Below are 144179 nucleotides of genomic sequence, written 5' to 3' on the forward strand. Positions count from 1 at the left end.
GGAGTTGTATGTGGATCCTGGAGGGTCTGTCTGCTCATCATGGCTGGGTAAGCTGGTCAGGAGCAAAGACACTGGAGGGGAGCTTTTCAGGATCAGTGGAAGGAAAAAGGAGAGCATCTCACATGTGCTCCTTCTCTTTATATAGTGTCTGAATGGCTCCTGTGACTCATTCACCTTGTCATCAGGGAGCATGCCCAGACTTCCCTTTATCCAGCAGGGAGCATGCCCGTAATGTGATGACTCATTGCCATTGTTCCAAGCTTTCTTTGTTTCAAGCCTTCTTCAAACACACTCACACTCTCTCTTCATTCAGTCAGGGGAGAATGCAGCTTAGGGAAAGTTACAAGCAAGGTGGCTGCATGTTACAAAGATTACAAAGGTGCAGTTTACAGAAAGTTTGAGAGTTACACAGATTGTAAAGATTGACAACAATCATAATAAGTTGCAGTTTAAAACCTTAGACCTTACAGTTTGGTGTAGCTTTAGAAAATCCATATATATAAATTTAGTGAGCTCAGGCAAAGGCTTTTTTATGCAACAGATACAATCCAATGACTAGATTATACTTGCCCATATGTGTTTATATATCTGATTGGATTTAATGTGGATACATATTCACTGAGTTTTAATTCATTGATACCCTATAGTCAATCCAAAATTCTAAACTTTTAAAAATGAAGCTTTTTAAAGCATTGCAAATAGAAAATAAAAAGTAGGCTGTGTAGTACAGCAAAATCCTTAATATTTCAGTTAGAAAAAGTGGAGGGATAGAATGTTGTTCGCTTTCATTTTAAAGCAGTTAGCTATATAAGATGCCTGTCGATTGACAGAGATTAATTGAAGGTTACCAAGGGGCTTGCGCTTTCACTCTCTCTCATCTGTTTCAACTGGAGGTCTCTGTAGATATCTGTAAAGTATTAAACCCTGGCCCTTTTATAGTAACTAGTAGATTGAAGGGGGTGGGGAAATATTGAGACAGAATTACCCTTCCTGATGAGCAGAGCTATAATACTTCTGAATCTAATCAGTAGCGTTTTAGAATTGATTTTACTACCATGAAATGTTAAAATGTCAAAATAAAGCACTTCTATATTGGCAAGTAACTTGTCTTCCTGATTCTTAGGGATAAACTATTGGTCCATTCCTTAGGTGTAAAATAAACTTTTCTGTATATATACAACAAATCACATCCCTTTTTTACCTGAAAAGAAGTTTTTTTAAGTTATTTCCTTTTATATCAAATTAAAAATGTGGTGTGTTAGATCCTTGGTTGATTTAAAGCTGTGCAACTCCAGTGAAGTCCATACATGCGCACCAGTTTGTGATGGGGAATTTGTCCCACTACCACAGAAAACTAATCTTCAAAGATAGGCTTCCCGTTTATTCAAGAGTGCTTGATTTGTGCACATAATGCACTCTTGAATTAAATGAGAGGCCTACCTGCTAAATGAGGGGAAAGATGTGCATGCATTAAGGTATGGCCATAACATATGAATATAGTCAATTCATTTTTCCATCTCAGTCAAGCTAAATGGGTTCCCCTGAACCTTCTCTCCTAGTATAACTCCCATTAAGAGTAATGAAATGCATTCATATTCACTTAGGAGAAGATAAGCTCTGCAATATTAAGTGAGTCAAATGCTTTCCAGAGTTCCATGCAAAGGGAAGAAAAGGAGTAACATATATGTAAAGTCACAATATCCCAGAAATCTTATTTATGGATTTCTGACCAAATCCTGGCAAGCCAGGAGACCAATTAGTCATTTCTGCCTTTCTGAATGCAGTCAGATATGAAGGTTGCAAAGAGATCTAGCAATAGTAAAACTAGATGCGGTGCAGTATGTATCAGATTCCTGCTGTGGTGTTACTCCACACTAGCATACAATTTTCATGGACCACAATAATTGGCAGACATAATAACCGGGGATTAGCTTTTTTTCTAATGCACTTGCATTTTACCACTCACTTGGAGCATCCCAACAGTAACCAGTTCATGATACCAATATGACAATATCTAGGTTCTAGGACAATATATTTAAATTTCCTGCAAATAATTGTGCCTTGTTCCAGTATCTTGCAGAAGCGCATGTACTTTACGAGTGGAATAACTTCCACTGTTTGTGTGCAAGATTTTGACAGTATTTTAGTGATACGCTCTTCGGAAAAAATGCTCAAAGTACAATTAAATAGAGAAATCAACTTCTAGCCATTTTTAAAAAAATATGTAACGCACTGTTTTGCAGTGATGTATCATATTATGCATAATTTCAGATGAAATGCCAAATCATTATAAAGTCCCCATTTTGAATGTAGCCATTCAAACTGGTTCTTAAGCTTTCACTAAATACTAGTTAAATTCCATCATTCAAATATTTTTGTTATTGGAATGTCAACATTCCAGTATAGAGTGTATTACTACTTTTCCTGAAAAACAACAATGACTGTCACACCATGGTGGTTTAAAATGAATAATAGATATTGTTTATCTGAACTTCAAGAAACCCATATGGATAACCTGGAAAAAGCTGTATTACCCATAGGAATATATGGTCATAAGCCACAGCAGATAGAAGAGAAGAGTGTTATCAAGAAAGGCACAAATATAAAACAAGTATGGATGAACGTTTGTACAAAGCACCAAGCTTGTGTTTCGCTGCAGAGGTAAACTTCACAGAAACAGGAATGATAATGAGATGCCTGTTGAGCTATAGTATCCTATAAAAGCTGATTCAATGGGTCTGAGTCAGTCATTCTGTATTCATATTCAGACAAGCGAATGAAGCTCTAACATTAATTTGTGTGTCTGTGGTATTTTACCTATCTAATTACTCAGCTGTGCATAGTGAAGAGTTTACAGTTTTAGACTGTATCAGGCCCCTTTCAGAAAGCTCATATGCGTGTCTTACATCTATGCTTATGAAGGAAGAACTTGAATACATACTTCAAAGTGCCACTAGACTGAGGCTACATCTAGATTGTAGAGCTTTTCCGGGGTACAGGAGGTATCTCAGAAAAGCTCTGCTGTGTCCGAGGAAAGCATCTGCTTTTCCGGAAAAAAAGTCAGAAAAGCAGATGTGGTTTTTTCCGGTATCTCTGTAAACCTCATTTTATAAGGAATGTTCCAAAAGAGGGTTTTTTCCCCAAATTTGGTCCTGTGTAGATGGGCCAAATTTTAGAAAAGACTCTTGGAAAAAAGTGGAAAATGATACGTAAATTGCAGTTTTCAATTTGCGTATATTTTTTTACTTTTCTCTGTAGTGTAGAAACAGCCTGAGTGTTGTCTTTGACTTCTATACAGCACCCATAGCACAAAATAAGCTACACAATTTGTACAACTCAAGTTGCGTATCTTATTATGAGTGTGTTTCAAAAGAAGAACATAAGAATGGCCATACTGAGTCAGATCAAAAGTCCATCCAGCCCAGTAGCCTGTCTGCTGACAGTGGCCAATGCCAGGTGCCCCAGAGGGAGTGAGTCGAACAGGTACTGATCAAGCGATCTCTCTCCTGTTATCCATCTCCACCCTCTGACAAACAGAGGCTAGGGACACCATTCCTTACCCATATTGGCTAATAGGCCTGTGATGGGGCGAACAGGCCCCGCACTGCAGGGCTGGGAGTAGCCCAGGCCCAGCTGGCTGAGAGGGCCCCGCCCTCCTGGCCCTGCTGGGCATGCTCCCAGCAGAGGCCAGGTATAAAGGCAGAGAGAGTCCAGCAGGCAGGAGAACAGCTGGGGGAGGGAGGAGACCAAGCCAGGCCAGGCCAGGCTTGGCTTGGCTTCTTGCAGCTGCTGGGACCAGAGCCCCTACCAGTGCTGGACCCTGACACCAAGGGAAGCGGACCCCGACTCCAGGAGACCGGAACGTGCCCACAACCCCAGCAGGTACTGCCTCAGAGGACAAGGGGCCCCCGGGGAACCAGGGCGTGGTAGGAAGCAGCCCAGGGCAGGGGATACAAAGTTTGGCTCGGCCTGTATCGGCCGGATTCCCCGCCGAGCCGGCAGGAGCCACAGACCCTGCCTAAAAGGGCCCTGGGCTGGGACCCGGTGGAGAGGGAGGGCCCGGGTCCCCCTACCACGCAGCCCCCCCCCCCTTGGATAACCAGGCCTGGGGCCGGGAGAGGCTCCTCAGAGGGACTAGGTCTTGGATACTGTATATCCCCTGATAGAGGGGCCTGGACTTGGTGTTGGGACATTGATACCATATATCCCCTGATAGAGGGGCCTGGACTTTGTGTTGGGACATTGGATACTGTATATCCCCTGATAGAGGGGCCTGGACTTTGTGTTGGGACATTGGATACTGTATATCCCCGGATAGAGGGGCCTGAACTTTTGGGGACTTTGGGGTGCGGTATGGGCCCGGACTGAGACATGGGTCAGTATAAGGGGTTCAGCAGCCCCCGTCAGGGGCGTACCCCGTGACAAGGCCCATGACTTAACTTCCATGAATGTATCTAGTTCTCTTTTAAACCCTGTTATAGTCCTGGCCTTCACAACCTCCTCAGGCAAGGAGTTCCACAGATTGACTATGCACTATGTGAAGAAGAACTTCCTTTTATTTGTTTTAAACCTGCTGCCCATTTGGTTTCATTTGGTGTCCCCTAGTTCTTATATTATGGGAACAAGTAAATAACTTTTCCTTATTCACTTTCTCCATACCACTCATGATTTTATATACCTCTATAATATCCCCCTTAGTCTCCTCTTTTCAAAACTGAAAAGTCCTAGTCTCTTTAATCTCTCCTCATATGGGACCCGTTCCAAACCCCTAGCCATTTTAGTTGCCCTTCTCTGAACCTTTTCTAATGCCAGTATATCTTTTTTGAGATGAGGAGACCACATCTGTATGCAGTATTCAAGATGTGGGTGTACCATGGATTTATATAAAGGCAATAAGATATTCTCCATCTTATTTTTTATCCCTTTTTTAATGATTCCGAACATCCTGATTGCTTTTTTGACTGCTACTGCACACTGCGTAGACATCTTCAGAAAACTATCCATGATGACTCCAAGATCTCTTTCCTGATTAGTTGTAGCTAAATTAGCCCCCATCATATTATATGTATAGTTAGGGTTATTTTTCCCAATGTGCATTACTTTACATTTATCCACATTAAATTTCATTTGCCATTTTGTTGCCCAATCACTTAGTTTGGTGAAATCTTTTTTTGAAGTTCTTCAGTCTGCTTTGGTTTTAACTACCTTGAGCAGTTTAATATCATCTGCAAACTTTGCCACCTCACTGTTGACCCCTTTTCCAGATCATTTATGAATATATTGAATAGGATTGGTCCTAGGACTGACCCTTGGGGAACGCCACTAGTTACCCCTCTCCATTCTGAATCTTTACCATTTATTCCTACCCTTTGTTTCCTATCTTTTAACCAGTTCTCAGTCCATGAAAGGATCTTCCCTCTTCTCCTATGTCAACTTAAGGTATTTTACAGCAATTATTTCATAATTTGGCGCTATCTACATAACGCCAAATTTCGAAATGAACTGCTGTTCCGACATTTCCCTTACTTTTTGTGGAATGAGGGTTACTGGAATGTCAGAGTAAGTCGCCCATTATTTCAAAATCTATTTCAAAATAACTGGCCACTTCAATAGATGCGGAATAGCTATTTTGGGATATTTCTGGTATCCCAAAATGTCTCCACCGTGTAGACATAGCCTTAATTTCCAAACTAAAACTCCTTTGTTGCAATAATTCTATCATCAGAGGTTAAGGAAAATATTTTTCTCATTCTTCCTTGTAATGGCCTTTTAGGTACTTGACTGAAGGGGGAACATCATGACAGAGTTCTTCTCTTTTATAAACTAAACTAAACCAGTTCTTTCAGTCTTCTCTCATAGGTCAGGTTTTCTAGACCTTTAATAATTTTTGTTGCTTTTCTCTATACTTTTTTCCAATTTATCCACATCATGGATGTTTCAAATCAAGGGAAAAATATTAATAGCATGTAACTCCAAACCTTGACCCGTTGTTTAGGCACTTCTTTAACTTTCAAGAAAAGCTGATGTACATTCCGGCATATTTTATTTTTGAATTTCTGAGCCTATAAATAAGTTATTGGTTTGAAATACTCTGTTATGATGATGAGATTAAGAAATTTTGCTGGATGACGTCAGTTATCAACAGCAATTTTTGCATCATCTGCTGTTGATCAGAGACATTTGTCTTGTTAATTCCTACAACACTAACAGAGCTGTGTACTCCATGAACTAGCAGATTTCCCTCAAAATTTTCTATCTCATTAACATCCCTTATTAAATTCTTTGCTTTTTGAACAGTTCAGAAGTTTGTGCTAAAAGAAACTGAATTTTCTATTGCTTAATTTTAGTGTTTTGTTTCCTATAATAAAACCTCTTGGGCAGGGATTGTCTTTTTATCCTATGTTGCTATACCATCCAGTCCTCAGGCTTGTGGAGCCCCTGGATGCAACTGTAATAATAAGTATCTGTTTCTCCAAGAAAAGTGCACTTCCATTTTTCTAGCAGTGATGTAACTTGGGAGAAAGAGAAGGTCTTGTTTACTCCAATGCCTAGTCTGCAACAAGCTGGGATGAGTATTTAGCCTCACTGTCCTTGTGGACTAGATCAGAGTGTGACCAACAGTTAAGGCATTTCAGCAGGGTCCACGTGGTAGGCTACTGCAGGCTAGGTTCAAGCCTTAGCTTTCTATGAACTAAGCATTTGAGTAGACAAATCCTCAGTTGTTGGTGCAAATAAAAGCAATGGGAATAGCAAGAAGCAATTTTAAGCTCTATCACAGAGCCATATAGTGTGTTACGACAGGATAAAACCTGAGGAAAGGAGTAAGAGCCAACACAGTACAAATGCTCTCCAAATTACTACATTGCCCATTGTGACCACTGCTTAAAACACATTATCAGAAAACATCCAAGTCTGGTGAAGAGAACACTCTTTTCTGTTTGTAATGTTTCAACCGAAAGACCTCACCAAGTCTCGATGAACTCCTGTGAAGTAAGTATGATCCCCATTTTGCAGATGGAGGAACTGAGTGTCAGAGATAGTAAGGGACTTGCTCCATTGCATGGAAATTCTGTAACTGAGTCAGAAATAGGAAATCTAGCTTCTCTCTTCCAGTCCTATTATCTTAGGCCATGTGTACACTACAGATGAGATTGAAACAGCTGCAGTCGATCTTCCGGGGTTCGAATTTTAACTGAGAGGGCTCTCTGACGCCCTTCTATGAGGAGCAAGGAAAGTCAAAGGGGGAGTTTGCTTCCTTCAACTTACTGCAGTGTGGATGGTGGCAAAATTCAAGTTAAGATACTTAGATTTCAGCTATGCAATTAACAAAGCTGAAGTTGTGTGTCTTAATTCAAATTTATCTCTTAGGCTGTGTCCAGACTCAGGGGTTTTTCTGAAAAAAGTAGCCTTTTTTCGAAAAAACTTCACCCGCGTCTAGACTACTGCCGCGTTCTTTCGAAATTAAATCGAAAGAACGCAGCTTTTCTTTCGATAGCGGTAAACCTCATTGCACGAGGAAGAAAGCATTTTTCGACGGAGATCCGTCGAAAATAAGTGTGTGGATGCGGGGAGGCCATTTTTTCGAAAATAATGGCATCCAGGAAGAAGCCCTGGTGGACAATCTGGGGCATGCCTTGCATGTCTCTGGTTCCTGTCTGCAGCCATTTCTTAAAGGGACAGGCACCCTCACAGCCACTTGTGGCAGCAAAGCAGCCAGAGCACACGGCTATTTAAGTGCAGCAAGTCCCAGCCCCAAGACCCTCCTGGCCCTTCTAGTGAGCCTTCTGGGGACCCAACCAGGGGCTCCAAACGCCGGGCACAGTCATGGTCTGGGCCAGAGCTCAAGACCCTTCTCGAGCTCTGGGGAGAGGAGGAGGCCTTACAAGCCCTAAAAAGCCGGTGGCGAAATGCGAACATTTATGGCCACAGGGCAGAGGCCCTGGCCCAGAAAGGACACTATCCTCACACCCAGGACCAGGTGCGCTCCAAAGTTAAGGAGTTGCGCCAAGGATATGTGAAGGCCAGGGAGGATAGCTCCCATTCTGGGGCAGCCCCCCCACTCCTGCCCCTATTATACGGAGCTGGACCAGATCCTGGGTGGTGGTGAAGCACGCACACCACGGCGTCTCGTACAGTCAGGCTTGGCGGACCATGTGGTGGACGCGCCAGAGCAGGACCCAGAGCAGTCTGGAGACGGGGACATGGTGCCAGAGGAGGACAGTGAGGAGACGGCGACCCTCACCCTGGAGCGAGTCACACAGACCCCAGAGGCCTCCCAGGTGTTATCTGACACTGGAGATGAAGCAGCAGGTGAGTGCAGTGAGGTTGTGTAACACCCGGGGGCGGAGGGGAGGTAGGTGGGTGCACAGTGGGTGATGCACAAGGGAAACCTGTAATGCTCAGGCTGATGCCCAGGTCACACACGGTGTTACCTTCAGAATGTCTGATTCCCCTGTCTAAAGGAGACGGCATGCCCTTTTGGACAGCTGTTGCACACGACTGATTGTGATAGAAATGTAGCTGTGTTACTCTGATCTGAGGAAGTGGGTTTGGGCCACAAAAGCTCATCCCCTAATAAACCATCAGAGTGCTACAGAGTCCAGTTTTTTAGGACTGATTGTGTCTTCCTCTTTTCCTCCACAGCTGGACCAGCCGTGCAAGAGGGCCGCAGCACCCCAGCCCCACCTCCATCTCGGGGACATGGGAGCCGCAGACACAGGCGTGTGTATGCGGACATCCTGAGGCAGCATTTGGAGGCCGTGCAGGAGCTCAAAACAATCCTGTGAGAGGGCGGAGGCAGAGGATCGGTGGCATGACCAGCTGATGGAGGAGCTGGTCCAGCAGCGCACGTCCCTGTGCGCCACTCTCAGGGAGGTCTGCGGCTTGCCTGCTCCTGTGCCTGGTCCTGCTCCTCCAGCACCCCATGACCCCGCCCCACCAAACCCCCCTTCCACAGCAGCATCCCTTTCCCCCCTTGGACCTCCCTCTCCCCCAGCCCCCCCCAGTTCCCCAGCCCCCCCCAGTTCTCCAGCCCCTCTCTCCCTCTGGCCCTCCTCTCCCGCAGGCCTCCCAGTCCCAAAAGCACCTACCCGCTGTTATCCAGCCAACCGACAAGTGCACCACCCGATCCCATGGCCATGGTGGACCCCGAACACGAGGCCCAAGCAGGAGACTGAGATCAGGCAAGCACCGTGCAACCTGATCCCCTTCCCCCCTCCAGGTTTCAAGTCCCCTTCCCCCCTCCAGGTTTCAAGCACCCCATCACCCCAGTTAAATGACAAGGAATGTGTTAAACAAAATGTTTATTGTACATAGTTTGGCATGAAAGTATATTTTCTACATCAAAAATGAACAAAAGCTTTTTTATGTTTGCAACAGTTATACTATTTTCCAGTGAGTGATATTTTAAAAAATAAAACAGAACTTATTATTTTGAGACAAACTCTGGTTTTTGTTATTTCTCCAAACAGAGTCAGGAGATGGGTTGTGGAGGGAAGCTTCTATTGGGTCAGGGCCCAGTCCCCAGGCAGAAGCCCCTCAGTAGAGTCAGTGGCCTCCAGTTGAGAATTGCTCCCGTAGGGCCTCCCGTATGTAAACAGACCGGTGAGCCTGGCGGATTGCCCAGCCCCGGACAGCTGCTAAGTGCCTCTCCTGACCATCAGCACCTGTACCCCACCCTGGTAGGAAGGCCTCCCCTTTCCTCTCCACCAGGTTATGGAGAACGCAACACGTGGCCACCACCTCAGGGTTGTTGCTCTCCCCCATGTCTAGGCGTGTGAGCAAGCACCGGAATCTGCCTTTTAAATGTCCGAACGCACATTCCACCTGGTTGCGAGCCCGGTTAAGGTGAGCATTAAACTGCTCCTTGCTCGCATCCAGGTGGCCGGTGTAGGGCTTCATCAGCCACGGCATCAGAGGGTAGGCGGCATCAGCCACTATGCACACCAGCATGTGCACATCCCCAACCGCAAAGTCGTGATGCGGGAAAAATGTTCCTGCCTGAAGCCTCCGGTAGAGGTATGAGTTCCTGAAGATGCCGCATCATGTGCCCGCCCTGACCACCCAACACAAATGTCAGAAAATTGGCCACGATGGTCGACCAGGGCCTGGAGGACCATAGAAAAGTAGCCCTTTCTGTTAATGAATTGGGCTGCTCGATGGGGCGGTGCACGGATTGGAATGTGTGTCCCATCGAGCGCTCCTCCACAATTCGGAAAGCCAAGGACAGCAAAGCCAGCCATGACGCTGTCCAGATCTGGTAGACAGATGAGCCTGTTCAGCAGCTCCGAATTGATGGCCCTCACCACCTGCAGAAAGAGACAGACAACAAAATGTTAGAAGGGGTGCCTTATCTCTTAGGAGGAGAACCCACCACTCACCTTCCCTCTCAAACACCCCGGGAATCCCCTCCTCAGAACTTCCCCCCCCCAACAATTCAGGGTGAGTGGAGGAGCTCCCTCCCACTCCCACTCCACTTTGCCCTTCCTGACAGTGTCCCTTACCCCCACCCCAAACTGTGACTGTCCCCAGACAATGACTTACCTCCATCAGGATGTATCCAACAGTACACCTGCCGACTCCAAATTGGTGTCCCATGGAGCGGTAGCTGTCGGGGGTTGCCAGCTTCCAGAGGGCAATGGTGACCCTCTTTTCCACAGGGATAGCGGGCTGCAGGTGGGTGTCTTGCCATTGCAGAGCAGGGGCAAGCTAGGTACACAGCTCCTGGAAAGTGGTCTTTCGCATCCGGAAGTTGCATAGCCACTCTTGGTCATCCCAGAGCTCCATAACGAGCCGGTCCCACCAGTCAGAGCTGGTGTCAAGCCTCCAAACACGCCTGTCCACAAAGAAGTTTGGAGGCAAGGGCAGTGGGGCTGCATGATGGACGATCCCTTCGTACATCTGGTTTGGGTCCAGATGGGGAAGTAGCGTCATGACTGTGTCATGCAGATGCAGCAACACTTGCAGTATGATGGCATGGGGCCATCACCTGCCCAGGGGCAGCTCTGGCTCCATGCCAAAAAAAGGGTCTAAAACAAAAAAACCTCCAAACAAAAAACTTGCTGGGGTGTCCCAGGAAGTTGAGCACTCCAAACCAGCACTGCAATGCCTTGCTTACCTCCTAGAGGGACAGCAAAGGCAGCTGCAGGAGCAGAGCAACGGGTGTTCAGGGGCGTCCCTTTAACCACGCGTCTCTGCAAAGGGCAGGCAGCAGCACCCGGAAGGAAATGCTGCCCCCATGCCCTGGCAGAAGTGGGTCCGGGTGGCTTTTAATTTCGAAAGAGTGTCCAGCAGTCAGGATGCTCTTTTTCAAAAAAGCGGATCGATTTTCGGATCCGCGTATTGTAGTCTAGACGCTCTCTTTCGAAAGAGGCTTGCAGTCTAGACATAGCCTTAGGGCATATCTAGACTACATGGAACAGTAGAAAGAGGATATGCAAATTCCATGGGATCACACTTCTGATCACACTTTTGAAAGCGAATATTTCGAAAGAGAAAGTAAATAAAGTGCGGCTTTTTCTGCAAACCACCCCCTTCGTCGAAAAGCTGCTTTTCCTCAAAAAAGGTTTATGCGGTTTTTTTGACAAAGGGGGGGAGGGGGGGAGGTTCACCGACAAAGCCAGATCTTAATTACTTTCTCTTTCGAAAGCTCTGCAGAATTTGCATATCTTCTTTTGACCAGTCCCAGTAATCTAGATGAGCCCTATGTATAGACTAGAGGTTAGTCTTCCTCAGGTTTGCCAACAGTAGACTGAAAGGACACAACTAAGGAAGTGTAGACCAACCCAGCAGATAATTTAGGAAGAGTAAACACAGAAGACTGGTGATATTAACACAATTAATATGATTTTTTTAAAAAAAATAGTAAAAATCAGAACAGCTTCTGTACATGATAGTGGTTACATGTTTACCCATGCCTTTTGATGAATGTTTTTACTACTTTTCTCCTCTTCCATAAAACAGAAGTCCTCAGCCTTTCCCTGATAGCACCCATTCTTATCCCCATAATCTATTGCCTATGTTCCTACAGCACAATCAATTCTACAGCAGAACTTCATATTCTAAACATTTTGAATATCCTCTTATATTCTTTTTTTTCTTTTTCTCCCTCCTCTCTCTTGCAACCTTTTAACATTCTCTCTCAAGAAGCTCCTCTTTGGTGACTAAATCTCTGTTATGGCAATTTCTTCCAGGTTTTCTCAGTTTCAAACAGTTGGTTAGAGATGTTACTGCCACTGTGGAAATACAGTAAATGTTGCAAGATTGAAGACTCCCAGATTGCTGTAGCTGTTGTTGGCACAGGTACCAGCCACTGTTTAAAGCAAAGACAATGTACAACTCTGTGTCTTGTTGTTATAACTATTTATCTGTTTCCCATATGTCTTCTGGGTATGTCTGAATTTACTGACAAAATAAGAATTTGCTGCTATTATGGGTGCAATATAAAGACAGAAGAATGAGCTATATTTTCTTTCACATACTGTATCATCAGCACGATTACGCCTTAAACTCTGATTCCAGAATCTTTCCGATTTAGCGATAGTTGGTGGTATAACAAATAAAATATTATCTTGTTTTAAGCAAACCTGGAAATGTCTATCTACACTGAAAAGCTATTTCAAAATAAGCCATTCTGGAGTAGTTTTTTCGAAATACAGCCGTTACCCAACTTACGACCATCTGCACTTACAACCAACCTTGCGGCAGCACGTTGTGTTTGCATGTCTGCGGTCAGGCAGCGTGTTTACATTTCATTCCCTCACAGTGTTTTCAGTGTTGGCTTGTGGCCATCATGTCAAGTAAAAGAAAAAGGCTAGTGATAAGGGTGGTGAGAAAAGAAAGAAAAATTATTGATTTGGAACAGAAAATAGCAATAGTGAGGCAATATGAAGGGGGTCAAACAGTGTCTTTCATGTTGCGTAAGCTAGGGCTATCAAAATCCACTATCAGCACCATTATGAAGAACAGCGATCGCATTTGTGAAGCAGTGAAAGGGTCTGCTCCTATGAAATAAATTCTAACAAAGCAAAGAGCAGGTCCCATCCTGGAAATGGAAAAACTCTTAGGGTATGTCTACACTACCACCCTAGTTCGAACTAGGGTGGTTAATGTAGGCAACCGGAGTTGCAAATGAAGCCCGGGATTTGAATTTCCCGGGCTTCATTTGCATATTGCCGGGCGCCGCCATTTTTAAATGTCCGCTAGTTCGGACTCCGTGCCCGCGGCTACATGCGGCACGAACTAGGTAGTTCGGATTAGGCTTCCTATTCCGAACTACTGTTACTCCTTGTGGAACGAGGTGTACCGGTAGTTCGGAATAGCAAGCCTAATCCGAACTACCTAGTTCGTGCCGCATGTAGCCGCGGGCACGGAGTCCGAACTAGCGGACATTTAAAAATGGTGGCGCCCGGCAATATGCAAATGAAGCCCAGGAAATTCAAATCCCGGGCTTCATTTGCAACTCCGGTTGCCTACATTAACCACCCTAGTTCGAACTAGGGTGGTAGTGTAGACATACCCTTAGTGCTTTGGATGGAAGACCAAATTGAAAAACGCACGCCATTAAGTCTCATGACTATACAAGCTAAGGCTCGTAGTCTTTTTGAAGACTTAAAGAAAAAGGAGGAGTATGACTATGGCCAAACTTTCACTGCCAGTCACGGTTGGTTCAACCGTTCAAGATGCGTGCAAACCTTCATAATGTGAAATTAAGTGGGGATTCGAAAGCAGCAGAACCTTTCATAGAAGCATTGGATAAGCTGATAAAAGAAGGAAATTATTTTCCAGAACAGATCTTTAATGTTGATGAGACAGCTCTCTTTTGGAAGAAAATGCCCAAATGTACTTACATACATAAAGAAGCAAAAACTAGGCCTGGTTATAAGGCTTTCAAAGATCGTCTAACAGTTTCGTTAGGAGGCAATGTTTCTGGGTATAAATTGAAATCCCTCTTGATTTATCTCTCTGAAAATCCTAGAGCCTTCAAGAATATCAGCAAGGCTACTTTACCAGTTCATTATCGTGCTAATAAGAAAGCCTGGATGACGCTTGCATTTTTTGAAGATTGGTTCATGAACTGTTTCATCCCTGAAGTCAAGTCATATTTTCTGGAGAAAAGAATTCCTTTCCAAATTTTTTTTATATTATGTAACCCCTCTGCCAGGCTGAGTTAATAGCAGCAAGGGCTGGGTTCAGTATCTAGGGCTCTCCTCCCAACAAGGTAATACAACACCGGCTTGAGCCCCCACCCAGTGACCTGGGAAATCTTACATACACCTCTGGGTGCCTCAAAGAGGCAATTTTTCCCGTCGCAAGCACAGAACCTCAGTATAGCAGCAAACCTTTAATAACATGTGGTAACCGACATCAGCATTAACTTGGGAAAACACCACAACTCGGATTCATAGACCAAATATGAGCAAAGACCCACCCCTCAGCCACGAATCACCCAAAGTCCCAAAGTCCAATGCCCCAAAATTCTCTGCCCTGGGTCAGTGCCGCCCCAGGGTTCAAAAGTTCACCTGGCAGGGTTTTACCATCCCAACCTGGAGGGGCGGGGATTGATACACCTTACATGGTCCGCTGATGGTTCCGCCTCTCTATAGGGTTCTGCCACTGTCGGCAACGCTAGTCACTCTGCCACACTCCACCTGTCGCCTCAGCTGTCCCATGAATGGTCTGGCTCCACGCCCCTGGCCGCCAGCTGGTTGCTCCTGCAGCTGCTCCACTGGCTGTCTGCTGCCGCTCCTACTGGCCTCAGGTCACCCCCGTCAGCCGCTCTGCTGTCCGCCTGCACTTGCTGGTTGTCCCTGCAAGCTGCTCTGCTAATAGCTCAGCAGCATAGTGCCAGGCTCCCCACAGCAACAGTGATTTCAGCTCTTCCATAGTATAGCACCAGCCTCCCCACAGCACACAGTGATTTCAGCTCTTCAGCAAGTTCAGCTCATAATAGAGGAGCCTCAGTGCGAGTGAACCACTGGCCCACCGTGAAGTCAACTCTGCAGCTCACAACTAGACTCCTAATGGAATCCAAATTAGTTCTGATATTCCACAGTGGAGAGAGGAGGGGGTGCAATTGGTGGTGTTTAGGCCCTCAGACAAGGCCCCACCACCAGGTGCAAAGACCTGTCCCCAGTCTCTCTCAAAATGACTGGGTTTGGAACCCATGCCCCTTGTCTAGCGAGTACTACTTAGTTTATGGTGAATCCCTCTGTCATAAACAGTTCCACCATTCCATTGTCCTTGATTCACTTAACACTGGTCTACAATTTTTTAGAAGTCATCTGCTTCAGAGATAAAATGTGCTATTTATTATGTATTTTGTTGTGCTGAATTCAAATATGACAATTAACACAACTGATTGGCTACTGTTTCCAAGATATTTAAGTTTTTACATTTTACGTCTATGAATATTGTGTAGATAGTAGAGTTTTAATCATACATTGTAAACCTAGGTCTTTTCATGTGTTTATGGTTGCTTTAAATGATAATATTTCACTTGTCCTGTTTATATAACATTTTAAAAATCAGCAAAAGGGTTATATAAATAAAATATATTATGAAACAAAAGGCAAAAAACTATTATGTACATAGTTTAGTCCAATTCAGTGTCTACTCGGTGCTTCTTTGATTCTCTCTTGTATTCATTAAATGGAGCATCTCTTGTCACTGTCCAGCAATAGTCTGCAAGCATTGAATGGCTCCATTTGCCCTGATAGCATTTCTCCATTGTTGCAATGTCCTGGTGAAATCGCTCGCCGTGCTCGTCGCTCACTGCTCCGTAGTTTGGTGGAAAAAATCTAGATGAGAGTGCAAAAAATATATCTTTAGTGACATGTTGCAACCAAGGCTTTTGTATGCCTTGAGGAGGTTTTCCACCAACAACCTGTAGTTGTCTGCCTTGCTGTTTCCGAGAAAATTTATTGCCACTAACTGGAAGGCTTTCCGTGCCGTCTTTTCCTTGCCACACACTGCATGGTCAAATGCATCATCTCAAAGAAGTTCACAAATCTGAGGACCAACAAAGACATCTTCCTTTATCTTAGCTTCACTTAACGTTGGCAATTTTCCAATCAGGCACTTGAAAGCTGCTTGTGTTTTGTCCATGGCCTTGACAAAGTTCTTCATCAGACCCAGCTTGATATGTAAAGGTGGTAACAAAATCTTCCTTGATTCAACAAGTGGTGGATGCTGAACACTTTTCCTCCCAGGCTCCAATGACTGTCGGAGTGGCCAATCTATCCTGATGTAGTGGGAATCTCTTGCACAACTATCCCATTCGCAGAGAAAACAGCAGTACTTGGTGTATCCAGTCTGCAGACCAAGCAAGAGAGCAACAACCTTCAAATTGCCACAAAGCTGCCACTGATGTTGGTCATAGTTTATGCACCTCAAAAGTTGTTTCATGTTGTAGTAGGTTTCCTTCATATGGACTGCATGTCCAACTGGAATTGATTGCAAAACATTGCCATTATGCAGCAAAACAGCTTTAAGACTCATCTTCGATGAATCAATGAACAGCCTCCACTCATCTGGATCGTGAACGATGTTGAGGGCTGCCATCACACCATCGATGTTGTTGCAGGCTACAAGATCACCTTCCATGAAGAAGAATGGGACAAGATCCTTTTGACGGTCACGGAACATGGAAACCCTAACATCACCTTCCAGGAGATTCCACTGCTGTAGTCTGGAGCCCAACAGCTCTGCTTTACTCTTGGGTAGTTCCAAATCCCTGACAAGGTCATTCAGCTCACCTGGTGTTATGAGGTGTGGTTCAGAGGAGGAGGATGGGAGAAAATGTGGGTCCTGTGACATTGATGGTTCAGGATCAGAAGTTTCATCCTCTTCCTCTTCCTCGTCTGATTCAAGTGAGAATGATTCTGGTGCATCAGGAACCAGCAGTCCTTCTCCGTGGGGTCCTGGGCGTATAGCTGATGGAATGTTTGGATAATGCACAGTCCACTTTTTCTTCTTTGACACACCTTTCCCAACTGGAGGCACCAGGCAGAAGTAACAATTGCTGGTATGATCTGTTGGCTCTCTCCAAATCATTGGCACTGAAAAAGGCATAGATTTCCTTTTCCTGCTCAACTACTGGTGAAGATTTGTTGCACAAGTATTGCAGCATATATGTGGGGTCCACCTCTTGTCCTGATCTCCAATTTTGCAGCCAAAATAAAGGTGATAGGCTTTCTTAACCATAGTGGTTATACTGCGCTTTTGTGATGCAAAAGTCACTTCGCCACAAACATAGCAGAAGTTATCTGCACTGTTCACACTAGTACGAGGCATCTCTGCTCACTTTGGCTAAACAGAAATGTGTCCCTTTGCAAAAATCAAACATTGACAAATAAGAGAGCATGACACTGTATGATTTCTAGAGCTGATATAGGGCAATTTGTTCAGCAGAGTGATGTAAGCTTCTTTATGATTGCATCATCCATGACTTCTAAGAACAACATGATGCAAAACCAGCTTCAGATTGCATAATTCATTGTTTTGCCTAAAAAGCAAGTACTGTCCAAACCCAGTCATAGATTTATTGATCGATCCAGTCAAAGATGTATTTTAGTAATTTCTGGTTTAAATTGAGATCCCTTCCCTTTATAACTCACTTATTCTCCGCCATTCCCAAGTCAAGGGTCGTATATACTGACCCAATAGCATATCTTGAAAACTAGAGCCCAGCAACAATTTTAAGCATCATTTTCATTCTCAGTGACCCAGAATTAGTAAAGTTTGACTACATTTATTTCAGAAGCATTTTGGCTGTAAAGCAGTGTAATCAGGGTAATAACACGTTTATCCCCCCCTGCCTCAATAACAGAGAGACTGGGGATCCCACAGTGGTCAAAGTGACCATTTGGCCTGCTGTGAGCACATACTAGATGGGGTGGGTGTGTCTATGCAATTTGGGTGTATCTATGTAAATGAGATCAGCCCCTGAAGGCTCTTTGCACCACTTGCCACAGTTCACCACCAGATGTCAGGGTAGAGCTTACCTTGACCCCGCTTACATTAGATAATGCTCCAGGTCACCCTCAATACCTAAATTACTTACATTCCAACGTGAAAGTGGTGTTTCTGCCTCCCAACACCACTTCTATTCTCCAACCCATGGACCAGAGGGCCATAGCTGCTTTCAAAGCATATTATCTTTGCAACACATTTACAAAGGCAGTAGCTGCCACAGAATGCAAAAACGGCAAAACATTATGTGAATTTTGGAAGGACTACAACATTCTGCATTGCATAAGGAACATTGCTGCAGGGTGGGAAGAAGTCACTCCACAACGTATGAATGGCATATGGAAGAAAATCCTAAAAAGATTTGTGAACTGTTTCAAAGAGTTTGAAAAAGAAAAGCAACTGGAAGACATTTCTAATAACATTGTACAGCTGGCGAAAGAAGTGGATCTGGAAATGGATAATGAAGACATACACCAATTGGTTGAGGATGTTGGGGAGGAGCTGAGCAATGACGATTTAATGCAGCTTGAGGCGGAGAGGGTAGCAGAGGAAGAGAGACAAAAAGCCCAAGAAGAAGAAGCCCCCAAAAACTTTGTGATGAAAGAAATGGCTGCAGCTTTCAGCAAAATAAATGAAGGAATGCAAATGTTTGAAAAAATGGACCCTAATGTTGCGAGATTCTCAAAGGTGGATCGTTTAATTCAGGACGCCCTGGCTTGCTATAAGGAAATTTATAACGAGAAGAAAAAACAAATTGTCCAGTCCAAAATGGATATTTTTTTAAAGAAAGCCCCAGCAGTGCTGCCTCCCATAGTGAACCAATGCCTTCTACAAGCAAAGGAACTGCTGAAATAGAATCTGTTGATGATTTTCTTACTGTAGTTTTTTACTCCTCCGATTCCTCATCCAATTAATTCAATTGACATTACTGTATTTAAATTACTGCATTGTGTTTTGTATTTCTTGTTCATGTTCATTAAATAAAGTTTGCTGTTGCTGCAGTAGTGTTGATTGCTGTGTTTTTTGGTGCTTGGTTATGCTTTGAGTGCTTTGTATGGGGTATTTCTGACTTATGAACAAATTGAGTTACGACCAGCTATTCGGAACGTAACCTGTTCGTAAGTTGGGGAACACCTCTAGCACATCTATACTGCAGGGAAGCCTCAAAGTTAGTCGGAGGCAGGCTTCCCTATTTTCTCAATTTAGAGTCCCAGGAGGTACTGGGAAGGAATAACTTAGAATGGCCCTGGTGAGGGCCTATTTTGAAATAGCAGCAGCGGAGCATCTACACCTGCCATATTTCAAAATAGATATTTTGGAATAGGCATTATTCCTCATAGAATGAGTGTAGAGAATAATTCTGGATATACTCGGTAAAAACAAGCTGAGGATGTATTGAATACCAGCGCTGGTGGAGTACCAACCAGGGGTTAACCTGGAGAGCACTAACTTAACTAAAACATACATTAGGTTATATAGGCAGCAGATGGACTCAGGGGATGCTGAGACATCATTATCTCAGCAGGATACCATGGACTGCCTCAGTTTACCCCAACAATGAGTTTTACAGATTTTGGAATAAGTTGTCCATTATTTCAAAATAATTTCGAAATAATGGAATAACTGTGTAGACTCTCACATTGTTATTTTGTAATAATGCTAGTTATCTCAAAATAATGGTGCAGTGTAGATGTACCCTCTGTAAGGGTTAATTCCAGAAGAACTCTGTACGTGTGAAGTATAGAGGTGGTGAGTCCTGCATTCCCCCCCCCCCCCCCTTCCCTACTGTCAGCCGACGGTCAGGGCAGTGTGTGTGTGTGTGTTTCTGAGAAAAGGTTTAACGTCTGTGTCTTTACTGCTAGGACCGGGGTCCCGTCGCAGAGGGTGGCCAGCAGGCCAACAGACGCCTCGTTATATAGGAAGAGCTTATTACACCTTAGATTTTAGCTGCTAGAACACAGGGGTTCCTTCGCAGCGGGCAGCCTAGGAAAGGCTGAAAAGGTGCCCCAACGGATCTTGTCACCTGGGAGTGACACAGATCCAAACGCCCAAGCTCTCCCTATGTCTGTCCTTTTATGACCAGCTGAAGTTCTTTTAAATTGTGCTTGGTTCTGTTACAGCAGGCATGTCCAAAGTCCGGCCCGCGGGCCAATTGTGGCACGTGTTCCGATTTAATACGGCCCCCGCTTCCTCCCCCTCTTCTGGCTCCCCGGCGCTCTTTTGAACTGGCGCGCCCAGCGCGCCGCTTCCGGCTGCGCCGCCGCCGCCGCCGCCGCCCATGGCCTCCACGGTCCTAGAGCCTGCCCTGTAGGGCACGTCCGCAGCCCCGCTCCCCCGCTCGGCTGCGGGTTCACCCTGCCCCCGGGCCGCCATGAGGCCGGCGTGCCCTGCGCTCTCCGCCCGCCTCCGACCCTGCGGGCCCTCCGCCTTGGGGCTGAGAGTGTGGGGACAGCCCTCACGCATATTCACTTCTTCAAATCTGGCCCTCTTTGAAAAAAGTTTGGACACCGCTGTGTTACAGCAACTGGAGGAGTCAGGTTAAAGCTTAAACAGTTACAGGTTTATTAAGAGACTTATAAAAGCATATGGTTACAATGGCTATTGCTCTATTTCTTAAATGCTAGCGCATATATATATATATATATATATGTCTTAAAAATGATCACAGGAAAAAGGTAAAGATAGAAAATAGAAATAATGGTACTAAGTGACAGCTTAATCTTTAAAGAGCTCTAACAGTATGTATATATATACTTAAGCAAAGGACCACATCCAGGTACAATTTTAACCCTTTCTGTGCCTCTCGACTCCAGCATGTCAGGCCAGGGCCGGTCTCTCAATTCCTAGGAAAGACGAATATGAGGTGGGCGTCCTCTCTGGAACCTCGGGAGATCAAACACCTAACCCGACCAGCAGATAGATGGTAGATTGACACTCAGAGAAAATGCGCTGCTGGACCAATCTATATACTTCTGGGGGCCCGTATCTTCTTTCTTATCTAAGATGCTGAATTGTACTGGTCTGTTTTGTGGCGCCAGTTCTTACAAGCAAGTTTCAAGTTAACTTACACTTGCAAGAGAGAGAACTAAATTGTGAATAGTAGACATTTTTTTTACTGGGCGAGAGATTCCTCCCCCCGCGGATGGATGTGTGTTCGTATCAATATGGGTTTGAGTCAAGGGCACTCCTTGGCAGCCTCTTGGTCAGCAATTGGCGTATCTCTGTTTACAGCCATTCACGGTCACATAGCCTGGGCTTTGTGCTCTGTGTGGCCTGCATGCTCCAGGCAAGCAAAAATGGATGTTACAAGGGGGGATTCCTGTCTAGCTACACCTACTACTGATGAGCCAGAAGCAAGCCTCTAGAACATATGCCATTGTAGCAAGAATGAATTGTAGATAAAGGCGGGAACATAACCATCCTGTTTACCCAAATGTACTGATCATGTAAACAAAGTCAAAGGACAAGCAGTACAGCTGAGCCATACTGTAACAAGCAATGAGTAACCCCCTGGAAATATCCAAACTGCCAAATGAGGTAGAGACACTGTATTTAAAGCTGCACCAGAGCACAGTAATTTGAACCTCACCAGTGGGCTTTGGTACCGGCGCCTCAAAAGATAAGTCTCCCACTTTGTCCACAGCTGAAACGGGGTTCCCGACTTGCAGAAGGGATGTAAGAAAGCCACTTTTCTTATTATGTTTTTCTTTTAGTTACGGGGCACAGCTGATAGCTGTTAGAAAATAAACTGCTTTTGTTTGACAGATACCTGTGTAGCATGTCTTTGTACTTCGCAAATCCAGTGTCGGACCTGACACTTACTATTGCTGGCAACAACCTCTAATCATAGAATCATAGAATCATAGAATAATAGGACTGGAAGGGACCTCGAGAGGTCATCGAGTCCAGCCCCCCGCCCTCAAGGCAGGACCAAGCTCCGTCTACACCATCCCTGACAGATGTCTATCTAACCTGTTCTTAAATATCTCCAGAGAGGGAGATTCCACCACCTCCCTTGGCAATTTATTCCAATATTTGACCACCCTGACAGTTAGGAATTTTTTCCTAATGTCCAATCTAAACCTCCCCTGCTGCACTTTAAGCCCATTACTCCTTGTCCTGTCCTCAGAAACCAAGAGGAACAAATTTTCGCCTTCCTCCTTGTGACACCCTTTTAGATATTTGAAAACCGCTATCATGTCCCCCCTTAATCTTCTTTTTTCCAAACTAAACAAGCCCAGTTATTATTATTAATATAGTTATTTCTTGGAGAGTAGAATGCCAAGCTTATAATTTACTTTTACAAATAAAGTTAGTCACAAATTTACTTTTAAGGATGTAACCTAATTATCTCCTAAGAGAAGGCGTAAAAAGCATTGTGTAGGTTCTGTCTAAAAAATTAGCATGCAACAAATGCCTGAGGGGATTGCAGTCTAATGTTAAGACCCTATTACTATAACACACCCAGTAGGCTGACTGACTTGTTTCTCTTTTCAAAGTGTCTGATTTATTTAGATTCCAGGTTTAAAGCACAAAACATCTCACGTGTGCTGCTTGTGTATAAATCTTTAGTACACAAGCCAAGAGTAATATATTTTGTTGTACCTAGTGTTCTTTAGTCATATTATTCTTCAGAAACAAAGAGGCTATGTAAGATGACAAGTGTTAAGATAGCATAGAGGAGGGGATTAAGTGATTACCTGGCATTTGAAAATTGTACATATATGGTTTAAGGGCTCACTAACATTTGGAGAGATGTGTTTTGACTGCTTAATAATTTGTATTCTTTGTTTGTGTTCAGTTTCCCATTACATCCAAATACAGCAATAATAAAATATACCACATTAAAACAAATAAGTGCCTTACTCTAATACCATAAAATGGACATCAGCACTATTGTATGGTCAATTAGTTGGAAGGAATAAAAACTGATCTTCAGACTCCAAATGAATAGAACATATGAATAACTGTACTGAAATAATCTGATAAAGCTTGATTTTAACAAATTAACATTTGATTTTCTCTTTAGCACTCTTAGGGCATGTCTATGCTATGAGATAAGGTCAAATCTTATATGGTTGACTTCTTACCACCCGATTTTGTGAAGTTGAAGGTTGTTGTCTTCACTGCAGGGAAGAATTTAATGTATTCCGAAGTAGCGCACCCCCATGAGGGAGTCCACCAGAGAGCGATGCATCATGAGCAGCTTTTTATTCTGGGTTATGATCATGGTACCCATTGTGGGGCTTGTGTTGCCAGCAGGGCTTGTGTTGCCAGCATCCCATAATGCACTTGTCTAGTCCCTAAATGGGAGGTGATGTGCTTGCATCTTGCTTGTGCTCTGGTCACCCATGAAGACTCCAAAGCAACTTGAACATGACTTGCAGCAAACCATCGTGCTGGTGATGTGTTGCTGGTGCACCTAATGGCACAGTATTTGGAGAGTGTACACGTCACTGTTTCAGGATAAGGACAGAGCTTAGCGTGGCATGGAGGCACTGTTCATGCAAGCCCCGGTGTTGATGCTTGCGCAGCCACCAGTCAATCCTCTAGACACAGCGCAATGCAGTTTCGGACACCATGAGAAAAGTTCAGATTAGGAGGACCACATTGTGATGCAGAGATGGGACACTCAGCAATGGATGCAGACATTCCAATAGTACAAAGCCACATTCTTGGAAGTTTGCCAATAGCTTGCCCTTGATGTGAGATGCCAGAATACCCAAACGAGACATGCTCTGACCATGGAAAAGTGCATGGCAGTTACCCTATGGAAGCTTGCAACACCAGCTACAGTTTAGTGGAGAATTAGTTCAGCATGGGCAAATCGACTGTGGGGGTTGCTCTTATAAGAGCAGCCAAGGCGATCAACAGCATTCTGCTATGGAGGATTTTACTCTAGGAAACATGGACACCATAGTGGATCGCTTTGCCACGATGGGGTTCCCTAACTACTGTGGTGAAATACATGAAATGCACACCCCCATCTTGGCCCTGATCATCTTGCCTCAGAGTACATCAACCGCAAGGGATACTTCTGCATGCTGCTGCAGATGCTGGTGGATCACAAGGCCCATTTCACCGACATCAACCTGGGATGGTTGTGAAAGATGCATGATTCTCATATAACTCCTGCCTCTTCTGAAAGTGGCACTTTTTTCCCAGACAAGAAAATAAGAGTTGGAGAGGTGGAAAACTTGGCAACCCAGCCTACCCCTTGCTCCCATAGCTCATGAAGCCCTATATGGACAGTCTGCATCCTAGCAAGGAGGAGTTCAACAACAGGCTGAGCAAGTGCAGAGTGGTGGTGGAATGTACATTTGGATGATTAAAGGGTAATTTTAGGAATCTCATGACTAGGCTAGACCTCACTGAATGCACCATTCCTGTAGGCAGTGTGGTGTACACACCATAATCTCTGTGAGAGCAAGAGGAAAACTTGTCTGGCAGAGTGGGGGACTAAAGCAGAGCACCTAGTCAGAGAGTTTGAATAGTCTGACAGCAGCACAATAAGGAGAGCACAGTGCGAGGCAGCACAAATCAGAGAGGCCTTGATGGATAGCTTATTCTGCAATGCCAGTTTTTAGACTCTTCCACATGGCTCTCCATGGGATACCTCTGAATTCTCTGTGTTTATCTTTAATCCACCCCTGCAGTTCAAGCAATAACAAGATGTTTGTTCAAAGAACAGGAGATTTCTCTGGGGGAAAGCAGAAGTGAGAAACCAAAAGAGGGAGGGGAGCTCAGGGGCAGAAGTGGGATTGTCTCCTGAGGTCCTGGAGGGTGTGGTTGCTGTGAAGTCCCCCTATGTCCTGGGGACCCTGAAGGAAAAGCAAAGGAGCTGAAGGAGGAGGGACTGGGGTTGTCACTGGGGCATATGGGCTTCTAGGAATAGACCCTCTACAGGCATGAAGCCAGGCACTCCATAACAGTGACCATGGAGGCAAACATAGTCTCCTTCTGCCTTGCCTGCTGCTGTCTGGTGACTCTTCTCTCCTGGCATTCTGCAATGTGGTCCAGGTGCTCTGTCCGCATCTCCTCCACAAGGGAGTGTATGCAGTCCATCTGCTTCTGGAGCGTGTCCTACCTTGTCTACTTTCACCTGCAGATCTGAGCCAGGTGGGCAGATGCTGGAAGAGGGGGAGTATGCATCAAGCTGGCTGCAATCCCAGTGCAATCCCAGTGACAAGGGCAGACATTGTGGGACATACATTGTGTTAAGCCTCACCCTAATCTGTTAGCCTACACCAAAGGGCTCTGTAAAGACAATGGCAATGTGTTCCATGCAAGGCCAGCTGTGTGTTTTAAAGCAGGCGATTTTTACATCAGGTTCACGGAGTTCTAATGGAAGCACTGGGATGCAGTCTGCTCAGATGCAGGTAGAGGAAGGGGCCACATGGTGTTGCAGGAAGAGTCCTTCTTTCCCAGCCCTGTTGGGAAGGGAGAGGGAGAGACTGTGTCTGGCACACATGGCCTCCCAGGGAAAATGCTAATTTCCCTATCTCCTTCCTGCCAGGTTGCCATGAGAGATATCAGTCTTCTCTGAATGACCTGGAGTGTTTGGGAATGGATGCTGATTGTGGCCATAAACCTGGGCCTTATGCTTCAATGCTTTTGTGGTTAGTTATGGCAGACCACTTACTGTGTAGCTTGGCACGGTAAGGTGCCCTACCACAGAGGACGGAATAAGATTGGCCTCCCCCAAAATGTGAGAAGCATTAAAGAGTTCCTATCTGAGTGCTTCATGCAGCTGTGCAAACAAAATGTCCACTCCATCTGAAGACACGTGAACCCCACCTCACCCACTCGCATTGTGTAGGCAGAGATAATGCTGCAGCTCACCCCTTGTTGCCTGAACCCACTTGTAGTTAGACAAAGTTTGTGAACTACCCACAAGTGTCCTCCCCAGGCTCATCAATGGTCTGGAAGATGCCCCGGGCGGGGGGATGGCTAGAAGGTCATGACCAGCTTCTGGTTCTCTGGCATGGTTGGTTGGCTAGTTACCTCCTCCTTCTCATGCCCCTCTGCCACCCTGCTCTTCTGCAGATTGATGTCAGGTGTGTCTTGTTCTGACTCCACAACCACTCTGAGGGAGTTGATCAGATTCCTCTCCTCCAGAATGGCATGCAGCTGGTTATAGAAGCAGCAGGTATGAGGTGCTGCTTCAGACCATCCACTCTCCTCCTTGGCCTTGTGATAGGACTACCTGTGCTCCTTGATTTTCACCCTACTCTGCAGGGGATCCCTAGAATACCCTTTCTTAGTGAGGCAGGTAGTGATCCTGCCATAGATCTCCTCATTCTGCTTGCTGGTTTGGAGCTCATGTAGATGGCTTCATCTCCCCCAACCTGGAAGAGGTCTAGGAGCTCCTGGACCATCCAGGCTGGTGCTCTTCTGCACCCCTGGGAAACGGAGGCTGTGAGAGCAGAAGTATTCACTGTCCGACCAATTGCTGGAGGAACTCATGTCCAGTGGTGTGCTACTCTCTCACAATGAGCTCACAAGGCTGGCCACATGGCAGAGGCTGTTTTATGGTTCCTGGGGCTTTTTGTGCTCATTAGGAGAGCAGTAGAGCTGGAAGTGCTGGCCAGAGTGGTCACAGCAGACATCTGTAGGAGTACTCCTGGAGGCCAATAGTATCAAAATTCTGGCAGTGTTGCATCTACACAACTGTCACATCAGCTATGCAAGGTCAGAGACACACGTCCTGTTTTAATCCTGGAGAAGACAGCTGGGACTTGTAATAGCTCACAAAATGGAGCAACTCTTGTAAGTTCGCCCACAGAATTTGTATACACGGAAATCCAAGTTGCATGGATATCTAATGCCATTCAAAATTTCCTAGATATTTTATCTAAAGGTGGGATTTTTCAGAACTGTATTTCTATATCAGGAGGATACTTAAAAGCTTACCCCACAAAACTGTTTGAGTTGGCTCATCTAACTGCTCCAAATGACAGAGAGAGCACAGCATTTTGTTTTTCCGTGTTTCTCTCTCTTGTAGACAAATGAGATACAGTAGAATGTCACAGTTCTGAACACCAGAGTTATGAGCTCACTGATGAACCACACACCTCATTTGGAACTAGAAATGTCAGTCAGGCAGCAGCAGAGAATAAAACACCAAAGTGCAGTGCCATATTAAACAAAATTACTGGGGAAAAAAGGGATTTTTTAAAATTGACAAGGTAAACTTTTTCTGTGATTGTTTCATTTAAATTAAGATGCTTAAAATCTGTATTTTTCTTCCATATACAGGCAGTCCCCGACTTACGTGGATCCGACTTATGTCGGATCCCTAGATACGAACGGGGTGAGGCAACTCCCGCACATGCGCAGCAGCATTCCCGGGGCTCGCTCACCTGGGTCCTAGGATCCTCCTCCTCCTCGGGCCGGCTCCGACTGGGGTCCCGCAGAGCTGCCGGGCAGAGGAAAAGTGCCTCCCCACGCCCACTGCCTCCCCCACCCCCCTGCCAGCAACAGGCTGCCCCCTCCCCTGAGCAACAGGCTGCCGAACAGACAAAAGCAGCCTCTCTGCCCCTCCTCCCCTCTATACATGCCGGGCTCCCGGAGCGCAGCAGTGTCCCTGGGGCTCGCTCACCTGGGTCCTAGAATCCACCTCCTCCTCTTCGGCCGGCTCCAACTGGCCTCTGCCTGCAGCAGCTGGCCACAGGGACAGGGATCCCGCAGAGCTGCCGGGCAGAGGAAAAGTGCCCCCCCACGCCCGCTGCCCCCCCCCCGCGGCCTCGCAGCCTCTCCCCTCCCCCTCTGCCAGCAACAGGCTGCCCCCTCCCCTGAGCAACAGGCTGCTGAACAGCAGACAAAAGCAGCCTCTCCGCCCCTCCTCCCCCTATACATGCTGGGCTCCCTGGGCAAACAAAGACTCCACCAAAACAAACAAAGTGCTGGCCTCATTGTTTTAGCAAAAAAAGGACCCTCCTCCTAGAACCCTGGGTGGTATGTGGAAATAAAACTATTAGCTCAAAGCATGGTGCAAAGCTGTTTGGTATTTGATGAGTTACTCCTTTAGTCCTGAGTTTGTCACAGGGACAGAAATAGATGTGAAATCTTCTGAACAGGGGAACAGAAAGCAAAACAAACATTAGAGGGGAGTTAACCTTTCCCTATGCTATCCAAAACTAAAAAAAATGTTTGGCTAGAGTTTCCCCTACAATATGTACCAGTTCCGACTTACATACAAATTCAACTTAAGAACAAACCTACAGTCCCTATCTTGTACGTAACCCGGGGACTGCCTGTAGTAAAGTTTCAAAGCTGTATTAATCCAATATTTAGTTGTAAGCTTTTGGAAGAAACACAACGTTTTATGGAGAGCTATGATCATCTTCCATTCCCAAGGCCTTTTTAACTCTGAGGTTCTAATGTAGTATGGTATAATGTGTAGATCTCAAAAGAAGCTATAATTCTTATGATTACTTACTGTTGTGGTAGCAGCCACAATACGGTATATATTTGCAAAACAAGTAGAAGTCACAGTTCTTGCCCATCAAAGATTAAAAAGACAAAGACATATGACTGTTGAGGAAAAAGATCTTAAGATCGTAAGAATGGTCATACTGGGTCAGACTAAAGGTCCATCTATCTCTGTAACCTGTCTTCCAAAAGTGACCAATGCCAGATGTCCCAGAGGGAGTGAATAGAACAGATAATCCTCATGTGATCCCTCTTCTGTCATCCATTTCCAGCCTCTGACAGAGGATAGGGACACCATTCCTACCCATCCTGGTTAATAAGTATTGATGGACCTAATTTCCATGAATGTATCTAGTTCTTTTCTGAACCTTGTTAAAATCCTGGCCTTCACAACATCCTTTGGCAAGGAGTTTCACAGGTTGACAGTGTGCTGCATGAAGAAATACTTCCTTTTGTTTGTTTTAAACCTGCTATCTATTTCATTTGATGACCCCTAGTTCTTATGTTATGGGAACAAGTAAATAGCGTTTCATTATTCACTTTCTCTATACTTGTCATGATTTTATAGAATTCTATCACCTCTCCCTTGGTCTTCTCTTTTCTAAGGTTATAAGTCCCAGTCTTTTTAATCTGTTCATATGGCACCCATTCCAAACGCCTAATTATTTTTTTTGCCCTTTTCTGAACCTTTTCCAGTACTAAGATATCTTTTTTGAGATGATGTGACCACATCTGTATGTAGTATTCAAGATGTGGGCATACCATGGTTTTATATAGAGGCAATAAGATATTCTCTGTCTTATTCTCTATCCTTTGCTTAATGATTCCTAACATTCTATTTGCTTTTTTGACTGCCACTGCACATTGAGTGGATGTTTTCAGAGAACTATCCACAATGATTCCGAGATCTCTCTTGAGTGATTATAGCTAAATTAGTCCCCATCATATTGTATGTATAGTTGGGATTATTATCTTCAAAGCCAGGTGATCAGAATTATTGATTGTTACAGCTTCAACTTTCAAAGGAGCCTTTAGGACCCCATACCAATTCCTACAGAAATTCTAAGTTTATGGTAACTGCTGGATTTTTTTTAAATGTGTGGTTTGTTTATTTTTTGGCTGTTCCTGTTCTTTCTTAACTGCTATAAATTAAATACTTAAATACTTCATTTTCACTTGTTTGTCAGCATTTGAGTGCAATCCCACTTTATAGGAAGCCTCCAATCAAACCGTCTCTTTGCAGATGGGTTGGTCCTGCCTGTGCCTCTTGGTGTCTCAAGATATAAAGCTGAATCCCCAAAAGAGAAAGAGATGTAGACTTTTTAAAATAGATGATTTTATAACTATGCATAAGGGAAGATTTTTGACAGACTGTAACTGCTGGTGGGAACACACATGGCTATGAACTGAGTTTTAGCTTGTATCTGTTCACCTGTCCCAATGTTAAAATGTTACATTTCTTTATCTTTATGTTTTCTGGGCATTTTTCACATTCCTGCTCCTCAAAATACACCACTCTCAACAAACTGACATTGCACATTTTAAAATTATTTGAAGTCACCCAAAAGTTGCATATATTAAAAAAAAAGAGAGAAAATATGTGTTATCTGCAATGGAAAGTCTATAGAATTCAGAGGAATTGAAGATGTCCACCTGCCAAAGCTCACGTTGGACATTCTGACTCTCAGTGGCTCCCACTTATCAACACACATGGTCAAGTGTCTTTGACTAGAGACCTATGATCTGAGGTAATAATGAACAAGCTGTTTATGACTTGAAATCTTCTGGGAACTTGATTTCTTTGCAATCAGATATGGAACAAAGTAACTGCTGCATAATGACAGCACATCCTAAAATGTGATGCTTTAGACACTCAGGGTGATATTCATACCAACGGTGGCTGCTGAATTGGTGTCCTGCAGCAATGATGATCAGTACCTGAATTACACAGATTTAAAATCCCCAACAATATAGTCCATTGAAAATAATGCAAGTCTTGCCTGATTAATTAGAATGTTTGCCAGAGTGGTTTTCTTTCCACCCACCCCCCAAAAGTGTTGCCTCCAATACAAGCATTTTAGTGCCTGTGCATAGAGGAAGTGGGGTCATGGCTTTACCTAGCTAGAAATGGCCCTTCTGGAGTCAGGCAGTGCTTATTAGCCCACTTCCTGGGTTTTTCCTTGGGATAGGAGAAGGATTATGCTTGCAGTTCATGGAAGTTTTCACAGAGGTGGGGACAAAGTACTAGAAATGGCCTCTCCCCTTCTAGCAAGCACTCTGTTTGCACAACGAGTCAGAAAGGAAACAAAGGTTGCCATGGGAGCCTCTGCTTTGGGGTCTCATCCTGGAGGTACTGTCAGTTTGCACAAGTGTTGGGGGCAGAAAGCTAAAGGAGACTCCCTTTTTCACCACCCATATGCCCCACACAAGTGCTGGTACAATAATGATGCTTTCCCCTTCCCTCCTAACTAGTTGCACTTTCTCCTTCCCATCAGAGTAAGACTTATTGTACTGCTCTTGAGGAATAATTTTTCCAGATTTCTCCTGGAACTCCCACTGAAGCAATGCCCCATTCTCAGGAATGGGGCTACATACCATTAACACAAGCTATAGGGTTAAATCATGTAGCTTATATTCATTTTTACATCATAAAAATTATCATTGATTCAATTGGTAATTCATGGTGAACTTAATGCCATCTTTCATTGGAGGATCACGTAATGGCAAGGCATGGAACATCATTTGAGGGATAAACACTATACAGTAGTTCCTCATTTAACACTATCGATATGTTTCAGAAAACGATCGTATTAAGTGAAAACATGTTATGTGGGGTCAATTTTCCCATTGAAAATAATGGAAAAGGTGGGGGTTGCATTTCAAGCGGTGATGTCTGTTGGGACCGGGACACAAGGTTGGGGGAGACAGGGGACTGGGCTACAGCAGGGAAGGGAGGTGTTTGCCTCTGGGGAAGGGAAGGAGAGAATAAGGGAGGGGGATTGGGTTGGGAGTATGCCCCTGTGATGGGTCTGCCAGGACCCGCACTGCGTCTGGCGAGGGGGGGGTCGCCGGGGAATGGTGTGGCGAGCAGCGAACGCTCCACCGCTTTGCAGGGAGGCAGAGGAAGCCCCACACAGCTGCTGGCAATGGTCTGGCTGGGGAAACTCAGCCACCGGCCTGCAAGCAGGGGCGGAGGAGAGGGGGCAAGTCGTCCGGTGAGGGGGAGTCAGCGGGGAATGGCACGGTGAGAGGCAAACCCTCCGCCGCTTTGCAGGGAGGCTGGGGAAGCCCTGCACAGCGGCCAGCTGGGGAAATCGTGTTATTCCGGGGATGGTCGTGTACTTAAAAAAAATCATCCTATCGCAAAAACGTGTTAAGCGGGCACATGTTAAAAGAGGAATTACTGTACTGTAAAAACTATGTTTATACAAAATGTTGTTTTGCTAGTAAGTGTTCTGCATCTGATGTGATGAACTGGTGAAAGGTCATGTTTTACTTAATTATAAATTAAAATCAAATTTGAATGAGCATACCAAATTTCAGATCTGAGTAAACTTTATACCAATGTTAAAATCAATCAAAAGTAGAGACTTATGAGGAAAGGGCATTTTGACGTCAGCTACAGTGGAAATAGTGAACAACTATAATAAATTATATCTTTGAGAAGTATATGACTGGACAATTCAATTCACAAAGGCTTCATTTAGAAACTCCTTATTTAGGTAAAGTTTCAGTTACACTACAGTGGACCTTTTTGACTGAGCTTAGCATTGGGCCTGTACAGATTAAACTTGTCGTACACGTTCATACCCAGAGGCAATTTTCTTGCGTAGATACAGGAACCTCTATTAATATCTAAATGGAGACATATTAGGTAGGAAGCATGATAGAAGCGCAGCAGTGTGATTTGTTATAATGTCTACTTGAAAAGCATCAGTATTAAATAGGGAGAGGAATTATGGAAAGTGATTCAAAGAAGCATTAGTAGTAAAGGGATGAAGCTAAACAAAGTGTAATGGCTCCTTGTGGCAACTAGTCACATTAAGAAAGGAATGTGGCATTGGGACTTTCACCTATGTGTAAGTAGCACAAGTATTTTACAACAGAAAAGTCTGACTTCTTCTTTAAGCTGAATCCAAACCAGAAAAGAAAAAGACACATCATAAAGATGTCCATGTAGTCCAGATCAGAGCTCTCTGTACTGGCAAAAAAAAAAAAAAAGTTTGTTTTGGATTATATTTATACTGTCTCTTATGCTTTCAACCTGCATGTTCACTGCTGGTGTTTTCTGTCTCACTCACACACTCTGAAGTCAATTTGGCTAAGTAAGCCCATGTTCCTACTGCCAGTGAGATAGTTGCAACTATCTTGCCCATTACTGGTTCCTGGGAGCAGGTTTGAAACTTGGCTTAGTTGTGAGAAATTACACAAAGGTCCCTTCTCTTCTCTACATTGTCACACACACTACATTGTCACACACACAAAATTTAGAACTGGACATTGAGAGAGATTTTGAAGTAAAGTGTTCTGTCCCCTCTATTCCAAATTAAAAAAAAAATAGCCAGAACGTCAGCTGGTATAAAGTGACATATCTTCTCTGACTTCAGTAAAGCAATGCAGTGGTAAAATAAATGAGTTATTGGCTACTCATTCAATGTACAGCATTCCGTGTTTTTATTTGGTAATAGCACTTCACTAGTTAAAAGCTCCTTTTCCACTTCATTTGAGTGTAACTTTTCATTTATTTATGAATACTGTATAACTAGGTGACCATTTCTAATCACTTACATGTGTTACCTTTATAGAATGGTACAAGAAATGATCAATAAAATAAGTAGGCCATCATCCAAGTAATAAGTGGTCAGTATTGCTAATCACTAGAACTGACTTATATCATTTACTTGGTCTCCCTTACAGTTCAGAAATTCAAAGCTGAAATTAGTTGTGCAGACGCAAACAAAGTGGATAAGTACAGTGTTTAGACAGCATTACTGGCCTGTTGGCTTGGATAGTTACTCTGTTTCTAGTTGGTCCTCTGATACAATGACCAGAGCTTACTTGAGATAAAAAGTACCGGTTCCACTTCTGAACAAGATGTTTTCTGGTATAAAGAATGACAATTCAGTGGAGGCAGATAGGTCTTTTTACCCAGAGATGGAAGAGGGGAGGATATGTTACATTACTTGTATCTTCTCCCATAGAAGGTATTTATCAATAAACAGGGAAAACTCAGTGTGTTTATATTTCAAAAGTCCTTTAGAAAATCAAGATATCACCTTGTATGTTTTCTTAGAAATTGCCACCCTTTCAGGTTATCTGCATTTCACTGCAAGGCTATTTGGACTTCTAAGACTGAAAAGTGTATTCCATGACCATCTGGTGCTTACTCAGAATTTCTCTCTACATGACCTCTCTCTGGGTGTAAGTTGGATGTCAGCATGTGGGACCTTCACAGCTTTATTACTAAGAGCTTTTCTCCATTTGGATAAGATATATTGTGGTCAAGTTATGATCTTTTACTGTGTTTTCTGCTTTGGGAGAGGTAACCACCACCCAGTTTCTTGGTGTAACTCCACTAGGTGAAACCGAACCTGGGACCTCTGGAGCTTAGTACATGAACCTCTACCACTTGAGGTAAAAGTCATTCTTCCTCTCTGTAAGAGGTCTAAGTGCCACTAGGTGGGACAGTACAGCACACCCAGAAGATGTGTGGGTTATGTTGCTTTAGGATATTAGAAAGGTGGGGCACAACTTCCCAGCATCAGAAGATACATTTAAGATTTTGCAGTGGTGTGTGTCTTGGGATTGCTGTAAAGGGTTTTGTTAATCTATTGGGGCAAATCATTTCTGGATGGAATGAGTCCATTATGCTCTTAAAATCAGCAAATCTATGACAATTTGTACTGGCTGAGAATCAACCCATTGTCTACTAACTTAAATTATGAAACTAAAATAATATTCATATTAGACATTCAGTTTGTTGGCACAACTAACACATAGCTTAGTTTAACACAGTTTCAGTTACTTTCTTTGTCAGGGTTATTAATCTTGGAAATTAATAATTTATTATCAGTAAGGTAATTTGTGAATTCCATTTTGTGAATTCCATTTTGAAAAATACACATTTGACTCATATAGTTATGAAATTAAGACTTCCTTTATCTCAAGCATTATGTCCTTAAGCGATATAGTGTGTGAGTGCTGCTTGTTTTGAGTGATATTTTAATGTCTCATATGCCATTGTCTCACTGTGGCAGTGTAAACTGCCGTGCATTTTGTGAGACGGAGCATCTGTTTGCTATCATGTAGTAATAATAATAAGAAATTGTCACAATACTTAGTAATGATTTCTCCTTAAAAGCAATTCATTCTCTCTCTTAGTGGAGAAATCTTTTCATAGAAGTGAGGAGCCTTTGTTGTACAAAACTACTGAGAACATTGAGCTTGCAAATACAGAATCATTTAATAGTTTAAAAATGTAATGAATACATGATTGGGTGTTTATTTTTCATTTCAAGAAGTCACATATCATTGATTAGATATGACATGATGAAATGTGGGGTTTTTTTTCTATGCCTACTTCTTAATGCACTTAACCCCAAAATGTTTAATGTTTTGACTAGCTGGGGTAGGTTTCTAAAAGGACAAATAAAATTGCATTCAGCAGATTTGTAAATACTTTTGGAGTTCTCACCCAAGGAGGTTTAGTTACTTATACAAGTTTCATTGTTTCTAATCATTAATACTGATGGATCCTCTAAAACTCTTTAGATCACAATAATTCTGTAATACAAACAGTGAGAGTAAGAATCTGAAACTACAGTTAAGCTAATAAGTATTCCAGGTTGATTTCTTAATGGGTGTAAATGAAAGTACTTTGTTGTTGTCTTGTTTGAGCTGGATCTGATAGGCTCCTAAGTTCATGTGCAGAGGTAGACAGCTTAATGTATATGGAGACCATAGGGCTGCTTTACTAGAACTGTTTATGCCCATGTTTCTGCTCCTGTAGACACAAGCAATTCTGCAGTGTGTGTAGTGGACATTTTCTGCCAAAATGAGCAAGTGATTAGGAGTGAGATGTACCTGCCTGAATCACATGATCACATGATGATTACCTATTGTGTTCATTCCCTGTTGAGCATCTGGTATTGGCCACTGTTGGCAGACAGGATATTGGGCTAAGTGGACCTTTGGTCTGACCCAGTATGGCCATTCTTAGGTTCTTAATAAACATTTCTAGTTAGAAGAAATAGGATCGTATAGTTTGGATCCTAGTGAAAATAGTGAAGGAACTGGTGATGGTCCGTCATGATTAGAGAACCAAAGCATAAAAGAATCTCTTGTAGTTACTCTAGACACAAGAGGTTAACATTCCTTGTGTAGGTATTAACGGAAATAAGATGTTCTTCCTCTTTTAGCTTCTACCAGGTGCTTGATGGCCATGAAATAGTGGAAGGCAATATGATGTGTTGGTTTCATAAAGGGATTAAAATATTCATTATGATAGAAAGATTGTGCTAAAGTTGCCTACATTTTGCATTGTGCTGAGTATGAATGTCTCTTTCAACAGTTTATTCACATCACTCAGGCATATGTGACCAGTAGATACTTAGCTGGCCACCATGTGCTGTTACACATCAGTTTATCAAGCATTTGTACATTGCTGTCATGGACATCTGAGATTGTATTAAAAAAATAAATAAATAAAACCACATTCTAAATCCACAAAACATAATGATGTCTAATATTAACTAAATTCTCACAGTGGAGCTTGGCTGATATTTCTCACTGTTACCAACATGCTTGTATCCATTATGTCTGACAGTGAAGAACTGCATGACAGAGTGGCTGAAACTTGGCCCCTTTGGAAGGCAGTGGGAGTTTTGCCATTGTTTCCAGTGGGGTCAAGAGTTTGGTCCATATGTCAATGATGATGTAATTTAGATATTGAGGAGTAATTTAGCTTTACAAATTGTAAGTTATTCATGGTACACTAAACAGCTGAAAGAATCAAATCAACAATTTTCAATCTGCTTTCCCTGGAATATTTTTTCTCTATTCCTTAGACCTGCACCTATACATTACAACTGAGGGTATAAACAGGATGTCCTCTGTTAATTAGCTTTTCCCATATTTGGTACACAAATAACCAAAACGACTTTACTTTCAAGAGCTAAATTGGCATTACTTTCAAGAGCCATGAAACAAATTCATCATTCATGGAATGACATCAATTTGGCAAGTCTGGTGAAGATGTGCCAAACAGTGAGAGAACACTCTCTTGTTCATATCTGTACTCCATCTCTCCAAGAAGAGTATGGTAAGTTGGCAGGAGAGTGTTTCCTGTCGACTCAGCCCTGTGTAGACACTGCAGCAAGTGGCACTAACTGTATCAACTTCATTTCTGTTGTTCATGTAAATGAAGTAGCCTGACTTAGTCCAATTTACTGCAGTAGTGTAGACCCAGCCATAGAAGCAAAGATCCTGTAGGCTGGCCACAAATACCGCACCTTACTTTTTTTTTTTTTTTTTTTTAAAGAAAATAGATTTGTGATTAACAGCAGGCTTCTGTAAGTTAGAGAGGTGACCCTCTGTCTTAAAATTGGGATCAGGTTCTAAATCCACAACGTTCAGTGGTGTTCAGATCTGGGGGTTGAGTTGGTGTCATTAGGAACAAAAAACCCACTTGGGAGATTTTACTTTGGCGCATATGGTCCTCAAATTTCAAAGAGATTTTGGTTCAGGTATAGCCCTAGTTAGAGCTGTAAAGATATTCATAATTGGAATTTTTCAGTCTTTTCAAATATCATTCTGCTTTATCTTTGGCAACTTATACAGTATAAAAGAACCACACAGGCGCAGAGTGATCCAAATAACTGTTTACACTAACTAGATTCAGTTCTGCATAGCCAACCCACCTAGACACACTTTTGCTCTGGCAGGGATCTGAAATACAGAAGACAGTGAGGGCCACTAGAGGGCTTGAAAACTATGTACAGGAAGCTATCAAATTCCTGTACACTCTGCTTTACAGGGTACAGGTAAAGGCATATAGAGAGATGGTTTGAGAAAATGTAAGCTGCCCAATATTTTTGCCTGCTGCTTCTGCATAGGTATAGTTAAGTACCTTTCTATGTAGTGTTGTTCAGGTTAGTGCTGAATGATTTCCTACTTGTTTATGCTTAATTTGTCTCTGTGATGGTATCTTAAAATAGTGTTTTGTATATTCTTGAAACCTCTATATTTTCAGTCAAGTTAGATTAGTCACTGGACCCATGGGGTCCATGTCCAGGAGTCCAGACAAGTTGCGGGGCCCAGAAAAGTGAGCACTCCTGCTCTGCTGTGAAATTTTGGGATAATTTACTTGCATGTCCATGTAGCAGTGTTACTGTGAATATGATATAAGATTTGGTGACACTTATGTTCCTAGTGCATCATCCAGAATAATGTTGTCAGGGACTCTAACCCAGATGGCCTCAGTTCGTTGTCTGACCACAAAGAGACAGGCAACACCAGCAAGGTCCAATCACAAGCTCTTTATTGAAGAGTGCACACAACAATAGAGAGCGGCCCATCTCCAAAGAGAACCAGCACAGTTACAAGTAGGCTTATATAGACAGTTCCGTCGCGTCACAGACTACACGATTAAGCAACCCTCCCCCCTTTGTCAGTTAGAAGCTTCTAGTATTCATGCTTACCTAGCCAACTATACAATGTGGCCTTAAACAATTCATAATGCATCAGCAACTCTCTTATCAATCACAGAAGACAAGTACCAGGAACAAACAGAGGGCAAAACAGGGAAGATCAGAGGGAGAATAGAAACAGGGAGTTCCTTGATCAGTTCTCAGAACAAGCGGTTACACTCCTCCTCAAGTACAAGAATGCAATTTTTCACTTAGTTTACTTCTGCTCCAGTTCTGCTCAGGGATTACCCAGAAACCTTTGTTAGCTTCTTTTTGGTTTTCCTTAGGCCCTCTTTTCTAGGGCCTAACAATGTCGTTGTTGTTTTCTGCTTGTTTAAATAAAAAAAAAGCTTTAAATCAACACGGGTAATGTTAGCTAAAATTGACAGTTCCTGAATTTCAAAACAACTTTCCTACGTGTATCATAGCCCTAGCCTGCATCCAATGTTTACAGAAGCCATGCCACTCTTCATGGAATTTTCATTAAATTGATCCATTTTGCACCTAATAAGTCCATCTTCCTTACCATTTTCCTCATAATTTCAAGTAATAGACTAGGTTTTTTCCTGGCCCTTGATATTCCTGTTGTATGCTACATACTCTTTATGTCCCTTAACTCATTCAGTAATAAGTGTGTGGACATACAGATACAAAGTGTGAACCATAACCAGGTGAAAAACTGTATTTCATAGTATTCAGCAGATTTACCCAGCACTGCATGAGTCTTTCAGGGCAGCAGACAGAGGACAGCAGGGGGAAGCGGGCAGGAGTCAGGGTAGAGGTGTGAGGAGGGCTGAGTGCAGAGGATGGGGGACACAGAGCAGGAGGTGGAAGATGTAGGGGGGGTGCAGGACTCAGAGGATCTCAGGCCAGGAGGCAGGGGGCTGGGAGGTCAGGGCAAAGTGGCAAGTGTGGTGCTGCTCGGATGGTAGTTCCTTCTAGAGGCTAGGACTGCGCTGCCGTGGTGGCTCCTCCCAGAAGGCTGAAAGCTCCTGGTTCCCTCCCCTTTGTCAGTGGCTCCTTACAGAGAGGAAAGTCAGGGGCTGGGCTGCCTGACCCCCACTGGCAGCTCCTCATGAAGGGTGTGTAGACTGGAGTTGCTGGCTGAGGGGAGGGTTTTAGGAGAAGGGGAGCCATGTATCTGGGCCAGTGGTCGGCAATATGGAGAGTGCTGGCCCCAGCTGGTCACTCTTTTCCGATCCTGTGGTCACTCTGAAGTATAACTGTCCCCCACCATTGTTGCCCCTTGTGGTCATTGAGGAGCATGACTGTCCCTGCTAACAGACCCTTCCCTTTCTGTATTATAGAAAATAATTGTATTCCAGGCACATCCCATTGCTCTGGAATAACCAAATCCTGACTGTACTTTAGGTTAGGATAGGAGTAAGCTACATATCAAATTTGGTGGTCCTAGCTCTTACTGTTTAAGAGAAGTTCTTGAAAAAATGGTCTTACAGACAGAGGGTATGTCTACACTACCCCGCTAGTTCGAACTAGCGAGGTAATGTAGGCATACCGCACTTGCAAATGAAGCCCGGGATTTGAATTTCCCGGGCTTCATTTGCATAAGCGGGGAGCCGCCATTTTTAAAACCCCGCTGGTTCGAACCCCGTGCAGCGCGGCTACACGGGGCTCAAACTAGGTAGTTCGAACTAGGATTCCTATTCCGAACTACCAGTACACCTCGTGGAACTACCTAGTTCGAGCCCCGTGTAGCCGCGCTGCACGGGGTTCGAACCAGCGGGGTTTTAAAAATGGCGGCTCCCCGCTTATGCAAATGAAGCCCGGGAAATTCAAATCCTGGGCTTCATTTGCAAGTGCGGTATGCCTACATTACCCTCCTAGTTCGAACTAGGAGGGTAGTGTAGACATACCCAGACACACTAATTCTCAAAATTATATGGCAAGAGAGAGATAACAGTCCTCTCCAATATTATTAAAAAATATCCGCATTTGCACCTCCCAGTCATGTTCACCATTTCCTTCAGCTGTGTCCTGCAATACCTGTGTCTCATGAAGGGCAGCATTGTCCAAAGAGCAAGCATTGGACTGATTTCCCATTGACGTCTGTGGGTGTTAGCCAGCACTGGGTGGTTTTGGAAATGCCAAACAAAAGTAACCCAACGTGTTAGAAAAAATACTAAGCAATATTTTTTTGTATTCTTGTTTTGTACTGTTCATCTAATTATACTCTGACTTTTGTTTTCTTTACTTTTTCAGGCACAAAAATTGCCTTTTCCCAGTAGTAAATTCATTCTTGTTTTATTAAGATGGTAGGGTAACTCACAATGTTGTCCTGTAATGCATTTTATAGCATGTACCTTCATACTTTACCAGTGACGTGTTAATGTCAAGGGTTTTTTTTTTTACTTACATTTATAATGCAAATTTAATCAAAGTTTTCAGAATGATTTCAATTAATGCTTAAAATGCTGACATTTTGTGGAATGTGTGCCAAATTAATACTTAGGAGGATGGATGTTATATGCGAGCCAAATTGTCAAAGAGGACCCTACCCTTGCCTTCATTAATTAATATGAAGACCATGTGCATATGTACATTTTGAGCACAGAAATCTTACATACCCTGAGATGACAGTGTTTTCTGAAATATTTTGACTTGTGGATTTCAAATCTTTAAAGAACATAAGACCAGCCAAAACCAGCTAGATCAAAGATCAATGTAGCCTAGTGTTCTGTTTTCCATCAGTAGCCAATATCAGTTGCCACAGAGGGAATGAACAGAACAGGTAATCCTCAAAAGATTAATCTCCTATCACCCTTTCCCAGCTTCTGGAAAACGGAGGTTAGGGACACCTTCTCTGCCCATCTTGACCAACAGTCATTAATGGACCTATCCTCCATGAATGTCTCTACTTCTTTTTTGAGCAGCGTTATAGTCTTCACAACATCCCCTGTCATTAGTGTAATGCTTAGCAAGTAATTTGGAAGCAGGTTGACTAGGACAGAAGACACAACACATTTCTTTGTAAATGTGTGAGGTTTTATCTCAAATTTCCATAGGGGTATGTCTACATCTACAGAAGAAGATCAAAGCTGCCGCTGTCGATCTTCCAGGATTCAAATGAATGGGTCTAGTTAAGACCACTAATTAGAAGTGAGAGGGGCACACCAGTCAATGTCAGTAAACCTGCTTTCACAAGAAGTAAGAAGTCGAAGAGAGAGTGTTCTTCCTTTGAATTCCTGCTGTGTAGTCAGCACCAAAAGTCGAGTTAAGGTACTTCAACTTCAGCTACGCAATTAATGTAGCTGAAGTTATGTATCTTAATTCGACTTTGTCTTGTGGTGTAGACATACCCCGAATGCCTAATTCATATCAAGTTTTTTTTCTGAGTTAAAGCACCTTTTTTACTATAGTCCCTGCCATACTGCCATAACATAATTTCTGTTACATGCAGTAATGATGTACAGTTAGATCTGGCCATATTGAACAGAGCTGTGAAGATGGCTTTCCATTTCAGTTTAAAATTCAGTTCAATTTGCAAAGTCCTATTAAAGTTTGTGAACCATCCATTTTTTAAGAAAATCTGGGCTAATTTGATTTTGTTCATCAAAACTACATAACATATTCAGTTTCTTCTTCAGTGAATCTATTTATGAATTTGAGCCAAACTCCTGGGTTTCATTTAGATTTCTACATTCTAATCTCTGTGTATAGACTATCTGAATGTATGTAACTGAAGCAATTTTAATGCACGTTAGGATAATACTGTGTGTGTAATTATTTTTGCTCTTGGGACTATAAAACTGCATGGTTTGGGGTTATTTTTTGAAACGCAAGATGGGTTAGCTGAGGTTTGGGTTTTTTAAAAATATTAACTCTGGTCCCTTTGTTAATAGGAGTCACTTTTTGAGGTCAGGAAGGTCAGCAAACAGCAGTATGCTTCAGTTTCTGAAATGGGAGTGGCTGCTTTGTGTTGGCTCTTAGTTAAAGTAGGTGGAGAGTGAGGAGAAGGATACAAGCCGATTTCTCCCCCTTTGCGTGGGTATCTTGAAGTTAAAGGCTCACAGAGTAGTGTGAGAGCCAAAGGTTAAAGATAAACACATTAGTATTAAAGTGAGGTTCTGCTCTGCAGAGTGACTGTAAAGATGACATTAAGGATGTACTGAATGAATAAGTGAAAATACAATTAAGCAAATCCAATGATTTTTTTTAACCATTTGTGTTCTGTTTCTGAGCAGTCAGTGAACTGGGGGAAGATATTCCATCTGTGTTATATCAAGTGTTCTGTAATATTTGTATATTAGATGGCCATTTGAACTTTTCATAGGAACCTGGGATGTTGCTACATAGATGAATTACTCTTCCATTCCATTCCTGGTTTGTGCAGTGCGTTGCCATGTGTCTTGAGTTTCGTAACAAGTTTGGAGATTTTCCACTTTGTCTAAATAATTAAATATTCACTGGAGCAGGAACTGGACCCTAAGGAACCTAACCACTGGACTAGAGAGTCCGTCCCTCTCTTGCTCACTGTTTTGGCTTAATGAATAGTTTATTATTGACACTAAGTGGAACAACTGGGAAAGGATGGGCAGAGGAAGAGCGAATGTCACACTAACCCTGTGCTTAGGAAAATCCTCTTGGATATGGAATTTTAAGTCCACATTTCAGTTCTTGTTCTGTCTGTTTATTCTGCAGTAGTTATTCTGGTCAGCTTCCCCATGCAGACAAGATACGGAAGCTTTATCCCACTCCAAGCAGGTTCTGTGAGCAGAGAAATTGTATTTATCTGGTAAGGAGAGAGCTAAAGAGAAATCCCTAGCAGCTCAAAATCTTTCCATAGCTGCTGTCAGCAGGGAGTCAGAAGGAATCAGTCAAGTCCCCATGCAGCTCCTCTCCCCTGGGAGTGAAGACTTTACAAAGGGCCCACTAAAGATTCCAGTTGCCCCTGAAATTTGTGTGTTTAGGATGAAAGAGGGCAAGAAGAAGGGAATTAAAAGACAATATTTACCAAGTAGACACTTCAGTTGTTGTAACTATCTATAGCAATGTTTTTCAATGAAGGGGAACAAACTTCCCTTTAAGGAATGATTGCTTCCCTGTAAGGTGCATTTATTTATTTTAATCCAATTATTGCATCACTGAAAAAAATGAAACTGAAACAAAGGTCAGGTAGGGCTGTACAGCCTGTAAAACATGCTTTTGCTGTGCTCTTCCTGCTAGTTTACAGTAGTAGTTAACCTAACCATAGCAAGGGCTAATATTAACTGATGTTTCTCAGTGCGCTGATGCAATACATTTGTTGACAGGTAAGTGAAAATGATGGTTAGCTAGAACAGGCATGCTAATATTGGTTCCAATCAAAATAAGGATGAAAATCAATATTTGTAAAATGGAAAAAGGACAAAAATAAATAAGAAAAATATTTTCTGCACATCTTCAAGGACAAGGCAAATAAAGAATAAAACAGGAAATACAGTAGTATTTTTTTTAAATACTGTGTTCTAAATATTTTATGTCTTTGTGTAAATGTATTATTTCTTTTTCATTTTAGGAATAGATGTCACTACTGTATATTATAGCTGAACGGTTCAAAATAAATGCTGAGATTCTTATGTCAATGAACTTACAATGTCTACATAAAACTGGATGATACTGTACAATACAACTCAAACCACAAAACAGCATGTGGTCTGCATAGCTCGACTGATTCACATAATAAGTTTAACCTTGCAATTGAATTTGAAAAACATTCCTACTATATTTACTGTTCTGAGTTACTTACTACAAAGCTGACCTGATTGCAATTGTGGGAAAGAAGATTACTCTTTATAAATATTACCTAAGAGACTTCTGCAACAGCTGCCCTATTTCAGAGGGTTTATGCTTTCTTTGTTACAAAATAAATAGAAATGTACTGTTACGATAAAATGGGTAAAATTAGAAATAATCATAGCCTGTCCTTAAGAAATTTGCTACTTATTGTAACCCTTATGCAAATAGGCCCATTGCTTTTGTTGGGACTTCTTAAATTAATAGATTTAGAGTCAGATTTTTATAGGATCTTGCTCAATTTTTATAAGTTTATATGCCTCTGAATATGTAAACCTAGCCCGTATGCTAGGACATAAAGCCAACCACTAAATTCCTGAACTAGGAAAGCAATTTTCTCTACATCATGTTATGGCATCATTTGTGTTTATGTCCTTTTCCAATGTAAGTGCTGCGAGTGGGGGGTGGGGTATTAATTAATGTTTTTTCAAAACTCAAGACATTTGTTTGGGGAGGTAGGTGATGATTCTAGGATAATGACAATAACAGCTGATGAAATGCTACAATTCATGTTTGTTTTCTTAGCACTTACATATATTTCCAGTGATGAGAATATTCATGAGCCCATTCTTAGTGAGAAATGCTCAAAAGGCAGAGAAAAGTAAGACAGTGAGAGAGAGCATGCTTATTGCAAAATTAGAACTGGTACTATCTACAGTCTCTCAGCATGGGGACTAATGACTTGAGCAGGTTTGCAACTGGAATAGTTAAATGGTAATGTTGATTAGGCTGCTCTTATTTGCTGCTTTAGTTTCTGTATCCATTTAATGGGATCACTGGCAAAACAAATTTCTCGTGGCTCCCATCCAGATTGTGGTACATTGCTGCCCCATTAAAGTGAGTCAGCCAAATGTCCTAGTGGTGTCTCTTCCAATAGAAAATTATTTTCTTTCACTGTATAAATGGCATTGACCTTTCAAGCAGGAGGGAGCAGCTCAAAGAATCTGACTGCCAAAAATCTCCATACCTAGGAATTGTGATTAAACTGTAGTCTCTCTCACTATTCCCTAATAATACTTATTATCATTGGGGTTTAAAATTCTATGCCTTCCCTTCCTTTCCTTAAAACCTACTTAGTAAGCACAATGGTCTGCTGACTACTATTTCAAACTGGATTGTTTGCCAAAAAGCATAATTGTACTGCTATATCTGCAGAGCCTTAAACAAATTATTTATACAGTCTTTGACATCTGTAGAGCTATTATGTCTGCTTGACAAGCATAAAAGAATTATAGTCCAAGATTGATTTCTTACTCTCATTGGGAGTTTCCACTTTTCTTTGGGGATTATTTTGTGATAACAGGTTAACATCATTGTAATTTCCTTATGAGTTTCAAAATATCTCTGTTCCATAAAAATCCCGTTTTGAATATAATATTTTTAAATTGTTGTCAGAAAATATTTCACTTTTTTTTTGCTGACTTCTTTTTTTCTGAACTGGGGCATTTAAACTTTGATTCTCCCTTTCTTCCTTAGAAAGTAACCTGAATTATTTTGCTTGTTGTACAAAGCGGTTTATGATACTGTAGTCAAAGATAATTTTGTTCATGAATCAACAATAGTAAAAATTAAATGAATATCTATGCTCATAAGCATAATGTCAGTCTACATAGAGTGTGATGGCTTCAGAAAGATCTGGTTGCTGCTTTGTGGGTTCTTAATCATTAATGTAAATCGTGTATTTAAAAATCAAAGCAGTAACAATGATCTGTCTGTATACTCTGTAACAAAACTAAACTTTGTTGTATTAATTGTATAGGTATAAATTCTATATGCTATGTTATTCCCACTGAAAAGCTTCCAGTAGGACTTCAGCAGAGTATAATTTGTGTCTATCTTTGATTTAAAAGACTGCAACTGTTCTACCTAGGAAAAAGACTACTGAGAGGGGCTAAGATGGAGGTCTATAAAATCAGGAGTGGTGTGGCAAAAGTGAATAGGGAAATGTAATTTATCTCCTTTATTTAATACAAGTACCAAGGGTCAACTCATAAAATTAATAGGCAACAGATTTCAAACAAATGAAAAAGTACTACTTTATGCAACACACAGTCCAATTGTGAAACACTTTGTCAAGGTAAAACAAAACAAAACTGGGTTTAAAAAAATTAGCTAAGTTCATGAAGGAAATGTCCATTAATGGCTATTAGTCAAGATGGTCTTGAATGCGCCCCATGCTCTAGTTGTCCTAAACCTGTGACTGCCAGAAGCTGGCACTGTATGACAGGGGATGAGTCACTCAATAATTACCCTGTTCTATTCATTTCCTCTGAGCAGAGGGGATTCTTAACCTGGGGATTGTGGCCCTTCAAGGGGTTGCAAAGTTATTTGATGGGAGAGGGGAACTGCCAGCCTCCATCCCCAAGCTCTGTTTCACCTCCAACATTTAAAATAGTGTTTTGAATTTATAAGGGGTGACACTTGAAGACTTTCTGTGTGAAAGGAGTCACCAATGCAAAAGTTTGAGAACCACTGCTCTGAAACCTCTGTCAGGATATTTCTACACAAACGTTATTTCGAAATAACTAGTTATTTTGAAATCACTTAGTCTGCATCTACCCAGCAGGCAGTTATTTTGAAATATCAAAATACTGTGAAGCTGGAAATTTTCTTACTCTGACTCCTGTAACCATCATTGTACGAGGAGTAAGGGAAGTGGGAGGAAGAGTGCTCTATTTCTAAATAAGTGCCGTGTAGATGCTCCCAGTTTCAAAATAAGTTATGCAATTGATGTAGCTCAACTGGCGTAGCTTCTTTCGAATTAAGCACTGCTGTGTAGACGCACCCTCGGTGACCATTGTTGGAAGATAGAATTCTGAGCTAGATAGGCCTTTGACTTAACCCAACATGGCCATTCTTCTTGTTTTTTATTCTGTCTGCACTGGATTGAATTTTTCCCTATATCTGGATTGTATCTAATTGACCAGTGGTTTCAACTGCTAAAGGATATATGTTAAGAGTATTATAGAATTCCCTATTTTTTGTGTCAACTTCCAGATCAACTGTATGTCTTGTGATTTATCTGTCCTATTAATACGCTCAGCAGATGGCACTATAGCTGTGGTAGGTTTGCGAGTCTAATGAACCCTTTAAGGCTTCTTTCCAGTTCCTTCTGAACTAATTTCTGCTAGGTACACTATCTAGGATCTGGGAAACATGTGAGCAGTTTTCTATTTGTCTAGACAAAACATTCCCTCAACTCATTCATGTTCTGAAGACAGTTGATTTATTGTCGTGTTGAAATAGCTTTTCTCTGTTGGTTTGAACTCTTGTTAATAGTCACTTATTTGTAAGCTTTCACAAATAATCACAAGGATTAATCTTTGTAAGCTTTCACAAGTAATTTCAAGTAGGCTTCTCAGAAGTGTGTTTTTATATGCAAGTATAATCAAAGATTAATCCTTGATTATTCTCATCTTTAGTATTTTTGGCAGCTCTCTTAGTCCTGTTCTCTCATCTGATCTTGGCTATTTTAGGCTTGCACCTAATATATCCAACACGTCCCTCTCCTGTGCTTTGCAGAAGCTTTTAACTTCTACAAATATATTTGAACCATTATTAGGAAACTATTAATCAGGAATTAAAAGTTTTGTGAAGATAGATTTCCAACAAGAAACCAATGTTTTGGTCTAGCTATCTAGCAGGAAGATTCAAAGCAGCCTCTGAAAATCAAAGAACTTGACTGTTTTTTAGATTTTATAGTTTCATATCCAAATGTCCTTTGTGAGTGAGACCTCTTTTCCCAGGTCCATTAATAAATTATTATAACTCTGGGGAGTTGTATCTACTCCTCTATTTATATGTATAGACTAGGGAGGAATGTTGCAGTAAGTATATGGTTCTGTAATTCTTTATCATGTTACATTTCTATGGTCCAGTTTTTAAAAATGTACTGCATCTAAAGTTTTACCTGGCACACAACTCCATCTAGCAATTACCTCTGTATGTCCACAGCATTCTTTGTTTTCCAGGTGGGTAATCTAGTCAAAATCTGGTCAAAATCTGGTCAAAATCTGTCTTTTGGTAAATTTCAATTCCAGATTATCTGTATTAAACATACATGATATATTTTGCCTCTACATACTATGGATGCATTTACTTGTCTGTCTGGGGTAATGTGTTTATCAATTTGATGCACTGTTCTGCAACAAAAGAAATTTGAGCATCATCCTTTAATAAATTGAACCCAGGTCAGTCATGTCATATTTGTAACAGCCTATTTCCATGGATAAAGTGCTCAGAGTTGCTAGTATATTTTATTAAATGCACTCTTCTCTAGGAGCTGCTTTGTTACAGAAATCCATGCTGGCTGCTGCTTTTTCTCACTAGTTTATCAGGGAATTTATTTGATTTTAATAATGCTGACAACTGGAAAATGCCCACTGCTTTAGTCAATATTAAAGACCAGACCCTCACGGCTCTGTTTCCACTTCCAGCCCAGTGGAGTAGGAGGATATAAATGGATTTATATCACTTTTATTCCTCTGACTTTCGCATATCTTTGGACTGGCTGAAGACTATTTTGGCCTGCCACATAATTTAGTGCAACCTTAAGGCTGTTCTTAATTGTCCTTAAAGATCCATTCCAGAAGCCAGGGATCACTGGAGTACAGTAACACTCTGGACATATTCCCTCTGTGCACCATGGAGGGAAAAATAGTTAGTTATGTTCTATCTTAGCTCTCTGGTGCCAGCTAGCAAAGGATAGGAAGAATAATGAGAAGGGCATCTATACCTATTGTTGCAGGGCAGGTGAGATGGATTGATTAGAAGGGGAGAGAGGCAGCTCTGAAAACCAAACCAGCAACGGCCCTGAGACAGGGCTGGTAGAAATGAATTAAGGGCCAGCTGGGTTGACTTCAGGCTGCCACAGGAGCTCTTTTAAAGCCTTCTCTGAGTTGGAGGCCAGGGGAGAATGGAAGAGGATTTTGGAGGAGGTGAAGGGAAGTGAAAGCTGGTAGGGAAAGAGACAGAGAAGCTGATAAACAGAACGGTCAGCACTGCCAGACTAGATGGGGAAGGTCAGGGGCTCTGACAGGGAGGGTTTGGACTCCCTTGCCCAAGTGGCCTGAGAGCCCATCCAGTGACAGATGAGGACTGCCTACTCAGCCCAGGCTGACCAGGGTGAGTGCCCATTTAGCCCAGGGACAGAAGCCCAAAACACTGGAAAGGGCAATTGAGTCTGCAAGGTCGTGGACAGAGCAGGGGTCTGTGACCCTGGAGTGGGTCTGCCCCTACCACACTGTTAGCAACAAGAAGATAGTTAGGGATGATGTGGGACCCTTCCGGAATGGGGAAGGCAATCTTGTGATGTGGGGGAAAGCTGGAGTACTCAATGCTTTTTTGCCTCAGTCTCCACAGACAAGGTCAGCTCCCAGTCCACTGCACTGGGCAGTACAGTATCCGGAGGAGGTGAGCAAACCTCAGTAGTGAAAAAGCAGGTTAAGTACCATTTAGAAAAGCTGGATATGCAGAAGTCAATGAGGCCAGATCTAATGAACCTGAGAGTGCTGAGAGATTCATTGTGACTCTGTAACTGCAGAGTCATCTGCCATTATCTTTGAAAAATTGTGGTGATTGGGGGAGGTCCCAGATGATTGGAAAAAGGCAAATGTTGTAAACATCTTTTTTTAAAAGTGAAGAAGAATCTGGGGAAATAGACTGGTCAGCTTTGACCTCTGGAAAAATCACCAAGAAGGACCTCACGGAATCCATTTTGAAACACTTGGAAAAGAAGAAAGTGATCAGAAACAGTCAACATGGATTCACTGAGGGCAAGTGGACCAGCCTGACTTAATTCTTTGATGAGAGAACTGGCTCTATGACTATAGGGAAAGCAATTGAAATCATACACCTCCATTTCCACAAAACTTTTTCATATAGTCTCCCATAAAATTTTTGCCAGCAAGTTAAAGAAGTATGGCTTGGGTGAATGGGTTATGGGATGGATAGAAAACTGGCTAGATCATCAGCCTCAAAAGGTAGCAATCAATGACTCGATGTCTAGTTGTCAGCCAGTATTAAGCAGAGTGCACCAGGGATCTGTCATGGAGCTGTTCTTGGTTATGGTGTGGGTTTTTTTTCTATTTTTTTTGTATTCATTCATGATCTGGATGATGGGTTGGTTTGCATCCTCAACAAGTTCACAGATGACACTAAGCTAGGGGGAGAGGTAGATACGCTGGAGGTTAGGAATAGGTTCCAGAGTGACCCAGGCAAATTGCAAGATTGGGCCAAAAGAAATCTGACTTTTGAAAAGGACAAGGCTCTTAGGTTGGAAGAAGTTCTATGCAGTACTACAGACTATGGCTCAATTGGCTCTGCAGCAGAAAATGATCTGAGGATTATAATAGATGGATATGGGTCAGCAGTGTTCCCGTCTTGCCCAGAACGCTAAAGGCATATCAGGCTACATCAGTAGGATCAGTACCAGGAGATCAAGAGAAGTAATTATTTCCCTGCATTTGGCACCAGTGGGGCAAAATAGAGAGTATTGCATCCAATTTGAACTCCCCACTAGAGAAAGGATACAACCAAATGGGAGAGAGTCCATTAGAGGGCAACAAAATTATTAGGAGCTATGGCACATGACTTATGGGGGAAGATTGAGGAAACTGGACTTATTAATTTGCAGAAGAGAAAACACATCTGATAGCATCCTCCAATAGCCTGAAGATGATGGAGCTAGGCTATTCTCAGTGGTGGCAGATGACAGAAGAAGAAGCTATGATCTCAAGTTGTAAGCGGAGATGCATAGGTTAGATACTAGGACAATCTATTTCAATGTGAGTGGTGAAATGCTGGAATGGATTACTTAGGGAGGTGATGAAATTTCCATCCTTAGAAATATTTAAGGCTTGACAAAACCCTGGCGCGAACGGCTTATTTGGTGTTGGTCTCCTTTGAGCAGGAGGTTAAACAACTCCAACTCTAATCTTCTATGATTCTATAATCTGTTCAGATGAGTGAAAAGATGACCTTTTAATCTGGAGTAGAGGTGAAAAAACATTGTTGGTTCTATTATTCACAAATATCTAATTACCTTGTCTGCGCCATACCTAGAGCAACTTTGATAGAAAAAGTCAAATTCTATAAATATATTTGTCAGAGACTGCTTGACAATCTCTATTATGGATCACTTACTTGTTGCTCCTTCAGAATGATGTAGCTGCCCACAACAGGGCACCAATTGTTAAACTCTTTACACGAATATTTGTTTTTAATTTTTAATAAATTTCTTTGCTTGTATTTCTACTGGCATTAACTCCACCTCTATGCTGTGAACACCTGAAATACCACATCAATTGGAAGCACCAATCATGCTTTTCCCCCGGAAAATAGTGCTGCCCAAAGGAAGGTACATTGACATGGCTATAGTGAGAGAGATTTTAACAACCCTCGCAGTGAATGTTAAACACACAGGCTGTGTCTAGACTGGCCAGTTTTTCCAGAAAATCAGCCGCTTTTCCAGAAAAACTTGACAGCTGTCTACACTGGCTGCTTGATTTTCTGCAAAAGCACTGACTTCCTACTGTAAGAAATCAATGCTTGTGGGGAGAGGAATAACTATACCACCAAAATGCAGGACAATGTAGCACTTTAAAGACTAACAAGATGGTTTATTAGATGATGAGCTTTCGTGGGCCAGACCCACTTCCTCAGATCAAATAGTGGAAGAAAATAGTCACAACCATATATACCAAAGGATACAATTAAAAAAAATGAACACATATGAAAAGGACAAATCACATTTCAGAACAGGAGGGGGATGCGGGGGGGGGGGGGAAGGAAGGAAGGTAAGTGTCTGTGAATTGATGATATTAGAGGTGGGGAGAGTGGGATGTTTGTGAGCTAATGGTATTAGAGGTGATAATTGGGGAAGCTATCTTGGTAATGGGTAAGATAGTTTGAGTGTTTGTTCATTCCTTCTTGGAGAGTGTCCAAGTTAAATCCATGTTAAAATTCGACACCTTCAACGCAGGGGGCTGAATTTCAGTTTACCGTGACTAATAAAGTAGTATTCTTGCCAGCAGAGTATGTCAAAGAGTTATGGCCTGGATGAATGGATTATAGGATGTATAGAAAGCTGGCTAGATTATCGAATTTGATGGGTAGTGATCAATGGCTCGATGTCTAGTTGGCTGCTGTTCTCAGAGTGCCCCAGGATGGATTGCATCCTCAGCAAGTTTGCAGATGCCACTAAGCGAAGGGGGAAGGTAGATATGTTGCAGGATAGGGATAGGTCCAGAGTGAGCCAGACAAATTGGAGGATTGGGCCAAAAGAAGTCTGATAAGGTTCAACAAGGACAAGGCAGAGTCTTGTACTTTAAGTTGGGAAAATCCCATGCACTGCTACAGGCTGAGGACTGACTGGCTAAATGGCAATTCTGCAGAAAAGGACGCGGGGATTACAGCAGATGAGAAGCTGGATATGAGTCAAGTGCGTCTTTGGTGCCAAGAAGGCTAATGGCATATTGGGATGCATTAGTAGGAGCACTACCAGCAGAACATATTGTGTCCAATTTTGTGCTCCCTGCTACAGAAGGATATAGACAACTTGGAAAGAGTCCAGTGGAGAGCAATGAAAATGATTAGGGATCTGGGACACATGACTTATAAGCAGGTGCTGATGGAACTGGATTTATTTAATCTGCAGAAGAGAAGAATGAGGGAGGATTTGATAGCAGCCTTTAACTACCTGAAGGGGGGTTCTGAAGAGGATGGAGCCAAGCTAGTCTCAGTGGTGGCAGATGACAGAACGAGAAGCAATTGTCTCAAATGTCAGTGTGGGAGTCTAGGTTGGAGTGGTGAAGCACCAGAATGGATTACCAAGGGAGGTGGAAGAATCTCCATCCTTAGTGGTGTGTGTGTTTTTTGTTTGTTTGTTTGTTTTTTTTTAATGTCAGGCTTGACAAAACCCTAGCTGGCATGACTTAGTTGGAGTTGGTCCTACTTTGAGCAGTGGGTTAAACTAGATGACTTCCTGAGATCTCTTCCAACCCTAATATTGTATGATTCTATGACCTCTCCGAGAACCTTCCAGTTCTAGTGATCCTACATCTGGGATCACTGTATGTTAAATGTTATGTTTGTAATTAGATAGGGTGCATTTGTATTTTTTCTTTTTCTATAATTGTATGTTATGTGAATTTAAGATGAATAAACAGTGCAAAGAGAAATCAAAATTTGCATGATGCAGGAACCAGTACTAGGGAGGATGAATTTGTACATGTTTGTGCACATGATATGAAACCCTACAATGCCTGACTTCTTAATAGTGACCACATTTTAAATTTATTATTCCTGCTATGAATTAATTAAACACTACGTAAAAAGCAGGGGCATGTTAACACAGAGAAAGGCCTGCAGTGTAGCATGTACTTGTGTATTAGATACGGCATTAACTCTACAGGGCAAATTAATATTGATATGTATACTGAAACACCAGTGCATTGGAGAAGGCTGAGCTTGAGAGAGACTCTCTGCCAGCTGTTTATAATAATAATAAAAACACTACTGGGAAGATGCACAAGCATTGGCTACATCTTTTCTTAAGCTGAGTATGTACCATTTCCCAGCATGCTTATTCAAACACTATTAGACCAGCCCAGCTCAGGGAGCCAGTGAGGGGAACCTGAGATACAGACCCTTGCCGGGGTAGGGTAGGATTGGGCAGACATGGGTTACCCAACCATCCCCTCCCATGTGGGCAACAGAAGTGAAGGAACAAGGAGTATTGTATCCAGATCAAGTACATGTTCACTAAGGGCACACCACCATTGAGAATTAATGGTTAGCAAGGCAGGGTGTAAATCGACAGCACCCTGGCTTGCCATGCATTAACAAGGAGCACATCACCAAGGGCCTGAGTAGCTGCTGACAGGGCACGAAAGAAGCAGAAGTGCTGTTGTGCTATGGCCAGTCATGAGGCAGCACACCGGCTAGTACCAGAACCTTCTATGCCTCCTAATACAATATCACCTCAAGTTGTCTTGTTACCTCCAAATCAGTATCTGCATGCCCATGGGAAATGAAGAGTTTGTGAAATGTTCAAGTACTAGTACCTCAATAAAGTTCACGTTTGGCCAGAGACTAGCATGGGAAGGTGTTCAAGTTTCCTTTTTCATGCAAGGGCACTTCAAATTCTCTGTATTTGGGCACAGCTTCCATTCAAGGGAGTCAAGGATTCTAGGATCAAGGTGCTGTCTTTGTCAAATTGTAATTGTATTTGGTAGGTATTTAATCTAGCATTTAGAGTTAGATTAGTGACCAATAGTCATATCTAGGTGAACTCCATAGTGACTGTCATTGGCAAAATGTACACAGCTCCTGAGCCCTTTACATTTAATGGGTTAGATCCCTGGCCTTGTGAAATTTGCTTTATGCTACTTTACAGGTTCAAATCAGAGCTAGCGCTGTAAAGTAGCCCGCAGAAGAGTCCACCTGAATCCTCCTCCAATAATGTAGCTGGCCAGGTTTAGGTTATGTCCATCATCATCCAAGTGACAGCATCAGCATGAGCAAGGAAAAGGAAAATGCTGTGACTATTCTGAGGCTTTATCTTCACTGACAGAAACAGGGTGTGTGTGTGTGACAGCATAGTTACTGACGGCATGTCTACACTACCACCCTAGTTCGAACTAGGGTGGTTAATGTAGGCAACCGGAGTTGCAAATGAAGCCCGGGATTTGAATTTCCCGGGCTTCATTTGCATATTGCGGCATTAGGCTTCCTATTCCGAACTACCGGTACACCTCGTTCCACGAGGAGTAACGGTAGTTCGGAATAGGAAGCCTAATCCGAACTACCTAGTTCGTGCCACGTGTAGCCGCGGGCACGGAGTCCGAACTAGCGGACATTTAAAAATGGCGGCGCCCAGCAATATGCAAATGAAGCCCGGGAAATTCAAATCCCGGGCTTCATTTGCAACTCCGGTTGCCTACATTAACCACCCTAGGTTGAACTAGGGTGGTAGTGTAGACATGTCCTGAGAGATTACTATCATGCATTAGTTATCTCACTGAAAAGTCTAAGCAAAATGCAGGACAATGTAGCACTTTAAAGACTAACAAGATGGTTTATTAGGTGATGAGCTTTTGTGGGCCAGACCCACTTCCTCAGATCAAATAGTGGAAGAAAATAGTCACAACCATATATACCAAAGGATACAATTAAAAAAAATGAACACATATGAAAAGGACAAATCACATTTCAGAACAGGAGGGGGATAGTGGATGCAAAGCAATTGTAGTTTTTTTACTGCGGCGTAGCTTGATGAGGCTGATATTATATCTGCTGCCAATGGGTGACTGTCTAGTTTACCTCACCATTTCTTCTGTCAGGATTCTACAGCAATGTAGTTAATTCCTACGCTGCCCGTGTGGTGTTACAACTGCCTATCATGCTGACTGATATTGTCTAATTCTTTGTACTCTCCCATCTGCTTGCAGGAGAATGTATAACAACTGGATACACTTTCATGGCAAGTATATTCTTTAGGGCAGGGAGCCCCATTTTGTTCTGCTTTTACAATTCCTAGCACAGTAGGGTCCTGGTTCATAAATAAAACACTATAGCTGTGTCTAGACTGGCCAGTTTTTCTGGAAAATCAGCCGCTTTTCCGGAAAAACTTGCCAGCTGTCTACACTGGCTGCTTGAAATTCCACAAAAGCACTGACTTCCTACTGTAAGAAATCAGTGCTTCTTGCGGAAATATTATTCTGCTCCCGTTTGGGCAAATGTCGCTTTTGCGCAAAAGGGCCAGTGTAGACAGCTCAGATTTGTTTTGAGCAAAAAAGCCCCGATCGCAAAAATGGCGATCAGAGCTTTTTTGCGGAAAAGTACGTCTAGATTGGCACGGATGCTTTTCCGCAAAAAGTGCTTTTGCGGAAAAGCATCCGTGCCAATCTAGACGCTCTGTTCCACAAATGCTTTTAACGGAAAACTTTTCTGTTAAAAGCATTTCCGGAAAATCATACTAATCTAGACGCAGCCTATGAGGGCACTATGATGATGCAAATAATAAACCATAACAGGATAGTTAACTACTTGTTAAAAAGTAATGCTTTTAGCAGTGAAGACAAAGCCTAAGTCACTTCTAGGTCCCTGAATGATGGCCCTAAGTCGGGAGCTTGCTAGTTGGCTTAAATTCACCATTGTGCCCTCCTGAGGACCACATACAGTTTCTATTTTAACCCTCTACATATTTTACCAATGAAAACTCAGGACTGAAAGTAATGAGCTATTTAAAATGTACATTTTGGTGGCTCTGGGAAAAGTCACAATAGAGGGATTCACTTATAAATGGTTATTTTATACTGTGGTATAGAAGGTTGGATTATAGAGCAATACTGTAGATCATAGCATGTGGGATGTGAGTCTCATGTCCTTTTTCTGCTGTCTTCAATTCATTCAAGTTAGCTTTTTAAAAAAATATTTTTAAATCATTGCTGGCCCGTTTGTATCTTCCAGGATGCTCATCATCACTCTTTGTCACCAATTCATTTTCTAGGGATTAGAGAGCGAATGTTCAGTTTAACAGGAATTTTTTAATAACAAAGCTATGGTGCTTAGCTGGTCACTAGCAGTGATGGACTCAGGGCCTTCTGTATAGATCAGAAACTTTGGATGGCAAATGCACCCATTTGGCCATCTGAATGTGATGGGTCAGATCCTTGACCCTTCTTTCCGCCCCCTCTTCCAGCTACTTTGCATTGCTCTATTATTTCTTTGTACTATCATAGCACATAGGAACCCTAATCATGGACCAGGACACCATTGTGCTAGGCTCAGACCCAGAAGAATAAGATGGCTTCTTCCCCAGATAGTTCACAGTCTAAGGTGTAAGACAGGAGATAAGAAAGGGAGACAGAGAGCTGGAGTGCAAGGAAACAATTATACTACAATATTCAATGAGCAAACTAGGCAATGGCATCAGTGCCCGTCTATTTAGTTTTTTGGAGGCATCTTGAAAAAAGGAGTTTTGAGGAGGATTTTGAAGCAGGATGATAAACTAGTTGTGAAGATGTTTATGTGATGCTCCTTCCTGTACCAGGGGCAGCTTGGAAGAAATCATGAAATCCTAAGTGACAGTTGAGAATTTCAACAGTGTAGGGCAGAGAATTTCAACAGTGTAGGGCAGACCCTAACTGGTGGAACAGTGTAAATAAATTTTAAGCCAGATGCCTTCTCAATATGAGATCAGGGATGGAAAATGATATGACTATATTTTATCACTTCTCAACTGGAATATAATCTGATAGGTCTCAAAGTCAGCTAGTGTACACTGTGCAGCCCCTAAACTACTCCCACTTAGGCTACATCAACACTATAGAGGGGTTTTTTTTTTGAAAAACAGCTATTTTTCCGAAAAAAAACCCCAACCCTCATGGATCGTCTACACCTCAAGCGCATTTTTGTGCAAAAAAAAAAAAAAAAAAATCAAAAGAACGGAGGAGTTTTTCCGGCATAGGTATTCCTCATTCTATGAGAAAGAACATCTTTTTGAGAAAGAGCTCTTTTGCAAAAAGGTGTGTGTGGGCATGTGAAAGAGGAGTTTTTTGCACATAAAGAGGAAAGAGGAAAAAACACAGGTGCCCTGCTGGCCATTCTGTGTATTACAATCAGAGCTTACTTTCGACAGAGCGTCCATGCATTCTGAATGCTCTCTTTCACTAAAGCACATCACTTTTTCGTTGTGCTTTTGCAGTGTGGACGAGCTCTTGCACAAGAAGTTTTTGCAGAAGACCTCTTCCGATAAAAGCTTCTTGCACAAGAAGCCTGCAGTCTAGATGTAGCCTACCTCTTTTGGACTGGACTGGTATAGGTGCACCAATCAACTCCAAGGGCTTCTGCTTGCACCCTGACTGGTCAAGGAGGATTTTAAGGACTGCTGCACACTATAGCTTACTTCAGTTTTACATGTATATCCAGCACAGTTTATTTTTTTTGCAGCCTCTGGAATTGTTGGTTTGGGTGTGGGGTTTTATTTTCATAACTCATATGAGCTTGAGTATTGAACTGAGATGGGTCCCATTATTAAAGTCAATATGGTTATTTTTTCGATTCAGTGATTGACAGGCTTTTACCCGTGAGTTCAGAAAGATCAACAGATGTTATTTTGAGCTGTTTTCTCAAAGGGCTTGGCTGCAGTTGGTGTACTTTCTCTGAGCCTGTTGAAAGAAAGGTCCTTGCTAGTCTTCCAGGACTCAAGCCTGGAGACTTCCCTAACAAAGGTTAAAAAAAAATGACTTATACGTTTCTCAAGGTCCTTGCAAACTGAAGGAAAGAGCAGTTCCCAACATAGGCTTTGTGATGTGCCTGGGTATATTGTGGGGGGAAGAGATGCTTTCTATACAAATATGATCATACTCTGAAGGAAACTAGCCTTGTCTGGTAATTTCCATTTGTAAGTCACCTCCTCACCAGAGAGAACATCTGGCAAAGCAGTTGGGCTGGGGGAGGAGATCAGTCTTATCATCCCACTTTCCACCCAAAAATAAAATGACCATGCTCTGTCTGAGGAGGGCCTGAATTGGGAAGGGGATTGCTTGGGAATGGAAGGCCTCAGAGTCTTGTGGATGCTCTTGTAGATTTAGGTAAGTCAAAATATTAAGATGTACCATCACTGTAAAGATTTGTTTCCTCACCAGGGTTTCTTTGTAAGATGGGAAGAATCTGTGAAAACTACATACTTGAGGGGACACTTTCATACTAAAAACGATACTTCATATGTTATATCTACTAAAAAGTTTGAGGCACTTGTGCTCTGCTGATGTCTAGTTACATGGATATAGCTGCAATGACTTGTATATTTCTAAACATTGTTTATTCACTGACTATGCATTGTGAGTATGTTAATGCCCATTTCTTAGATACATATGGGGACACCACTGAATGACTAATTTCAAAACTGGCATGTTTTATCCAGAGTATACGCTACTTCAGTACTTTGTAAATGTTTTTTCAGTGCAATGTACAGTACTTCAAAACACCTCTGATATTAGCTGGTGTAAAAAAAGCAGAATTTTAAGAAGTAGTTTTACCGGATGTAAAATCAAATGTTTTCATACTGATGTTGACCAGGAAAAAGTTATGAGAAGAAAGTTATTTGCTGGCGCTGGATAAAATTTGGATGCAGTTTTCACCTTTGCTAGTGAATGAAAATATAAATGTGCTCTTTCCATCTGTGCTGAAAAATAATGAGTTGTACATCATTTAGAATAGTGCCCCTAAAAGGAACACAAGAGTCTGCAACAGTTTATGGAGGCAGTAAAAATTAAGGAGGCATTGAAGGTGACGAATATCAATCAGTCATCTTTTGGCATTGATGTGTCTATACCAGTTTGACAACAACCATTTGTACTGAATTGCTTTGATGAAGAAAAGGCAATGATTTGGAACCCTTCAGTAAAAGATGAATTTTCAGCATGCCACTCTCCCATTTCGTGTTCGGAATTTCGTTGTAGCAATTCTAGACATACACAAATCTGTGCAGATACAAATGCTTTAACTTACGAGATCAGTGAACTGATTTTATTTGCTGTTATGAGGTTTCCAAATGTCATACCAAATATAAGCTACTGTACTCTCTAATATTGATAGCTGTTATTATCAAGAGGTAATTGGTTTGTTGGAATATTATATTCCATTTGTAGAGTGGTTGCAGTGTTGCATGGGGTATAGGTAATATTTTAAAATCAAGAGTCAGCATATGTGAACTACCTGAATTTTAGAGTGTGGAGACAGCATTAAAGATGGCCATAACATTTATATAATACATTGATATGCAGAACATGTCCTCTTCCTCACCTCTGAGAAATAGCATGTGATTTGTCATGTTGGTCCATGGTAACAAGAGACATTCATTCTGAAGGAAACAATGGCAAATGGAACTGACAACTTATGCCAACCTGCTGTACTGCAATCACTTTATCTCCTGTTAATATGGAAGATGCTGTGTGTTCCCAGTGGTACATAGCATCCGCATAGACAAGTGAGAAACTATCTGATAGCTAAAGAATAGTGCAAGGGCAAAATCCATATGGTAAAATGAAACAAAGTACCATCCATCCAATTCTGTCACCAATTCCTACAAATCACAAAAGTCCAATAGAAATGACAATGAAACAAGCAGAACAGGGCCATTAAAAATGTAGCCTCCAAGTAACCATATTAATGGCTTTATAAAAACTCTAATTTCAAAGTCATTTGAAAACAAATCCTCAAATCTTTACCTGATTTTTCCTTCACTTCTGAGAATGGAAGAGGTCATGTCTAGCACCAGCAAGAGTGCCTTTCAAGCGTGTCTGAAGATGGCAGATTAGGAATGGGAGGGAGCATGATTCAATGAAACTGGCTAAGCTCCAATTCTCACCAAACACACAATGGCAAATCAGAGCTAGTTCTGGGAGTGTTGGGGGGGAAGTATTTAGCCCTCTATTCTTAAGTTTGAGAGATGTGTTTATCCTATTTGTGTGTCCGTTTGTCTGTGAATCTGTCTGTATATTTGTCTGTGTGTCTGTTTGTTCATTAACTTCTCCTAAATGTAAAAGCTAAGACTGCCAAATGTGGTATGTAGCTTCCTCTTTTCCTAACTTAATTAATAGACAGCAGGTTAAACCAAACAAAAGGAAGTTTTTCTTTACTCAGCACACAGTCAACCTGTGGAACTCCTTGCCAGAGGATGTGGTGAAGGCTAGAACTTTAACAGGGTTAAAAAAAAAGATAGATAGATTTATAGGCTGTGTCTACATTGGCACCCTTTTCCAGAAAAGGGATGCTAATGAGACAAGTTGGAATTGCAAATGCTGCAGGGGATTTAAATATCCCCCGTGGCATTTGCATGAACATGGCTGCTGCTTTTTTCCGGCTCGGGGCTTTGCCGGAGAAAAGCGCCAGTCTAGACGGGATCTTTCGGAAAATAAAGCCTTTTCCGGAAGATCCTTTATTCCTCTTAAAATCAGGAATAAGGGATCTTCCAGAAAAGGCTTTATTTTCCGAAAGATCCCGTCTAGACTGCCGCTTTTCTCCGGCAAAGCCCCGAGCCGGAAAAAAGCAGCAGCCATGTTCATGCAAATACCGCGGGGGATATTTAAATCCTCCGCGGCATTTGCAATTCCAACTTGTCTCATTAGCATCCCTTTTCCGGAAAAGGGTGCCAATGTAGACACGGCCATAGAGTTTAGGTCTTCAATGGCTATTAGCCAAGATGGATAGGAATGGTGTCCCTAGCCTCTGTGTGTCTGGAAAAAGATGACAGAAGAGGGATCATGTGATGATTACCTGTTGTGTTCCCTCCCTCTGGGGCATCTGGTACTGGCCACAGTCAGCATACAGGATACTAGGCTAGATGAACCTTTGGTCTGACCCAGTATGGCCATTCTTACGTAAGTTTAAGAAAAAAAAGATAATGGTAACACATGTTTCATTCTTAAGGGATAAGAGAACAATACAAAAGAAAAAGTGGCCTTTTTTCTAAAAAAATTCACTTGCATATAGACTGCTGCCACGTTCTTTCAAAATTAAATCGAAAGAATGCGGCAGTTTTTTCAACAGCGGTAAACCTCATTTTATGAGGAAGAACACCTTTTTTTGAAAAAGGCGTTCTTGACCACAAACAAGGCTTTTTCAAAATAGAGCATCCAGAAGTTTCTATGATTCTATCCCTTTGCCCCCTCTCCATCCACAGATATCCATGTTTGTGTGTATGTGGGGGAAATCTGTAGGAGAGAGGTGGTGAGAAAACTTGCTAAATCATGCTCTTAGGTACAACAAACAACTGATTGTATATTTTAACCAGAAGAATCACAATTTAGCCAGATGTTAATCACTTGTAAGGTACTGCAGTGTCATGAAGTCTTTGGAAATTGGTCTCCTCATTGCAGCTCTGCCCTGCAAGGTGACCTTGGGCAATTCACTTCACTTCTGGGCCTTTTTTTCCCCATCAGTAAAATGGAGGTAAGAAGGCTTAGTTCTTTTTTTTAGTGCTTTGGGCTCTTTGACGACAAGTGTTACATAAGAGCTAGGTAGGTTTATAAACCCATAGTTATAGCTATGCCTCTTTATGTAACAGTTCCCTGGGACCAATGAAGGTCAGATAGGTCAAGTAGAGAATGAATCCAATGAGGCATAACATAGGCACTGCAACAAAAGACAACAGTATAAGGCAAACAATGTGATAGGCCATTAAAACAATTATTTGGGAGGAACTAGGGAGTATTGCTTTCAATATTTGTCTGAAGACAGAGATTCAAATGCAGAGTCTAGAGGGAGCCTGTATCATTCTGATCTTCTGTTTTACGTTCCAACAGATAGCTCTAAAATCTCAGACTAATTAGTAACTGACCCTTATTTGCTATCAGAATAACTACATTGGAGGACCTAATAAAGAAAAAAAAAACCTTAATTTATAATGCCACACTATCTACAAAGGAGAAGAGAAACAAAACGCCTTGCAATACTGCTAGGAAATCCATCCTATTTCACAATTAATTCTCAGATTAATAGAAACCATTTTATTTTGGAAGAGCTAACTGTAGATTGGCTAAGTCCAGTGACAGGAGAATTAGTGTAGGCATTTAAAATAATGTGTACAAAATGTATGCCTGAAAAAAGGAGCAAATACTTTCCATCCATTTCATGGCTTAAGGGCACTTGCACACTGTAAGAAAGTGGTAATATGCAGGTGTAACTACAACCTTTGTTACTATTAAATTCTAATAATCCTTCCTCATGTTGAGTTATCCTCCTAAAGGGACTTTTTAGCAGCACGTTTTAATTGGGGCTGGACACGAGTTTGACAAAGATTTACTGTTGTGGTCCACAAATAGGCAGATTGAAACTGGTTGCTGCTAGTGTGTTACTCCCATCCAGCTAAGAAAAATCCTTTAAAACTGATTCTATGTTCCCATAATTTGTCTTTTCTTATCACTGAGGAGATGCCACATCCTCAGGAAACTGGTTGCTTTGTTGTATAAGAATTGCAATATCATATTAAGACAGTTGAATAATGAGAGACCATTGTTAAAAGCTGTTTAAGGTAACAAATATTGCAAATGCCATTTTGGTCACAGAAAGCTTGTTGTTTCTAATGTAAATAGTCTCTGAACTGTTAATATTGTGTGTGATTTGGTCCTTTTAATAGAATTATTTTAAAACCTAATACAGGAATAATCTGGAGCTCAGATTTTAAACCTTGAGACTGGAGGAGCTGCTGCCCTGGCCAGGGGGCCTATGGTCATCCAAACTTCACAGGTCTACAGGCCACTAGACAACATTAGTATGGAGGGTAATTATTTCGTAAAGTTACCACAGAGGTGAGAATGAAATAGGCCCTCCAGTAAGTTTACAATCTCTGTGGTAAACTGATTAAAATCTGTTGATATTCAGGTAAATAGAGAGAGAGAGATTTGAAAATTGTGCTCTACATATGCTAAAATTCAGAACATTAAGGATCATATGATAGCTGAGCGCTCCAGCAAATTACTTTCCAAAATTAACAATGGGAATAGTTAGTGCAATTGTGGAGACCTATGGACTCCATTCTATACTTTACAAGGTGGCTTTAATCCATCTTTACACCACATGGTTGTTGAATATTACAGCTAAGGATCACCACAGCCGTAATGTTCAGCAACTTTCTTGCTGTGGGTATACTGTAGCATACTGAAGCAGAGATTCTAGAAGCTCTGTGGTACTCCTCTCCAATGCCAAGGCTTGTGGGTGGATCTACATAGGGCTGATTATATCAGCTTTGTGCTGAGGAAATTCTCCCTAGATTAGTACACAGAGCCTGAAGGAAGGTTGTAGTCTGTCTCTCATTAGCTCTCTGTTTTCTTTTCTGTTGAAAATGAGACCCAAAGCCATTTGAAACTCATCTGATTTAGGGTTCCACAAAAAACTTAACTCTAGGCCTCCCCTCAACTCTCTCCTGTACCAGAGCTACTGTTCATTGTGCCTCCTGCACAGAATTGTCCTAAGTAGTCATAGCTGACCATAGAACTAACACCAAGTAAAGGATAATCTTCTGAGTGTGGAGCTGGCATACAGGCTCCTAAGCTATATTCCTCTGTGTGGTGAGCACATGGGGAATAGCTGGGGAAAAGAGGACTTCCCTACACTTTGATGATTTGAACTTGTAACTAGCTCCTTGTAGGCTTTTAAAGAAGTCCTCTGGCTGCCATAAGTGCAAGACAAACCCAGTGCCTGGCCCATACACAATCAGAGCAGCACAAATGGCTTAAAATGATCTTTGTAACTAATCTGTCCTGAGTTGGGCTCTTCAGCTGCAGCCAAGAATATGTATCTCGGTATTTGCCAAAAGACACACTAAGTTGTGAAGACTTTTGGAGCAAATTTGGGCTTATAGTTTTTGCATTGTGATCGTATGGAAATCACTGTTTTAAGTGGCTGTGGCACAAAATTAGGGAAATCTCATTGGTTTCAGGTGATTTGTTTCTAGACCATTCCAACCCTTAGCTTAGTATACAGTACTTGAGGCAAATGAGAAATCCTTGTTCTAAAAGCCATGGCTATTTTGGGTTTGTTTAAACTTGATGCTGTCTAAGGATTTCAGGTTGGGATTAAGTCCACATGAGTGAAAGATAAGAAAATAGGTTAAATTTAAACAGTGTTGGCAGGGACTTTCCCCAAAGAAAACCCATAGCTACAGAACTGTGTTAGCTAGCTACAGCAGATCTTAACTGTAGCAATGATCACTGTAATTTTTTTCTTTTATTTCTCTTTTTAAACATCTTCAAAGATTCATGGAAAACGGACTTAAAAAACAATCCTTCAAAATGAGTTTTTCCTAACCTCCTACTGACTTTTTGGTGTCAATTCTTGTTTTAATTTCATGAAATGTGGGCATAAATTACCTACTCTAAGTTAAGAGGGAGCAATTATCCTACACTTAAAATTCATACTTTTCATGATAGTAGATGGCAGCTAATATGGTAGTCAAGCAGAAGTCCATAATCAGATTACTATTGAAAACTGATTAGAAAACATATTTTTTTTTTACATAAATGGTTAGTCTATTTTACAAACCGGTCAGTACTATTAAATCCTTTTGTGGGAATGAGAACTAAGATAATTAATACTTTATATGGCATTTCTTAGCAAAATAACCAGTAATGCTAAAAAAAAAGGTGTCAAAGCAGGTATTTTGGTAAATGCAATATGAGTAATGAGTCAACAGAAAATTGTAATCACTAAGTTAAAATTTAAATCACTGAGCATTACACCATAATGAAATCACTTAATAAATTGCCACTGTTTGTAGCTATATTTAATCACTCCAAATGTAAATGTATGCCCTAGTACTGCAAAGTGTTGATGATGATTTAGATGTATTGACTCAAATGGGAGTCATGCAGTTCAGTTTCTTTGAAATGCCTAGAAAGTGAAGCCTCCAAGTGCTCCAGTTTGAATGGCTATGAAGATGTAACATAAAGCCTGCTTGGTATGAGATCCCAGAAGGCAAAGACACTGCGACATATTTCTTCTTTCAGGAATATTTATCATCTGTGTGGTTTTCACATGCAAAAATTGAAAAGCAGAAACAATCAGAATTAGTTGACATGCTGTCTCTTTCTTCACAGATCATTCAAAAAAATGTTCACAGATACTACAAGGTTTTTTAGCATAAACTTCAGCACAATTTTGTCTCAGTTTATAAAGGTGTCATTATACTGTTAATTTTTCCAGTTACAGGCAGTCCCCGGGTTACGTACAAGATAGGGTCTGTAGGTTTGTTCTTAAGTTGAATTTGTATGTAAGTAGGAACTGGTACATACTGTAGGGGAAACTCTAGCCAAACATTTCTCCAGAGCTCAGTTTTAGGGTGTGTCTAGACTACATGCCTCCTTCGACGGAGGCATGTAGATTAGCCAGATCGGAAGAGGGAAATGAAGCCGCGATTAAAATAATCGCGGCTTCATTTAAATTTAAATGGCTGCCCCGATCTGCCGATCAGCTGTTTGTCGGCAGATCGGGGGAGTCTGGACGCGATGCCCCGACAAAGAAGCCTTTCTTCATCGACACAGGTAAGCCTCGTGAAACCAGGCTTACCTGTGTCGATGAAGAAAGGCTTCTTTGTCGGGGCATCGCGTCCAGACTCCCCCGATCTGCCGACAAACAGCTGATCGGCAGATCGGGGCAGCCATTTAAATTTAAATGAAGCCGCGATTATTTTAATCGCGGCTTCATTTCCCTCTTCCGATCTGGCTAATCTACATGCCTCCGTCGAAGGAGGCATGTAGTCTAGACACACCCTTAGTCTCCCACACCTCACTTCCCTCAGTCTTTTATTCTCAAGCGGAGGTGTCTGCTGAGAAAAGCCGCTCCACGTCTCCCTGGTCTGCTGGGGGGAAGCAGCTAGTGCTGGGTTGCCTCACCCCATTTGTAAGTAGGGATCTGATGTAAGTCGGATCCATGTAACCCGGGGACTGCCTGTATTTGCAGTAATTTTGGTTTTCACTCTGATCCTGTGAACAATTCATGATTAACAACATCCCGGCCCTAAGTGAATAGACTCCTCCCAACACTTCTTCCCATTTGCAGTTAAAACCTTATGTACTCTGATGGTGAATATATTTTTAGACTCAGATCAAGTCGGGAAATAGATTCCAGAGTTGACCGCCAGTAGAATTTACAAATCTTAGGCTGCCTGCTTGAGCTGCACACTTCAGGCATCTGAATTGACTTTGTGTTACAACAGGCAGACAGTATCCTAAATACAAAGGATTCATACCTCATGGGCTTGTAAGCCAGTTCAGTTTACAGTGAGCTGCTGTTACGTGTTCTGTACAGGAAATTCCATAAGCCGAGTTACATTCTTTACTAAGTGGCAGAAAATGTTTTTTTAGTAATTTGAAGAGTTGATAAGTAGCCTAGAAGAAAAAGCTGGGACTTTGGTTTTTTGTTTTTGTTTTTTCCAGATAGCTGAAAGACTAAACTACTACAGGTTTATCGTACATGCTGTGTTTTTTCATGCAGCTCTAAATCAAATAGTCTTGATTCTAGTTTCACGGAGAGCTTGTTTACACAGAAACTTAAAGAAAAATAACTAAATATAAAAATACTTTAAAATAGGACACGTTTATTCTGAAATAAGTATCCACACACAGACTTGCACCCAAAAACCCTAGATATGAATTAAATCTGATTTAGTTTGTCTTGGTGCAAGTCTGCACAGACCAAACCCATACACTTACAAATCACAAGTAACTTCACTGAAATAAGTCAGAGTGGTCTTAAATCTCCCATGACTTGCATGCTGAAGTATTCATTTAAATATGAACAAAGTGGGTATTTAACCCACTGAGTCAGAACTATTCAGTTATTTTACATCATTGGTATCCTTTTTGATTCATTTTGAACAGATGTAGCTGCCTACATAAGTTGCAAGATACTGGAGAGCCTGACCTATTGAAATTATACTGGTGTAAATATAATATAACTGAGGTCAGCATGAGGTCTATTCAATTTCCAAAACATTGGATTCATTATTATGGGCCACATTCTACTCTCAGTTACACTAGTGTAATTCCCAAATTTTTTCCTTCAAACAGTGGAGTTACTCGAGGATGAAACCCGTGTGACTGACCTTAGAATCTTTGTGTCCAAAACATAGTTGGGTAGGTCACAGCAAAGAAAAACCTATGGGTGGCCTATGCCATGGAGTTCAGGCTGGGAGGCTGTTTCATTACTGTATAGACTTCTGGGAGCTTAGATTGTAGCCTAGACTCTAGGACCCTGTGGAATGGGAGAGCCCTGGAGGTTGGGCACAACCATGGCTGAAATTAAACACAGTAATGAAGCAGTCCTGCTGCAGCCTATGCCCTGCATGTCTGTAGGCTGACCCAAGGCAGCCACAGGTTTGTTCTTTGCTATGTGGAGATGTAGGACAGATTTAAATTAACTTAAACTTTGGGGTATTCTGGCTGGTGTTCTGGTTTGGCCCATTACGAAAGAAGGGGCTAGCAGTGAAAACTGGATCAAATACCTGGCAACATCACACAATTTGGTTCCATGATTTTATAAACATAAGGGCCAGTCAAAAAGTTTTGGGGTCCACTCTGGGTCCAGATTCTGAACTCCCAGAAAATATTCATAACAATGACTCACTGATTGGTTCCACACTCTCTATTCTAAATTTCATAAAACTGCTTGGTTTAATTAGTGAACTAATAAAGCCAAATCTATGCTTATGAAGGTTCAAGTAGTTACCAAAAAAAAAATCACTAAATATTAAAAACGTTGTTCTGTGAAGGTTCTGAGACTGTTGACAATTAGGGGTAATTAAATTTCATAATCTTTCCTTTCCTCTCTTCCTCCCCATCCTTTTAGTCTCTGACTCTTCATAATATTTGCTCTGTAAATATCTAAGACATTTATTGATCACCACTGGCAAACCCTTCTAATTGAGAGGGAAGTTCATTAAATAAGAACATAGAAAACTGCTATATCTGGCTGTCTGAAACTAAGTGACTATCTAATAGACTATGCATTTGTGACTACAGTGTAAATTGGAGTGGAGTACAAAAAAACATGTAAAATGATTATGATATCTTACCAGAAATGATCATTTTTACTCATGATGTTTGCTGCTTATGTATTTCTCATGGAAAGTGATGCAAGATGCAGCATTTTTTATTCATAGTCCTGCTGAGCTATTGACTGACATTATTTATATTTAATACACCCCAAAGTAGGGAAAACACAGTGAGAGCCCTCAGCTCCAATACTTGAAACTGGCTTTGTGGGGAACTAAGTTAGCTGCAGGCAATATAAATGGAAAAAAGTAATGGATTAAGAGGAAAAAGTGGTCAAATTCTTGAAAGAAGTGTTAAGGTACAAGAGAAGAATCAAGATGAGACAGTTGGTTGATGATGCAAAGATTATAGTGAGTCCAACTCTAGAAGACCAATTCATCCAAAAGATATTTTAGTGTATTATTCTTATGCCACAATTTATTGTAAATGAATACCCATATTAACATAAGAACTTAACATAAGAACATAAGAATGGCTGTACTGGGTCAGACCAAAGGTCCATCTAGCCCAGTATCCTATCTGCCGACAGTGGCCAGCACCAGGTGCCCCAGAGCGGGTGGACCGAAGACAATGATCAAGCGATTTGTCTCCTGCCATCTCTCTCCAGCCTCTGACAAACAGAGGCCAAGGAAACCATTTAATCCCCTGGCTAATAGCTTTTTATGGACCTAACCTTCATGAAATTATCTAGCTTCTCTTTAAACTCTATTATAGTCCTAGCCTTCACAGCCTCCTCTGGCAAGGAGTTCCAGAGGTTGACTACACGCTGTGTGAAGAAGAACTTTCTTATATTAGTTTTAAACCTGCTACCCATTAATTTCATTTGGTGTCCTCTAGTTCTTCTATTTAGGGAACTAATAAATACCTTTTCTTTATTGGCCCTCTCCACACCATTCATGATTTTATATACTTCTATCATATTCCCCCTCAGTCTCCTCTTTTCTAAACTGAAAAGTCCCAGTCGCTTTAACCTCTCTTCATATGGGACCCGTTCCAAACCCCTAATCATTTTAGTTGCCCTTTTCTGAACCTTTTCCAAGGCCAAAATATCTTTTTTGAGGTGAGGAGACCACATCTGTACACAGTATTCAAGATGTGGGCGTACCATAGTTTTATACAAGGGCAGTAAGATATTCTGGGTCTTATTTTCTATCCCTTTCTTAATAATTCTTAGCATCCTATTTGCCTTTTTGACCGCCACTGCACACTATGTGGATGTTTTCAGAGAACTGTCCACGATAACTCCAAGATCTCTTTCCTGATTTGTCGTAGCCAAATTAGCCCCCATCATACTGTACATATACTTGGGGTTATTTTTCCCGATGTGCACTACTTTACACTTATCCACATTAAATTTCAGTTGCCATTTTGTTGCCCAATCACTCAGTTTGGTGAGATCTTCCTGGAGTCCCTCACAGTCTGCTTCAGTCTTGACTATCCTAAACAGTTTGGTATCATCTGCAAACTTTACCACTTTACTGCTTACCCCTTTCTCCAGATCATTTATGAATGAGTTGAACAGGACTGACCCTGGGGGGACACCACCAATTACCCCTCTCCATTCTGAAAATTTACCATTTATTCCTACCCTTTGTTTCCTGTCTTTTAACCAGTTCTTAATCCAAGAAAGGACCTTCCCTCTTATCCATGGCCATGTAATTTACACAAAAGCCTTTGGTGAGGGACCTTGTCAAAGGCTTTCTGAAAATCTAAGTATACTATATCTACTGGATCCCTCTTTTCCGCATGTTTGTTAACCCCTTCAAAGAACTCTAACAGATTAGTAAGACAGGATTTCCCTTTACAGAAACCATGTTGACTTTTGTCCAACAAATTATGTTCTTCTACATGCTTCACAATTTTATTCTTTACTATTGTTTCGACTAATTTGCCCGGTACTGAAGTTAGACTTACCGGTCTGTAATTGCCCGGATCGCCTCTAGAGCCCTTTTTAAATATTGGTGTCACATTGGCTACCTTCCAGTCATTAGGTACGGAAGCCGATTTAAAGGATAGGTTACAAACTACAGATAATAGTTCAGCAATTTCCCATTTGAGTTCCTTTAGAACCCTTGGATGAATGCCATCCGGTCCTGGAGATTTGTTAGCATTAAATTTTTCTATTTGTTCCAAAACCTCCTCTAATGACACTTCAATCCGGGACAGTTCCTCAGATCCATCAACCAAAAAGGACGGTGCAGATTTGGGAATCCCCCCAACGTCCTCAGCCGTGAAGACTGAAGCTGGAACTGTACTTATAATATTCCCATTAAACATCTTTATTTCACCCTTTAAATAAAACTTTACTCCAGAATCCACAAAACATGTAATTTCACAACAGCTATTAGCCAAACACAGCATAGCAGACCTGCTGAGACCATGTCATGGATTTAAAGATAAAGGGCAGTTTTTTGGTATTAACTAGAGATGTGGGGGGTTGTTGTTGTTTTAAGATAAAGAATGTGGTAATAAGCTTGCAAAGCATAATGTCAGTGGCTTGTTTATTTACTTCATTAATGAGTTTTTACTCTACTGCAGTGATATTCAAATCTATTTAAAGTCAGTTCTTGGTAAAGCTTTTTGTAGTATCAATGAAGTACTGAGGGATAAAATGTTATTGAGTTCAATAGATTACTTCTTACTCTGGAAGACCCAGATGTGATAAAAACCCAACACAAAAGACACACACAACCATTCATGGAGATGGAGGTAATTTTAAAATGCTGTGAGTTCTCTTCATTAGTCTGAACAACTCTTCCTGTAAACTTTTCCTCATTCCTTAGTTCTGTGTATGTTCAGATCCTTAGCTTCATTAGCCCTTGTACTATGGTGAGGAAAGCACATCTTTATTTCATGGGTAAAAACAACCAGTACATGGTATAGCTTAAAATTCCAAAGCAATGTACAAATATTCACTAAGCAATAAAAGAGTCAAATATATTTTATAACCACAACTTCACAAATTGAGACCATGTCCATACTTTTAATTTCCCCCCTCAATTGGTTCACATTCCTGGAATGTCCTCCTGCTTCCTGAAGCAATCGTATGTTCAGATTACCATTAGGAGTTGGCAGAACTGCTGTGTCAATTCACAGTAGTATTTGTTTTGCTATCCGTCAGCAGGTGCTTTTCTCCAGTATTTCTCCTATCTCAGAATTTGTTTCCTTGATGAGTTCTTATTTCAGGGATTAGTCCTATTTCAGTATTAACTTGTTCCTACAAGTTCCCTTTTTACATGTATTCTGTATCTCTTCTGCGTTCTGTTACTTATAATGTTAACTCTTTTCTCTGGATCCATAAATGGCTCCAGGGAACAGACATATCTAAAGCAGAACATTTTCAAAAGTTCAGAGTAATTTTTCAGAAATCTGCAGATGAATGCCAAATTGCCAAGCTAATGCTCCAAAATTTCACAAGCACTCTAGAATATACCCTTTGTACACATGGGGCCAGTACTTACAGATTCATGGCATGCCATTTTATTTCTTGATTCATGTCAGCTTTTTATAAAGAGAAGAATTAACATTGCTAAAAATGTCCTATTTGAAGGTCTTTAAACAGAGTAGCTCACTTTTGCTGATAGTAGCTAATTTACAATGAGTCACTCTCTTTTCCAGAGGGGAATACTTGCTATTTCCCTTTTCAGCAGCACCAGCAAATGGCATGAATGTACAGAGAATCATAAACACCGCAATAGAATACTCAATAATGATAAAAATGGGCCTAATTCTGTGTTCTCTGTGCTCCCCAAACTCCCATAGATTTAAAAGCAAGACCAACAAATTGGTTCCAAATGTGAACCTATAACATACGGCTTGAGGCTTGCACTTGCAACTCCATTTGAAATCAATGGCAGACAAAACCAGGTAGGGTCTTGCAGGATTTCGTCAAAAGCAAGTAATTGTTAAAGGTACAGAACTCTAATATGTCAGTAGCTCAGAACTGATTAGACCAGCGCATTCTATTTCAAAGAGACGTAAATATCCTCTCTTCTCCAGGGTGCCTTCCAACAGTCATATTCTGCACCTGAGTAATGTCACTGTGACGGACCGGGCCGTGTCTGGGCACAGCTGAGGGCGTCCACTCAGGGTGAATTGCTCAAATCCGGGGGTCCTTACAGCCCCCAAACTGGTGACCTCTCCAAACAGGCCACAAACCAGTCTCAGAGCGCTTCAGCTGCCTGCCTGAAGCCTCATGAGCAAAACCCCTCCGACACCCCAGCAATATCCGTGCCCCAGCTGGCCCCGGGCCTCATAAACAGGTGGGGGGTCCTAACACCCAATCCCACCTACCCCGAACAAGTTCTGTCCGGTTCCAAGATCCCTGGTCAATTTACCCTCTGGATCTTACCTACAAATCACGCTGGGCCAATCCTTTAGAATCTAAAACTAAAGGTTTATTATCACAAGAAAGAAAAGCATGAGAGTCAGGTTGTTAAAGAATAGTACTTTACATGCATCGAATCTCCCAGTCCTCGATGCAGGCTCTAGCAGAGATGTTACAGCTGCTGGTTTAAAAGTTCTTGTTGCACATCCTAAGATCAGGGTGGGTTCACAGGTCTTCTGGGCTCTTCAATCCCTGCAATGCTGCCTCTGGGATGAAGTGCTGAGCTGAGAACAAAATGGCATCGACCACATGGCCTCTTTATACCTCCTTTCTGGCCTCTTCTTGTATATAGCAGGTCACCTGGTCTTCAGCCTCTCTCTGCTGGCCGCTCTTAGGTCTCCGCCCTCATGCTTTAGGTGTGTCCTTGGCCCATCAAGTGCCATTGTCCCACAGGGCCTGGCTAATCAGCCTGTCCATAGCAATGCTCAACCACATCCAAAGAAATATTCAGCTTCCACACAGATTACAGATTCCTACCTACACACACAGACATTATACACCCACATAAATAGCGTACACAGGATCAGCAAACAATAAGCTCCCATTCAATATCCCACATGGCCCCCTTTTATACCAATTTCTGGGGCCAACACCCCCACCTAGGGGTGCAGCAGCGATATGGCTGCTTCCCTCCAATTCGGTAATGTGACAGTCACTCACCCTCTTTCAAGGCCTTATAGCACAGCATGAAAATCATCCTCGCATTAGTGCTCCAGAAGAAACTGGAGATGGGCCCAAGCCATACAGTTTGAATCTAGCTTCAAATCCAAACTTATTAGGATGATTGAGCATATTTGAGAGCAGGGATTTGGCTCAGTCCTTGATAGAATTTTTCCATTCTGGATAATTTCTGAGGGAAATTTGTTTGTTTTGTGGTGTTTGTGGTATCACTAAATTCTGAATTTCAACACAAGAAAACACAAACAAATGTTTTTAAATTATACATGTGGAGCACATCAGTTCGGTTTGTGATGCAATAGAAATTCTCACTGTAGAGAGAGGGTCTATCTCCTCAGTTAGCTGAAGAATCAGGGTTCAACTCTAAATCCTTTGCATGGCAATATGCTTTGGTCCAGCCCATAAAGTCTTTTTAAAAAGATTTCAGTGAGTGAAGGGAACTGACCACTATCAGTGTCTTTGTAAGTGTACATTCTGCATTTGTTATGATTTTTAAATGAAGGATAATTGCTGCCAGGGTGCTAAGAGTCTTAGTTGAATGTCAGTGTATTCTTTAAAGAATCTGACATGTTGCTTACAGTCTCTATAGTGATAAGATGCTTCTGCAAGAGGTAACCAACTATGGCTTGCTGCATTCATTTTGCAATGTTATTTGTAAAGGTTTGGTTTCAAAGCACTGCAGTGTAATTTGGACAAAACTGCTAATAGTGTTCAAAAGAGGCATAGCATGAGTTTACACTTCTTTCAGAAGAAACACCATGTATAGTTGGTCATGTTGTTTAACGCAACTTTTATTATACTACTGCCAATGAGTCATATGCTACCCATTATTTTAGTCTAAACACAATTTATGTACTAGTATTACCTTGTTGGTTCTTTTGTTAGCAGTCTAGTTATACTGGTAGAATCCCTCATGTGGATACAGTTTTATATTGGTATAAATACGCTTATTCTGGTCCCCTGCAGTATTAACCAGTATAACAAGCTCAGCATTACAGGGTTGTAATGCTTTAACTACACCATCTTCTTAAAAATATTTTTGAAAGTTTGCTTTTGTTTGTTTGTTTGTTTGTCCCAAAAGATCTTCGAAATGGTAAGAGCTAGAAACATCAAATTTTGCACAGGTACTACTGATTTCCTAACTTAAATAACTGGATTGGCTATATCTCAAAATTGGTTCCCCCAGAGCCCCAATTGGGTCACTAATTAACTTTTAGTAGTGCCTGATCATAGGCATTTGCTGGACTCTTCTGTTAAGCATGTCACATAAACTGCAACTATGAGATCCTTTCCCTACGATAACCAAAAAAGTACTAGCTATGTTAATTTCTTAAAGTAATATATAAGAGAAAAGTATTTCCAATAAAATATGCTATGTTAATGTCATTGACATAGTTCATTCATCACACCTTTTCTTATATTTTCCCTGGGCAATGCCGAGTATTTCTGCTAGTTATAAATAGAGTAGTTCAACATTTGTATGCAGACCAGGATCTACACCTGCTTTCTTCAACAACTTATCAGGATGATGGAAACACGATAATGTCTATGAGGTAATGATATTAAAGGTGATAATTGGGGACGCTATCTTTGTAATGGGTGAGATAATTAGCCTCTTTGTTAAGCCCCATTCGTAAAGTGTCAAATTTAATCATGAATGACAGTTCAGAGGCTTCTCTTTGAAGTCTTGTGTTAAAGCCTCTTTGAAGCAGGATGCAGGTAATAAGGTTGTTGAGACAATGCCCAGGCTGGTTGAAATGGCAAGAAGCTGTTTTTAATTTGTGAAACTGTCTGATGTCTGTTTTGTAGGCATTGATTCTTTGGCGAAGTGTCCGAGAAGTTTGTCCAATATATATAGCAGAAGGACACTGTTGGCACATGATGGCATAAATTATATTTCTGGATGAGCAGGAATATGTGTTCTTGATCTTATAACTGGAATGGTTAGGTCCAATGATGGTATCAGCAGAGCAAAGCTTTGTCCACATATTTACTCTGAGGCTAAGAGGCTAATTATCTCACCCAGTACAAACATAGCTTTCCCAATTATCACCTCTAATATCATTACCTCATAGACATTAACCTCCCACCCCTCATCCGCCCTCTGTTCTAAAATCTGATTTGTCTATTTTATATGTGTTCACTTTTTTTTGTTTGTATCTCTTTGCTATATATGGTCATGCCAATTTTCTTCCACAATTTGATCTGAGGAAGTGGGTCTGGCCCACGAAAGCTCATCACCTAATAAACCATCTTGTTAGTCTTTAAAGTGCTGCATAGTCCTGTCTTTTGTTTCTGTTCAAATGTAGCACGTCCTTAAGAAATGTTCCAAGGTATTTATCAGATGAACCAGTTTAGGGTAGATCCACCAGCTTCAATTTTTAATCACAGCAATATTAAACTGAAGGGAAGCATGTCTCATTAAAATAACCCAGTCTCGGCCACCACTAAGATTTGGACACGGGACTTTTACTTACGACAAGTGAGAGCCTACAAATGAAGCTGAAGGACTCAGGGCCAGATTTTTATAGGTCTTTAAGTATCTGAAGATGGACATAGTTAAATCCATACCTACCTGGAGTTTTAGAACTTTTTACATGCCCAACTCACATTCACTTCAATGGCAATTAGATACCTACTGGCTTTGAAAATCCTACTAAATGCTGAACTATCTTAAAAAATCTAGGCCTTAACAATGAGCTGGGAGGAGCAGAAGGCAGTTATTCTCTGTAGATCAACCACAGAGATGACATGAACAATGAATTACAGATTTTTAAGGTTCCTCGCACAATGGTAAGACAGCCAAGTATCTAGGTTATATTCGAGGAAAAAGACATTAACAAAAGAGCATCTGAAGCAATGATAATAGTGTCAGCAGCATACTTTAACATTTGTGAAGCCATTAAAGTAAAGAAAAAAAGAAAACCAGACTAAGAAATGGGGTTGGTTATTTTTTTGGATCACTCACAAATTTAGAAAGGTTCTGAGTAAAACTTTCATTAAAAAAAGACAATAACTTTTTTACTGATGAGGATGAAGTACAAAGAATACCATGACAGAAAAGCACTACCCAAGCTGTATTTTTTTCTGAATATCAACATGGCTTATTGAACCAACCAAAAGCTTTTTATGTATCAGAAATGTTTGCATATACACTTAATAAAAAAAAACAACAAATAGTCCTGCAGCACCTTAGAGACTAACAAAAAATGTAGATGGTATCATGAGCTTTTATGGGCACAACCTAGTTCATCTGAGCCCACGAAAGCTCATGATACCGTTTACAATTTTTGATAGTCTTTAAGGATGTGTCTGCAAACCACCCTTACCTCGTAATACCTTATTTCAAAATTTGTTGCTGTCTACACAGTGCCAAATTTCAAAATAAAGTGCTATTCCAACAAGTCCCTTAACCCTCCTGGAATGAGGGTTACAGGGATGCCAGAATAGCACACCCATTATTTTGAAATATATTTTGAAATTACAGCTGCATTTAAAGACATGGATTTGCTATTTTGGGATACTTCTGGTATCCAGAAATAGCCCCTCTGTCTAGACGTAGCCCAAGGGGCTGCAGGACTATTTGTTGTTTTTTAAGTTTTTTCACTTACAGACTACCTCAGCTAACCTCTGTAACTTTTATACAGTACGTAGTGATCTTTACATGCCATTCTTTGAATTAGATCACTCTTCAAAATGTATCTGTAAGATATGGTAAGGCATAGAAGTGGGATTCAAACCACACAAATTGGGATTGTTTATTTACTAGTGAGACAAGTATACAAGACGTTTTGCCATGACTGAATAGGGTTGCACAGTGTTGCACAGAGAAGTGTGTTGCATTGGCCATTAGTGCGTGGTGAACATGTCTGTAAAGTTTTTGGTATACAAATGTAAGTAAAATTTATATTTTGAATGAAGCAGGTCTCCAGAGAAATGCTGCTTCCGTTCTCTGCACATCTAATATCTATACTTGACAGATTGCTTCCCCTGGTAGTTGCTGAGCATAGCGCAGCCATAGAAGATGCTATGTTCATGTTTCTAATTATATAGGGAAAGCTGAATGACATTCTATTATTTGAGAAGAAGCCAGAGCTCATGTAATTACAGTGTCATACATATTTATAAGACTATATCAGCAACTTAAGTGGGGACATTGCCTAGCTGAGTGTTTAACTGTGCATCTTTAATATTTCTTTTAACATGAGATGTAATTCAGCAAAGCATCCATGCAAGTCTCGATTTTTAAGCACATACTTAAGTGCTTACCTGAATAGGGATGGATTTAAGCACATAAGTGTTTTGCTGAATTAAAGCCTTTTTTTTTTGAGGAAACGTACAACATACTTTTTGTAACAGCATCAAATCCTTCAAACACTTAAGCATGTCTCTAGCATTACAGACATGAGTAGCCATGTTGACTTCAGTGGAACTACACCAGTGAGGAGTTTAGTGAATGTGTTTGCAGATCTAGAGGTACAGCAATAGGAAGTCCAGAAGAGTACATTATATCCAGATAATTGTGTGTGGATGAGTGTATGAACACATACTGATGCTGCTGCCAGAAAATGTGTAGATAGTTTTCTTAAGCAAATGTATTTCACTACTGGTCTTTTGGGAATGGAACTTGAAATGATTCTTTAAAAATAAGTTCATTGGTGAGGTGGAGCATTAACCATTTCAAAACAGATTGGTCTACCGTATGCAGATTTATGTTTTTCTTCCTTAGTTTTTCATTGTTTCCATGTTGCTTCTAAAGAAGCCCATTTCAAATTAAAGTAAATAAATTATCCGAATTGTTAGTAACATTATCAGATACATCTGTTAATGGGAGTTGTGAATTTTCTGGGAAGAAAGAAAAATCAGTGATTCATAAATTTTTCTAGATTCCTGTATTTTAATCCCGCAACAGATTTTGTTTCTCCTTGAGTGATGCGATCACTTTATGGAGTTGTTATAGACTTTTCCAAATTGTTTGCAAAAATGTCCAGTGTTAAGAAATACATTCCTTTCTGCTTGTATCACATTTGATCTTCTCTTTAAAAAACACAAGTACAGTGAAACCTTTGTTATCCAACTCTCTGTTAATCAGAAAACTTTGTTAACCGGCATTGCCCCCAGCCACAATACTGTCACATCTTCAGGGGCACAGGCCTGGCTTGGTTTACCATGATTGGTTTAACGATTTTTTATTTAAGAAGTACTAATCATCTTTAACTCAAAATAGAAATGTGAGACCAACTGCCTCACACTACAAAACTACCAATATTAAAAACTTGAGTTTTACTATTATTGTCCATTGGTTTTTCCTAGGTTGATGGCACCCTCAGATAACCAGAATTTTTAGATAACCGGAACACCCTAATCCCTGAGTGTGCTGGATAACACAGGTTTTACTGTATTTACAACTATTTTTAGCTGGTAGAACTACAGCAAAATAAGCCCACGGTAAGCTTATAATAGATGTAAGTATACAAATTATACCTTTTCTAGAATTTGCTTAGTTAAATTTTCTGAAAAAAATAATTTTTCCTTTCTTCACACACTAACACTTTAAGACCCCATCTGAAAAAGTGTTGAGTGACTCCTGTGAATTCCTGAATGCACTCATCTCCCAAGTTTATTAGATCTTTCAGTTCCTCTATGCAACAACTCAGATACTAGTAGCTGTGATTTAAATTGAATGATTCAGTAAAGTTATTCCTGTTCTTTTCTGGATTGGGGTTGAGTGTTCTCCATCTTTTTCTTCCATCAACTCAGCTCCCTGACTACTTTCATCAACTGCGGTTCTTTATTCCCCATCATTCCTGCTGTTTGGCACTATGATCTCCAGGTTTTCATGGCTGGTAAAACATTGCATTACATTCCTAGGGCTATCAAGCACAATTACAGCTACTAAATACCTTCTGGCTAGTTTCACAGTCATCCTGCTCATTCAGCATCCCTTGTTTGTGCTGGTTCATTCACCTGTGCTTTCCCACCTCTAATCTGCAATCCCACATGCAGAGCTGGACAAAGAGTGGATTTTTCAGTTTGTGAGTAATTCCAAAAAGTTGAAAAGTGTGGTTGTGACCTGAAATGATTTTTTTTTCTAAAGCTTTGGACTAACAGGAAACTGAGAAAACATTGTGAGTTCTGTCAGTCAAGAAATGCTGATCAACGTGAACCAGTTTTTCATTGTGATTTTAGGCATTCCACTCTAAACAAAGGAAGCTGAGATTCATAAAATGGTGACGGGTGGAGGTTGGGTCCCCTTAGAACTTTTAGTGTGCAGAGTTCCCAGCTGGAATGGGAGGGACTAGATTCAGTTCTGCCCTCTGGGGGGGCATTCTGGTATCTTTCTCAACCTCTGCTGTTGAAGCTGTTCTACTGTGGATAAATAATTAAGTTGTCATTGGAGTAGGGGCTTAAAGTGAGTATTCCATGTCCCAGGTGATTACTCTAACCAAGAGTTGGAGAATCATTCTCTCTCGCGCACTCTCTTTTTAGCTTGCGATGAAGTAGTTGTTGTACAAGACAAACAGTGTGGGTGGAGCTGCCACCAGTTTTGCTTAGTGAGCTACAGGAAAGGCAAGCTGTTTCTGACAGTTGGGATTCTCAGAAGCAAATCCTCCCCTCCACCCCCCCACCCCCATCCTGTTGTTGTATTAGGTGGCTGTGTTTACTGCTGTTCCCATGTCCAATGGGTTAATATATGCTCTTTACTCAGTTGAGGAGTAATTAAAAAGGTCCCAAAGATATTCTCTACACTTACAATGAACCAGTAATGTCTCCAAAATACACTGTATAGCTGGTGGGTACTCACAGGGTATTTGTCTACCTGTCACTTACTTTAGAAAATTGTGGGACATAGTTTATGCTCACAGAAGCTCTCGTGCAGGACGGTGCTTAAGCACATGGCTAGCTCTAAGCAAGTGAGTAGTCCACTCTTTGGGGTTGGGACTTCTTCAGTCCTTAAAATTAGACACAAGCTTAAATAACCCCTTGAACTGGGACTATTGCAATGTGCATCTGCCCACCAAAGAGCCTCAGGTGCTAATAAGCAAGTATTGTTACACTACAAAGCACTTGCTAGCAATGGTAAATTTATTGAGATAGTTTGTTTTTAAACAAACTTTAGTTGCCTCATTAAGATTTCCATGTCAAGAACAGAAATAAATCTGCTCTGTACAACGGTAATTTGAAGAACCATTCTGAGACGTAAACCGTTGCTATAAAAATAGCTTTCATGAGCAAGTGCCAGGAGTGGCAGCACTTCTCAAAGTGAATAATCTATTTCAGGTCTCAAAATTCTGTTAATTTGAGGGGGTTTCATGGATAATGTGTTGCATGCACAATACATTTTGGAAATATGGAAATTTAAGTTTTTTTTAAACTGTGAAGCGTCAGTTTCTTTTCTCCTGTTTTCTCTGTGTTCTAACAGTTTCCATGGATGCTGTGGAGTTAGGAAGAGGAGGGCATGGAATTATGCTGTGGTAAGCTGTTCTTGTAATGAGTTGTCTCGGTCCCTTTTTCATTCTGGAATGGCTCACTGTCATCACTTTCAAAGTCATTTAATAGCTGTACTAGGTCTAAATCAAAACTTACATTCATATTTTTTACTTGATAGTTGTACCGAAGGCTTGAGTCAGCATCGGTCATGGTTGAATGCAGACATTTTCTGTAGTGGCTCCCATCCAACTTGGAAAATGTTACTGCTATCACTTTTGACACAGCACAGCCATGCTATTTGCCCCTACCTGCCAACTACTATATAGATTCCAGTTTTTAACTATTAGAATATTCTTATTTGTAAATTTGTGTCAGAGGTGCTAAAACTTATGGCTTCCTGAAGACTTATGTTATAAGGAGTGATTTATACACATTGTTTTATGGTCTACACTCTGGATTTTGTGCCACTGTGTATATAACATATATTCCAATGAAATCAGAATATTGTCAATAAATCATGAAAAGAAATGGGAGAAGAGAGTTCTAAAGTAAGAGACCAGGGAAGGGAAGGAAGTGTGAGAAATTATGCAAGTGTGAGAAATTATAAAAAGGGGGATGCCATGTAATAAGGAGAGATTGGATAAAAGTCAAGAGGAGGCTAAAGCAGAAAGGAGAAGACCTGGGACAGCAATAACAGAGAAAAGAGTAAATGAAGAAGTGTGAAGAGGGCATATAAGAAAGGGGAAAAGGGTAGAAAGATGAGTTAGTAAGGGTATGTCTACACAGCAGCATTATTTCGGAATAACTGGCATTATTCCAAAATAACATAATGCGCATCTACACTACAAGCATTTATTCTGAAATAATGTTGAGCTGGCAGACTTCTTACTCATGGTAACCCTCATTTCACAAGGAGTATGGGAAATTGAAGGAAGAAGTCTTCCTTCAACTTTCTGTGGGGTATGCAGCACCAAAAGCTGAAATAAGCTATTTCAACTTCAGCTATGAAATGGACAAAGCTGAAGTTGTGTAGTTTATTCTATGTAAATGTCTTTCAGTTTGAGGGAGCAACAGATGTGAAAACTATATGTCTCATTATACTGAGCAGAACAAGTCCACTCCTACTGTATGCTGGTGCAGGCTCAGGAGAAAGGGGGGAACACTTGCAGGGTGTGCATACCCCCTGCATGATTTACACCTCATTCTGTAGGGGCCAAATTAGTGTGATCATCACTCCATAGAAAACAAGGTTCTAGCACTGTGCTTTACAGTAGACCTCTAGCTGGAGTAGTGGATGTGGTAGATGTAGTTGCTACTCACCCATCTGGAGTAAGGATTCATTCTGTCTTAGCTCAGAAGGAACTTACCAGTGAGAAGCCCAGCTGCTTAAGCTTTTCATTGTACCAAACTATAGCACTTGGGTACCATAGCGATAAGTGTCTTAGATCTCCGATTCTCAGCTTTTAATGACTTGAGATTTTAGCATGACCCACTGTTGTTTGGGGACTGAGGGAGTAAATCAATGGCAGGAGACTGTGAGACTTTTTTTTTCTGAGTGCTGCTACATGGAATATTGATGTATGATGGCTTCTGTAAACTGGTTGGCATTCTAGGGAAGGTGTGTTCTGAATAGAGAGTGCTGGTGTGTATGGAGGTGGTAAGAAACCCATGGATAGTGCAACTGACCTTTATAATTAGCCTTTCAAAAAAACTGGGATGGTTCTTGTGGATGCAAATTATTAAGAAAAGCATTGTAAGCCCCAAGTATTCCAGGCAATGTTGCTTTATAACATTATTCTTTAAATGGAGGCAAGATTTATGTAAATCAGAGTACTTAAGTGTGAAAAGTCAATTGCTTCCATGAGAGATTGTGTAGATGAGCATATATCAAGGACACATGGGAAGGAACAGCAAAGTGTTGAGATTTGCATATGACAAACAGAAGGGAAACTGGATCCAAACCACTCTGGAAACAATGGGTGATGTGGTAGGCCAAGTGACTTACACTGTTTGAATATCTGAAATGTGTCTTAATGAGTGTGAGAGCGACTAATGAGAAAGGGGGTTGTATGTTAAATAAGCACACCTGTGAGACTGCTCAGGGACAGGTTCTGGGATAAACTAAAAACCATTAGCTCAGTGTCTGGCAGCAGTAAAATAAACAGTCCTTAGAGAAGCACAAATCTGGTGCTTTAGCAAGATGCAAGGAGCTGATAAGAATACACCCGCAGTGTTGTACACAAATCTACGGATTACTGAAGATAGAACAAAGGTATAGAAAGGGACAGGAGGAGTAAGAATGATGAATCGTCTTGGGGGGTATATATTAGAAAAGGAGATTATAGGGAGATGTGTGTGAAATGTAGACTTCTGAAAACTTATGTTGCTACAAATTTCTGTTCAAAGTATTTAGTTAGATGTCATGCATGTGTAAACGCTTTGGCCAAGTAAATCAAGTTTTAATCCAAGAACTATTAGAGAATAATCATTGCATTTCTTATAAATGTCAAGTCAGTTTTATAGTCTAGACCAGTGGTGTTCAGCCCGCAGGCTGCTTGGCCCAATCAGTAGACAGCTGCAGCCCATATGACCTCTTCAGATTGGCATCCTCCCAATGTATGTACTCTCACCTTAAACACAGCTACATACATGGCCTACCGGGATCAATAGATTGACAGTCACAGTCTAAAAGTAATGTGGACTAACGCTGAGCACTCAGAGTACTTTGACTGGAGCCCATGGGCCAGATTCTGGCCTCTGCTCTGGCTGTTACCTGTGCAAAGCAGCTGCACAACAGATTCACCTCTCTCCTTTCATCCTGGGAGAAAGGAATACGTACTGTTTGATCCATGGATACTGGTAGACTCGTGTCTGAGCCGCTGCAGCAGGATGCAGTTACATCACCTCTGAAAGTTATCTAACTTGCACGAGACACCAGAATAGATCCTGAACACTCACAGGATGGTGGAGAGGGTATATAGACAGTGTACAGCCTCTTTTACACACACTAGGATATGTGCTGGGCAGAAAGTTCCACTAAGTCCCAGGACCTTGCCCTTTGTTGTCTTATTCCATTTATATTAATGGCTCAGTGGAAAGCTCCTTACTTATGTTAATCTTCACTCTGTTCCTCAAATAACTCCATTTAATTTCAGTGGGACTTCTTGGGCAGAGGTACTGGGAAAGAAGTAGAGGTGTAGTTCAGGGCAGAATCTGACACCTTAGCATTTGTGTGCCTCTGCAAATAGTGGAAACAGGTGTGCTACTCTGCTCTCCTAGGGTATGTCTACACAGCAAAGTTATTTCGAAATAACAGCCATTATTTCAAAATAACTTTACTAGTATCTACACAGCCAAACTGCTATTTTGAAATTAATTTGAAATAGTGGAGCGCTTATTTCGAATTTGGTAAACCTCATTCCATGAGGAATAATGCCAAATTTGGAATAGCTATTTCAAAATAAGTGCTGTGTAGACACTTATATCAAAATAGGGGGCCTCCAGCCTTCCCAGGGTGCCCTAGTGGCCACTCCAGCCTCAACCAAGAACATACTTCTCCCTTCCCCCCTCCCCGGAGACCTTAAAGGTATTGACTCTGGCCACAGTGCCTGTGCCAGCTCCAAGCCTGCCAGCCCAGAGCCAGCAGTCACTGCCTCAACCCACTGGCCCCAAAACATGAGCCAAGAAGACACTGGCAGCTAGCCCTCCACTGCTCCCCAGGAGCAGTCTGCCAACTCCCAGGAGCCTGCTAGGGCCCAGAGAAGGCGGGCACCTTCCTGGCCCACGGTGGAGATCATGGACCTTATTCAGGTTTGGGGAGGATGCCCCCAACGTTCATGATCTTCACACTAGATGGAGGAATGTGGCCGTCTATGGCAGGATAGCTGCCAGCCTGGCCACCAAAGGCCACATGCGAACCCAGAAGCAGGTTTGCATGAAAATCAAGTTGGTCCGGCGAGACCCCCAACCCTGAGCTTCCCTTCCTGCTTCTTCCCCTTCTTCCCCCTTCCAGCTCCCTCCTCTCAGGTTTCCCCCTCCTCCCTCCTGCCCTCTCTTTTTCCCCTCTCCAACTTCCTTTCCCAAGTCTCCCAAGAGTTTCATTCCCCTCTCTCCCAGTTTTGTTAAATAAAGAGAGTTTGTGTTCATGAAAATACACATATTTTATTTGACATCAGGAAGGGGGGTTAGGGAGGGGTAAGTGGAAGGACGTGAGGGAGGAATGAGGCAATAGGGCCCAGTGGGGCAGACCAAGGAGGCTCTTAGTGCTCCTCAGGGTGAAAGCTCTCCCGCAGGGCCTCCTGGATACTGATAGCCCTCCGATGGACATCCCAGATGGCAGCCTGCAGAAAGTGCAGCCAGGCTCACAACAACGTATCCACAACAACGTATCCACCAGAGTGTCCAGGGGCAGCTCCAGCTTCATGTTGCAGAGTGATGTAGTGTCTCGAGTGAGGGCAACCAGAGCACGCAGAGACAAAATGCTTTGTTGTCCTTCATCAAGGTAGGCAAGCAAGCAGGGAAAGTTGAGAATCGGCTGTCCAGGGTGGGTCCCTTTAAGCACAGGCCTCAGATAGCCTCAGGCAACAGCCACACAAAGTAACTCCTGATCTGATGCCTTGCCAGACCTGGTTCTGGCTGGCCTTAAATGCGATTCAGCATCCTCTCAGTGTGGATGCAATATTTCGAAATAGCAAAATGCTATTTCGAAATACATTTTGTGTATAGATGCATTATTTCAAAATAAATTATTTCAAATTAACTATTTTGAAATAATGCTGTAGTGTAGACATACCCTTACAGTGGTGTCATGGGGAGTATTTGTAAGGAACTCAGAGATTAAATGTGCTACCTGCTTGCCAAGTATTTCAGTATATTTGAACATTAGTTTTCATGAATACTTTGCAGTTCTTAAGCAAAATGTCCTCTCTGTCCAGAATGTACTCATGAGGTTTGAGTTGGTACATTTATTCCCTGGTTGGCTTTTTTAATATCACCTTTATTGTTTTGAACTAGTTTGATTTATGTTTATTTACATGGAATACCCTTCATTTTCATTATTTCCTGAGATGGTCTTAATGCTCATCCATCCTATTGGTCCTGTTGCCAATATCTTTTTTATTGAAACCTAAATTAGATAACACAACATCAATCACCTGCCCAAGCAATCAAATTCAGCAATGCGTAAGGAAAAGGGAAGGTAAAAATAGGACAAAGTGTAAAATTTGCTATGAAGAGGGAAATTATTAACATTAGCAATCTTGCTTTCAGGAATACTTTTCTGTGTCTTTGTTACATAAACATAAAACTGTTAAATTAAAATTGAGTGACACATGCCTTTTATGGAATTTCTCTGAGGTGCTTGTTTAGATTCTGCAAACAACTATATACATGCTTAATATGAGAAACACAAATAATGCTATTGGCATCAGTGAGATTACTCAGTGCTTTAACTTACACATGTGGAAGAGTTTTCAGCAAGAACTTGGTTTGCAAATATTTGTGAAATAGAGCAAGATTTGCACTCATTCTGGTAAGTCATGTCCAAGACTAAACAGGAAAGGAGCTTTGAATGGGCTATATGGTTACCCAATGGGGGTACGTCTACACTACAGCGCTAGTTCGAACTAACTTAGTTCGAATTAGTTAATTCGAACTAAGCTAGTTCGAACTAACGCGTCTAGAACTAAAAACTAGTTCGAACTAGCGTTTTGCTAGTTCGAACTAGCAAGTCCACATTGAGTGGACTCTGAACAGGGCTTAAGGATGGCCGGAAGCAGTGCCGGCAGGGCATAAAAGGAGGAATTAGAGCATGGAGATGCTGTCTCAGGCTAGCCGAGGGCTGCGCTTAAAGGGTCCCGACCCCCACCCCGGACACACAGTTCTAAGGGGTGCCCCGCTTGCAAAGAAGTTCTGGCTTGGAGTGCCCTGAGTGCCCACACTGGGCACATCACACCACTCGGCCATCAGCCCGGCTGCACTTGCCGCAGGCTGCCATCTGGGGAGAGGGAGTAATTGGGGGGCTGCAGGAGAGCTTCCACCCCCAGAAGCCCGCAGAGCCAGCCCAGTCCTCCCCATCGGGGGCTCGTACCCCATTCCTCCCTCACCTCCTTCCACTTACCCTTCCCTAGCCCCCCTTCTTATTGATGTACAAAATAAAGATAACGTTTCTTCCAACATTGACTCTGTCTTTATTGAAAAAAACTGGGGGAGACTGGGAAAAGGAGGTGGGAGAGGGGAAGAGAAAGGCTGGGAGAGGGGAGGGCAACTAACATGATCAGGGGTTGGGAACAGGTCCCAGATGAAGAAAGGCTACAGAGACTGGGACTGTTCAGCTTAGAAAAGAGGAGACGGAGAGGGGACAGGATAGAGGTCTCTAAAAGCAGGGGTTGGGTGGAGAGGGTGCATTCAGAAAAGTTCTTCCTGAGTTCCCATAAAGAAGGACTAGAGGACACCAAAGGAAAGGAATGGGTAGCAGGCTTGAAACTAGTAAGAGAAAGTTGTTGTTCTTGACAAAGCACAGAGTCAACCTGTGGAACTCCTTGCTGCAGGAGGCTGTGAAGGCTAGAACTAGAACAGAGTTTAAAGGGAAGTGAGATAAAGTGATGGAGGTTGGGTCCATGGAGTCCTATTAGCCAGAGGGTAGGAGTGGTGTCCCTGCCCAAAGTTTGTGGAAGGCTGGAGAGGGATGGCACGAGACAAATGGCTTGGTCATTGTCTTCGGTCCATCCCCTCCAGGGTCCCTAGGGTTGGCCGCTGTCGGCAGACAGGCTACTGGGCTAGATGGACCTTTGGTCTGACCCAGGACGGCCATTGTAAGCTCAGGGCTCAGTGTCGGGGGTCTCAGTGGACCCCCTTGATTTTCATGCACACCTGGTCCTGGGTGGCCAGGCTGGCAGCTCTCCTGCCCTAGACGGCCACTTTCCTGTGCCTAGTGCGGAGATCGTGGACGAGGTCCACGATGTCCGCACTAGCCCAGGAAGATGCCCGCCTCTTGCGGTCCAGGGCAAGCTCCCGGGAGCCGCCAGCCTGGTCCCGGCAAGAGGGGGTGGGCTGGGGGGCATCGGGTGCGTGGCTCTGTGCCGTGCCAGGTGCAGGGTCTGCTAGCTGGGTGCTGGCAGGCTTGCACCTGGCACGGGCACCGTAGCCAGCCCGTGCCCCTTTAAGGGGTCCGGGGCCGGGAGGGGGGCATAGAGTTTCCCTGGTGTTGGCCAGAGTGGCCACCAGGGAAACCTGGGGAGGGCTAGCCTCCCACTAGTTCGAACTAAAGGGCTACACAGCCCTTAGTTCGAACTAGCTAGTTCGAACTAGGCGTTAGTCCTCGTAAAATGAGGTTTACCTAGTTCGAACTAAGCGCTCTGCTAGTTCGATTCAAATTCGAACTAACGGAGCGCTAGTGTAGCACCTATTAAAGTTAGTTCGAACTAACGTCCGTTAGTTCGAACTAACTTTGTAGTGTAGACATACCCTAAGACTTCTTATTAAAAAAAAATTCTACATTCTGAATAGGTCTCCACTGGAATCAGAAGATCTGATTACAACATGGCTGCGTCTAGACTGGCAAGCTTTTCCGCAAAAGCAGCTGCTTTTGCGGAAAAACTTGCCAGCTGTCTACACTGGCCACTTGAATTTCCGCAAGAACACTGACGATCTCATGTAAGATTGTCAGTGTTCTTGAGGAAATACTATGCTGCTCCCGTTCAGGCAAAAGCCCTCTTGCGCAAATGCTTTTGTGCAAGAGGGCCAGTCTAGACAACGTGGTATTGTTTTGTGCAAAAAAGCCTCAATTGCAAAAATGGTGATCGGGGCTTTCTTGCACAAAACCACGTTTAGATTGGAACGGATGCTTTTCCGCAAAATGTTCTTTTGCAGAAAAGCGTCCGTGCGAATCTAGATGCTCTTTTCCCCAAATGCTTTTAACGGAAAAACTTTTCCGTTAAAAGCATTTGTGGAAAATCATGCCAGTCTAGACGTAGCCCATGTGTAAACAAATATAAACTAGCTTTGACTGAAAGAGCTATCTAAAAGTAGCAGTTAAACTCTGGCAGCACAATTGCTAGCATGGATCGACCACTCAAATGCAACCTCATCCAACACACGGGATTCATGCATCTGTGGCTAGCCCTGCCATTGTTGGTGCTGTAGCAACCACACTGTTGTTTGTGGTGAGCTAGGTAGGTCAAAGCAACTGAGGGCTAAGCTATCTTGCTGCAATTACACCATTGAAACTGTGGTGTAGCTATAGCCTCTATGATGTGCTCAGTTAGATGAGATGACAATACTGTAAAGGACACATATATGTGTGTATGCATGGACACTCATTTCCTGCTGCTGCCTGATCTCCAAGCACAAGATGAACAGAGAAAATGAAATAAAATAAAACTATTTGGAATATTTTTAAACAAAAAGGAACTAGAATAATAAAATATATTCTGAACAAGAAAACATAGTTTGGAAAGCTTAAAGGACACTATCAGCTAGTTTTAAGACACAAAGCCAGTTAGATTTAAGCATAAAAAGGCAATGAATTGAATGAACATCCATTTGTATAATAATAGAAAATGCAGGGCTGGCTGTTCATTCCACAATCCACTTCATTATCTCACAAGAACGTAGCCTGTAAGAACAATAAATTCACTAACCTCTATTGCAGTACCATGAATACCATATTCCTCTGAAAACTGGCTCTCCTTTCTGTTGCCAAACCCCTAAAGTTTCTATGCTCTAGAAATCCACTAGAAATATAATAATTATTCTCAGAATTAATATATATGTGGTTTGGGAATGAAAACATTAGCCATTCCCATAGGAAGTATAATAAGCAAATCTTTCATATTAGAATAACTAAAAAAAATCATTTTAGGCTTTCTTGTGTACTCAACTCCAAAGGGATATGGTCACAAATGCACTTAAGCAGAGTGTAAAAGAATCACTCTGCTCCTTATTCCAACTATAAAAGGATTAAGACTTTCTAAAAGTCTGCACAAAATTGGTTAATTATGGATTTACTCGTATATATAAACAGTTGTATATATAAGATTAGTGCAAAAGCAAGAAACAAAAAAGCACTGCCCAGATTAGGGTAGAGATTAAAAGTGGGCAAACAATTTAAAATCAGTCTCACCTTTATTCTGTCTGGGTATGTCTACACTACAAAGTTAGTTCGAACTAACGGACGTTAGTTCGAACTAACTTTAATAGGTGCTACACTAGCGCTCCGCTAGTTCGAATTTGAATCGAACTAGCGGAGCGCTTAGTTCGAACTAGGTAAACCTCATTTTACGAGGACTAACGCCTAGTTCGAACTAGCTAGTTCGAACTAAGGGCTGTGTAGCCCTTTAGTTCGAACTAGTGGGAGGCTAGCCCTCCCCAGGTTTCCCTGGTGGCCACTCTGGCCAACACCAGGGAAACTCTATGCCCCCCTCCCGGCCCCGGACCCCTTAAAGGGGCACGGGCTGGCTACGGTGCCCGTGCCAGGTGCAAGCCTGCCAGCACCCAGCTAGCAGACCCTGCACCTGGCACGGCACAGAGCCACCCACCCGATGCCCCCCAGCCCACCCCCTCTTGCCGGGACCAGGCTGGCGGCTCCCGGGAGCTTGCCCTGGACCGCAAGAGGCGGGCACCTTCCTGGGCTAGTGCGGACATCGTGGACCTCGTCCACGATCTCCGCACTAGGCACAGGAAAGTGGCTGTCTAGGGCAGGAGAGCTGCCAGCCTGGCCACCCAGGACCAGGTGTGCATGAAAATCAAGGGGGTCCACTGAGACCCCCGACACTGAGCCCTGAGCTTACAATGGCCGTCCTGGGTCAGACCAAAGGTCCATCTAGCCCAGTAGCCTGTCTGCCAACAGCGGCCAACCCTAGGGACCCTGGAGGGGATGGACTGAAGACAATGACCAAGCCATTTGTCTCGTGCCATCCCTCTCCAGCCTTCCACAAACTTTGGGCAGGGACACCACTCCTACCCTCTGGCTAATAGGACTCCATGGACCCAACCTCCATCACTTTATCTCACTTCCCTTTAAACTCTGTTCTAGTTGTAGCCTTCACAGCCTCCTGCAGCAAGGAGTTCCACAGGTTAACTATTTGCTTTGTCAAGAACAACAACTTTCTCTTACTAGTTTCAAGCCTGCTACCCATTCCTTTCCTTTGGTGTCCTCTAGTCCTTCTTTATGGGAACTCAGGAAGAACTTTTCTGAATGCACCCTCTCCACCCAACTCCTGCTTTTAGAGACCTCTATCCTGTCCCCCCTCCATCTCCTCTTTTCTAAGCTGAACAGTCCCAGTCTCTGTAGCCTTTCTTCATCTGGGACCTGTTCCCAACCCCTGATCATGTTAGTTGCCCTCCCCTCTCCCAGCCTTTCTCTTCCCCTCTCCCACCTCCTTTTCCCAGTCTCCCCCAGTTTTTTTCAATAAAGACAGAGTCAATGTTGGAAGAAACGTTATCTTTATTTTGTACATCAATAAGAAGAGGGGCTAGGGAAGGGTAAGTGGAAGGAGGTGAGGGAGGAATGGGGTACGAGCCCCCGATGGGGAGGACTGGGCTGGCTCTGCGGGCTTCTGGGGGTGGAAGCTCTCCTGCAGCCCCCCAATTACTCCCTCTCCCCAGATGGCAGCCTGCGGCAAGTGCAGCCGGGCTGATGGCCGAGTGGTGTGATGTGCCCAGTGTGGGCACTCCAAGCCAGAACTTCTTTGGAAGCGGGGCACCCCTTAGAACTGTGTGTCCGGGGTGGGGGTCGGGACCCTTTAAGCGCAGCCCTCGGCTAGCCTGAGACAGCATCTCCATGCTCTAAGTCCTCCTTTTATGCCCTGCCGGCACTGCTTCCAGCCATCCTTAAGCCCTGTTCAGAGTCCACTCAATGTGGACTTACTAGTTCGAACTAGCAAAACGCTAGTTCGAACTAGTTTTTAGTTCTAGACGCGTTAGTTCGAACTAGCTTAGTTCGAATTAACTAATTCGAACTAAGTTAGTTCGAACTAGCGCTGTAGTGTAGACGTACCCTCTGTGAATTGTTGAAGAGCAGGCTTTGATTCTGAAAATCTTCACTGGAATTTATTTGACAAACTTTCAGTGAGGACAGACTTCATCTTACGGATTGTTTGCAAATTGCATTTTCCATAAGTTTATTTTATTGTTGTGTGATTCCATCCCATTAGTCACCTGCTCTGGCTTCTTTTTCTGATTGGATGAGCTCATCTTTATAACAGGGTGAGTGCTGAAAGAAATCCTTAAGGCGCACTCTCAGGGAAGGGTTGCATAGCATATTAAGAAGTTAGATTTAACACAAGATAAATAACCTATAAAATTGTAGGATATTTAAAATGGTTCCAGTTTGTTGAATAAGAAAGAACATTGCATTTGATTGTGTTTGTGGACCTCAAATCTAAAACTGTATTCTTCCTGAATGAGAGGAAAAGCTATAAACCAGATTTTCGCTGTCTAGCAGACTTCATTCAAATTTATCTAGTCAAGTTCACATAAGTAATTGCATAAGTGTAGTCCAAATGGAAATGGTTGTGGTCATTTAATTGACCATGACACTCTGCTATGAGTTAGTATACGAGTTGGTATGTTATCTCCCATCATTCACCATAGTGAATTTTGGTTACATTCCCATTGCTGTTTGCAGAATATTTGGTTACCTCTCCCTGGTTTGTTTACCCAACTGCAGGGCTCTGGAGACCTGCTGCATTAGGAAACCCAATGAGCATTGTTTCATGTATCCACTAAGATGATATATTTTCTCTTGCTGCTCACCACAATCACTGCCAATCAAAAAAAATCCTTTAGCAATGTGCTAGTGAGCATTCATTTGTATGGGTCCTTAGGGTCTGCATAGAGGCGGACATTTATCCCCAGGCAATGATCATCCACCCTTAATATCTGATCATACACCAGAGTGTCTGGTCTATGTTTTAGAAGTGGAACATGCTCAGTGTTTCCAAGCAATGTATCTCTGCCTCTTAATCATCATTATTTCTACCACCTGTTTTCTCTTCTCTTTGCTGCTGTGGCATCTCAGATTTTGCTTGGCAGAGTGAACTAGGATTTGAGACTTAGCTGTTTTGCCAGGAGAAAATCAGACAAGCCTAGGGAGAACATAGCCTGATGTTTGCTCTTAGTTTCCAAAAAAGCCATACCTCAAAAGGAGGCTATTTTGGAGTGTATACAGAGTCAATATATTCTGTCAGAACCAGGCTGGTAAACGTCTTTGCTTATGTAACCATTACTATGTGTGGGAACTAAATAAGGCTTTATCCCAAACTCATTGAAATCAGTAAAAAAAAAACCAAAAAAACAAAAAAACAACTATTGATTTTAATGAAAGATGAAGCGCTTAGTTCATAGGGTTGGTGAGGGTACCAGAAAGGATTCTAGATACATGATGAGCCATATGAATTAAATGGCAAAGACCTGAACATATGGTGAGTCTGTTTCATTAGCATCCTTTCAGTAAATGTGAACTCCTTTCGTAACTTTCACTACCATGGAATGGATCTAATTTCAGCAGGGACCATTGAATTTATCACTTGAGGCTGCAGAGATAAGATAAATCACAGAGGTGAGAGTGCTACTTACATCACTTTCTTCTTTTGTTAGGGGCAGGGACAGCCTGTAACTTCAATGGTGCTTGGCTGTAGCTTTGAGCCACAAGGGTGATTGGAACACATGCTTAATATCTGCATAGCCTAATTGCAAGAGGAGAACATTATTTAACTCCAGCATAAATGGGCATGAGCAAAAGGAATCCTTAGGGCTTTGTATTCCTGGACAGGTAGTATTCTCATGAGCTGCAAGTTCTGCAGTGCACTTTGATCTACTGCTATTTGAACCAATTACATATCACTGTACATTAGGCATTTCGGAGTGCTCCAGCCCTGGTTGTGCTGTTGATCGCTGAAGCTGAAGAAGTCACAAGTCCTGTAAAGTCACGGAATCCATGATTTCTGTGTCTAAATCATATCTTTAGTTATGCTTGTAGGCTAGAAATGGGAAACTTCACTCTGAACTGAAATGGGCCTGAGATGCAAAGCTCAGAACTGGATTACTCCTGTGTACACACGTGGGCATGTATGGCCTTGAAGGTTTTGGCTCATCACATTATTACAGAAGAGATGGGTAATTGCGATGTTCATATCTGAACTTTAGGGACGTTCAGGTGTGGTTAAAACTTGCATTTTGGCTCCAGGTTTGATTAAAGACAGGAGCAGATGCAAAGTGAGCTGCAGGACTTCTGCTTTTTCACAGTTCTCCGTGGATTTTCTTGGACCCCTGCAGATATTGTACATGAGTTTTGGAACTCAATTCTCCTTTTGTGTATTTAAAGAAGTATTCTACATCTGTGCATTAATAATATTCTTCAAGGGACTTCTTTTCCTTTGATCTCTTGGAAGGACCAGAGCTAGATTTCTTCCATTTAATCACTCTTCTGCTAGATTTCTTCCATGTAATCACTCTGTGACGCAGGGATTGATTGATTCATCCCTCCCCTTGCTTTTTGGCAGCAATAGGCCTCTGAGACATAAGCCACAGAGGAATACAAAAATGGTTGGTACTAAAAGCATACATTGTTGAACTTTTAATGTTAACAACCCAGGCCCGGTCTGTTAGGGAGTAGAGGAGGGGGAATGGAGAGACACCCTACTGCATTAATGTTCTTGCCTGAAATGCTACAGTGCTTAGAATATTTGTTTTTAAAGAAGTAGTAGATGATCAGGGCAAAACACCTCAGAGATCATTTTAGTACCTTAAAGAAAGCATGCCTGAGCCTGTTCAGAGAAATAATGTATTTATGTTAAAGTTATTTTTATACTCTTGACATATCTACTGTTGCCTGCCACACCCTTTCAATTGCCTCTTTTTATGGGAGAACCTCATTTTAATCAGATTTATTTCTGTCCCATAAAAAGCTGCTCCTGATGTTTCTATTAAATTACTGACATCAGAAATACAAACTTTCTAAGTGACCCTTTATGAACAAGAGGTTCAAGGATTGTCTAGGGGTGGTTTTTTGTGGCAAGGAACTGGGGCTGCGAAGGAGGAAGGCCCGAGACTTAAATGCACTTAACCAATTACAAACTTTATTAATTACAATTTGATTATATTAAATCACTGTCTCTGATTTGTCTTAGACAGCGCAGCATGCAAAAAAAGAATATAACAAATAAAACCAATACAGCAATAATAAAAACTCCTTCTGTAGCCAATCCTTCTATGGTTATCTTTGAACAGCTGGTGGAGTTAGTCATTAATCTACATATACTTAGCAACCTCTAAATATGAAATGTTTAATACAATATAGTAAGCAATACTCACAAGCCCAGAAACGATTACGATGCACAGACACAAATTAACGCGTAGCATGCTCCGGATTCGTACACCCTTTTGTGATTCAGTGGGTGGGAGGTGGCCTTGGGTGATCAACCCCTCAGCCAGGCTGGACGATACGTGCCTTCTATTTTTTTATACGGAACCTCCTTGAGCTTAGGGCTAAGGGTGCTTTATACATCCGGTACCATATTAGGGTTATTTGATATCTGGTATCATATTAGGGTTCCTTCCTTGTGACATGACATCTGTCTGTGGTCAGTGCCTGATGCAGACATGACTGGCACATGTAAAAACTAGCTATGTTTTTGCTTCCCTGCTCCAGGTGCTTGTTAACAGATGTATATGACAGCTCATTTCTCTTATTTCTATCTTGTCCTGTTTTTTAGTGCTCGTAAACTTAGTGTATGGGACAGCTTGTGTCCCTGCTCTTATCTTTTTGGCCCAGGTGCTTGCCAAGTTAAATTCTGTTTACTGAGAACAGTGCTGAGGGACTTCAAGCTCTGTCTCTGGATTCGCCTCAGCGGCCTGTGTTTTTCTTGTGAGGGGCTTTAGTGTGGCAGTATGGGCAATATACGTGAGGCCGTGGTCAAAAGGACCCCGCTACATGACAACCCTGTAGACCAGTGGTGAGGCATTTTGTTTACCACTGCCCACCTGCAAGGTTGGCAGATTCTGCTGATTTCCATCTGAATAGTTTATTTTCTACGGCTATTACTAAAGTGACACACACATAAAACCAGGTCACATGAAGTGCGGGGTGTGCTGATTACACACAATATTGATTGGGAGAGCTCTGTGCTCCCTCTGCATCCAATCAGAATGCTCCTATGGTGCAATTGGCACATCCTGCAAATTTTAGGTTTGCAAGTGCAGTTAGCAGAACTACCTTATCTCAGGAGACAGTCATGGTTATGACCAGTGTTTCTTAAACTTCTTAAAACTGAGGAAAACCAAACAATTTTTTTTATGAGGAACATTGTGGCAGAGTGGGGGTGCTGTCTGCTCTGATGTGAGATTCTCACTGAGTCTCCCAAATGTGTATTAACCGAGACACCTACTCTCAGCCTCCCAGGGAGAGAGACAAAGGGAGGAAGGTGGAGACCAACACCTGGCTGGGGGGCAAGGTCTCAGAGGGAGGCAGTTGCTGTCTGGGAAGCATGGAGAGAAGAGGCTAAGCCAGGGCCTAGGGGCGATGGACCCCTAACCCTAGGGTCTGAGGCATTCTGGCTCTGGCCCCTGTAGCCACATCACATATGTGCTGTGCTGTATCCTGAAGGAACAATAAACCTCTCTCCATTCTACAACTGGCAGAGTCTGTTCTATCTGCTACGGGGCTGCAGGACTTGGGGGAACCCCAGCTCTCCCTCACAAACATCAAGGATTTTTTGTTGAGCAAAAAAAACGGGGGATGGTGCGGGGAAAAGTTAGTGACCAAAAAAAAAAAAAAAAAAGAAGGTTGCCTGCTCCTTTAAGGGTGGCCATTTTGAGCTCCATATATGCATCCTAAGAGCCATTGAATAACCAAGGATGCAAAAATTACACTACAGTTACAATCCTGTCCCAGAATAAACTAAAGTTGCTTCCAATAGCAGCATACTTTCACACAACATCAATTGTATTTTTTCACATAGTAAAATTACACATTTTTAGAATTACCTGTGAGAAGTTAGTCAAAGATAGGACATAATGTTTGTAGGAAAGAACCTGATTTTGATTTATACACTTAAAACAAGTCTCCTAGTATGTCTACGCTACAAAGTTAATTCGAACTAACAGACGTTAGTTCGAATTAACTTTCATAGGCGCTACACATACAAACTGCTAGTTCGAACTTAATTCGAACTAGCGGAGCGCTTAATTCGAACTAGGTAAACCTCATTCTACTAGGACTAACACCTAGTTCGAATTAAGTAGTTCGAATTAAGGGCTGTGTAGCCACTTAATTCGAACTAGTGGGTGGCTAGCCCTTCCCAGCTTGCCCTCGTGGCCACTCTGGCCAACACCAGGGAAACTCTTCTGCCCCCCTCCTGGCCCCGGAGCCCTTAAAGGGCCATGGTCTGGCTACAGTGTTTGTGCCAGTTGCAAGCCTGCCAGCACCCAGCCAGCAGACCCTGCACCTGCCACAACAAGAGCCAGCCACCCGCTGCCACCCAGCCCTCTGCCTCTTCCCAGGACCAGGCTGGCGGCTCCCAGGAGCCTGCCCGGGGCCGCAAGAGGTGGGCGCCCACCTGGTCAAGTGCGGAGATCGTGGACCTCATCCAGGTTTGGGGGGAGGCCTCCAACGTCCACGATCTCCACACTAGCCACAGGAGCACGGCCGTCTACAGCCGCATGGCTGCCAGCCTGGCCACCAGAGGACACTTGCAGACCCGGAAGCAGGTCCGCTGTAAAATCAAGGACCTGCGGCAGTCCTACTCCAGGGCATGCCAGCCAGGGGCCGACCCGGAGGTCTGCCCCCACTTTCAGGCCCTGGACCACATCCTGGGGGCTCATGCCATCCATGCCCCCCAGGTGGTGATCGACCCCGGGGCAGAGGGACCCATCCCAGACACGGAGGAGGAGGAGCAGGAGGATGCCCAGAGCCAGGAGCCTGCCCAGGACCCAGGACCCCCGAAGCATCCCAAAGAGCACATCACCTGTGTCGTCCGAGGCCGGGGAGGCCTCCACATGTGAGTACCATCATGCTCCCCTTATGTGTACAGGGGGGTGGGGAGGAGAGGGAGCCCAGGGACCGTGCGCCTGGGCCTTGCCCGCCATGGAGCAGCAGCTGGGTGTCATGCAGGGGCCCTGGCCTTGCAGAGGGGGGCTGGGTTTCACTCACCTTGTCCCCAGGGAGAATTGACCGCTGCTCTTGTTTCACCACAGCCACAGCACCTGGGACTGCAGGGCGCACCACCCCCCCTGCGACAGTCACCCACACCCGGGCCAGCAGGCGTGCCAGGAACCAGGAGGAGTACTAGCGGCGGTGCCTGCAGTTCCTGGATCACCAGCTCCGCACCCAGGAGCACTGGGTCCGGGAGGACCTGCGGCTGCGACAGCAGAGTTTGGAGGCGCTGGAGGAGCAGGGCCGTGCCCTCAGAGGCCACCTCCAGACCCTGGTGGACAGGTTCCTGCCTCCTCCTGCAGCCATCCCAGCTCTTGATCCTCCTCCCACTCCTGCTCCCCCTCCTGCTTCCTCCGCACCCCCCGTCCCGTCTGTCCCACCCTCCACACCCGCTCCCTCTGATGCCCCCATGCCCGCAGTGCTGCGAGATGGGAGAGCCAGTAGGACCCCCAAGCCTGAGCTTTCCCTTCCCTTCCCTTCCTTCTCTTCCTCCCCCTTTCCAGCTCCCTCCTCCCAGGTTTCCCCTCCCCTCTCCCACTCTCACTCCTCCCTCCCCCCACCCGTTATGTAAAATAAAACGAGTTTTTGGTTGTTAAAACAGGTGTCTTTATTTGACATTAGGAAGGGGGGTTAGGGAGAGCAAGAAGGGGAGGGTGGAAGAAAGCCCCAGTGGGGCATGCAGGGAGAGTTCAGTCCTCCTCCTCCACCTGGAAGCTCTCCCGCAGGGCTTCCCGGATCCGGACGGCCCCCCGCTGGGCTTCCCGGACGGCGGCGGTGCGGGGCTGAGCATAGTGGCCAGCCATGCAGTCAGCGTCAACTATCCAAGCTGGCAGGAAAGCCTCCCCCTTCGTCTCACACAAATTGTGCAGCACATAACATTCTGCCACCACAAGAGGGATATTGTGCTCGGCGAGGTCGAGGCGGATGAGGAGGCACCTAAATCTGGCTTTCAATCGTCCGAAGACCCCTCCACCACTATGCGGGCCCTGGTGAGCCTGGCATCAAAGGCCTGGCAGGAGGGGCTGAGGTGCCCCGTGTACGGCTTCATGAGCCAGGGCTGTAGGGGGTAGGCCGCATCCCCCACCAGGCACACGGGCATATCCACATCCCCGACCCTGATGTGGCGGTCGGGGAAGACGGTCCCGGCCTGTAGCCTCTGGCACACGGAGGAGTTCCGGTACACCCGTGTGTCGTGTGCCTTGCTGGACCAGCCCACATTAATGTCTGTAAACTGGCCCCGGTGGTCACACACGGCCTGCAGGAGCACGGAGAAGTACCCCTTTCGGTTGATGTACTGGGAGGCCTGGTGTTCTGGGGCACGGATGGGGATGTGCGTCCCGTCGATGGCCCCCCCGCAGCTGGGGAAGCCGAGGGCACTGAACCCCCGGATGACAGCGTCCGGGTCAGCGAGGTGGACCTCCCTGCAGAGCAGCACCTGGTTGATGGCCTTGACCACCTGCAGAGGGACACAGCAAACCGCGAATCACTGGGGCGCCCGGGTGGCTGGGACTGTTTGTGCCCTGGCACTACCCCGCGCCCCACTCCTGGAAGCAACCCCCCAGGAGGCATGTAGTACAGCCGGGACAGACCAACCACTCCAGTGCGGGGCACTTTTGCCTCCTTCCCCCCCCCCCCTTTTCCCTGGGGTGGCCCATCCCCTCCTTGCAGCCCCTCCCCCCCCGGCCCAGTGGCCTGTGAGTGCCGTACCTGCATGAGCACTGCTCCTACGGTGGATCTCCCCACGCTGAACTGGTTCCCGACAGATCAGTAGCTCTCCGGCGTGCAGAGCTTCCAGGGGGCGATTGCCACACGCTTCTGGAGGGGGATGGCGGGCCTCGTGCGAGTGTCCTGTTGCCGCAGAGCAGGGGCGAGCCACTCGCAGAGCTCCAGGAAGGAGTCCTTCTTCATCCTGAAGTTCTGGGTTCACTATCTGTCTCCCCAGTGCTCCAGGACGATGCAGTCCCACCAGTCGCTGCTGGTGCCCAGACGGCAGATGCGGCGGGGCACGCTGGCATCCGGGCGCTGCTGCAGATCCTCCACGACCCCAGGGAGGCCAGGCAGAGAGGCAGGGGGCTGACATGCACCAGGTGGTGCCAGGCAGCCTCCAGCCATTGCTGGCAGGCTTATAGCAGCAAGTCCAAAAACTGCACCAGAAAGCCCAGGGCGAGCTCTGGCTCCATGTTGCCAACTGCGGCGGCATCCCCAAAGGGAAGCACCGACACAGACAGGTGCAGAGAAAAACGCTTTGCTGTCCCTCGGCGAGGTTGGCAAGCAAGCGGAAAAGCTGAGAACCGGCTGTCCAGGGGTGCCCTTTAAGCACGAGCCTCAGATAGCCTCAGACAGCAGCCACACAAAGCAACTACTGACCTGATGCCCTGCCTGAACCAGTTTCAGCTGCCCTTAAGTGCACCCCAGCATCCAATCAGTGTGGACTCGCTAGTTCGATTAGCAAAACGCTAATTCGAACTAGTTTTTAAGTCTAGATGCGCTAATTCGAATTAGCTTAGTTCGAATTAGCGTTGTAGTATAGACATACCCCTAGTCAGTAATTCTTGTTTTTACCTTTAGACATAGGTCTTTGCTTTCTCTCGCCTCTCCCAGTTGGAATCACAGTTGTACAAACAACTCCTATATAATCACGGATGCCTCAGCAAGTAGATAATAAACACAGATGAAAAACTTAGACTGCATAGCTATATACTTATACCATATACTTTGTTGTATGCTAGATTTCTATTCAGCAGCAAGACCTCTGACTTTGGTGGCAATAAAAGTTCAGGAAACTGGAAATTTGTAACAGCTTCAGGACACAAAAAAAACAAGAGAGCTTTATTGATTTAAATAGGAAAATGAATAATACAATTGGCACAATATCCCTTATTAGTTATTTTACTCTGGCATTTTAGGAGTCTCAGCATGCTTCAAATGTTGACAATTAGAGCTAACTGGGAATTTTCAGACATAAGAGGGTAGCAGTCGAAAATGTTGATTTGTTGAACCTGAAATGTTTTCCAAAAAAGTCTGTGGTTCAACAAACCATAGGCCAGCTTAGAGTTGGTAGCCAGCTGGCCAAGGAATCTGGAAGCTCAGGGGACCCTTGTCCCATGTTAGTCTGCATAGTAGGTTTGTGCTAGAACTACAAATCCTGGAAACCTGGCAACTTCTGACTAAAATTAACACAATAGTCAGTTTAATTTCTGCCCACCACTGAATAGCATCGGTGAGGCCGACAAGAATCATGTCAATTTCCGTCTGCATTTGCTGGCATCTTACGGTACATATTTCAGTTGAGAAACACAATCTGTCAATGTTTTTCCATACCCCATTTTTATCGAATTTCTGGTTTCTGGCTATTTTCAAAATGTCAACATTTCCTACAAACTGGAAACCCCAAGTTTTAGCCAATTCTGTTGACAATGCACAGCCCCATTATAAAAATCATAGGGGGGGGGGGGGAGGCTGGGACATTCAGCCACTGGGTAAAGGACAATTTAAGCTGTTGCCATCCAGAAAGATGTTAGTTTGGGGTTTGGAGATGAACACATTAAATGGGTTGAAATATTTCAATGCAATGGTTGAAATAATTAAGAATGGGATGCTTCAACTCTGAGTTACTGTTCCAGACTTTCTTTATATCCAGGAAAATAACACAGCACCAGTTTACCTGTGATTTGGAGGATTTTCATGCCATTTGGGTTTTTTTAGCAACAAGAATTAGACATTTCTTTTTGTATATGAAAGGTTGGATTCTTGTGTTTAAATTTGCAATAGCTGGAGCAGATTCTATTAGTACAGAATGATGGAATACATAGGTTCCTTGTCTATATGAGATTCTAGGACACCTACCCTAATTTAATGTATGTATCCATGCACACTGAGCTGAAGATGTTGAGAAAGTCCAATCCCAATAGAAAGCATTCATAAATGCAGGTGTTTACTACTTTCTTTCTCAGTTGGCTTCTTATTAGCTGATCTCATCTTGGAATTACAGGAACTCATCAATATAGAGAAGGGCCAAAACAAATTGAAGTATTGCCCTGCTGCCTGACCTCACTAGAGAAACTTGAACTGAAGCAGATCCCTAGAATAAGTTGTGTTTTTTATATAACTCTATCACAAGTTTGCACATTGCTTTGGCCGTCTTCAAATCTGAAGCATGGATCAAAGGGATAATTTGTGTTCACCTCCTAAACATTTTAGGATTACTGCTAACAGGTATTATATGTTAGTAAGGCATTCAACCATTGATTCCATTGTAAAAGTCATAGCCATTATCCTCATTGTCAATACTATGTTTCTTGGGATTAATACAGAACAAGCTAAACACAAATGTATTTGTTCAGAGTAGGCCTGTCAATAGCCCAGTACCTTGGTCAGGGCCACTGTTCATTTAGACTTTTTAAAGGGACCATGCCCAAGAAAGTAATGAACCGTTCACTCACTGTGAATATTGATTCAAACACCAGCAATAATCAAATATTCAACACCTTAAACCTCCAAGGATTAAAGGGACATAAAAGGTTGTGTTCTCTTGTTTCTAGTAGATTGGTAACAAATTTCTGTATTCTTCAAATTAACACATCAAATGCCACATACTTTGCCATCAAAAGCACAATAAAGTATTCCAGTAAATAACAAAGGCATAAATTAGGATATTAGGGAAAATGATTTCACTGGGAGGGTGGCGAAATACTGAAATGGGTTGCCTAGGGAGGTAGTGGAATTCTTAAATCCCTGGCAAAGGGCTGGCTGAGATGATTTAGTTGGGGCTGGTCCTACTTTTTAGCAGGGTATTTGACTCGATGACTTCCTGAGGTCTCTTCCAACCCTAGGATTCTGTTTCTATGATTTCTTAATAGGAAAAGATTCCTTTGTCAAAGCAAATATATAATTCATATTAAAGATCAAAACTGGCACTTTTGAGCTCTTCCGTGAAACATTTTCTGCTATATGGTTCTTCAATATGAGAGAATTTGTGTGCTATAACAGAATTACACCTGACCTTATTGATCCCTTCCATTTAAGAAATTCCAAGTCCAGGTAATTTTATCTACAGGTTAAAACTCTCTTAACTGGTATTCTCTGGTCCGGCAACATCCACGGTCCAGCATGGATGTTGTAGGACCAAGGAGTCCCATAGGTGGGCCAGTGGTAAGGATCCCTGCAGGGTTGTGCACAGCGAGTCTGCCATCAGAGCATGACAGCAGGTCTGCCCAGCAGGGTTGGGACACAGATGTGTGGCTGCCTGGCAGGGCTGGAAGATGTGGTAACTCAGGGGAGGAAAGTAGGGATCTGCAGTGTGCCACTGCCCGGCTTCCTGGCAGGATCCAGAGCCCCAGCATGGTATGCGTGGCTGCCCTGCAGGACCAGGAGTCCCAGCTTGCCACATGCAGCTGCCCTGTGGGACCCGGAGCCAGGGCAGCGATGGCTGCCCAGCGGGGTTAGGAGGGCAGCAGAGCCAGCAGGCAGCGAGGAGCTGGCTGGGAGAGGGGGCTGGTGGCAGGGGGTCCACAAATGATCTCCCGTGGTCTGGCAAAATCCCTCATCTGGGCCAGTTAGGTCCTGATGGTGACCACGGAGGTCCAACCTGTAGTTTAAAAGTTGTTGTTCAGAGAGATTTTGGAGTTGCATTTAAAAGCTACAAAAGCTTGATACTGAAATATCTGGACTGAAACAATCTCAATGGAGACTCATGCTCATTCATTGCATTCTGGTGTCACACATTTTACTAGGCTATGCAATTGTAGCTTGTTTCTACACCGATCAGCAGTTCATCTCAGTCCCCTTTCTCCAGGGCCAAATTCAAAAGATACATAAATACTTACATCAAATTACTGCAGGAGACATAAGAGATCTGTCGAAAAAGGCTTTCTTTCCCGACAGATTCCCCTCTAGACTGCTGCTTTTTGCCGACAAAGTGCGGAGTCATCAACATGTGGTGGCCATTTTTATGCAAATTAGGTATGGGATATTTAAATCCCTGCCTCATTTGCAATGTTGACCTGTCTAATCTGCATCCCTCTGCTAACAGAGGGATGCAGTCTAGACATACCCTGAGTGATCAGAAGAGAAAGACATAGCTAGAGAAATAACCAATAGGAGCATGTATAAGTACATAAAGTAAAGGGGAGAGGATGGGCTCTTGTAAAACTTGACTATTACTTCACCTGATAGAGAACCATGACCAGGAGTTGCGCCCACATCCTCTAGTGCTACACTTTATAGCATAACTCATCAGTGGCTGAATGCAGGGAAAACACATTGTTCGATGGCAGTCCAGCATATGCTCTTTAATAGCAGAAAGGAGCCCACAAGAGCTATTTACCTAAATAAATGGAAATATTTTTGGAAACTTCCCCTAAGATTTCCTTTGCTCAGACAAAGGTTGGGTCAACTCTGAATTTTTGCCTTAAGAAGTCATGTCTCCTTCAAGGTGCATCTGATGACCATCTCTGGGTTTCACCATCATATAGATGGTAAGGCTGTTTTTATGCCTCAGCTACATCTAGACTACATCCCTTTTTCAGAAAAGAAATGTAAATTAGACGTATCGCAATTGCTAATGAAGCCGGGATTTAAATCTCCCGCGCTTCATTAACATAAAAATGGCTGCTGCTTTTTTTCAGCATGGAGCTTTAGAGGGATAAGGGATCTTTCGGAAAAGGCTTTATTTTTTGAAAGATCAGCGTCTAGACTGGCGCTTTTCTCCGACAAAGCTCCATGCTGAAAAAAAGAGGCAGCCATTTTTATGCTAATGAAGCATGGGAGATTTAAATCCCCGCTTCATTTGCAATTGTGATACATCTAATTTACATCCCTTTTCCGAAAAAGGGATGTAGTCTAGACGTAGCCCTCCAGTCATAACCAAGTTTGTGGAAGCTCTTATTAGATAGTTTATGCCTGTCAAAGACCAAACATCTTCCTAGAATCTGAATCTGGTATTGTCTGTGCTCAAGGGGTTTCTTTTGGGCTGTTAGCATTGTGATAATTTCTACCTTTCTCAAAGGCAGCTTTCTTAGTGGCCATTTGCTCCACCCAGGTACAACTGAACGCATTGGTCATGGATTCACCTTGCACAGTTTTTTACGAAGACATCCTTTATCTGAAACCACACCCTTGCTTCCTCTTCAAGATGGTAACTATTTACATGCCAGATTTTTTCCCACAAAAAAAAATACATGGATAAAGACAAATAGAGGCTCCATAGTTTGGACATTTACTGAGGGTTGGTGTTTGTATATTCCAAGTTCTTCATCTTTTGCACAGAATATATAGGAGGCCATCTAATTTCACCTCAGAACTATCACCACTGCATGACAATGTTTTATACTACTGAAGGGATAAGAACTTTCTGACACAGAGCACTTGACCAAAGCTTATTTGACTTTGTGGTACATGTCCCAATTATGGACATCTGTAGAAAATATCGTCTTTCCTTCATACAGTCACCAGATATTGCACTATCCTCTGAAAAAAGCAAATGTAGAAACCAGCTTGCTGCTTTTCTAAAGTGTCAAGGAAATCTCATGGAGTGGTCATTGGAAAAATCCAGGACTAAATCACCTAATAAGTATTATCCATCTCTGACTTTCATGACTATATGAATTAATAGATAGGTATATCATGGTTCTACATACCATGAACCAGGACCATAGCTAGTTGCAACTGGCATCACTCAGCTATGGTGATATGGTGATTTACATTATTAGGATTCTATCCCTTTGTATCTAACTATTGAGAAATGTGTTGCACATGAACAGTCCATTCCTCTTTTTCTTTCGTGCTACATAATACCTTCTTCTCCTTAGTGCTGACTCTGTCAGACCATTCTGGTTCTCCAGCTTTTCATCAAGATTCACTTTTTGGGCAGTTGTACCAATAGTTGTACTGTTAGCATTTAGTCTGTGAGGAAGAAAAGCGCAGTGGTGCAAGCAAGCCACAACTCCACCCCATTGAGTATCCCTGTACAGCCACTGAAATTAGGAAGAGTAATTTAGAAGTTGGTGAAAATCAGTCCCACTGAAAATATGTTGATTCAACACTTCCCGTAGGCAGCCTCTGACAGCAGTGCTCCTAAATTTCAGAATTTCAATTTCCTTGGGTGAATTCTCCTCCAGGCACTCTCAGGAATTAATCTGTACCATTGTCTGTCTTCCTTCATGCATTTATTGGTTTAGTTTAGGCATATATTTCATTACTGTGTTACAGTATCTTTACTACACAGTGTAAAGGAAAAGTTATAAGCACCTGAATACCTGATTTAGAATCCCTGTGCTAACGGTGTGAACAGTAAAACGAGGAGTATGGAAATGATGAACCTTTTTTGGGTTGAGGGGCCACTGACCCACAGAAAAATCAGTCGGGGGCCATGCACAAGTGAGAACCATAAACAAAAACAAACCTTCACTGAGGCGGCCCCTAACTGACAAGGAGAAAGACAACAGTCTCAAGTTACAGTGGGGGAGGTCTAGGTTGGATATTAGGAAAAACAATTTCACTAGGAGAGTGGTGAAGCACTGGAATGGGTTACCTAGGGAGGTGGTAGAATCTCCATCCCTAGAGGTTTTTAAGTCTCGGCTTGACAAAGCCCTGGCTGGGTTGCTTTAGTTGGGATTGGTCCTGCCTTGGGCAGGGGGCTGGACTTGATGACCCCCTGAGATCTCTTCCAGCTCTATGATTCTATGAACCTCCACATTCCCCTCTTGCATCAGAGACTAGAGGGGCCAGGCTAGGGCTACGTCTACACAACTTCCCTCTTCAGCAAAAGCCTATGCAAACAAGTGTGGATTAACATATTGCTGTACTTTATTTGCATAATTAATTAGGAGCCATTTTTGCACAAAAAGGCTACACAGCACCTTCTTGCGCAAAACCCCCCTTTTTCCAAAGAGCCGTTCTTCCTCATTTTTTCAGGAAAAATGAATTCCATGTGGAGTTCTAATACCTGTTCTCAAGGTAAGTCAAAAAGAAGAATTTGCCTTTATTGGGCATATGCAGAGAAAAACCTTATTCACTTTTTCTCAACTGTGCCACTTGATGGCTTTTGATCTTCAGTCAGATGACTGGCTGGAAGGCTAGCAAATTTCATGAAGAACATATAACAGGATAAACAATTTTTCTTTTGCACATTTTCTCTTAATTTCTTCCATACATGAAGAATATACTTTACAACAAAAAGTGTGGCTAAGAAGTAAGAACACATGATATTTAATTCTTAGTAGTGAGTGGAAGTCCCAAAATGCCTAAGTCAGATTTGTAATTTCAAATGATGCTAGGTGATTTTAAAGCTCAGACCCAATATAGTCTTCCTCTGTGGTAAATGGCAAAGCTCCTCTACTTTGTACTTTAATTTAATCATATTTATAACTGGGATAGAGATACTTAGCAATTCACATGAGGTATTGTGAAGATTAACCAATTAGCATTTTACTGTGCTTTATAAATATTAGGTATAATTAATATTATTATAAAAATAAGTGCCCAATTAGCTTCAACAAGTCGGTCTGTGAAGGTAAAAATGGATAATTGATAAATCAGGTCATTTTCTGAGGTATGCTGTATGCAGTGACACAACAGGGAGCTCAGAATGTAAGAGGAAACTATCCAGATTCATTAATTCATCAGTCTGTGTGGATACTGAAGTTGGACATTTAATCACTAATTGCAGCTGACAGTCAACTTCAGATACGGGTTGAACTTCCCTGGTCTGGCACCCTCACGGCCTGAGCTGTCCAGATCCAGGGAGTTTGCCGGACCAGCGTAGGTCAGTGCTTCCCTGCTAGCTGCACTGCTCCTGGCCTCCTCTCCCTGGGGCTCCCTGTCCTGAAACTGGCCCTGCTAACTTGACCCACCACTACTCCCCACTGTGCTGTCTGCCAGCTGCCCCAGGGGATGTCAGGGTTCCCACAGGGCCCGCTTGGCCTCTATCAGCCCCGCTGCCACAGGGTGCTCTCCGGGGTTCCTGCCACTGGCCCTGCTGCTGCTGGGGGTTCCCCAGCCAGGGCCGTGCAGACACTCCCTGCTCCACTGCTAGGGCCACCCTGTTGCCATTGGGGATTCTGGCCACCTGCCTCTGCCAGCCTCGCTTCAGCTGGGGGCATCTCCAGTGGAGGCTGCCCGGTCACCGCAGCCCAGCTGCAGCTGGGGATTCCCTGGCAGGAGCCAGCACTCCCCAGCCATGTGGCACTGCTAATGATGAGAGTTCCCCAGCCAGAGCAGGAGCACCCTGGCCACTGCCTGGCCCTATTGACGTCAGATATTCCCTGACTGGGGCTGGGGTTCCCCAACCACTACCTGGCCCATTAATGCTGGAGGTTCCGGGTGAGGGCAGGGGCTCCTCAGATGCCACCTGTCCCAGCCGAGGTTCCCCAGCCCCTGCATTGCTCCAGGGATCTTTTGTCCAGCAACATCCCTGCCCCTGCTGGACCACAGATGTCCCTGATTTGGGAGGTTTATTTCAAAGAATACACCATCTTGAACAGAGATGGAAGCAATATAGATGTAACTAATTTAGTGTGGCTCTGCATCGTAGCAGTGCAAGGACAACCCATAAGAATGCATTCCATTATTCATGAACCTTTAGGAGAAAATGTTAATGTATTTAATTTCAGTATTGAGCTCATACTGTACCAAACTGATAATACACAGTGTTAAATGATTATTTCTCTGCTGGGTTTTTATTGAGTAATGAAAGGCTCAAGATACTTAGCCTTTAGAGATGTTCATGAATGTGAATTAAGAGGGGACCTAAGTTTAGCTCTTTTTTCCCTCATCGGTGCCTTTTATTTAGGGCTAGAGCTTAGTACTCTACTGCATCTGAAACACTATGAAAAATAGTATTAAACAAAAAAAAACCATATTAATTCAATTTTAAGTTTGCCCAGTTGAGTACTCATACCTGAAAATGTGAAAGTTAAGGCTAAATGTGCATCTTTTGACTGTGCTCTTCTGCCCACATGCATCATAGCCTATAATTATGAGAATACAGCCTACTGCTGAAATTATATCTATATTAGAGTACATCTGTAGGTATGTCTGTGAGGCCATTTGTTCAAGGATTCCTCCAGAATGATAAAAGCTAAGACTGCTAAATTTGGTATGCAACTTCCTCTTCTCCTATCTTCGAGCCAGGTCAAGGTTTCATTTTGCCAAGAGAACCAGAAGACCTGGGAAAAACCTAGAACTCCAACTTCTAATGTTACATATTGTATTTTTATATTGTTTTCCGTTCCTTTCTCTCTGACATTTGGTTCTCTTCTACACAAATACCCTGATCCTCCCAGAAAGATTATACAGATTAGTTCATATGCAGGAAAAACTATTCAGCTGCACAGAATTTCTTGCGCTGAAATTTATAGTAAAATTTTCCCCATGTATTAAAAAAATGAGGATGGGTGAGGGAGAAGGTTTCTAGTCCCAGATAACTAGTTTTTCCAAAATGTTGTGTAAACCTCCAGAAATTTTTCAAAGCTTGGATAAAAATGCATTGATATAGATAAAAATACTGGCAAAAAGACCACAGGGAGAGAGCAAGTAGTGAAATGAATGGAAAATATACTCATAGAAATTGGCAATAATAATCTAGGAGGACTTGCTAACATTTGGGGAACTGGGTATAAAATATAGCAGAACATGAAGCAGTTAGAAATAGAGGCAGATATTAACAGAGAAAAATGTAATCAAGATGAATACAAAGAGGTTCACTTGCTGTAAAAGAACCCACTAAAAAATAAAATAAAATGAAGGAATGCTGATTAAGAAAGTGTTACAAAAAAAATCTTGGGAGTGGAAAACTGAACAAAAGCCTGAAACGTTGTGGTTCTATGGAAAATGCAAATACATGTGCTTTTGATATATAGCAAAAAGAGGAGTTAGGGTTGCTTTTCTGTTCTTGTGATTGCTAGACCAAAAAACAAAACAAAATTAAAAAAAAAAAAAAAAAAAAAAACCCTCATCACTGAGGGTATGTCTACACTACAGCACTAATTCGAACTAACTTAATTTGAATTAGTTAATTCGAACTAAGCTAATTCGAACTAGTGCATCTAGACCTAAAAACTCCTTCGAATTAGCATTTTGCTAAATCGAACTAGCATGTCCACATTGAGTGGACCCTGAACCGAAGTTAAGGCTGGCCGGAACCAGTGCCGGCAGGGAATCAGGTTAGGACTTAGAGCGTGGAGCTGCTGTCTCAGGCTAGCCGAGGGCTGTGCTTAAAGGGACCCGACCCCCACCCCGGACAGACAGTTCTCAGGGGTTCCCCGCTTGCTTGTCTAACTCGATGAGGGACAGCAAAGCAGTCCTGGCTTGGAGTGCCCTGAATGCCCACACTCGGCACATCACAGCACTCGGCCATCAGCCCGGCTGCACTTGCCGCAGGCTGCCATCCGGAGGGGGGGTCAATCGGGGGGCTGCAGGAGAGCTTCCACCCCGAGGAGCCCACACAGCCACCCCAGTCCTCCCCATTGGGGGCTCATACCCCATTCCTCCCTCACCTCCTTCCACTTACTCCTCCCTAGCCCCACTTCCTGATGTACAAAATAAAGGACACATGTGTTCAAAAAAAGAAACTCTCTTTATTGAACAAAACTCGGGGAGACTGGGAAAAGGAGGTGGGAGAGGGGAAGAGAGAGGGTGGGAGAGGGGAGGGCAACTAAAATGATCAGGGGTTTGGAACAGGTCCCATATGAAGAGAGGCTAAAGAGACTGGGACTTTTCAGCTTAGAAAAGAGGAGACTGAGGGGGGATATGATAGAGGTCTATAAAAGCATGAGTGGTGTGGAGAGAGTGCATAAAGAAAAGTTCTTCATTAGTTCCCATAATAGAAGGACCAGAGGACACCAGATGAAATGAATGGGTAGCAGGCTTCAAACTAATAACAGAAAGTTCTTCTTCACAAAGCAAATAGTCAACCTGTGGAACTCCTTGCTGCAGGAGGCTGTGAAGGCTAGAACTATAACAGAGTTTAAAGAGAAGTTAGATAAATTCATGAAGGTTGGGTCCATGGAGTGGTATTATCCAGGGGGTAGAAATGGTGTCCCTGGCCTCTGTTTGTGGAAGGCTGGAGATGGATGGCACGAGACAAATGGCTTGGTCATTGTCTTCGGTCCATCCCCTCCAGGGTATCTAGTGTTGGCCGCTATCAGCAGACAGGCTACTGGGCTAGATGGACCTTTGGTCTGACCCAGTACGGCCATTCTTATGTTTTTATGTTCTAAGATCAGGGCTCAGGGTCGGGGTCTCACTCGACCACCTTGATTTTCATGCGCACCTGCTCCTGGGTGGCCAGGCTGGCAGCTATCCTGCCCTAGACGGCCACTTTCCTGTGCCTAGTGCGGAGGTCGTGGATGTTGGAGGCTTCCTCCCAAACCTCGATGAGGTCCACAATGTCCGCACTAGACCTCTTGTGGCCCTGGGCAGGCTCCCGGAAGCCTCCAGCCTGGTCCCGGGAAGAGGCAGAGGGCTGGGTGGCAGCGGGTGGCTGGCTCATGCCGTGCCAGGTGCAGGGTCTGCTGGCTGGGTGCTGGCTGGCTTGCACCTGGCATGGGCACCGTAGCCAGACCGTACCCCTTTAAGGGCTCTGGGGCCAGGAGGGGGGCAGACGAGTTTTCCTGGTGGTGCCCACAGTGGCCACCAGGGCAAGCTGGGGAGGGCTAGCCTCCCACTAGTTTGAATTAAGTGGCTATACAGCCCTTAATTCGAACTACTTAATTCGAACTAGGCTTAATCCTCGTGGAATGTGGTTTACCTAGTTCGAATTAAATGCTTCACTAGTTCGAATCATGTTTGAACTAGCGGTTTGCATGTGTAGCGCCTATCAAATTAATTCGAACTAACGTCTGTTAGTTCGAATTAACTTTGTAGTGTAGACATACCCTGAAGGAGTTATCAGGCCAAAGCAACTTTTAGGATGGAAATTCCCACTCCTATTCTTGCCAGAGAGGTGTTATAAAACTTTCCATTTGGATGAAGATTTTTTTGGCAAAAAAAGGAAGAACAACCCAAACCCAAACCCAAACCCAAACCCAAGCTCATCAGCAGGTTTCCCTTCATGGTCTTCCTCCTTCTGCTTGCTCTTATAACTGACATTTTCAAGGAAAAGCACTTATGCAATCATCACCTGCAGCTTTCAGCCCAGGTATCTGGAATTTTAGAATAAGCTTCTGGCTAATTTATTAGGATCAGTATTATGCAGGATGTATCGTTTGTTCTGCCTGTAAAATGTTCAGACCCAGATTCATAAAGAGACTTTAGTGGGATGCTGAGCAATGTGGTGCTCAACTTTCAGGTGCCTAGAAAATTTCAGGACGAATACTGCAAGCCACAAAGCCAGAGCTAGGATCTAAAGCTCCTATATAATGAATGGGGGAAAGATGGTGCCTTTTATTGTGAGCCACAAAAGTTAATGTGCTAGGTGAAGATCCATCTAAGCTATCCAATGGTAGATGCTGAATAAAGGGATATATTCTCAGCCTTGTCCTTTCACTGAAATAGGTGCTTAAGTCCAAACTGCAGGGAAGCATCTAATTTTGCTTCTTATAGGCTGTGTCTAGACTGCATCCCTTTTCGTAAAAGGGATGCAAATTAGACATATCGCAATTGCAAATGAAGCGGGAATTTAAATCTCCCCTGCTGCATTAGCATAAAAATGGCTGCTGCTTTTTTCCGGCTTGGAGCTTTGCCGGAAAAAAGCGCCAGTCTAGACGCGGATCTTTAGGAAAATAAAGCCTTTTCCGAAAGATCCCTTATCCCTCATTTAAATCCCCGCTTCATTTGCAATTGCGATATGTCTAATTTGCATCCCTTTTACGAAAAAGGGATGCAGTCTAGACACAGCCATACAGTACATGGTCTGAAAGAAGACAGGTGTTGGGTGCCAGAATCACAACAGCTGGGGATAGGGCAGGCCTGGGCAAAATACAGCCTGCAGTCTGCATCCAGCCTTCCAAGCCACCGGATCTTGCCCACAGACACTGTGGAGAGCCCCAGGCAGGTTCTCCTTCTTGTCCCGCAGACCTGCCCAATGCTCAGAAGAGTGGCTGGGGGGCTATTTCTCTTTCAAAACTGTGAAGTGGGGAAAGCTCCAGGAGTAACTCCCTCCTTGAGCACTATCCCATTGGCTAGTAACTGGCCAATGGGAGCTGACTGTTTGAATAACAGACAGTCACAAAGCACTAGCTCCCTCCTTTCCAGCTCAGATATTCACACAAATACATGGCCGGGCAGTCTGTGCAGGTGTGGGGCAGTCAGGCAGGCTGAGAAACTTTTCAAGTTCTTCAAGCATTTAGCTCTGCAGGCAGGCAGGATGGCTGGGCTGTTGGCTCATAATTCTCTTGGACAGAGCCTGCCCCTGGCACCCTATCCCCTCTCTTCCCCCACTAAACGTACCCACAACCTCTGCCTCCCTCCACCGCCCATTCCCTCTCCCAGATCTGGCACCCAAATCCCCTGCCCAGATCACAAGCCCCGTTTATGGTAGGTTACAAATCAAACTCTTGCACCCTTGTCCCCTCCTCTAAGTCACAAACCAAACCCCTGCACCCCAATCCCCTGTCCTAGGACACAACCCCCCTCCTGCCCTAGGTCACATTCCAAAACCCTGCACGCCAGTCTCCTGACCTAGGTCACAACTGCCTCCTTCACTCAAACTCCCCTCCCAGACTCCCCTCTCCCTCCTGCACTCCAGTCCCTTACCCCAAGCTCCCTTCTGCACCCAACCTCCATCTCAGACCCCACATTTTCTCATTAATATCATGGGAGCGTTTGGTTCTCAACCACTTTCCAAAATATTGGAAAAAATTATTGCCCAGCCCTGGGATGGGGGCACTTTTCTCATAGCCTTTAGCCTAGTGAGTAGGGTACTCGCTCAGGATGTGGGGAACCATTGGTCTGAGTCCCCTGCCATGTCAGAGGAGATTTGAACAAGGATCTGCCATCTCTCCTGTGCATGCTTTAACCACTAGACTATGGATAATCTCGTGAGGTTACCTCACTCCTGTTTAAATGTCACTTTAATTAAGAAATGCTTGATTAAGTGGGCTAATGTAATAGTTGGAATGACTCTTTAGCCCAGCAGATAGGGCATTCATAAGAATGGTCATACTAGGTCAGACCAATGGTCCTTCCAGCCCTGTATCTGTTTGCTCACATGATCCCTCCCCTGTCATCCACCCCCAGAGAAATAGAGTTTAAGGACACCATTCCTACCCATCCTGGCTAATAGCCACTGATGGACCTAACCTTCATGAATTTATCTAGCTCTTTTTTGAACCTATAAAAGTTCAAGCCTTCAAAACCTCCTCTGGCAAGGAGTTTCACAGATTGACTATGTGCTGAGTGGAGAAAAGCTTCCTTTTCTATGTTTTAAACTTGCTGCCTATTAATTTCATTTGGTGACCCCTAGTTCTTATATTGTGGGAATAAGTAAATAACTTATTCACTTTTTCCACACCAATCATGATTTTATAGACTTCTATCATATCCCCTCTTAGTCTCCTCGGCTGTGTCTAGACTGCAGGTTTCTTTTTAAAAAAGTAGCCTTTTTTCGAAAAAACGTCACCTGTGTCTAGACTATAGCCGTGTTCTTTCGAAATTAAATCGAAAGAACGTGGCTTTTCTTTCAACGGCGGTACTCCTCATTTCACGAGGAATAACACCTTTTTTCAAAAGTGCTCTTTCGAATAAAGGCGCTATGTAATGCAAACTGTGCTTTTTCGAAAGAGAGCATCCAGACTGCCTGGGTGCTCTCTTTCGAAAAAGCAACTTGCTTTTTCAAAAGTACTGTTTGTAGTCTAGATGCTCTTTTTCGAAAGAAGCTTTTTCGAAAGTATCTTTCGAAAAAGCCTCTTTTGAAAGAGGCTTGCAGTCTAGACGTAGCCCTCTTTTCTAAGCTGAAAAGTCCCTGTCTTTTTAATCGCTGTTAATTTGGGACCCATTCCAAACCCTAATAATTTGTTTGCCCTTTTCTGAACTTTTTCCAATGCCAATATATCTTTTCAGATGAGGCAACCATATCTGCATACAGTATTCAAGATGTGGGTGTACCATGGTTTTATATAGAGGCAATAAGATATTTTCTGTTTTAGTCTCTATCCCTTTTTTAATGATTCCTAGCATTCTATATGATTTATTGACTGCTGCTGCACACTGAGTGGATGTTTTCAGAGAACTATCCACAATGACGCCAAGATCTCTCTCTTGAGTAGTTGTAGTTAAATTAATCCCCATCATATTGTATGTATTGTTGGGGTTATTTTTTCCAGTGTGCATTACTTTACATTTATCAACAGTAAATATCATTTGCCATTTTGTTGCCCAATCACTTAGTTTGGTGAGATCTTTTTTAAGCTCTTCACAATCTGCTTTGGTCTTAACTATTTTGAACAGTTTGGTATCATCTGCAAATTTTGCCACCTCACTGTTTACCTCTTTCTCTAGATAATTTATAAATAAGTTGAATAGGATTGGTCCCAGGTCCGACCGTTGGGGGGACCCCACTAGTTACCTCTCTCCACTCGGAAAACTTACCATTTATTCCTACCCTTTGTCTTTTAACCAATTATCAATCCATGAAAGGACTTCTCTTATACCATGATAACTTACTTTATTTACGAGCCGTTGGTGAGGGACCTTGTCAAAGGTTTTCTGGAAATCTAAGAATGCTAGCAGATTAGTAAGGCATGATTTCCTTTTACAGAAACCATGTTTACTTCCCTCAACAAATTATGTTAATCTCTTTGTCTGACAATTTTATTCTTTACTATAATTTTAGCTAATTTTCCCTGTACTGACATTACTTACTAGCCTGTAATTACTAGGGTCACTTCTAGAGCCCTTTTCAAATATTGGTGTTACGTTAGCTATCTTCCAGTTATTACATACGGAAGCTGATTTAAAGGATAGGTTACAAACCACAGTTCATCATTCCACAATTTCCCAGTTGGGTTCTCTCCGAACTCTTGGGTGAATGCCATCTGCTCCTGGTTACTTGTTACTAGTAATGTTTTCAAAATTTGTTCCAATACCTCCTCTAATGACACCTCAGTCTTGGTCAATTCCTCAGATTTGTCACCTGAAAAGAATATCTAAAGCAAATAATTAGTTTAGCTTCTCCACAATGACTTTATCATCTCTGAGTGCTCCTTTAGCATCTTGATTGTCCAAGGGCTCCACTGGTTGTTTAGCCGGCTTCCTGCTTCTGATGTACTTAAAAAACATTTTTCTAATACTTTTTGAGTTTTTGGCTAGCTGTTCTTCAAACTCCTTTTTGGCTTTTCTTATTATATGTTTACACTTAATTTGACAGAGTTTATACTCCTTTCTATTTTCCTCAATAGGATTTGACTTCCACTTTTATAAAGATGTCTTTTTTATCTCTCACTGCTTCTTTTACTTGGTTGTTAAGCCACAGTGGAAATTTTTTGGTTCTTGTACTATGTTTTTTAATTTGGGATATATGTTTAATTTGGGCCTCTATTATGGTGTTTTTGAAAAGTTTCCATGCAGCTTGCAGAGATTTTACTTCTGTCACTGTACCTTTTAATTTCTGTTTAACTAACTTCATCATTTTTTGTAGTTCCCCTTTCTGAAATTAAATGCTACAGTATTGGGCTGCTGAGGTGTATTTCCCACCACAGGGATTTTAAATTTTATTACATTATTAATATGGAATACGGTCACTATTTCCAAGTGGTCCAGTTATATTTACTTCTTGAACCAGATCCTGTGATTCACTTAGGACTAAATCAAAAATAGCCTCTCCCCTTGTTGGTTCCAGAACCAGCTCCTCCAAGAAGCAGTCATTTAAGGTATCAAGAAATTATCTCTGTATCCCGCCCTGAGGTGATGTGTACACAGTCAATATGGGGATAGTTGAAATCCCCCACTATTACTGAGTTTTTTATTTAATAGCCTCTCTAATCTCCCTTAGCATTTCATTGTCACTATCACTGCCCTGATCTGGTGGACAGTAATATATCCCTACTACTGCTATATTCTTATTATTGGAACATGGAATTAGTATCCATAGAGATTCTATGGAACATTTTGGCTCATTTAAGATTTTTACTTCAGTTGATTTTACATTTTCTTTCATGTATGGTGCCACTCTCACATCAGCATGACCTATTCTAGCCTTCCAATATATTTTGTACCCTGGTATGATTGTGTCCCACTGATTGTCCTCATTCCACCAAATTTCCATGATTCTTGTTATATCAATATCCTCCTTTAAAACTAGGCACTCTAGTTCACCCATTTTATTATTTAAACTTCTAGCTTTTGTGTATAAACACTTTAAAGATTTGTCACTATTTATCTGTCTTAGCCACCTCAGTGGTGGCAGATTCCTGTACAAATCCCTTCTCCCCCTTGAACTGGGGGTTGCCCACATCCTGGGTGAGTACCTATAAGCTAAGGTAAAGGTTATAATGAATGCTTCCTCAGTCATTCTCCTCCTCTCCAGCTGTTTTGTGTGAGGGGCTGGAATTGGTAGGCAATCTCTGAGCTTGCCTAATATATTGGGCCTCTACCTCCAACTTCAGTAGCTGAACACCCATTTTTCCTGGTTTGTGACTCTCACTGGGGATCATGTGAGAGAGAGGCATGTGGATGCCTAGAGTAAGTTTGTAGTGCATGTGCCTAAAGGCAAGGCAGCAGCTGAGCAGGAGTTTTCTGGATTGCAGTGGGGCCCAAAACCAGGACTTAGGTGCTTAAGTTCCTTAACGGATTGCACCCTTGGTTCCTATTGCTGTCTTTACTGACACCCTTGTTCCCCTCCTCCCCAGAATAGAACTTGCTTCTGCTATTAGTTTGTCTTCAATATCTGTCTTAATTACAAACACAGCCCTCAGTATCTTTCTTGCTCTCTCCTTTTCAAGAGCACCTAGGGTCTTATATTTTTCTGAATAGCTGAAGTCCTGTTTCTTTTTTTCCAGTTCTTGCCACCTTCCTCAGACCTCTCTTGCATAGCTCTCAGCCTGTTGAGAACTGCATGTGATGCTGCCTTTTCAAATGTGTGCCAGCGACTAAAAAAGAAGAGAACAATGACAGACTGCAGAGAAAGAAGCTTCTTTAAGGTGAATGAATTTTGTTCCATCCTCAGTTTACTGATACAGTATTTCAGGTGTCTGTTGATTGCAATACTAAAAGTGAGTTATGATAAGCCTGGTTAGTAGGAGGCAAGAGTGAACTGTTGTAACTTTTGTAACTGTAAGGTATCACATTTCTCCTTTGTCTTTCTGGTTTGTACCTGTACAGCTTTCAGGTAACTCTCATCTTCTTTGTGCCTTTTACATACTTATTCTAGTGAATTCTTTGGTTAATTACATTTTTAACATTCTGTTGAGTCATTTCCCTGTGCCCACCTGAATCTGACTTTAGTCTGCTTTTGAAAGATGTTGCTGTTGCCAGTCACAAGATATACATTTTCTCTTATTCCAGACTGTGTATTGTATTCTTGTCTTACTGCTTTTGGGTCCAATCCTGCAAGGCTTATGCAGATAAGTAACTTTTGCTTCAGTGGTGTTATGTGCCTCACCTATGTCAGTGTTTACGTAATAAAGCTCTTCAGAAATAGTCTCTGGCAGCAAGCCTCTTTCTGTGTGCTATCTCCCAAGTCAAATACTACACATTTCATTCAGATGCATTCTTCTGGCTCGAATACATGTGAGTGATTACTTTTAATAATAGGTTGATTTTATTATTCATTCCAAAGATATGAATGTTTTCTTTGACTGAGTGCACCTCTAATGATTTAAAAGTAACTTGCCAAGTGGTTGCAAGGTATTTAAATATAATCTTTATATCCATATCATGTTAGTCCTAGTATAAAATGGGAATGTTTCCATGCTGTGAAGGAGAACCTGGGTCTGTCAGTTTGACAGGGCAAAGGAAAATAGATACGAAGAATTAGAAACTAAATGTGGAGATATACCTATTTCATAGAACTGGAAGGGACCTTGAAAGGTCATTGAGTCCAGTCCCTTGCCTTCACAGCAGATGTCTTGAGGGTATAATTTCACTTCCAATGCCCAGAACAATGGAAAAACAAATCAAAATTAAATTATCTTAACTGGTGAGAAGTCTCTGACCTAAGGAAGTGGAGATCAAAGTAACTCTTGGAATACTGGACTTGGACATGGGAAGGTGAGGAAATCTCCCAGAATAAAGAGAACAGTACTCCCTTTCATGGGACCATGGTGCTACATTTACTTGGTACTCCTGATGTTAGTGATGTGAATAACAATGTTTTAGTTCAGTGGCCAAATGGAAGAATTGAAGACAATTTTTTCAAGTTAACCTGAAACAAAAATACTTTTGAAAATTTTGGTAAAACAAAAAGTAGGGGAGAAACTTTTTTGGAGCAAACAAAGCATTAGGTTCAACCTGGAATGAAACATGTATTTTTCGTGCTTGCATTCTTGTTACCCATCCCAGAAAAGATACATTAATTTGGCAAAGTTTCAGAGAAAGGTAGCTAGAACGATTACAGGTATGGAACAGCTTCCACGTGAGGAGAGATTATAAAGATGAGACTATTCATCTTATAAAAGAGTTGACTTAGAGGGAATATGATATCTATACAATGATGGCTACTGTGCAGAAAATGAATAGGGAAGTTTTATTTACCCCCTCATATAATTCAAGAACCAGGGGTCACCCAATTAAATAAATAGGCATCAGGTTTAAAACAAAGAAACAAAAGGAAATACCTTTTCACACAATGCACAGTCAACCTCTGGAATTCATTTCCAGAGATATTGTGAAGTCCAAAAATCAGATTGGATTCCTAAAAGAAGTAGCTAAGCTCAAGGAGGATAGGTCCATCAAAGACTATCCACCCATGTGGTCAGGGATAGAACCTTATGTTCCAGCTGTTCCTCAATATTTGACTTCCAGAAGCAAGGACTGGATGGCAAGGAATTGATCCTGGATAATTACCTTGTTCTTTTCACTGCTTATAAAGTGTTTGGCATTGACCCCTATGTTGAGAGGCAACTGGATTAGATGGACTTTTCCTTTGACCTAGTATGATGGTTGATATGTTCTTATTAAACTGTAATTCAAATGAATGTGGCAGAGCGCAGGGAAGAAGTTGAAAGACCAATGAGGAGATGTTTATGGAGGAAAAGGTTGACAATGACCGTAAAAAAATAACTTAACTAATTCATAAGAACAAGACAAGTTGTTTTGTTACCATGATGACTCAAAAAACCCAAAATATTTATGAGGACAGATTTAATCTATTTTATCATGTTAAGGTTTAAGCAGCTAAAGTACTTCTCGTATGAAATTCGATATCTAAGGGACATTAAGCTTGAGCCAACTCTCATTACATTCAGAAGCAAGTCCAGAACCAAAGGTCATAGAATGTGTCCCCCTACTCCTGCGAAGGTTGAATTACATTCAATGGACAGAATGATTCATTAGAGAGAACACTAGATTGGGCTACACAACACTTATATTCTATTCTTTGCTTGATCACTAACCTATTCTTTGACTATAGGAAACTTATCAGGTCTATTTACTCTCCCATCTCAATTTATTTAGACTGTAAATTGTTTGGAGTAGGGACTTTCCCTTCCTGTGTCTTCTTGGCACCTATTACAGTGGAATTTTGATCTCATGTGGGGTCTTTCAGCACTACTTTCCTACTATTATTACTTCATAGTATTTTAAGTAAAGATTTTTAGATTATAATCTGCCATTCAGAAGCCCTTCCACAGCTTTATTTCAACCCATAGTATATATGGACTGTGTGTGGCTCTATAATCAACCTTCCTTTACCAGAAGGCCTTAGAATACCCTCCAGCTCTAATGTATTTTAAAAGTCAACTGGGATTCTTTTGTGTTTTAACTGGATTTATTTATTTTATTTATATAATATTCTTATTTGGTTTATTATTCATTTCACCCCAAGTATTCATACACTTGCATATCATTTTAGAAAAAAAACTATTTGGCTAGAACAAACAATTTAAGAATATCATATCGACAATTAATTAACTATATAGTATAAATGTCACCCACAATGTTTGTTCATTATTGCATTTTTTTATATTTTAGAGAGTTTGGTGCAGTATATGCAAAATGTACATATTTTTTCCTGTCTAAAATCGTCTTTTTGCTTTAAATCCCCCCCCCCCCCACACACACACACACTTTTCTAGCTGCCAAAATGTTGGAAGGGAAAAAAAAGAAATATACACAATATATAATCATTCTGTTGCCAGACCATAATATTAAATTGCTCTATCATGTTGTATTTAATATTATTAGATAGGAATAATTTCATTTTCAATTAAATTCTGAAAAAAAAATAGATTTGTGTGCATATATAAGTATTGTCAGAAAGTGCTATTATGATTCTTATGAACAAACTGGCTTCAGATAGTCTTCTGGTTTCTTAGGTTTTGCAAGACACAATAGATTGAGCAAAATATGCACTCCTAAAAATAAATAAATAGGAGCAGGGCAAAATAGAAGGGTGTTTGGTTATTCGTTCACTTTTATGAGAAGTTGGGGGCAAAGAATAGTTGATAGTAATTTGAGATGTAGTACAAATGGGAAGTATAGAATAACTCAGTGGTTTCAACTATAACTTAGTTTAAAATATAAACCAGAGAGAGATAATTAGTAATGAAAATGGAACAGTACATCAAAAAAATGACTGAAGTAGTCCAAGACTAGGCAGCAAAGATTCAAATTAAGACTGGGAGAGTTCAACTTGGAAAAGAGATGACTAAGGTGGGAGATGATAGAGATCTATAAAATCATGACTTGTGTGGAGAAAGTAAAAAGGAAAAGTTATTTACTTCCCATAACATACAGGAACTACAGGTCACCAAATGAAATTAATAGGTAGCATGTTTAAAACAAACAAAAGGAAGTATTTCTTCACACAACAACATCACTGGCTGTTAGCCAGGATGGGCAGGGTTGCTTTTTCTAGCTTCTTGTTGGTCAGATCTGGAAATGGACAACACGATTTGGATCACTTGATGACTGCCTGTTCTGTTCATCCCCTCTGGGGGCACCTTCCATTAGCCACTGTCAGGATAGAATACTAGGCTAAAAAGATCCTTGGTTTGACCCAGTATGCTGTTCTTACGTTATGTTAACCTCCATTTCAGCACAGGACTTCTAGGACTTGTTTTGCAGGAATTCAGGTTCCCTCCAGATCTCTTTGAGGAAGCTTTGGAAAACCCCAACATCTATCCCACTGATCTGCAAATGGGCAGATAAAAATATTATGCTTCCACAACAGAGCATGATTTTGTTCTCACCCCACCCCAAATTCTTTAGTTGTCAATGCAGTAATTGAGAAGGGTTGCCAGTGCCAACCTCAATCTGCCTCACATGCCAAAGATTGGAAATAACTGGACTTATTTGGATGCAAAGCTTATTCATCTGCTATGCTCCAGCTCTGAAGATCCATTTATGAGGCTCTCATGCCTAAGTACAACAACCTTAACTATTCTCAGACATAGGAATTCTGCCAAGACCTTCCTTGTTCCAAAAAAGAACAACATCATTTGTTCATAGCTAAAGGTCATCTCTGGTCGATATAGTTTAACAAGCCTCTTTGGATTTAGTGGATACCACTGTCTATTCCATTGTGACTGCTATATTTATGAGATGGGTTTTCTGGCTGCATCTCTCTGGCCTTCCTAAGTAGGGACAAACCGTCATCAAGTGTTTACCCTTTGAGGTCCTCAAGTTGTTCACGGCGCATACAGATATATCCCTACACTCCCTAAAGGACCTCATGCTTTCAGCATTCACACCTCAGCTCCAAAGAGGCCTCACCATCTCATCCACTTATCTCCCCAGACACCAGAACATGGTTTCATTGAACTGGAGATTCTCCCACAATCACAAGTGGGAACGGGCATGCAAATCCTTCAGCACAATTAAACCTCTGGGGATTCCCCATCATAGACCTTGTTGCCACACCAAAGAATGCCTGTTGCCTTCAGTTCTCCTCCACATCAGGCCCGGGACATGAATCTCTGGGAGACTCATTCCTCATCACATGGGATGTTACACTCTGCCTTTCCTTCCTTCCCTCTTCTGTTCAGAGTACTCCACAAGTTATCTGGAGGTCTGCACCCATGTCATCCTTATAGCTCTGAAATAGCAACAGGAAATCAGGTCGCCACCTCATTAATATGTTGTATGCTCTTCAATCCCTCTCTCTTTGACTGAGCCAATCCACAGCAGCTCCACCTGAAAGAATGGCTCCTCAATGATTCCAGGATTTGGAAATAACCTGCTTGGAAGCAGTTAAACAGATACTCTTGAATAGCAGGCCCAATATGACTAGACACAATTACTAGCACCAATGGACTAGATTCCAAACCTAGTGCCAAGACAGTAAGCTCTCCACTACCACTTATCCTGGAATGTTTTACACTTCAAACAATCAGGGTTATCCACAAACTCTGTATGAATCTGGCTGCCTTCACGACCATTTGCTGCCAGATAGATGGCCACTCCATCTTTACCCTTCTGCTTGTGAAATGTTGCCTGAAAGGCTTTCAAAATTTTTATCCACCACAAAACTCCCACTTGGGTCCCTGGTAACTTCCTTTCTCACTAGACATCCATTTGAACTTGTGGCATTTTGCCCCTATATTCGTTTATGTATGGAAACAGTATTTCTTATCAACTCTGCTCAACGAATTGGTGAAATTAGAGCTCTTACAGCATACCACCTGTACAAAAATTTTCATAAAGACAAAGTTATGGTACACCCACATCCAAAATTTTTACCGAAGGTACCATTCTCTTTCCATCTGAATCAACCTGTTCCCCTTCTATGCTACTTTCCAAAGCTACACAGCAAACAATAGGAGGCAAGATCACAAACCCTGGATGACAGACTTGCATTAGCTTTCAACATGGACAAAACTAAACCTTTCAAAGAATTATCAAACGTATTTCTCTCAATGGCTGAAAGATTGCAATGCACCATCTTTTCTATGCAACACCTTTCCAAGAAGATTTTACAGTGTTTACACCTCTCCTATCAGGTACAGAATCACCCTTCCCCAGCATCACACTGTTGACTCATATTCAACTTGTGGTCCACTATGACCCCTAGATTCCTTTCCTCCATGCTCCTTCCTAGACAGTCGCTTCCCATCTTGTATGTATGGAACTGATTGTTCCTTCCTAAGTGGAGCACTTTGCATTTCTCTTTATTAAACCTCATCCTGTTTACCTCTAACCATTTCTCTAACTTGCTAAGGTCATTTTGAATTATGTCCCTATCCTCCAAAGAAGTTGCAACCCCACCCAGTTTGGTATCATCTGCAAACTTAATAAGCGTACTCTCTATCCCAATATCTACATCATTGATGAAGATATTGAACAGTACAGGTCCCAAAACAGACCCTTGAGGAACTCCACTTGTTATCCCTTTCCAGCAGGATTTAGAACCGTTAACAACAACTCTCTGACTACGGTTATCCAGCCAATTATGCACCCACCTTATCGTGGCCCTATCTAAGTTATATTTGCCTAGTTTATCAATAAGAATATCATGCGAGACCGTATCAAATGCCTTACTAAAGTCTAGGTATATGACATCCACCGCTTCTCCCTTATCCACAAGGCTCGTTATCTTATCAAAGAAAGCTATCAGATTAGTTTGGCATGACTTGTTCTTCACAAACCCATGCTGGCTATTCCCTATCACTTTATTACCTTCCAAGTGTTTGCATATGATTTCCTTAATTACCTGCTCCATTATCTTCCCTGGGACAGACGTTAAACTGATCGGTCTGTAGTTTCCTGGGTTGTTCTTATTCCCCTTTTTATAGATGGGCACAATATTTGCCCTTTTCCAGTCTTCTGGAATCTCCCCTGTCTGCCATGATTTTTCAAAAATCATAGCTAAAGGCTCAGATACCTTCTCTATCAGCTCCTTGAGTATCCTGGGATGCATTTCATCAGGACCTGGTGACTTGCTGACATCTAACTTTCCTAAGTGATTTTTAACTTGTTCTTTGTGTATCCTGTCTTCTAAACTTACCCTCTCTCTGCTTGTATTCACTACATTAGGCACACCTCCAGACTTCTCGGTGAAGACCGAAACAAGGAAGTCATTGAGCATCTCTGCCATTTCCAAGTTTCCTGTTACTGCTTCTCCCTCCTCACTAAGCAGTGGGCCTACCCTGTCCTTGGTCTTCCTCTTGCTTTTAATGTATTTATAAAAGGTCTTCTTGTTTCCCTTTATGCCTGTAGCTAGTTTGATCTCATTTTGTGCCTTTGCCTTTCTAATCTTGCCCCTGCATTCCCGTGTTGCTTGCCTATATTCATCCTTTGTTATTTGTCCTAGTTTCCATTTTTTATACGACTCCTTTTTTATTTTGAGATCATGCAAGATCTCCTTGTTAAGCCAAGCTGGTCTTTTGCCATATTTTCTATCTTTCCTACACAGCGGAATTGTTTGCTTTTGGGCCCTTAACAACGTCCCTTTGAAATACTTCCAACTCTCCTCAGTTGTTTTTCCGTTCAGTCTTGCTTCCCATGGGACCTTACCTACAAGTTCTCTGAGCTTATCAAAATCTGCCTTCCTGAAATCCATTACCTCAATTGTGCTGGTCTCCCTTTTACCTTTCCTTAAGAGCATGAACTCTATTATTTCATGATCACTGTCCCCTATACTGTCTTCCACTTTCAAGTTCTCAACTAGTTCCTCCCTATTTGTTAAAACCAAATCCAGAACAGCTTCTCCTCTGGTAGCTTTTTCAACCTTCTGAAACAGAAAGTTGTCTCCAATGCAGTCCAGAAACTTATTGGATAGCCTGTGCCCCGCTGTGTTAGTTTCCCAACATATGTCTGGATAGTTGAAGTCCCCCATCACCACCAAATCTTGGGCTTTGGATAGTTTTGTTAATTGTTTAAAAAAGGCCTCATCCACCTCTTCCACCTGACTAGGTGGCCTGTAGTAGACTCCTAGCATGACATCACCCTCGTTTTTTACCCCTGTTAGCTTAACCCAGAGACTCTCTACACAGCTATCTCCTACGTTCATCTCCACTTCAGTCCAAGTGTGTACATTTTTAATATACAAGGCAACCCCTCCTCCCTTTTTTCCCTGTCTGTCCTTCCAGAGCAAGCCGTACCCTTCCATACCAACATTCCAATCGTGCGTCCCATCCCACCAGGTTTCTGTAATACCAATGATATCATAGTTGTATTTATTGGTTAGCAATTCCAGTTCTTCCTGCTTATTACCCATACTTCTTGCATTTGTATATAGGCATCTAAGATACTGATTTGATCTTGCCTTCCTGTTGTGCCCTGACCCTCCTTTCTCCTTGCCATTATAGGCCGTAGTTCCCCCCATTTCCAACCCATCTCCCAGTCCCGCACATTCATCACTTACCTGTGGGCTTTGCTCACCTGTCCCCGTCGAACCTAGTTTAAAGCCCTGCTCACAAGGTTAGCCAGTCTGTGTCCAAACAAGGCCTTCCCGCTCCTGGAAAGGTGAACTCCATCTCCGCCAAGCAGTCCTTCCTGGAAGAGCACCCCATGATCAAGGAAGCCGAATCCCTCCTGGCGACACCATCTTCGCAGCCAGGCATTCACCTCCAGGATGCACCTCTCTCTGCCTGGGCCCCTACCTTTGACAGGAAGGATCGAAGAGAATACCACCTGCGCGCCAAACTCCTTCACCCGTACTCCCAAAGCCCTGTAGTCACACTTGATCCGCTCAGTGTCACACCTGGCAGTATCATTTGTGCCCACGTGGATGAGTAGCATGGGGTAGTAGTCAGAGGGCCGGATAATCCTCGACAATGCTTCCGTAACTTCTCGGATACGGGCCCCTGGCAGACAGCATACCTCTCGAGATGAACTGTCAGGGCGACAGATGGCAGAAAGGGATCTAGGGGTCATAGTGGACCACAAGTTGAATATGAGTCAACAGTGTGATGCTGTTGCAAAAAAAGTAATATGATTCTAGGTTGTATCAACAGGTGTGTTGTAAGCAAAACTCGTGTAGTCATTCTGCCGCTCTACTCTGTACTAGTTAGGCCTCAGCTGGAGTACTGTGTCCAGTTCTGGGCGCCACATTTCAAGAAAGATGTGGAGAAATTGGAAAGGGTACAGAGAAGAGCGACAAGAATGATTAAAGGTCTAGAGAACATGACCTATGAAGCCAGGCTTCATGAACTGGGCTTGTTTAGTTTGGAAAAAAGATTAAGGGGGGACATGATAGCGGTTTTCAAATATCTAAAAGGGTGTCACAAGGAGGAAGGAGAAAATTTGTTCCTCTTGGTTTCTGAGGACAGGACAAGGAGTAATGGGCTTAAAGTGCAGCAGGGGAGGTTTAGATTGGACATTAGGAAAAAATTCCTAACTGTCAGGGTGGTCAAATATTGGAATAAATTGCCAAGGGAGGTGGTGGAATCTCCCTCTCTGGAGATATTTAAGAACAGGTTAGATAGACATCTGTCAGGGATGGTGTAGACGGAGCTTGGTCCTGCCTTGAGGGCAGGGGGCTGGACTCGATAACCTCTTGAGGTCCCTTCCAGTCCTATTATTCTATGATTCTATGAATTTGGCTCTGTATGTCTGAAACCAAACTAGTCGAAGCAGGGCCGGCCTTAGGCCAATTCGACTAATTCGGTCGAATCGGGCCCCGCGCCTAAGGGGGCCCCGCACACCTGAATGGGGAAGTGCCAGCCGGTGTTACAGTTCAGAGCCGGGGGCTCTGCTCCACCACTATGTGGAGCTGGGTCTCTTCCCCCAGCTCTGCAGGAAGTGGGTCCCGTCTCCCCGGTCCCGGCCCCAGCCCATCCAGTCCCGTGCGTGTCTCTGGGTGGCTCTGGGCGGCTTCCCTTCGCCACCTGCTGCTGCCCATGCCCGGCGTTGCAGGTGGGCGGGGCCTGGGCATGATGTGACGTCACGTCATGCCCAGGATTTTCAAAGTGACCAGAGGCAGGCTGCGTGGCTGCCTCCAGGTTCGGACTGCGGGGCTTGAGTGCAGACTCCGGTCCTGGAACGCGGAAGGTAGGGAAGGGGCTTGTGCAGCAGCAGAGGGGCTGGGGAAGAGGCTTGGTGGGAGGGGTAGCGGAAGGCGGAAGGAGGTTTGGGGGGCTTGTGCAGTGGGGGAGGGGAAGGACAAGAGGCTTGTAGAGAGGAGAAGGGGAAGAAAGGGAAAGACGCCAAGGGTGTGTCTAGACTACATGCCTCCTTCGACGGAGGCATGTAGATTAGCCAGATCGGAAGAGGGAAATGAAGCCGCGATTAAAATAATCGCGGCTTCATTTAAATTTAAATGGCTGCCCCGATCTGCCGATCAGCTGTTTGTCGGCAGATCGGGGCAGTCTGGACGCGATGCGCCGACAAAGAAGCCTTTCTTCATCGGCACAGGTAAGCCTCGTGAAACCAGGTTTACCTGTGCCGATGAAGAAAGGCTTCTTTGTCGGCGCATCGCGTCCAGACTGCCCCGATCTGCCGACAAACAGCTGATCGGCAGATCGGGGCAGCCATTTAAATTTAAATGAAGCCGCGATTATTTTAATCGCGGCTTCATTTCCCTCTTCCGATCTGGCTAATCTACATGCCTCCGTCGAAGGAGGCATGTAGTCTAGACACACCCCTAGAGACAAATGCCAGGGGGCCAAGTGCACTGCAGACAATGAGGAAAAGGGCAGGAGGGGAGGTGTCAGTGGGAGGGGGGACAGGGTGATGCTGGGAGAGGAGAGGGTAAGGGCACTGAAGTCTAGAGGGTGGAAGCGGAGGTGATGGGAGAAGGCTTGAAAGAGGGGTGGGAATGAGAAAAGTGAGGATGGAGCAAGTCATGTGTGATGGCACAGAGGGACATGAGGGGAACGTGGCAGAGAGTAGTGAGGGGGTGGGCCTCAAGGAAAAAGAGGGCAAAGGGGGGCAGGAGCAGTAAGGGAAGGGGAGGCACCAGGAGGGTGCAGGGCTAAAGGAAGGTGCAGGTACCAGGGGATTCTCGGGTGAAGCAGAAGGGCAGACACTTGCAGGGAAGGGACCAGCACCAGAGGAGAGAGGCAGGGCAGGTATGTAGATGGAGGTGTTGGAAGAGGGGATGAGGAGGTGTAGCTCACTTGATCAGAGTGGGGCTACTCGGGGAGTGGGCACAGGAGGGAGTGAAGGGCTGGTGGAGGGGGGCAGATTGTAGGAGGGCCGAGGGAAGTGAGAAGGGCAGGTGTCAGGACAGTAAAAGATTGTGAGGAGTTGGGGGGCAGCAGGCACCAGGGGAGATGATGGAGCAAGGAGAGGAGACATGGCAGCAGAGAGAAAAGGTAAAGGTTTAAAAATATTTATTATTAACGTGGTATGCTGCCCAGGGCCAGTTTGTTTGTGCCCCACGGAGCAGTTTGGGTTTATGTGGGGATCAACACGTGGTCGGCGAGTGGGAGCCAAAACCAAAAAGTAGTCAGTGTAATAATCTTCTGTTGATATGTGTTTTAGTAGTTAAATTCTTGGACTCTCATTGCTCAGGAAAAGTGCTGTCACATGGGTAGAAATTGGGTAAATATTGCATTATATTAATATCAGCAGAACTGACTTAAATGGGGCCTGTGTGTTGTGTAGTCTTGCCTTAATCTTTGTATTCATGCCTGTCGGTGTAAGAGAAGCTATTTGTATATATTTGCTTGCATATGCAACCACACTTAAGTTGAGGCCCTCAGCATGTTCTGTAAGTATCAGTGTGGCCCCTGGGGCTTCCAAAGTTGAGTTGTCCTAGCTTATCCCTGAAAAGTGTCTGTCTCACCTGGTCTTAAATATCTGCAATTTAGGCTCATTGCTTCTCATCTTAACCTCAGAGGCCAAGCAGAACAATTTTTCTTCCTCATCCTTATGATACTCTTTTAGATACTTGAAAGCTGCTCTCATGTCCCTTTTTGGTCTTCTCTTTTCCAAGGTAACAAGGCCAATTTCTTCAGCTTTGCCTCATATCTCATGTTCTCTAGACCTTTCATCATTTGTGTTGATATTCTCTGGAATTTCTCCACATTTCCTGAAATGTGGCGCCCAGAACTGGACATGATATTCTAGCTGGGGCCTAATGTAGATGGCTCATTCCCTGCTGAGGGGATGTGAGACTGGTTGGGTTAATTTCCAATCCTCCTGTTTATTCTTTTCCTAAGCCAGGAAGGCACAGTAGTTCTCATGGGGGCTCTGCAGGAAGGCAGCCCGCACTGCCCCCTGCCTGAAACCTTGAACATCTCTCCAGCCCACCCTAGAGGTGACTGCATTTCAGCTTGCCTGAAGCAACACTGCACCAACAATGGACAGGAGAATGGCTCTTGAGCATGGCTTGCTGTGACTTCTTCAGTCCCGTTGATGGGCCTCAGCCTCTTTCCTTCCCCTCCCCCGCTTTGCAAAGGGGCTGTAGACTCTGGGGGGAGAGGGGTGGAGGCAGGCAGAGGTGTCTCCCTGCAGCAGATGTAGACACGTCTCTGTATTAATCATTCTCTCATTGAAGTTTTTAGCTTTGTAGAGAGTCCTTTTACATGGAAACTTTGTATTAAGTCTGGGTAGAATAGTCCCTAGGACAAGTGAGTCAGAGACTGTCCCTGTGGGGTGAATGAGGTGGGAATGGATAAGGCAGAAGGTGAGCACCTCTGAGCAGTTGCAAAGGTTGGAGAGGGGATGGGCACCAAAGTGGTTTGGATTGGGCCCCGCACTTCCTAAAGCCGGTCCTGAGTCCAAGATATCCCATCCACATGTCCTCTTCTCTTTTTCATTAAGATTAACTCTTTTAGACAGGGTATCCTTATTATCATCTGTGCTATTAATAGTCATTGTAAACTCTTTTCTCCTGAACATTGTACCTAGGCTGTGTCTAAAATTTATGAATTGGCATACTAAATCAGATCTGCTGTCTGTGTAGTCCAGTATCCAGGGCCAATCAGAAGGGAGGCCAAGAAGGCCACTTGACCTGGGCCTCAAGCTCAAAGGGGGCCTCAAATTTAGACACTTGTTAATTTTTTGGCATTTGAGAAGTTTCACAACTAGTTCTTATGCACATCCCTATGGACCCCAAATGGGACCCACTCTCTCAGCTTAGAGTTGCCAATTTAAGCAAAAAGAAGATGCGAAAAAGGCTAGAGAACTACTTATTTAAAATATTAAAATATTAAAATTGTGTGTCACTCTTTTTGGCGCCTTATTTTGTATCCATGCATCATAATTTTTGTTGTTATGGATAAAGGCCTCAAAAGCTGGAAGTGGCAAGGGCCTCTTTGGACCTCTGAGAGGGCCTGCTAGTATCATGCCTCTAACAGTGTCCAGCACCAAATGCTTCGAGGAAAGAATTAAGAAGCACCACAGTAGACAGATTGGGGTGGGATAATCTGCCTCCCCATTAAGTCTAATGGGCAAGACTTGCTACTACTTTCTATTTAATACTGCTAAAATTCTTGTCCCTAGAGTTTGAACCATGATCTACATTTTGGATATATCTGTTCTGAAACTATAAATTAGCCAGACTGCTTCTCATTTAACCTTCCCTAGCCCATCTAAATTGATGTTTATGCTCTTTCTTTTTGTCAGTCTGAATTTGAATGTAAGCTCCGTAGGGAAAGTATCTTGTTTGGTGAGTTTACAAGGAAATATGTACACACACTGTCTATTGGTCATAGTAATAATAGTGATAAGGAATTCTATAGAGTAAGAAGGTTTTGTGACAAAAGCTCCTCCTTAGTCCTGGCACATCCCACGCTGTCGGGAAGATGCCCTGCTTCAGAGACTCACAGCAGCCCTGGATTTAGAAACCAGTTTGCTATTTGTTGAGCTACTCTCATCATTGGCCAGCATAGGAAAAAGAGGAGAAATCAAACTTCATAGTTTCTACTGTACCAAAGCCAGTCTTTTTCTAATACTGAAATGGGGAAGATGGAGAGGGGGAGGGAGACAAGGGGGAACCAAGTCTGCCTTCTACTCCAGAGTCTCCACAGTCTCTTCTGTTCTCAGACTCCTCCCTACAGTGAGTTTTGAGAAAGGGAGCCCTTTTTAACAGGATTGAATTGGTTCTTTATTGGCCTCCAGTGTTTTGAATCATATAACCCACTAGATTCTGGAAACCTCCTAATTGGCTCTAGGTGCCTTAATTGCCCTGATTGGTTCTGGTAATTGCTGCTGGTTCTGGATTAGCCCTTGTTAGTTTACCATGGGCACAGAAATTTACTCAATCTAGGGCTAATATTCTTTCCTTCTGCTGTTCTCCTGTGCCCCTCTGGCTTAGCTCTCTCATATGTTTCCTCCCCTCTTCCTTTTGAGGACTGTGTGGGGCTGCTCCTGTAGCAGGCAGGGCTTTGTCTACTTTCATTCTGGGCCAGGCCCTCTCTTCCCTTGTTATATTTGCAGGTAGCTTCCCCCCTCCTCACCTCAGTTAGCTGTTGGAGCTTCTGGGTGGAGGGGGCTCTGCTGCCCTTCCCCCATCTTCGTGGGAATCTTCCTGACCCTTCATTACTGCTGCAGGCCTGGACTTTCATCTTTCCTGCTGCTTCACCCCTTTGGTGCAGTGGAGATGAGGAGTTCGGCTTAAGGACAATGCCTGGGCTTTCCTTTCTCAGCTCGCTGTTTCGTGGTGAGGGGAGTTTGTAAAGGGCCTTCTCCAGCTGGGTTCCCAGGGTGTTGACTGGTGCAATTGGTGTGGGATCCTGGGGGTGGGGTCTGGTTCACCTCCCCCGGCATTTCTACTGCCGCCACCACCACTGCTCCCACCCCCAGCCTCAGTCGCTGCATGGGCCTTTCCATTCTTGGCCTACGCTTGCCCCCTCCCCTTTGCTCTGCCTGCCCTCCCTCCTGCTTGCTTTCCATAGAATACTAGGACTGGAAGGAACCTCAAGAGGTCATCGAGTCCAGTCCCCTGCCCTCAAGGCAGGACCAAATACTGTCTACACCATCCCTGGTAACATTTATCTAACCTACTCTTAAATATCTCCAGAGATGGAGATTCCACAACCTCCCTGGGCAATTTATTCCAGTGTTTGACTACCCTGACCGTTAGGAACTTTTTCCTAATGTTCAAACTAAACCTCCCTTGCTGCAGTTTAAGTCCATTGCTTCTTGTTTTATCCTCAGAGGCCAAGATGAACAAATTTTCTTCCTCCTCCTTATGACACCCTTTTAGATACCTGAAAACGGCTATCATGTCCCCCCTCAGTCTTCTCTTTTCTAAACTAAACAAACCCAATTCTTTCAGCCTTCCTTTATAGGTCATGTTCTCTAGGCCTGTAATCATTCTTGTTGCTCTTCTCTGCTCTTCTCTTTTCCCCCTTTCTTATGTGCCCATGCCCCCACTTTTTTGCTTGATGTCTGAGACTCCCCTCCTTTTCCTAATTATTTCCCACACAATTTCCCTACCCCCCATGTTAATATAGTTCCCTCTTACCTCCCTTATCTGATATTATTGCTGGCATGAAATGCTGCCACCCAGGAGGCCCTGGAGACTGGTTTGGTGATGGGGGTGTCCATGTTCCCCTAGAACCTGGGGAATCAAGACATAAAGGTGGTGTTTCCCTCTTTTTCTCCCTTCCTCCCCAATGTTGCCCTTCTACCACTCCTCCCCACCTTGGGGAGGCCCCAGTTAGTCCTGAGTACCCTTCCTTCTGACTGATGCAGACACCTTCAGAGTACTTTGGGATGACCACCCAGGCAACTGGGAGTGGCTGGAGTTACTTCATTCTGGCAGAGTTCTCAGAAGCCCTCCATCTGTCATGCCCACCAACAAATCCTTTGCCATGGACAGACTGACTATGGAGTTCTATTGCATGTTCTGGCACATCCTCCAACTAGACCTTGCCATTGTCTGGGCTGAGTCCTTAACTGGCTGGGTCCTCCCTTTATCATGCAGGCAAGCAGTACATGCCTTGCTACCCAAGGAGGCAAACCTTTGTGATCAGCAGAATTGGCCTCCCGTGTCACTCCTCAACATGGATTATAAAATCATGGCAAAGGCAATCTTGTTGCAGTTGCAGCTGCAGTCTGTGCTGGCAGACGTGCTCCATTCAGACCAGACCTACACCTCCCAGGCTGGACCATCTTCGATAATCATGATTTGGTCCAGGATCTCTTTGAGCTCATGTGAAGGGATGGTCTATTGTTCACCCTCCTGTCCTTGTATCAGGTGAAGGCGTTCAACTAGATGGTCCTTCAGCTTTGAGCCCCAGTTTGCAGGGTTTCTCCGGGTGCTATATGCTTCTGTGGGGTGCTTGGTCAAGCTCAACTGGACTGTGATAGCACTGATCAGAACAGGGTGGTGTCAGGGCTGTCCACTGTCAGGTCAGCTGTATACTCTGTACACTGAACCCTTTCTCCATCTCTTTTGCAAGAGATTGATGAGGTTGGTGGTCAGAGCTGGAGATGTGGCTGTTCCTATCAGTGTACTCTGACACTGTGTTCTCATCACACCTGCCCCTGTTTTTCTTTTTATTTATCCCTGTGAGGGACTGAGAGGAGGGCCTGGAAGTGCAGAGGCTAAACAAGGCCTTTTTGCCCAATTAGCTCAACCCCATTTTACCTGCAGCCAATACCAGGCCTAGAAGGAGAATAAAAGGAAGGAATCTTGCTCCATTAGGGGCTCACCAGCAAAGAAGCAGGATTTTTTTCTGCCATCCTCAGGACATGAGCCTGAGCCTGAGCCAGAGCCAGAGCCAGAGCTATCTTCTGGGCCGACCACAGGCGGACACAAGCCTCCAACTCCTGCCCCTGGTGCAAAGGGGGAGAACCTCACTAAGGAGGGGGAAATTGGACTCTTGGGATGACGCCCCAAACTGAAGGAACAGACTCTGATAAGCAGCGCAAATTCGTGGGCCCCTGGCTAACACCGGGACCTAACCACTAGTTCACCCTGCTGCCCAGGAGACCCAGCCACAGTCCCCCATAAGTATTTGGGTTTCAGGGTTCAGTGGATCCTCCCCATAGGCTGTGGAAGAGTCCTTTAAGTGAGCCCGCCTACCTCCCATTCTGCAATAGGACCATTCTCTTGTAGCCCTCTGGACTTGATCCTATTAAAGACCCCATCCCTAGATATAAGCCAAAAATGAACTTTACAGATCCTGCCTTAACATCCATTCTATGTAAAAAACAAATAACTGATCATTTGTTTAGCCTTTTTTCGTTCCTGGAAGCAATGTTAATAAATGAGTGGAATAGTGTAGTAGGGGCAGATGGCACATTGTGTGTGCTACTGGAAACAAATAATAAAAAATTAAAAGCAATTCTGAGGGGAGGAGAGGAGAGGGGAAGAGGGGAGGTGTTAATTATTGATATAATGTGTAACTTTTTATAAAAGTATACCATTAGTGTCTAAGAAACAGGTATTCATAGTGTGTGACAGAAGAAAGAGCAGCTTGCATTCTACCAAGAATATTTAACTTCTTTTGCAACACTCACTCAAATGTCTTAAATTATCTTCCTGCATTAATGTTTTCATCTGAACTATAACTTCCCTTCCTCCCCTCCCTGAATGAAAATGTCTTGCTTTTTCTCTTCCAGAGATCAGCACCTTATACTTATACAATTGTCATCTCTATCTGGATTGCTTCTTTGCCTGTAATAAATTAATGGATTCATACATGATTTAACTAACAGTCTTGACTTACGCATTTTGCACTTGTCAAGCAATCCTTAGAGAAAACCAAGCACTGCACTGGATTTGTCTTCAGAATAAGGCAGGTTATTGTTTCAGGATTCTACAACGGTGTCCTGTGTAAGAAGTGTGCCTTCTAATTCTCTTTACACTAAGGCTATGTCTACACTACAAGGTTTTTGCCGCATAGAGTATGCTAATGATGGACTCATTAGCATCCGGTGCGATGTCATTAGCATCATTAGTTGCAATGTCATTTTCTGCCAATTCTTTTAGCACAAGGGGTTTTTGTGCAAAAGAAGCAGTGTAGTCACTTCTGTTTTGTGCAAAAAACCCCTTTTGTACAAGATCCTTATGCCTCTCCCAGCATATTTCTGATGCAAAAACTTGCAGTGTAGACAAAGCCTAAGGGTGTGTCTATACTGCAATGCTATTTTGGAATACCACAGTATCCTGAAATAGCTATCCTGTGCCTTAACAGTAAGCCCTGTTATTTCAGGCTCGCTATTCTGACATCTCTGTAAACCTCATTCTACGAGGAGTAAGGGAGGTTCCGGAATAGCATTTTATTTCAAAATTTGGTGCTGTGTAGACAGTGCCAAATGATGAAATAAGCTATATTGAAAAGCATTGAAATAAGATACTCAAGATGCATCACTGCAGTCAGTAAAACTGGCAAGGAACAATACTCTGAGAGTGGAGGAAAAACTAGATGAAATGGTCTGAGTTAAGAGCATTAGCCTTTTGCATTAAGATGTATAGAAAAAAAGAATAAAGAAAACAACTTAATGATTCTCATCTGTCATACAATTTTTGGATGAGGGTGAAACTGATATAGTTGTAGCTTGAGTTTGCAGAGACAGAGGCTGGAGTACTGTTAAAAGATACCCTTAAAAACAACAAACAGTCTAGAAGGACCTTCAAGACTAACAAAACATGTAGATGGGCTTTCATGGGCACAACCCACTTCATCTGAAACAGAAGTGGGGAGAAGAGAGAAAGCTTCCTTGCCCCTGAATGTCTTCTGAGGTTGCTTATAAAATATCATTATAGTCTCCTCAGATAGGCTGTTGTGCAGAGACAAGGCAATCGTTTAGATACCTGAAAGACATGAAGATCTTTTGAATGAGAGATTTAGGATAGAAGGGGCTGGTGCAGAGCAATAGAATTCTCATACTAAAAGGAGACTGCAATGACTACAATTGATGACCATACTAACTTTAAATCTTAATTTCCAGAGCTAATCATACTTTTGTTGGGACTGGACATATGTGAATACTGCACAAAAATTCCTAAGAGCATTCACAATTGATTTTTGAGTTAGATATGATCATGTTTGAAATTAGAGCTGACCCCAGAAAAAGCTTTGGTTTGCAAAACATTTTGAGGTTTTAAAAATTGCTTTCATCTACATAAGAACAAAACCAAAAGTTAAAAAAAAGTGTGGAACTGGAGGAGCACTTAAGCTCTTGCTTCCAGAGATTTGTCTTTGTTTGCCAGGAAGGAAAAAGGTATTTTTAGAATGGGAGGCAATGTATATAGCCAAAATGATCCATTTCTAGGGAAAACAGGTTCAAAGTACTCTCAGGTTCCATGGTCCTGAACTTTTTTTTTTTTTTTTTGTCCTATTGCTCCCTCACAAAGTGTTGTGATCTTTTTCTTGAGACAGTAAGAGCCCCAGTGATTTGGTCTCATCTGTTGAGGAAGTTATAACCAATCAGACAAGCAATAAAAAATAGAGTCACATACCTAAGATAAGGAGTCTCATCATTCAGTGTCAAATTGCAAATCTTTTTTATTTACTATGAACTATGAAATATTTTCACAGAATATTCATGAGAACGATACATCCAGCTTTCTGTTTATGGACAACATTTGAACTAAAAATAAACCTAAGTATGATTAAAAAAAAAAAAGATGTAGTTGCTCTAGCTCTCCTTGGGACACTGAAAGACATCCCACTCTTGGTAATCTAGCATGGTCTGAATAAAATAAACAAAGTAAAGTTCAGATAAAATAACAAATATTCTCACTCTGACTCGAGTTCATTTCAGCATACTTATTAAATGTATTACTTGCTACCATCCCTCATAAATGCTTATTTATCACTTCAAATTGTGCTCTGTACAATATTTTAGTAGCTCAGCCTTTTGAGAATTAGCATTCTAAGTTATTTGTGATATTTCTTTCCCTTCCTTGAACAGTGGATCCCAATAATATACTTCCAGGCAAGCTTGAAACTATGAAAACTGGCTAAAGCCATTCTCAAAGGTGTTGTGAATTATTTTAAACCATTAAACTGTCCTTGGTATGTAAAGCTCACAGAGATTATCACGTTTAAACAAAATACTCTGAGCTACTACTACAAATGCACATTTGTCTTAATACATTCTAACAAGCTAATGTTCCATACTTCTGAAAGCTGACATATTATGGAACCAGGTTTACATTTCATGCATTGGTGAGTGAGAGATGAAATAAGGTTGTTCATTTTTTTAAGTTACCAAGATACTGAACAATCAGCATAGACTTTATGCCATCAAAAGCAATTAGTTATCATCTAGAGAGATACAGTAACTTGTCATTAATTTTTATGTGGTTCATGCATGCACACAATTAATGCTTAAATAAATCAGAGAGTAGCAATAGTCCCACGATTTCATTAAGCAAAAATTGGTGCATATTTTTGTTACTGTGCATCCTATTCATTGAGGCTGTGTCTACATTGGCAAGATTTTGCGCAAAAGTGGCCGCTTTTGTGCAAGATCTTGATGCCTGTCTACACTGGCCGTGAGTATTTGCGCAAGAACACTAATGTTCTACTGTATGAAATCAGTGCTTCTTGTGCAAATACTCTGATGCTCTCACTCAGGGATAAGTCCTCTTGCACAAGTGTTCTTGCGCAAGAGGCCAGTGTAGACCGGTAACATCAATTTCTTGCTCAAGAAAGCCCGATGGCTAAATGGCCATCGGAGCTTTCTTGCACAAGAGAGCATCTACACTGGCATGGATACTTTTGCGCAAAAGCAAATCTTTTGTGCAAGGGCACTTGCCAGTATAGATGCTCTTTTGCGCAAATACTTTTAATGGAAAAACTTTTCCGTTAAAAGTATTTGCGCAAAATCATGCCAGTGTAGATGCAGCCTGAGTGATTAGCCAAAGACTTTGTGACAATCCATAGGGAAATGACAGCCATCTGAGTGAAGAAGAATAAATAGGTAGCAAGGAAATGGATTGATACTCTTTTCGTAATTGCCATTATGCAGGTACTACATTTGTAACCAAATGCTTCTAGGCAACATACACTGACCAATTCAACCTACATACCACACTGCAGTATTGCACAGATAAACACATCAAGCAAACTGGGCAGAATGGTGAGCACAGCAAAGCCTAGTTATGCATTGATGAAAGTACTGCTGTATGTTTTCCAGCTGATCCTGCCCCCATCACAGGAGTTCAGCTGAAGAGGGTGTTGTGTAGGAAAGTTGCCTCCTTTGGACGTCGATGGTTATGCTTGTTTCCTCAGACACACCCATCTTTCACTGTCCCCCATCCTTTTTTAACACAGATCCTGCTGGGTTGTTTGTTCTCTATTGGACTTTTTGGTTTCTTCTTTTCAGTTTCCTCTCTGAATAATTGGTTCTGTGGCTGTGCAGCCCTACTTAGTCTGAGACCAGAAATCTTGAGAGACGGGAACTCCATCCCTTCTTGGAATTGAAGAAAACTGGGCACTCTTTCTGACCCCACCCCAATGGTCAGCAGGAGGCTCCATAATTTTTTTTCTATTGGAAAAATGCCAGTGACAAAAAAAGAATCTCATTATTGAAATTCTCATCTTTCTTAGAGCCATCCACCACCTTTTGTCTTGAGACTCACAAAAAGTAGGAGCTGAGACCATCCAGCCAGTGTAGTAGCCTAGCCTATGGCCTTGGCCATAGCTCCTTTACAATGTGTGCTTTAGTCTTTCTACATCCCAGGAATGGAGGGAGACCTTATTATTGAAATGCTCCCTTATCTCCCCCCAGCTCTCTGTGAATTGTTTTGGGAAAGAGGCTGATGTCTCATTGGGGGATGACAGACTGAATTCATTGGGTGAATTGAGGCAGGCTAGCAGTTGAATATCCTTTGGCTGCAACCTCGGATGTCTTGTTGTAAATCACTAAACTGTTAGGCAGCATGTGAACCTTCACTTAAGGTAGACAGAGCTTCAGGTCATTTTAAAGCACAGCCCCAAGATGCATATGCCCAGTATGTGTAGCTGGACACACGTATCTTAGAACAATTTTTTTGTACAGAAGCAAACCTGCCTTCCACATACTTACAGTTGAAACTTGCTATTTAGCTGAACTGAATGTTCCAAATGCCTGTGAACATACCATTTGTCTGGCATGTGCACAAAACCTTTGTATTCCTAGCTCAATGCAAAGGTGTAAATTAGGCCTTTAAAATCTGGCATTTATCTGTCTAACACATTTTTCCCACCCATTGCTATGGATTATTTTCATGTATATGTGCATTATAAATTGGACATTACATCCAGTAACCCTGTGCATTATGATTGACTTCTTTTCTAATAGGCTTGTTCAAACCCTGATTTAAAGACTGAATGTTTTAGTGATGGGAGGGAAGAGATGGATCAATCTTTCTTTCCCCATCCCCCACCCAAGGTAGTCTAGATACTTTTTTCAGGGAAAGTTGCTATGTTACATATTTCCAGTAAATTTTCTGCTGTTTTGTATAGAGAGATAATGCCTCTATGTCCAAAAAATAAGCCCTTGGCCTACCCTATCCCCTTCTGCTAGCCTTATTAGGATTGTCTCTTTAATATTTTAGAGTGTGTGGGGACTTGTGTACATATTTCATTTCAGATTTTTCATTATCAGAAAAACTATTTCTGTGAAATAAAAGCTTTATAGTAAAATGTAAATATTGTTAAATGAATTATGATAGTCTGCATGTTTTACCAAATGTTTTCATGTTACCTTAAAGGTTATAAAATCCAATTGCAAGGAAAAGAACCATTGTGCTAAAATCTCCATTGTGAAGAATGCCTTTTAGTAAGATTTAATGGGAAGAAAGAGGGTCTAAAGCAGCTAGCTACATTTCACATTTGTAGGATTCCAGGATTTCATTTGAAAGGGCTTTTTATTTTATGCAGACAAGGGAACAATAAAGAGTGTGGTCTTTGCTAAAAAGCTGTCTAATAATGACAAGTGGTTTTGGTGAGAAGAGGATGAGTAAAAATGAATAACTCTTTATTTTACATCCCATTAACTTTGTTTTCATTCAAATGTCCTAAAATACAGAGTGTTGTGTTCTGCTGGATATTGTCAGACAGTGTGGCTGTTTCTATTAAGTCTTTTGGGTTTCAGGACAACAGTCTCAATAATGGCATGTCAGAGAATTAGCTCTTTTGGAACATTAAATAATGACTTTTTAGCTCATCAAAGTACACTATCTACAGTACAATGGTGATGCAAATTTAATGTGATAACATACATATAGCTTCTGGGAATGTATCTGTAATGGATAAATGTACAAACCAACAGAACTAATGTATACATGGGAGAGAGTGGGAAGGAATAAGCAAGGAAATTCTTAACATGTACAGTGCCAGAAGTTTGGGCGGGGCAGTCAGACCTGATGCTGAAATATGCAACTGAAATGGAAATTAATCTCATAAAAGCAATGTTCCTCCAGGGGCCCAATGAACAAATAGCCAGATGTTCAGCTGGTGAAAACTGCTGCAGTTCCACACCAGCTGAACTTCCAGAGGCTCAATGATTCCAGGCAGCAGAAGCATTAATACAGCACCTGGATGGCTAACCTGAGAAGTTGGAGATTGGATACAGCCATAAAGCTATAATGTGGTTTTAATGGAAAGCTGGGTCTTCTGAATGAATTCACATGAAAAAATAAACCTACAGATTTTTCTATAAAATTCTTCCAATGTGTTGGTATTCCCTAAACTAAACTAAGCCAATTACAATGCATTATTTCACTTCAATCTGGAAATCTCTGGTACTATTTTTAATGTCTTACATGCAAGACCCAACATTTTTGTACCATAATGAGAAAAAAGTAATAGCAATGGAAATAAAAAAATGATCCAATTGATCACTGGAGGAAAACCGAGCTTTCCAGAGGGCAGGTAGTAATGAATAATACATTTTTATGCTTTCCCAAGTAAAAAATAATATTCCACATTCAATGATAGAAAATGGAACCTAAAGAGTTTTTTTTATCTTGGTCCAAATAAAATGGTGTTGAAAAAGCCACTTGAAAATTTTAAAGTGGAAAATAATGAAGTTGATCGAACTAAGTTGTCACTGTAAATATATATTTTCTCAAAAAGATTGTTTCTCATTGAAAAGAGAATGAGACTTTTTATTACGAAATGGAAAACCTAAACACTGAAACAAATGATCCGTTTGTGGCCAAAAATTTTGGTTTTGTTTGTTTGTTTGTTGGCAACAACATATTCATAACACCCGTCCCCCTCAGTTTTTCATTTTTGTGGGGGAAAAAAACGCTGAAATGTTGAGGGAAAAAATTCCTGTTGTCCAGCCATGATTTTGTCACAGTTTTGTAAATAAATTGTTGAAGATGCATAAATAATAAAAGTTGCTTAAATATTCCTATTGAATCAAAAGCTACCATAAAAATATATTACTGTGAGTAAGATATATTGTGCATTTTCAGTATATTTCCTGTTGGTGCAGGTTTAATTCTACAATGTCTCCTATAAAATGCATGCAGCAGTTTCAACGTCTTTGACACATATGCGCACACACAGCTGCTGCTGCTTTTTTAATCTCTGTGAACTGACTTTGCCAATTAGTACCCAACTTTTCTTTGACACTAATAGCAGAAGGAGTCACAATTTTAGCTTCAGTGCTTGAGATCAACCGGGAATAAAACTGTGCCTAGGGAACAAAAATACTTTTGATATGCAAAACTCTACCAGGAAACATGGGTAATACACTGTCTACAGCAGCTTGTTGCATTTCTTTAAACGTTTGATGTAAAAGAAACATGCTTTTGCTTTAGGGTATGTCAGATTGTTTAAGGATTTGATGCAGCATAAGATGGCATTGCTTAAATCAGCATTGTGCTTTATGTGAAAAGTAAGGAATTACTTTTTTAAGCAAAATGTGTTGAAGCAGGTGATTTATTCATGGGGAAATCTGTGTTGCCACTAAACATGGTTTCAAATGGCTGTCTTTTGCTTTGGCAAAATCTGTCATTTAGTTTTGCTTTTGCAAAAAAAAACCCCAAAACAAATGAACGAAAAACATCCAAAACTCAACACTATTTTCTTTGGGATTCATAGCCTGTAGGAGTGTGGAGGGAATATTTTAATCTTTCCAACTATACCTTGCTCCTCTTTGGCAGATTAAACCTTAAACTCATCAATTATTGCCTGATTCTGTGATTATACACCAGGAATAGAAAAAATATGCAGAAAAACTCACCATGAGTAAATCTGTTTAAAAAAAAAAAAACCCAGACTGCAATTTGATTGAAAACTTGCTAGTTTTAATGAACAGTTTGTTTGGGATAAAATTTGGGAAACAGTCACAAGTCCACCCGGTATAGGGTTAATATTCACCTTCATTTATAGTATTTCAGACAGAATTATTAACACTTATAGTATCTAGACCAGGGATGGGCAAAATATGGCCTGGGAGCTGGTCCAGCTTGCGGACCAACCTGCCAGGACCTTCAGGCATGCAGCCTCTGTGGTTTATAGTGCAGTCTAGTGGCGCTCTGCTCTGCAGAGAGAGGGAGGCTTTGTGTGATCTCCCTGCCCCCAACCCAATCCTCAGCTCCTATAGGCAGGAAACAACCAGTCAATAAGAGGTGAAAGATTGGCCTGGGAAATGGGGGTAGCACAAGCCTCTTTCCCTTCCCAGAGCTGAGAGCCATGTGGAGGGAGCAGCCTGCAGTTTAAAGTGATCTAGGGCTGCAGCAGTCAGGGAGCCCAGCCTGCCTTCAGGGTGCTGCAGAGCTACTGGCTTAGGTAAGCGCCACCCAGCCAGAGCCTGCTTCTGGCACCCCTGCCATACAGAAGCACTGGGATTTCCTTCCACCTTTCATGCTAACTGTTTATTTCACTGATCCCTTGGTGAGACTTTTCAGTTTTTTCTTTACATTTCTGACCCAGTGTTTCTCCTGTTTGGACCCATGTTTAGCTATATTGTTTATATATTTCATCATTGTAAGTTACTAAACTTTTATCCAATTGGCTTTTAATACTTCAGTCCTTTGGGTTTACTCACTGGTACATTATGCATGGTTAAGCTTTTATTGCACAACGTTTTTTTGGGTAGTTTTGCAGTTTCGGCGTCGTGTAATTTTTATGTCGGCCTGCCTTAGGGTGTGTCTCGACTACAGGGTTTTGTTGACAAAAGTGGACTTTTGTCGACAAAACTATACCTGCGTCTACACTACCACTGAGTTCTGTCGACATAACATTGACAGAACTCAGCAGTTTTGT

General features: G+C 42.6%; 1 long non-coding RNA gene across 1 annotated transcript; it reads left to right on the forward strand.

The window, feature by feature from the left end:
• Window positions 1-11595: 11595 nt before the first annotated feature.
• On the forward strand, window positions 11596-97830 carry LOC142830496 (uncharacterized). The gene is made up of 3 exons (XR_012905791.1): window positions 11596-12300; window positions 80929-80980; window positions 97776-97830. It is a non-coding gene; the product is annotated as an uncharacterized LOC142830496 (long non-coding RNA).
• The last annotated feature ends 46349 nt before the right edge of the window (window positions 97831-144179 follow it).

The sequence above is a fragment of the Pelodiscus sinensis genome, chromosome 8 (assembly GCF_049634645.1).
Source record: "Pelodiscus sinensis isolate JC-2024 chromosome 8, ASM4963464v1, whole genome shotgun sequence".
Taxonomy (NCBI): domain Eukaryota; kingdom Metazoa; phylum Chordata; order Testudines; family Trionychidae; genus Pelodiscus; species Pelodiscus sinensis.